At 40.3% G+C, this 116,877-nt stretch overlaps 2 protein-coding genes across 3 annotated transcripts; one reads left to right on the top strand and one right to left on the bottom strand.

The window, feature by feature from the left end:
- Positions 1–3,484: 3,484 nt before the first annotated feature.
- Positions 3,485–63,402, bottom strand: LOC149467128 (cilia- and flagella-associated protein 337-like). The gene is made up of 25 exons (XM_089672188.1): positions 63,190–63,402; positions 58,484–58,572; positions 56,112–56,204; positions 51,258–51,303; positions 50,743–50,789; positions 48,695–48,812; positions 44,557–44,626; positions 39,885–40,125; positions 39,198–39,303; positions 35,116–35,267; positions 30,273–30,375; positions 29,190–29,296; positions 22,645–22,739; positions 22,496–22,550; positions 22,371–22,416; positions 21,989–22,051; positions 19,163–19,313; positions 17,681–17,770; positions 17,516–17,574; positions 13,861–14,002; positions 11,519–11,558; positions 11,204–11,292; positions 9,843–10,003; positions 5,875–5,957; positions 3,485–5,684 (listed from the first exon to the last, which is right to left on the bottom strand). The coding sequence occupies exons 1-25, from the start codon at positions 63,400–63,402 to the stop codon at positions 5,522–5,524; spliced, it is 2,622 nt and encodes an 873-aa protein (XP_089528314.1). The 3' UTR covers positions 3,485–5,521.
- A 26,806-nt stretch (positions 63,403–90,208) lies between these two features.
- On the top strand, positions 90,209–116,636 carry PLK4 (polo like kinase 4). Of its 2 annotated transcripts, none has more exons than XM_089672189.1 (16): positions 90,209–90,441; positions 92,925–93,020; positions 93,420–93,515; positions 93,606–93,720; positions 94,387–95,404; positions 99,085–99,185; positions 99,824–100,131; positions 100,850–100,954; positions 104,035–104,137; positions 105,411–105,560; positions 105,835–105,968; positions 108,449–108,540; positions 110,615–110,762; positions 112,023–112,154; positions 113,149–113,255; positions 116,037–116,636. In XM_089672189.1, the coding sequence occupies exons 1-16, from the start codon at positions 90,412–90,414 to the stop codon at positions 116,134–116,136; spliced, it is 2,835 nt and encodes a 944-aa protein (XP_089528315.1). In that variant the 5' UTR covers positions 90,209–90,411; the 3' UTR covers positions 116,137–116,636. The 2 variants fall into 2 exon arrangements, with proteins under 2 accessions (XP_089528315.1, XP_089528316.1); XM_089672190.1 differs by lacking the exon at positions 90,209–90,441 and adding an exon at positions 90,702–90,867.
- The last annotated feature ends 241 nt before the right edge of the window (positions 116,637–116,877 follow it).

Genomic DNA, 116,877 nt, shown 5'->3' on the forward strand with positions numbered 1-116,877 from the left:
GTGGCCTGGGAGGGGTCCCCTAGGTCTGGTGGGGCTGGGCTCCAGGAAGGGCTCAGGCTGGCTCAGGAGGATCCATTCAGCAGTACAGTATGACCAGGTTTCACGCCTGGGACCAGTGGGAGCAAAGAGGACAAAGTGAGTACATCAGCACAGCCAGGGATTCACAAGGGGAAAGACTGCCACATGTAGCAAGCTTTCAAAGGACAGCACTGTGCTTAATCCTTTACCCTTGCTCTGGGAGATCTTCAGAGCAGCCAGGAGGGCTGATATTGTCTGCAGGCTGTGAAGCTGGGAGCAGCTATGCAGGGGAGAGGAGACATCTCTGCATGTATGTTACAAGAAGCTAAGTTGATTTCAGAGGAGCTGCGAGTTCCTTGCCTGTAAGGGGCTGTTGCTACTGATCTGCAAAGACTGATGTCTTTCAAGTAAAAGAACAGTCCAGGATCTGTTTTTGTAAATAGGAAGGGCGTTGTCTCTGTGTACTGTTTCAGTCAAGTGGGGCATCCCATAATCCCTAATACCCTATCCAAGTTATTTTCCCCTAATCAAATAACAAAAACCAAGCTCATGGACTGTTCACTGACTGTGGATGAAAGTGGGGAAAATGCATGTTGCCTGGATGTGCAGAGCTTAGGTATACCTAGAAATACAGCAGCCCTCACGAGGGTAGTGCTACAAACAGTCCAAGCTATCCAGCAGAAATGGCTATAGTTAGAGGATTGAGACAAACCATTTACCAATGATGGGGTGCTTACAAAGGTCAGCTTTTATTCATTTACATAAAACCTTTATCCCAAAAGAAAAAAAAAAACAATTGCTGTAACTGCTTATCAAGTGTTAGTATTGGAGTTTGACTTTAATGTGTTTGTCAAGGCCAGCTAAATCTGCTAGTGTATCTAACACTACCATCTCCCTTAAGTGACAATGCTGCTATCCAAGTATGTCTCTATTGCTCCTGCTCCTCTGACGACGCCTCCATGTTACATCTGCTCTAGGGCTTATCAGAAGTCACGAATTCACAACACCTTGACCACTCAGTGTTTTGAGGTTAAGGGGGATCCTATCCAACACATGAAGCCTTGAGACACAGGTGCTCAAATGGTAGAGAAACCACCTGGCCATTGCCATGGACAGACCTCTGTTACTAAACCACATCACACTCCTGACCAGAACCAGCTGCCAAATCTCACTTTTGCCATGGTATTGGCTACACCATTAACTTCCTAGGAACAAGAGAAACCAGTCTAGCATACTGACTTGCAGCAAAGAACACTAATTTTAAGATTTGTTCAACAGGTAAATCTTCAGAGTCTTTCTCACAGTAAGTATATTACATTAACAACTGTGCAGAGCACAACAGTTTCCATAACAGTTCAGAATTCAATGTATTACTTCCCTAGCACCAGGAGGAGCATTACAGCACCCACAATCTACAGTACTCACAGACTGTAGTCCATATCTTTTCCCATTAAGAGTATTCCTTTGCTTCCCCACATGGGGAAAGTCTAACACCACACAACTACGTTACGGTCCAGGAGATTTCCAGCCTACAGGAAACACAAAATTCCACCCTGGTTTTCACTCACTGCTACTCCTTGAAGCTTCCATCCACCACATGCATATATTTCCCTTAGTCAGCTAGGGCAATTGACAGAAAGTCTCCCTACCAACCCACAGACAGGACTCATCCATAAAAGGGAACTTACAGGATTGCACAAGGGCAAAATCATGGTGAACAGTGGCATCCAATTGTGCCTGCAGGAACTACAACAAGCCCACCTCTGTTTCTGCCATGAGGACATCCAGCATCATCTAGCTCTATCCTTCCCAGGCCTACTGTCTCTGGCCCGACTATTCAATCATTAGATTTCAGCTTTCTCAATCAATCATGAAGGCTTGGCAGCACACGTGGGCTTTTCCTATTAAAATCTGAATGCATATACAGCTTTCCTAGGGACACCCACTCCTCCAGCCTGACATCAACCTATCAAGGCATTTGATATTTGTGTAACTCCTCCTAAGATCCAGCCCACTGCCTTCATTACAGCTAAGGGCTCTTGAGGGGAGTACTGAGGCAGGGTGCTGTGATGTAAAGCACCCTACCAGCCCCTCCCAGGGGCCTATTTACCACAAGGCAAACAAGGCATTTGCCTAGGGTGGCATTTTTCAGCAGTGCAGTGCTGACCCCCAGAACAAGGAACACACGCTGCATGTGGACCAGGTGGGATCCATGAGAGCCTGCGGGCTGCTTGACAGTGTATGCAGAGCCCGACTCTTGTTCCCGGGGATGACCAGAGCTGTGAAGGTCAGTGTCTGTGAGTTTCTTTCTCTCTCTTGCCAGGGATGGGAGGGGGGTGGTGGTGGGTGTATGGGGGAGGCAGTGGTAGTGGAAGGCTCTCTCCGCCAGGGGGGAGGAGGTGGTGTTGGTTGGTGTCAGGCTCTCTCCTTTGGGGGGAGGGTTGCTGGTTGTTGTTATGCTCTCGCCGTGGTGTGGGAGGGGTGTTGGTCAGTATCAGGCTCTCTCCTTTGGGGGGTTGTTGGTCAGTGTTATGCTCTCTCCATAGTGGGGGGGGGCGTGTTGGTCGGCGTCAGGCTCTCTCCGTGGGAAAGGTTGAGGTGGCCGATTTTTGTGTTGCTTAGGGCAGCACAAAACCTAGATAAACTACTGGCCCCTCCCACCCCTTTCCACCTGCCATGAATTGCCTGCATTGCAGAGATGATCGCATTGGGTCTAACATAAGGTATGTCAGGGAAGAGGAAGAGGTTGGGCTTACAAAGTACAACCCTATATAGAATTTTGCCAGCTATGCATATAGCAGTGTGAAAAGTTACATTAAATATCTGCAGCACAAAAAGAGAATATCTTATTCATCCATTTTTTGTAAATGACATTTACAAAATTAGTTTATTTTAATCATACATTATGCAGGTAGAAAGGATAAGTCTGTGAAAACTTATATTCCAGCCTTTTCACATGTAGGATCTCCAGCTGAAACATCACTATATTTGGGATTCCCGGTCTTTCCACATTTACTGCAGCTTACTCCGTTTGTTGGATTTTTTTACTTTACATTTATACCATAGAGAATGATGCTGAGCAATGAAAAATTAGACTTACCCTGAAGGATAAAAACTCCACATTGACAGAGCTATTATAGAGAGATCTTGCTACCCGAATCAGTAAGATTTAAATAGAGCCACTGGGTGATTCAATTCACTGGCATCTGTCAAGACCTAAAATATCAGTTTTCAGTGTAATGCCCCTTTCATTACAAAGAAAGAAAAATCCTAAATTAAGTTCTTCTCTCCTGAGGTTTTTGTGACCTCCACTGTGGTTGACATAAGCGCTCCATGGGTTTACAAATTGCCCATAAAAAACAACAAATTTAAAATTGTAAGTTAAGAATTGAAGGACATACCAAAGTGGAAAACCATGACACGAGAAAGAAAAGTAACTAAATATAATTTCAAAATTAAACACATGTTATAGGTCAAAATTTAATATATAGAAAAATGAAAATGATAAGGTTGTCTTGTAAACAATGTAAAATATAAAAAGTATACAGTACACGATTTGGAATATACTATTTTATACTTTATTATTACTCTGGGGTTTAGTTCCTCCTGCATACTACAAATGCTATTATGTTCACATATTAAAAAGCAACATTATAATTTGTTTACATAGAGCTAATATATCCTGGTACACACCTTTGTTTCATAATTGAGCGTGACAGAACAAAAAATGGTACATACGGATTTAACTGTGAAGAACTGACAACAGAGATGTGGGACCTGCCATCAAATGTTCTCTAGTACTTTACAACAAAATCTTGTATTACATCAACAGTATATTCTTCACAAAGCAATTTAATAAATCTATATTTACATTATGGTTTTCTACTGGTATCCTGAATATGGAAGAGGATCACATAGGTTGGTTGTATTTGTGTATTTAAAGAAAGAAGCTCTATAATTCTGTGAGCAACAAAAAGCTTTGATCTAGCTCCTCAACCTGTCATATGTTACCATTACTTTACAAACCTGTTTTTCAAGTATGCATGTACATATTGGTTGATATTGCCTTGCTGTTTTGTGTTGAGCAAATATTTTTATGTATGTTTCTGTGCTAAGAAAAAATTGATAGCTATAGAAGTTTCTACATAGCATCCCTTTCTTAAACTTTGGCCCCTCAATGAATAGTGACGTCACTATGAGGGAGCAGGAGGTGTGGACTGCACCTGGGTGACACCTGCCAGAGGGGCGACACTAGGGCCACCAACAGGGAGCAGGACGGGAGGACAATTACAGAGCGATGCCCTGTGTCTCTGTCTCTCCAGCAGCTGAAAGCCAGTATCTTCCCCTCTTCCTCCCCCTGGCTTTCAGCTGCTGGGGGGAGACAGAGACACAGGGCATTGCTCTGTTTTGTCCTCCTGTCCCGCTGCACCGATCCCCCTCCCTGTGCTATCCACACCAGGTTCCCCCGTTTCCTCTCCCGGTGGGCAGGGCTCTGCTCACATTCCTCTGTTGCCCCTTCCTCTCCCTCAAGTGTTTTGCCCTCTCTCTTCCCTGTATCTGCAGCTCTGCCTGGGTCTCTCTCTGCAGTGCAGCCCGAGCTGGAGAGGATAGAGCTGGGACAAAGAGAAGCCAGCAGCTGGATGTGCAGCATAATATAGGGAACCACAGGGTGGGTGCCCTGGATGTCCTGGCTTGCCACAATATCACCTCCCTCAATCTCCTCCCAGACCATCAGGGATTTGTAGTAGGAGGACAGGCAGCAGCTCTGCTCTTCTTCAGAAGGAAGGTGGGGGGTACAGTGGGGAACCGCTGTGTATGGACAGTGTTTGGGAGCGGGGCTAGGGGGTCACAGTGGGGAATGGGTGTGCAGGGAAGGTACAGTGGGGAACTAGTGTGTAGGAACAGTGTGGGGGTCACAATGGGAAACTGGTGTGCAGGGACAGTTTGGGGGACAGGGGAGCAGGAGGGTTCACAGTAGGGAATGAGGGGGCACAGTGGGGAACTGGTGTGCAAGGCGGGTACATTTAAAAAGTATGAAAAATAAACTGTGAAAAATTAATTTTTAAATTGTAAAAAACATTTTTAAAAAGTAGAAAAATATATTTTTAAAAATTGGGGGGTGGAAGGGGGCTGTTAGGTAGGTTGTACGGGGCCCCGTGATTTCTAATGGCAGCCCTGGGTGACACCATCAAGTTTGAAGTAATATTCGACTGAGATGGTGTCACCCCCATCAATGCACAGATCGGTATGGCAGCATTGACCGCATCATTTACAGGGGCCGGTTTTGGGGGGGTGACACAATGTTTTACCGCACCACGTGACACCAACCCTAGTGATACCACTGACAATGATTATGGCTTTGGTTACTAAAGCTTTTTTAGCAGGAATGTAGCAAAATCATATTTACAGTATCTCCAGCAACATCCAGTCATTATTTAGGCAGGTCTGGTGCACCAGGTTAGAACAGCCACTGGTTCCTGTTAGTTACCGATGACTAACAGAGCTAGAATGATAGGTCATATGGGTCATTAAGTTCTGCTCTTAGGTTTGGCTTCCGGATGGTAGATGGCACAGGTATCAAGTCACAAATCTGTAAGAATTTATAAGCACCGAGTCTCCCCCATGAATGCTGGAGTTCCAACTGCTTAGAGCCCATAGTTTTTATCCTGAATAAGGAGACAAAAAAGAGTCATACAAACATACTCAAAATACTAAACATACAAAAAATATGCCATAATTTAGCTCAGGAATGTGTAACCTACCCACTGGTGTCAATGAAATTCAGATGTGTGTTAATGAAGTTTAATAACCTAGTTGGCACCACGTAAACTTGCAGTGATAAAGACAACAGATTACCTGTTTTTGAAGTTGAGTGTGTTTAGCTCCTTTAGATCTTTTGCAATGTCTGTTTGATCTATTGAAATGGAAAATACTTCTCCCTGAAAAATATAAAAAAAAAATTAAGGGACTTCTTGTGTGCAGTCAAATGACAGCTTTCACTAACCTTAACCAGTGTTGACCAGAGGTCATAAAAGCAACGAAGCAAAGCTGGAGAAATGGGTTTGCTGAATATTGGGGCTATATTTTCCAAGGCCAAAATAACATATCTGTACCCACATAAGTTTGCATAAAGGAACTCTATAATTCTGTGACACTCAAATATATTTGACCAATATCTTGCTGAGGCTGTCCCTGATGAAAAAAAAAACAATCTAAGCATTAAGAATTAAGAGAGCAGAGATGGCACAGCAGTGTTAAATTGGGCAGTGATGGGGCAAATTTAAATAGCACGTCTAGGCCTAAATATACTAGAGACAAAGAGAACAGGGTGGGGCTTTACTACAATAATATTGCTGGATTACAAGATATTGCAGAGGATAAACAATGTATAAAACTGTCCAGTAGCTGGACAGTTTTATTCGGAGATAATAGGCCAAAATGTACTAGAGACAAAGAGTACATGCAGGTGTTTTACTACAGGAATTAAGAAACAGGAGATGATACAGTAGTGTAAAATTGTTTATTATAAATAGGAAGGCGTTACATATAAACATGTGAAATGTGCAAGTACATAAGAGGCTAGTATCACTACATCCCCTAAATAGAACCATTATAATTTAATAGATTCTCAGGGTAAATGCTATATTCCCTCAACCTATACAGAAAACATATAAACTAGAAAATAATAAATAAAAGTCCACAGGTAAATTTGTGCTTAAATAAAAGTGACAGTCCTTTCCAGGGGCGGACTGACAACTCATGGGGCCACCGGGCAATAGGGGATCATGGGGCCCCGGTGTCCTTGCCCAAACTCAAAAAAGCCTATGAAAAAGGTACCAGGGGCATCTCATGGGGCCCCCTACTGACCCCGGGCCCTCACGCAGTGCCGAGTTTCCAAATGGTCAGTCCGCCCCTGGTCCTTTCAATTTCTTTATACTGTGACCCATACCAGAAAAAGTTACTTTTATCTTCACCACGTGTCGGCAGGAGAAAGAAAAGATTGCTCACTCACCAGACCTTTTGACCCCAATTAAGGTGGTCAGATGCACTTTTTGGTCATATTTCAGTAATAACTACCCTCAAGCAGCTCTCTGTTTATGGCCATAAGCTAAGGAATAGGAACTCTCAACATGCCTCCAATACTTGTATGGTGTTCGGTATGGAGTAATCCTTATGCAGATTTGGTGCCAGACCACAGTCAACATCCCCATAGTAAACAGCACAATGTCCTAGTCCTTCTAGCACACAGCACAGGTTGTGAAGCTCACACACATTGTGCTGTGTACTACCTGTAGACTTTTATTTATTATTTTCTGGTTTATATGTTTTCTGTATAGGTTGTGGGAATATAGCATTTACCCCGAGAATCTGTTCAATTATAATGGTTCTATTTAGGGGCATGTAGTGATACTAGCCTCTTACGTACTTGCACATTTCACATATGTATATGTAGCGCCTACCTATTTCTAATAAACATTTGCACCAGCGTGGTCATCCACCATATTAGGGGCAGCTTCATATTTTATATATACATATATTTTTTTTTCACATTTGGTGCCTCAAATCCTTATTATTTTTATTCAGTATTGTAACATTGGCCAGCAGCAAGAACATTTTAATCTGCTAGGCCTAAATTCACTACAACAAGATTTGCAGAGTAACTCCACTTTTGTTGAGAAAGAAAAATCCCCACTGGGTGATCAATGTACATTGAAAGGATTTTAACAAACTTTGTTGCAGAATCCTACTTGTTTCTGCTCTGAAGGAATAGCTCTTTGATTGATCACGTCTCAAGCAAGACTGATTCTGAATGGGAGTGACTTTTTCTTTTTTGATCAGCTAGGGCAGTGGTCGGCAAGCCGCGGCTCGCGAGCCACATGCGGCTCTTTACACACTTCAATGCGGCTCTTCTGTGTGCCGGGCGCCCGCTCCCCTCCCTCCTCTCGGGCGGCCGCCCCAAAAGTCAGGACTCTGCAGCTAGCCCAGCAATGGGCAAACTACGGCCCGGCGGACCTTTTAATCCGGTCCGCGGAGCGTGGCAAACATTGGCTGTCAGGATGTAGGCGGGGCAGCCAGGATGTAGGCGGGGCAGCGTGACGAACTCCTCTCCTCTCACAGTCCGCCCTGAAGACCGGAACGGCACGGGAACATGGCGAGAGGAACGCGCGGAGCAAAGGTAAGTGAATTGACACAATATGGGGAATTAATTACTATAGGGGGGATGAATTACTATGGGGGATGAATTACTATATGGGGGATTAATTACTATGGGGGATGAATTACTATATGGGGGATGAATTACTATGGGGGATGAATTACTATAGGGGGGATGAATTACTATATGGGGGATGAATTACTATGGGGGATGAATTACTATATGGGGGATTAATTACTATGGGGGATGAATTACAATATGGGGGATGAATTACTATATGGGGGATTAATTACTATGGGGGATTAATTACTATATGGGGGATGAATTACTATGGGGGATGAATTACTATATGGGGGATGAATTACTATATGGGGGATGAATTACTATAGGGGGGATGAATTACTATATGGGGGATGAATTACTATGGGGGATGAATTACTATGGGGGATGAATTACTATATGTGGGATGTATTTTCAGTTTTAAAAATGTGGCTCTCAAAATAAATTTCAATCGTGGTTTTGGCAAGATTTGGCTCAGTTGAAAAAAAAAGGTTGCCCACCACTGAGCTAGGGCACTTGCAGTACTCTAATGAGGAGAATGGCAGGGTCTGTATTCCTTTAGAAGTGATGAACCTTTTGGGAGCATCTCACCAAAACTGATTTTTTTGTTGTTGCTGAGTATGCCTAAATTCTGATCTTATAGACTTTTGAGAAATTCAGTGATCCAATCACACAAGCAGGAAATTATATCTCTAAGGGTGTTCTGCACACAATCTGTGTATGGAACGCCTCCAGGTCACTATTTTGCATCGAATTGTACAGGAAATTACAACACTGCAGATGGAAAAGGATTTTTTTTAATACTAATAAATTACAATATGGCTTGTGTTGCAATTGTATATGCTACATTACTTTTTTATTTGAAATTTTTTCCTACGAAAATGGAGTTATCCTTTAAGATATTGCAGAAGATACATCAGTGCAAAATTGGACAGCATCCGTGCAAGGTATCAGGTATAATAGTCCTAACTGGTGTACACCTAACTTTTATTTTATAGAGAGGAAAGGCGGTGCAGTGAATGTAAACAATATAAGATGAGGTCATTTAGGTGGACACTATTCTTGCAGAACAAAACAAAAGAAAAAGTAGTAAGGGTTGATTGCCCAGAAGAGATAGTAAGCTGAATTAAAGTACAGTTTCTTAACTGACCCTGATTTCTCCCTAAACAGCTGATCGCCCACACAGGGGTGCCGTACAATAAGTCACCAATAAGGCATGTAACAGGCAATGATCAAACATTTATGAATATTATTAGCAATATAATGCCGCCTAGAGGCCGAGGCTCTATTGCGGCTTTCTAGGTTCAGGAGCAATGCCTGAATGAACAAACAGTGGATGTTAGCAGTAAAATAATGGCGTTTCATTTACCCTCTATGTCTCTTTTAAACCTGTTGGCTATAGTTCAAAGGCTGTGCAGTAAATTATGGTTTAAAACATATTCTCCCTGCCAAATCTACCCAAAAATTGGTAAACCTCAAATCTGCAGGCTCCACCTTAAACTTATGGAAGCAGCAACCCAAACCAAATCCCTAATAGCAGATTAGACCATTTAACTTGTCACCTGCTGAAAACCAGTTCCATTTGGAAATTTGGCTTAAACAATATTACCTCTGAGCTATTGTCTTGCTGTTCCTGTTCTTCCTCTGGCTCTTGTCTGGATTCATACACAGCAGGTGACATTTGTTTCTTACCAATAAAGTTGTTATTGCTGGTTTCCTCCTTAACTTCTGTGTTCTTAATACACCATGGTTTACCTTGTCCAAATGTTCCTAGGAAGTAATTACACATCACTGTCACATTGTATATTCCAGTGACACTGTCAGGTCATAGAGCTATATGAAATAACGGTACTTTCAAAGTGTAGGCAATGTAAGGTGACTCCAGCAACTTTGATTTTATCTCTTTTTCTATGTACCCAGGGAGGTGTTCAATCACAGGTACATGGCATTTTATCCCTACACAGAATTCCCCTGTCATCCAGAAAGGTTCTTGCACTGAGCTGTTAAAGGATAGGGACAAATATCAGCTTCTAGTTGAAGTGGGATGCAGGGTAGGTAGACAGGTTATATAATGGGTGGTCTAGATACAGGGAATGCACTGGACATGCTAGAAATGACTGTATATAAACATTAACAACTTTACTGTCACCAGTTTAATAATATTGTTAGTTTCTACAGTTTTATCTACCCAAAGATATATACCCAAAGCAGATGCTCAAAGGCAAGCATAATCCAATCCTTGGATGAATAAGTCTACGATGCCTAGGATTAAAAAGAAACATCCCAGCCTTTGGCGCACACTCCTGTCATATGTCATGTAAAACATCATTTAAAAGAGATCTAGGATGATAGAAATACAAGATCTGCCTTTGCTGACTTGTTTGTGTCTTGTGGAAGTGTCTGATTCAAGACAGACATCATGATACTCCATACTTGTTCAAGGTCAGTGACTCACTTAAACCCAAAAAGGAACCATACTGTATATAAACAAATTTAGAAATCATTGGAAAACCAATCTGTGTATGCTGTCCACTTCCCTGTAAATCATTTATTGCTATAAACATGATATGTAGGCATGAATTTTATGTGGATTATAGAGAAACTGTATTAATATACAGCTTTATTATATTCCATTAAATTACAGTTCCATTAAAATACATAGAGATTCACAACATGCATAGATTCCAAATACAAATGACATGTGGACTAGTTTCGGAAATCCATCTTTGGGAGCACATGTGAGAGAATCAATGCATTGCAACCCGTTCTTGATATTTGTAGAACAGTGTCACCCAATAGTATTGACTGGAATTTGTAACATGTACATGCAAATAGATGGAATACAATAGAATAAAGGCTGGAAGCATGTGAAAGGTGCAAACTTACATGACTGTTTCATTACTGATTATATGTAAATTCAATCCAAACATACATAAACTTTACCCATAAATAACAGATTTGACATCTTACCTATATATTCTCCCTGCATTGTCCAAAGCTTTACTGTGCAGTCTTGAGATGATGTGACTATCACCTTATGCTTTACCACTGGTATAACGCTGTACAAATAGCAAAAAAACACAGCAATGTGTTGAATTGGATTGATTTTCTTTAAAAGGAAAGTATAGTGTTTTTCTATATGCTTTCTTTATGATTTTCAGGATTAAATTAAATAATAAAACAATATTTGTTTTGTCAATTTAATAAGAAAAACTACATATGTATATTTCAGATTTATGTTGGTCCAGACTCCAGCTATTCTTCCAAACCTTATGATTCTCTTACCTGCTAATTGCACCAAGGTGTGCTCTCCAACAGTGCAGTACTGTTCAGGGGAAAGAAAAAATATAATGAACATATGCAATACTGTTTATAAAACCATTACTTATTGTAGCCAGTGTACATTTATAAGGGAGGCCAGAGACTGGGGCCTAAAATCCAACCTCTCCTGACTACCACACTGCTATGTCCTGCCACAAACATCTAAAGATATATGTGTCTGCGCAACACAAAATGAAAGACAGCAAGCCAGCACAATCTGTGTATCACTCACAGAACTCAAACACTAATCTTATATAATAATTTATGTGTATAGCTGAATAATAAATATATACATCATAAAATGTGAAAATACATTTCAAGAACAATATCCATACATGTGTGAAATGTTTATAGTTTAAAGATGACACTAATCTTTAATCATCCCAAAAATATAACAACCTTATTTAAAAAATGTCCAAAATACATGTGAATGCATTAAAAAAAGGGATGAAAATGTCCAGACATAAGTCCTTAATTTTCCCAAAGATATATACAGTTGCAAGAAAAAGTATGTGAACCCCTTGGGATTACGTGGAGTTTTGCATGAATTGGGCATAAAATGTGCTCTGAACGTCATCTAAGTCACAACAATAGAAGAACACAGTCTGCTGAACATAATACTACACAAACATTAGATGTTGCCATCATTTAGTTGCACATAGCATGTAAACATTCACAGTGCAGGGAGGAAAAAATATGTGAGGCCCTAGCTTAATGACTTCTCCCAGAGCGAATTGGAGCCCGGAGTGAGCCAACCTTGACTCCAATCAGTGTGATGATATTGGATGTGTTGCTAACAGCTGTCCTGCCCTTAAAAAACACACACCTGTTTTGGGTTTACTGGTTTCCAGTAGCACTGTCTGATGTGAACCATGCCTCGCAGAAAAGAGCTCTCAGAAGACCGACGATCAAGAATTGTTGACTTGCATGAAGCTGGAAAGGGTTACAAAAGTATCTCCAAAAGCCTTGATGTTCATGTGTCCACGGTTAGACAGACTGTCTACAAATGGAGAAAGTTTAGCACTGTTGCTACTCTCCCTAGGCGTGGTCGTCCTGTAAAAATGACTGCAAGAGCACAGCACAGAATGCTGCATGAGGTAAAGAAGAATCCCAGAGTGTCAGCTAAAGACCTACAGAAATCCCTGGCACATGCTAACATTTTTGTTAACACATCTACAATAAGGAAAACATTAAACAAGAATGGAGTACATGGGAGGACACCACGGAGGAAGCCATTGCTGTCCAAAAAGAATATTGCAGCACGTTTGAAGTTCGCAAAAGAGCACCTGGATGTTCCACAGCACTACTGGCAAAATATACTGTGGACAGATGAAACCAAGATTGAGTTGTTTGGGAAGAACACACAACACTATGTGTGGAGAAAAAAAGGCACAGCACACCAACATCAAAACCTCATCCCCACTGTAAAACATGGCGGAGGGAGCATCATGGTTTGGGGCTGCTTTGCTGCCTCAGGGCCTGGACGGATTGTTGTCATTGATGGGAAAATGAATTCCAGAGTTTATCAAGACATTTTGCAGGAAAACGTACGACCATCTGTCCGCCAACTGAAGCTCCGCAGAGGATGGGTGATGCAACAGGACAATGACCCAAAGCATACAAGTAATTCAACAAAACAATGGCTTCAACAGCACAGAATACGTCTTCTAGAGTGGCCCAATCAGAGTCCTGACCTCAACCCGATTGAAATGCTGTGGCATGACCTTAAGAGAGCGATTCACACCAGACATCCCAAGAATATTGCTACACTGAAACAGTTTTGTGAAGAGGAGTGGTCAAAAATTACTCCAGATCGTTGTGCAGGTCTGATCTGCAACTACAGGAAACGTTTGGTTGAGGTTATTGCTGCCAAAGGAGGGTCAACCAGTTACCTCCCTGCACTGTGAATGTTTACATGTTATGTGCAATTAAACCATGGCAACATCTAATGTTTGTGTAGTATTATGTTCAGCAGACTGTGTTCTTCTATTTTTGTGACTTAGATGACGTTCAGAGCACATTTTATGCCCAATTCATGCAAAACTCCACGTAATCCCAAGGGGTTCACATACTTTTTCTTGCAACTGTATTTGCAAAAAATCCAGTGGTGACCATCAATATACCCAATTTCGTGAAACTCTACTTTTGAGTGAAAGTTGCCCAAAGACATTTGGGTGAATTTTGGCGAATGTCAGGTGAATTGTCTTTCAATTTGTTTTAAATAGCTCTTTCTTTGCATGTATAAATTGAATCCAAGAATTACATATTAAATGGATGTTGAGGCACAAGTTTTAGAAATAACTCACAGACAGGAGGTTTTTCCTCTGGTCCTTCCAAAGCATACTCTGATATATTCCAAATGTAGACATAGAAGTGCTCATCAGCAGCACACAGGATTGAATCATCTTCACTGATGGCCATATCACTAACAACAGACTTGTAATTTGACTATAATAAAAGAATCAGTCAGTACTGGTAAATACTTAAAAATGCAAGAAATTTATTTTTCTTATGATCCATTTTTATATGGTGTCCAAATATTGTAATGCATTCAAGTTTAACAGGTTAGTTGTTACCAAAAAATTGCTTATGCAGGTAAGGCATGCCTGTAGATAAAAACAAACTGTGCAGCTTTGACCTTGCTTTGTACCTCCCAAAGCCTGGCTGAAAAACTCCCAGAGATGACATCACACCTTGGTTGGATGGGATGATAACATCGCTGGGAGTTTTTCAGGCAAGCTTTGGGAGGTACAAAGCAAGGTCAAAGCTGCACAGTTTGTTTTTATCTACAGATGCCCCTTATCTACAAAGGCAGTTTTTTTTGTTAAAGGTCAACTAACCCTTCAAAGCAATGTTTCAACAATCTACAAAAGCACGAAAAGACATTATATGGCTAATATTATAAGATATTGATTAACTGGACCATGGAAGTGAATTGAATTATTGGTGACAACCAGGGTTTTACCAAACAATTTTTTACCCCAATGTCAGTTTTCAGTTTGGCTTTGCCCTTGGTTATGTTACTGGTGCCTTTCCTTTGACTATAATTCCTTTTGGTTGCACAAGTTTCAGAAACATACATTATTAAATAAAGGTATAAAATATATTATTTATTTACATGCATATTAGTTGTAAAATATGTTAAAGTAATGAAACAAAAGCAGCCTGTCTTCTTCTAATCCAAGCCCTGTGTTGCATTTCTACAAATTTGTAAAAGGTAACAATGTTACCTTTGTTAATGTTAACAATTTGTAACAATGACAATTTGCCTTTTCTATTTTCCTTTTATTTTTAACCTGAGTAGGCACTTTTGGGGCTGCTTAAACTTGTAGAAAAGCTTAAATCACCCTGGGGAGCCTTCTTTTGAAAAAGGGGTCATTTGGGGGGGGGGGGTGCTCATAGTGTCCTGGCATTTTTATTTTAACAGAAAGTTAGGGAAACAGTGTTTTTCCTTTCTTTAGTGAAAATTAAAAAAAAATAGCTATTAAGCTCTGCATTGTAAAAATTATATAAAATTTATTTGGGTACGGTTGCATGAAGGAGTAATTGTGAATAAAACTATCACAGCACTGAAAAAATGGCCTGGCAAAGAAAGGGTATCACAGGCGGGAACACAAGTGGTTAAATCTGAAATCAATATTTTTTTTATAAGGTTGCTTTGGTTTCTGTCCCATATATTTCCCTGTGTTTTCTTTAGTAAAAGTTTAAACAGAGACAATGTACTTTGCAGCATTGGAAATTATAACAACAGCTACTAAACAGATATATCCTGAAGAGATATCGTGAACAATTGCAATCTGTGCTTCTGTTATTTTGTGCTTGTATTGTAACACGTTTTCCAGAGCACGATACTTGCCTTTGAAAAAGTATTCTGTTACAATGTCTTTACCCACTATGTGAGTACAGCTGCAATACGCTACAAAAGTAAGCACTCACCGAATGAGAATAATGTACCTGATGATCTAGTAAAAAAGCCAATACAATTTTTGGTCGCTGTGTGTAAAGAATAAAAAAAAAGGCTGCTTTCAATGTTAAAGTAGTAATACCAATCTAGACTTGCATTGCCATGGAAAAGGAAAAAGCCCTTTTATATATACACAAATATATATATATATATATATATCTTGCCCCTCTTAATGTCTGTAAATCCTGTGTTTCTATGCACCATGTTCTATACCTTGCACAAATGTATTTGACAGTCAGCTGGCCTGTTGAGCTGGTAGCACATCATATCTGGGTAAAATGTAGGCTATTGAAAATACTACAAGCTAATAGATTGTATATCAACTGTGACAATCCTATTGTTCATGGGCCTGTGTTGACATGTTGCACAGTAGTCCTTACAGTCACAGTGGACCTGAATGTGACAACTGCACTTGATGTTGTGAGTTCAGGGAACTGAGAGAATCTCTAAATAGTGTGAGAGGCCAGGGTACCAGGAAATGTCCTATTGAAAGGCAAGGGAGCAGGCCCATACAGCCAGGGAAACTAGGAGTGCTAAGAGAACCAGGAGAGCTGAGAGTGATCTGCAACTGGAAACACAGAGATACCGTGTAAGGTGGTCTAGGGGTGCAAAAGCCAAAGTTAAGGCCTAAGTAGTGATGCTGCCAAAGAGGGAGCCAGATGGCTTGGATTTTTCTGTTGTCTGTTTTTGCTGGTGAAAATCCCCTGCGTGGGCAACTGTTTTTTTGGACTTAAGTTTGTTTAATAGTTTAAAGTGGAGGTCCAGTCAAAATTAAAAAAAATAAAAGTCAGCAGCTACAAAAACTGTAGCTGCTGACTTTTAAGAAACAGACATTCACCTGTCACTCAATCTTGCGGTGTGCTCACACTGGACTGGGTTCACCAGCCATCCTATGTCCCCAGCGCTGGCATCTTCATTGTGGGCACCTGGCTGTGACAGCTAGCGGCTTCACAGTCAGGCGCCCACTGCGCATGCACAAGTAGCGATACGCTTTGTGAATGGTCCCGTAGCCCTCTGGGACCTGTCATGTGTCGCAGAAGACTACTGGGAGGGAAGGGGATGGACAACTTATGCTTCCGATCGCCTAGGTGATCACAGCAAAAGTGGGAGCGGGTACCTGTCAAATTCAGGTACCAGCTCCCCAAAGGTGCCAATCCTTAATGGAGAGCGGTGGACAAAGCCTTAAAGCGGAAGTTACACTTTTTGGGTGGAGCTCTGATTTAAGTGGGCTGGCATGCATTAAAAACCACAGTTCAGACAGGTGTGGACTCACTACATACGCTTCTACCACTGAGCTGAACTGGCCAAGCTCAATATCTAAAAAAAAAAACATATATATATATATTTTTTTTTTTTTCTACACACAGACACATGTACAAAATTGTAGGTAAACATACATTATGTATCCATTTCCCATTGTGACAAAAAAAAAAAAACAGAAACAAAACCCACTGTTATCCTCATTCTTTAATTTCAGATTATACATGGATCTCAGCTTCAGAGTACTCAGTTTAGAAACAGAGCCCTAAGTTATCACAAATGTTAAAAGGAACCATTACATTAATCAATCTAGATCTTTTTAAAGGAGAACTGGACTCAAAGCAGAATCCACCTATTTTGGCTGGAGTATGCCTTATAGCTTTCTGTAACATCTGTGAGGATGTTTTTCTATCTTGACTATGGTAGCTGCTGCTTGGCCTTTTAAATAAACTTCTGGTGTCAATATATAATCTCCATATAATAAGATCAACATATATGTCTTTGGAGAATCCACTAGAGGGCAGATGATACAGCATTACTGTTACCTGTATCATATAGAAATACAAAAACTTCATTTGGTGACACCAGAGGATCAATTGAAAATTGGAGTTCTCACTTTCTGAAGAACTGGAAAGGCATATTAGACTAGGATTGTATTATGTTCATCTCCACTTCAAACTCAAACAGAAAACTGCAAATCATAAAATAGTTTGGGTAACCTGGGATGAATTACTTACACCTGAAAACCTTCCAAAGGCTTTGCCCCCACCAGCAATACTCCAGAATGTAATATTGCCTGAAACAAACAAGGGCACATTTGCTGTTAAAGGTAACTGGTGTTAGTACAAGAAAGCATTTTCTAGCCATTCCTAATTTTTCTTTGACTTATAATCAGAGCTTACCTTTAAGTCCACTGGCAATTAAAACTGCAGCTTCCTTTCTTCTATCAACTCTTGAGTCCATGAAAAGAATTTTGTTGATGATCAAGTCATCTACACAAAAAAGCCATAAGCAAATACATTGCTACATGTATAGGTGAAAAACATTAGCTGGGGTTCATCTTTAAAAAAAGAGAATCCTATTTATGTAATCAGCAAAAACATACATGCCACATGTACATATAAAATTAAATACCGCAAATAAACACAAGGATTTTAACATGGGATTGATAAGACAGCAAGTTGATCTCTTTTAGGCCCCTTTCACACAGGGCAGACTTCGTCAAGTGGATCTGCCTGCTCAACGAGGGATCTGTCCACAGCGAGGGATCTGTGTAGAGCGGACACAACCAGCTGTATCCGATCCACTAGATGGATTGGGAATGGATCCCAATCCGTCTCTTTTTGGCAGATCAGATTGGATGCAGGCAGGTCTAATGGACATATGGGTGGTCCGATAGGTCCGCCTGTATAAAAGGGGCATTATAAGTTTATCTAAAAAATAAAATTTCACAAGACAACGGGCCAATAGGTAAAAAAGTTATCCTGGCAGACTGAAAGAACTTCTTTTAGAGACTTTAGTGGGAAATGTGTGTCCTCCAATAAAAATGATCACAGTTCTTCATGAGCTTCTGCCATCTGTGACCAAAAATATGCTGTGCCCTAGTTGGCCCAAGTCCAATACTGGGTATTATCCCCACCAAAGTGTAAACTGAGCCTTAAAGTATGAGATGGGAGTGTGGTAAAAATTGGCAGTGAAGCTATGTTTTTACTGCCTGCCAACTGCCCCTTTCCCCAAGCTACAAAGTCAGCCAGATGGAGGTGTAGATATGCTGCAGCTACAATGCTTTGCAGCTTGGCAAAAATTATCCTCCCTGCCATGTTTTGAGGGCAGTACTGCAACTGAACATAACATATTCAAGTGAATGGGGCCTCGCTGCAACCATTCAAAAAGTATGTTTGTCTGTTAAAAAAAAAAAACAGGCATTCAGGCACAGCAGTATTGCTCTTGAGCAGGGGCGGACTGACCATTTGGAAACCCGGGGTCAGTAAGGGGCCCCATGAGATGCCCCTGGTACCTTTTTCATAGGTTTTTTGAGTTTGGGCAAGGACACAGGGGCCCCATGATCCCCTATTGAGGGCCCGGGGTCAGTAGGGGGCCTCATGAGATGCCCCTGGTACCTTTTTCATAGGCTTTTTTGAGTTTGGGCAAGGACACAGGGGCCCCATGATCCCCTATTGCCCGGGGGCCCCATGAGTTGCCAGTCCGCCCCTACTCTTGAGTATCTGTCAGCTGCACTTGCATTGCTCTCTGAAAAGCGATCCATTGCAGATTTATCTTCAAAGAGCAACACAGGTGTAAACATACCCTAGTAGTTTATGTAAAAAGGTGAAACATTATTTAAAATGATAGGAGAGTAGGAAGTAAACACCCCATGATTTTACCTGTTCCATTGTCCACTTCTTCTCCCTCTGACACCTTAAGGTGAGAAAGCACATCTCCAGACCCAAGGCTCCACACACAGACTTCACCAGCACAGTTTGATGTAGCCATGAGATTCGAAGACGATGCAGCCAGGGAAAATTTCCCTTCTTTCTGTTTAACGAATAATAACAATCCACAGTAGTTCATTTCAAATAATCATCTTGCCAATTAACTGTTCTCCTTTCAATATTAACCACTTGCCCTCCAGAGGCTTTACCCCCCTCCCTGACCAGGCCATTTTTTGCGGTATGACGCTGTGTTACTTTAACTGACAATTGCGGTCATGCAACGCTGCACCCAAATGAAATGTATGTCATTTTTTCCCACAAATAGAGCTTTCTTTGATCATCTCTTTGTTTTTTATTTTTTTGCGCTATAAACAAAAGACCAACAATTTTGAAAAAAAAAAACAATATTTTTGACTTTTTGCTATAAAACATATCCAATAAAAAAATTAAAAATCAAATTTCATCATAAATTTAGGCCAAGATGTATTCTGCTACATGTCTTTGCTAAAAAAAAAAATCCCAATACCTGTAAAGTAATTAGTTTACGTGAAAGTTATAGCGTCTACAAAAGGCGCTATATATACTGGAATTTTTTGTAACATTTTTTTTATACTAGTAATGGAGGCGATCAGCAACTTATAGTGGGACTGTTGAGGCCATTCTGACACTACCTGACACTGACATCCCTAGTGACACTAACAGTTATCAGTGCTGAAAAGCACTGACACTTTACTAATGACACTTGACAGGAACAGGTTAACATCTGGGGTGATCAAAGGGTTAACTGTGTGCTGTGCGCTGTTTTACTAAGTGTGCTGTGTGTGATTTACTGTGTAAGCCTGCTACTATATTGCTTTTCCATGCAGAGCAAAACAAAGCAGCATGCTGGTGCTGACAGGGAAGAGATCTGTATTGTTTACATATAGACCTCTCCTTTGTCAGTGTTCTTCAGCGATCACCAGGTGCTGGCGGGGAATCTCGGGACCCAGTGATCAACAGCTGCAGCCACCAATGGCAGAGCGGGTAGGGCAGCACGCACGCCCCCGACTCAGAAATGCAAAATCATGTATATATACATGATTTTGCACAGCCCTGCCGCCCTGTAGCAGTATTTGAGCTATAGGGCATCATGGAGGCGGTTAATGTAACGCAGCAAAACAAAATTATATTGCTCATCCCTGCTGTCCAAGGCACGGGACTTCCACTGACCAGCAGTCCAAGGCAGCATTCCAGCTTTGGTTGTACAACTTTAACAAACAACAACCTGTCCCCTCCAAATCTTTCATCAATCCTCATAAAAACATATCACAGAACGGCTGTTTCAGACCATAAGAGTTCAGTTATGATTACCAGAGGTGTGTTTGCCTGATTGTTTTCATACCATCATACTTTGTCTATTAACTTTATCTTCAGGTATGTATATTAAAAGATCACACCAATAAATATTATTCAGCAGTGTTAGTTATTGCTTTAGAATGGCACAGGGCTAAGTAACAGGGTTTTCTTTCTAAGGGTAACTATAATGACTTTATCATAGAGCTATTTACTATACAGAGTTCACCATAAAGTGGGCTTATCATTAAAAGTAATGCTACAGGTAAGTCAAAAGAGCGCAGGTCAGCACTTGTAAATTACACTATTATTTTGAGTCAAAATGTACCTCCTTTCTAACTGTATGAATTAAGATTAATTAATTAGATAATTATTACTGTGGAACAACACATATTGTAATACAATCTTACCTTCAGGCACATTGATAAACCAGATCAGATGAAATACTTTTTTAAGCCAGAGAAAGCATTAAATGCATATACTAACCCATGTAAACTGCCTATATATATTAATTATCAAAGTGAATATATATTTTACATCTGCGGTCAGTTTCCATGTGGAGGCAATGCATACTTTCCATCTAGCCATGTACAGTTATTAGTTTTGTTGCTATCATGCTATGGTTGTCTTGCTGGGAGAACACAAAGCAATGTACAGTATGCAATCTTGGTCCTAACAACTGTAATTATTACAGCTTGGGCCCAGCCTGATTATTTTCTTAAATTCATTATTTCTTTCCATATAGATTGCAATTTTAGTTGGCATCACATTACGGCATCATGAAAATTAGAAATTGACTTAGGGCTTGTTCATGCCACAATTTCAACGTCCTGGGTGCGGTTTAGCATATGCATTTATGTGAGTTTTTGATGCGTTTTCAATGCTTCCAGTGCATTTTTTTACTTGATTTATTTTGACACCAAAAAAATCTTTATTTTAATTAGGACAATGTGCATTCCAATGCCTTCCAATGCATTTTCCTGGGTTTTGATGCTTTCCAGATTTTACAAAATGTAGCAGGTTGTACCTTTGTTGAGAGCACTGGAACTGACCGCACTGGGGTGAACTACAACCTTTGGAATATATGGCAAACTTTGTGCATGGATTCTGGATGCGGTTTAACGCACCTAGCGTGAACCAACCAGGGGCTGACTGACCATTTGGAAACTCGGGGACTGCCTGAGGGCCCAGGGTCAGTAGGGGGCCCCATGAGATGCCCCTGGTACCTTTTTCATAGGCTTTTTTGAGTTTGGGCAAGGACACAGGGGCCCCATGATCCCCTATTGCCCGGGGGCCCCATGAGTTGTCAGTCCGCCCCTGGAACCAACCCTTATACTTTTCAAAATACATATTTTGTAGCAAGGTATGTAACAAACATCACATTTTCTATCAGGTATAGCCTTGTGTTTTTTGGTCTGTCCCATAAAGGTTACACAATTCACTTACCATATGATTTTCCCAGATGCAATGTGGGTAATCTTCAGCTGAAATTGATGCTTCATGCTGATCCTTTGAAATAAAGTGGGATGAACTATAACAATGTCTTTGGTCCATTTAAAGCTATGCACATGGCATATAGTTTTCTACATAAAGGACAAATTATAATGTATGCAGTGTTCCTCTTCTATTCTATACAATACCAGCCCACAAAAGTACAATACATGAAAACGGGCATCTTCTCTTTGTTGTTAGATTGGTTTGTATTTTATACAGCATCTCAAAGTTATATCTGACATTGTAACAATTTAGAGCAGCCAGAGTGATGACAGATGATTGCCCATTGACTGCTATACATTTTGCACAATGCATAATAGGCCCGATATCTTACCAGGAAAATTTGGATCTGTCCATCACAAGAAATTGATATTATATACCTGTCAATTGAAATATAATGTCATCAGTTCAGAGTAGAACAGAGAAAAAGTTTCAGCCAAGTGAGTAAATAGTACATACCGATAATTACTCTGCTCTGCATAAGTGACGTCACTGATTCCAACTCTTGGTTGTTCTGGGAAACATAAAAACATGAGTCCTATTCAATGTACTGTATCTCTCCAATACAGGGAAGAGAGTTGTGTGGATAAATCTTGAAAAGCACAGACCTGAACTTCCTAGTCTCAGCATCTTCTTGAAGGTGATGGAGTTTGACATGTAATCCCACTGCTTCACACTGCCATCCCTACTGCCTGTAACCAGTCTGTATACACAAAACATTATATTAGTATATGTCTAATGGGTACAAAACAGCAGCCAGCATTGGCATACTTTGTTTTACTTATGGTACAGCACATTTTGGTTATGTCAGTGTCCCCCATGCTGCATAATTAATTGATACTGAAACTCACATCTTCAATGTCTCTAACATGAGATAGTTAGAAGAGACCTAGTGCCACTGAATGTTGTGAAGGAAAACAGGTAACCTGGCCCAGACTGGCCATAGGGCACACCAAGCTTTCGCCCGGTGGGCCGGGGTGTTGGTTCACATGTCCTGATGGAGAGTCCTGGTCCAGTGGCAGTGGGAACAGGGAAGTAAAGGCCTTGGAACCCACGGATCTAAACCCAGTACTGACAGTGGTGTCCTCACGGTGCAGGCAGGCTGAATGTGCCTTGCTCCGCATATCATGTGTACACGGCGAGCGGGTGGCCCTGGAGACAGAATCTGTGGAAAAGGTGGACAGCAAGGGTAGCTAGGACCAAGAGCCTGGAAAGGAGGAGATCTCCACCGCCTCTCTGACCCCCAAAGAGGCAAGCCACTTCCAGAGCCTGGACTGCTGCTCCAACTTCCTCTCTGCTCAGTGACCGCAACCTGCAGGACAGGCTGAGGGCACAGAGGACAAGGACTGGCGGGAGGCTTAAGCAGACAGGGACTGGCTGGCATGGAAAGTACTTGGCATCACATGAATGACACATCTACCCACATACAAGGACCAGGGACTGGAACATGGGGGCAACAGTAGGGACTGCAGACAGTGACAGGGCTAGTTGTCTCTCCCTAATCCCCCCCCTCTCTCTCTCTCTCTCTCACCCCCTCTCTCTCTCTCTCTCACCCCCTGTCTCAACCTCCCCCTCTCTCTCTGTCATTCACCCCTCTTTCTCTCATCCCCCTTCTCTGTCTCCCACCCCATCTCTCTCTCATCCTTCCTATCTCTTTCTCATCCCCACTCTCTCTCTCATACTCCTCTCTCTCGTCCCCCCATCTCTCTCTCTTACCCCCCTCTCTCTCACCCCCCTCTTTCTCTCCCATCCCCCATCTCTCTCTCATCCCCCCATCTCTCTCTCTTACCCCCCTCTTTACTATCCCCCATCTCTCTCCTATCCCCCCATCTCCTTCTCATCCTCCTCACTCTCTCATCCCCCTCGCGCTCTCATCCCCCCATCTCTCTCTCATCCCCCTTCTTATCACCCCTTTCTCATCCCCCTCTCTCTCTCATCCCCCCTCTCTCTCTCACCCCCCCTTTTTCTCTCACCCCCCTTTCTTTCTCACCCCTCCCTCTCTCTCTTATCCCCCCTCTCTTTCTTATGCCCCCCATCCCCTCTCTCTCTCTCATCCCCTTTCTCATCCCCCCTTCTCTCTCTCATCCCCTCTCTCTTGCACATCTCCCAGGGTCCATTCAATATTAAAGACGGCCCTGGTCTTAGGAGCTGGCTAATGTTACAGAGAGCTCCAGAGAGGGTGAGATCTGCAACATAAAATATGCAATTATATTGCATATATCATGCACCTGGCTTTTACCTGCAGGTATCTAACTGGTGTGAAGAACAAAAACAGAGCACACAAACCTTGCTCATTACCTCAGTACCTCAGTGACGCATTTCGAGGGGGGGTCCCTTCTTCATTAGAGCTAGCCCTGATGAAGAAGGGATGCCCCTTCGAAATGCATCAGCATCATTCTGAGAATTTCCCCTTCAGATGGGATTCACATGTGTCTCCATATTGTAGGATGCGCTTTTGGATTTTATGTGCCTGTTTTATTACTACTCTTGTGAGTATATCTCCTAAATCAATAAATTTACTAAATGTTTACTGAGGTAATGTGCAAGGTTTGTGTGCTCTGTTTTTGTTCTTCACTATAGTTTGTATCAAGCTTCCCCAGCTTTGTATTGGACCTGCACAACCTTTGATCGGTTTGGGTCGAGCTTAAATACATCTTTATCATTTTTATACTATTGATCCATCATCCCTCCACTGTTCTGGGTCCCTGAGCACAGGAGGGGTTGTATTTGTGTTTACTCTTAGGGTATCTAACTGGTACAAGCCCTGTGGGCCTCTGGGGAGTGACACCAACTAAACCTGTCCTCCCTTTGGCCTCACCGCAGAACGTGAACATGCTCAGTGGTAGCTGCCTGTAAAAACCCAAATATAACTTAAAAAATTGAGAAAGTGGTGGTTATCATTATTTGTAATTTGGATTTTAAAAAATGGTCTGCTCAATCTGAAATGCCCAGGCTTATTTTTTGTCCCAGTCTGGGCCTGCAGGTAACACACGGTTGCTAACTTCCTATTGAAAATGTTAGTGGCCTAGCTGTCATACTGACTGGTTTCAATATTTTTAAATATTTAAGTATTAACTCAGAAGAAAGCATCAAGTAAAATCTTCTTCCCGATCTTATTCTTCTGGGTCAGTATCTCAGAGAGCACTGAAGCCAGAGGACCAGCATGGCAGGCACCTAGCAATTTTAGAAGAGGTCAGCCCTGGTAGTTTTTATATTTTTTTCATCACAGGTTTTATATGTAGTGTATCCATAGGAGCTGCTCGTGAATGCAGTCCTATTTCCTAACTTAGTGCACACACAGCCAGGCACCCAGCATTTTTCTCACTCTTCCACTGGCTCCAAAGAACAGTCTAGAAGTTTCTTTTTTTTGGGGGGGGGGGTTTACTGGGAACAAGGATCTGGGATAGGGAGCATGGTATACTTCAATAAACTGTAGAACTGAATATCTTGAGGACTCCTCAATTTTCTGGCTGCACAGTACAAAAAAGAATGTCCCACAGGATCTCTATGCTGATTGAGACTAGTATGCTTTCCAGAGCTTAAAAGCTACACACAGTCACTAACTCTTCAGCACTGGGGTAGCTTACTCACATAGCCATCATCATCGATTGACTCCTGCCAATATCCACCAGGCTCTTCCTAGTGAGGGAAATTTAGAATCACACGCTATAGGAATGCTGGACTTTTTCCCACCAACTTCCTCCCAGCTCTCTCAAGTGACTTTCTCCAGACTCAAGTTGATTTCTGAACCCAAGCTTGCATATAGGTCCCTCAGCTAAGCCTAGCTGGGACATCGGTGTCTTCATAATGGCTACTGCTAGAAATCTGTCCCAGGGACAGAGCCCATGCACAGGGGTCTCCTCCAGCAGAACTGGACCCAAGAATTCTGCACCATGGTGCCTAGGCCTCAGACTGTTTATGGGCTCTCTCACCACCAACTGGGCACACCTCCCCAGGGATTGGCTGGAGTTCCAGAAATATTTAGGCTGCATTCCCTATTCTTCCTCCCACTATGATTCTAGAATCCTCTAGAAGACAGGAAGAAGTAACAGAACAGCAGCCAGTGAGAAACTGAGCAGCCCAAATTAATCAACCCCTGCTCCTCTGATTACAGTGGAGCCAACTAAATGTACAGTACCTAGCAGCCCACTCTAGAAGGATGCTACATCTATAAAGAGTCTGTAGCTTTATAGTGGTAAACAGAAGGTTAAAGTTAGGTCCTCTATCACATATTAGCCTGGGGTGAATCTTTGAGTATTGGTGTGAATTAGTGTGGTTCATAGACATCATTAGAGGATACAAATCCACTACATTAATCATGGTCTGCCACATAGAGCTGTACAATGGTGCTTACTTTTTTCATAAGACAGGCCAGTGTAGTGAATGTCCAAGCCAGAAAAAATATTAAAGAAAAACACTGAAAATAGATTTCCTTTAGACCAAACCTCTCAACCAATGTAAGCAATTAAAAGTCCTGCCTAATGGGAGGCATCAAGAGAAGTGCAATGCAAAGGGTTGGAGAACAAAGCATTATTACTACTATTCACTGTTGCTGTATCTCAAGAGGTTGTCCAAACTGAAGATGAACAGACACGTGATCCTATTTATTTTAATGAGAGATTAAATTCAGAAGAACAGTTAACTACCTTTCATAGAGGGAATATGTCTGCTAACTGACACTATAAACACACATTTGGATAATTACAGGTTGCAGGTTACATGACATGTCAACGGCTTCATGTGATGTTGCTAAGCAAGCATTTGGACTACCGGCAACCATTGTTTCTCTATAAGAATAATACATTCAACCTGAGATTAGATCACTTTACACAAATATAGTGAAATCCAAACTAAATCCAAAGTAAAAACAAAATAGGTACATAAACAGTCTCAACTTTCATTCATTGTAATCATAGAGCAATGTCCTCTTAGTCTGTCTATACATTATAGCATAGAGTTTATGTATAAAAATGTATATGTAATAATTTTAAGTAATAATAATTTATTTTTTATATCAATGTATATTATATATACATATTAATTATATATTATATAATTTATGATTGGTATGTATTTATATGTATCTATATTATATATTAATTTGTGATTCAACCCCTGAAATACCTCTTAAAAAACTTCCCATAGTTCTGCACAATTATTTCAGCCAACCAAGCATGGTTATACACTGAGCAGACATACCCAGCACTATCATGGGGAAAAAGTATGGATAATCCAGGAATATCCATTGTAAATGATAATTTTTTTCCTCGTAAAGGTCAGTCAATCAGGGGGTGTCTGCAGAGGTCACAATGTTTTTTGATTGGTCATATCAACAATCATTTAAATTTACATTAAACCAGAAAGCAGATTTTGCATTGGTTGCAGCGGATTGCCATATTATTATTATACAGTATTTATAAAGCGCCAATAGTTCACTCAGCGCTGTACATTACAAAGGGGGACAGAACATGTGACAGAACAATACCAATACAATGCAAAACATGAGGGGATCGAGGGCCCTGCTCTTTCGAGCTTACAATCTAGAATCTCAAGGGTGCTTTTACTGTGCAGGTGAATCAACCACTGTAATTTAAACCACGCACAGCAGAGAGATACATCTACAGGGAATTTTTGATTAATGTCATATTCATTGCTTAAAAATATATAATAGATTTAAGATATTCAGCTTTTTTTCTTCAATCAATCAATAAGCTCCTGTATTATAACCCTTCACACAAAATCACAACTTTCTCCCTAGAAAGTATACAATCTAATAAATCCTTTTGTGATACACATAAATCCCCAAAAAAACTCCAACTATTAATATACTCAATGTAACTTCATATTAAAAAATTGTGTTCAATAAACCCAAAGTGTCCAAGTTCCAAAAAATTTTTTTCTTTCAATCCAGTAAAGCAGAATTGGTTCTAAGACTCCATGATCACCCTCTAAACTCCAGCCAAAAGTGATGCTAGGTACTATTACCCTCTTCCAGTATTTTCAAGCATGAGCTGACATAGGAAATCCATATCTCTCAATCCTTCATTTTCAGAGGTATTCCTCCCAACTCCTCATAAAAGCATAAAAAGGCTCTTAGACAGATTCCATGAAAATGGACAAATTTTAATAGTAACTCACATATAAAACAGGGATATCCAGCTTCACATATTCCTCTTTCAAGTTTCAGGTTGAAAATCACATGTTTCCAACCAACAAAATGGCCGCAGCGACACTTCCGGTTAGCATGCGTGCGTGATGATGTCACTCCCCTAACGCGTTTCGTCACTTCCGGACTTCATCTGAAGGGGCTATCAGCTTTTTTTCTTACTTTCATCTACTGCATATTTTTCCCAGGTTTGTGGCAAGTGAGCATGTTCACAACTACTGATGCCAGACAAATCCAGGAACTAGCATTTTCAGAAGTAGTCCAAAAATTGCACTCTACATATTTTTACTAAAGCAGTAGTAAACTCATGCAAATTTAAAAAAAAATCTTCCTGCAAGCTAAGAGCACAGTGTGCTAGTATGCATCACGTATTAGTACATTATGAAATACTTCCCTTTAAACAAAAACCTACAGCGTTGCCTTTCTTCTGGGTTCCTGGGTTCTGGCCATTTGAATGGTCAAGCTGCAATGATGTCACTTCTGCTGAAGGGAATCACGTGGAAGCTCTAAAGGGACAGCATGAGTATGCTGTCCCTTCAGAGTGTATGGGCTGGTGACGCCACTGGCTAGAGCAACACTGAATATCTCCTAAACGGTGCACATTTAAGAGATATTTCTTGTAGCTACAGGTAAGCATTATTATAAGCTTTCCTGTAGTTACAAGTATCCCAATGGTCTTTACTACCACTTTAATACAGGTGCAGTTAAGGGCTTTAGGAATGCTGATCAAAGCTTGTTAAAGAAAACATGTCCTTACATAAAATACAAAGACTTCAGTCACTGACCCCTTTCTGAAAACACTAATTGTTCTGATTCAACAATGTGCAAGAATGTAGAAAGTGAAATCAAAATAAAGTTCAATTCCTGAACTGCACACTGGCTGAATGACTCCAATGGTATTGATGCTAAATCAGCATTGCAGTCAGGTAATTAGCATTTTGTTGAAGAGGGTCAGCAATGACAGTCCATAATTAACAGCTGAATTACCTGTTACCACCAGAGTCCAATGCAAGGCATGTGACAGCTGCCCATCCATCATCTGCTTGTACTTCACAGATAAGCTGTCCTGTTAAAAGGTCCCAAGTCTTCAGAACCTGCATTCAAAAATGTTAATTCATTATATAAATTTGAATAAAGAAGACTTCACAAGTTTTAAAGTGTACTTGTGCCCAGAGTATGGAATGCAATACATATCTTCAACAAACAGTAAGGGCTCGTTTGCTGTGCCTTGCTCTCTGGGGCCTTGGGTGACAAGCGTCACATGATTTTTAAAGAGGTGGTTTGCACGCGAGAATCACATCACATCATACATATATACAAAAGCCTAACTATTCATGTTTTAGTTATACAACATTTGCATATATTTGTGGAAGCTGCACTGTCTTGTCAAGGCACCTCTCTAAAATGCAGTTCTAATTTTTATCTTACATTTTTCCTTGTTAACACATATAGCAATGGATAAATATTGGGCAGCCATTAGGCTCTGTTCACACTTAGGCAATTTGAAATCATGGGTGCATTTCTGCCCACAATTCCAAATTGTGCTAAATTTGTAGCAAAATAATGCTCATTTGGGTGCCATTCATTCGTATTGGCAATGCAGTGCATGCTATGATTTTCATGTGAGAATCGCTGCAAAATGAGCATAAGAAAATGCACCTGACTCAAGATCAAAATTTGGTCCTTGAGCTTCTTTGTCATGACAAGCATGCATAGGGCAGGAATTGTGTGAAAATCACCTACACAAAATGGCAACAAAAAACACCAGTTCCTACTATGCAAGGTGTGAACAGGGCTTATGGTCATATTGGAAAGTCGTGCACCAAATGATAAAAACCATGCGATAGTCTTCTTGCAATTTCTAAAACCTGCAACAAATTCAGGTAGTTATGTGCAACACTTGTGTAGCAGACAAAATCCTGCAACAGATTCATATACACCTGACACACAGTTACATGAATGTAGGTTACAAAGTGGGAGGTCATTTTAGATCAATATAGAATATCCATCCCATCACCCCCAAGGGAATTTAAGGCTCCCCAATTAGGACAGGACAAATGCGTAACTTACAGAAGCCTCTGTACAGCTAATTATCTGGTGATGAAGATGATTATATAGACAGCTGGTGACAGGCTCATTGTGAGAAACAGTTGATGGCCCATTTTGTGTGGCACTGTAATCACAAACAAAAAAATTTAGTGAGGGTGAATCAACCATACAGAATACAAAGTGTTTGATCAAATTGTTTATTAAAGGTAATGTGACGGATAAAACATGAAACCGGTGAAGTTCTATTGTTATAGTTGACCTTAAAGAACTACAGTACTTTTCCCATTGGAGATATTAATATGGGGACCACAAAGTCTTTACTGTTCTGCGCATCTCTGATGTTACAAAATATCCTCTCTTAGAAGATTTTAAAACATAGTTTCTTTCTATGGAAGTAATCTAAATGATAACTGTTGTATTCCAAGTGAGGAGCCATAGAGACAGAAAGATTTTTAATTAGACTTTAAAGTATATGTAAACCTTCACCTTGTAAAACAACCTATTCAGTTTAAAATAGAGATGAAAGGTAAAACATTTGTGTATTAAACATTTATAAATATCCTTCTTCTGCCTGCAGCACCCTCCAAGTTAAGATACTAGGGAAATTAGTTTTTTGGCTCACTCTGTAGTCAGAGGAGTTGGATTTTTTGCTGTGTCTCCACAAGCTGTGGGATTGATTGCTTCCCTCTAGTTCTGTTGAGAAACTTCCAGAGTTTTGGGTGGGAAGATACAAATCCTCAGCTTGAATATTTACTACCCTCTGACCAATCCCTGGGAAGATGTGCCCAGTAGGTGGTCAGAGAAAGGGGTACATTTGCTGAAGCCTGGGCAGAAGAGTTAGTTGGTGTTTGGTCCTACCTGCCTGAGGATGGATTGCTGAGGCTTCTGGGGAGATGCTTGCCCATGGAGTCATCCAGGTCTCGCTGCTGGACTACTCGATGCTATGGACAGAAACCTTAAAGTGGCTGTAAAGGTTTAAGGTTTTTTACCTTTATGTATTCTATGCATGAAGGTAAAAAAAACCTGTGTGCAGCTACCCCCATCCCTCCCTAATACTTACCCGAGCCCCATCACGATCCAGCTATGTTTACAAGAACCTCAGCTCTCTGGGGACTCTCCCTCCTCAATCACAGCCAGTGAGCCAATGAGGAGAGAGAGGGGGCACGGCCAAGCCACGACTCTGTGTGTGAATGGACACTCAAAGCAGCAGCTGGGGAGCGAGCCTGCTTGGTGCCCCCATAGCAACTTGCTTGCTCTGGGGGCACTTGGCAGGGGGGAGGGGCCAGGAGCACTGGCAGGGGACCCAATAAGAGGTTTGCACAGGGGGCAAACCTGTGCACTGCAGATAAGTATAACATGTTTGTTATTTTATTTGTAACTGCCTTTAATATAATTTTAAACTTGGATCTCTTTCCTGGGTCTTTGAGTAGAGCTTGATTACTGTACTGCACTTGGGCAAATCCAGTGGCCCCTTCAGTTTAGTGTTACATTTTTAAGTGTCCCCATACCCATCTGTTCTCAGCTGCATAAGGAGCTTAGAGAGCTCTGGAAGGAGAAATAACAGTACACTAGTGCTGTTATTTATACCAGTGACTGGCTGGGCAGTGGGGGCATGTTAACAGAAGTCTGATCATTGGCGGAGAGCACACTGAGTTCCCAGCACCGCCAGAGCACTGACCATACTGTGCTCTAATGCCTAGTGTGGTCATTTTTTTAATAGGAAGGGACTGCCAGGACCACCAGGGATTTCACACAAAGGTAATAATACAAAGAGAACAGGATACTTTTTCATACAAGTACATGGTACAGCAGGCACATATCAGGAATATGTAATGTTGAGTTTACAAATTCTTTGTCAGGTTTTTGTCCTGTCGCTGTCCCCATTGGGAGTCAGCAAAAAAATGCCATTTTTGAAGCATGGAAAGTATTATACCACTCTGTCAACAGGAAATTTGCTAAAGCATTACCATTATTCTGGCAGTAGGTTCCTTTGGAACTACCTGCACCTAATTTGGCAAGCATTTGTCTTCATAACATTACCAACATGGTCGACACATTCAGGTAGTTCTAATTACTGGCACTGTAAAAACTAGCTGCTATGATGGCAACCAACTATTCAAGAATTAACACCAGTTTGCAGATTTGGAAACTGGTGGTAATGAAGACCAGCTTTCAGTTGGTGTACAGAGGTAAGCCAATACTCTGTCAGGAAAATCGTATACACAGTCATGCACGAAGATGTATGCATGCTCATGTGTAGTTCTTGAGTGACAACTAGATGCGCCCTAATTCACGCATGTATCTGCTCTCACTTGCCTATTTACAGTGGCTAGAAGATTGCTGAATGGCCTTCAGCTTCTACTGTTTGTGACCTGATCCTGTACTACCCGGCTTCTCTTAACCAAGCTTGTTCTTGATACCTTGTTGCTGACTTTGGCTTGTGACCTGACCCTGCCTCCTGCCTGCTCTTTTGGTACCTTCCCTGCTCCAATGATACTGACCCCAGCCTGGCTCTGACTCTGTTTTGGGTCTTGATTCTGCACCTCTGCTGTCCGGCTGATACCAACTCCTGCCTGCCAGTATAGACAGCATGTGTAATGAATACAAGTGACTCAGACCCAGCTAAACATCCGTGAGGACGTCAATGACAAAAAGCTTAGGGCGGTGCCTTTGGATGTGACGTTCAGAACGCTCCTGGTCTGCTTGCACTTTGTATGTGCATGTTTAGGTCTGAGTCTCTTGTATTCATTACACACGCTGTCTATACTGGTGTCAGTCTGGACACCTTGCTTGGAAGTGCATTTCTTCATTAAAGTTTGATGTTTTTTAAACATACTGCACCATGATTGTTCACTTTTTTCTTTTCGAGTGACGGTCTGATCATCTCTCAGTTTGGATACTAAATCACCTTTGGAGTAGATTTTCAGCTTTGCAGAACATCATCTGTTGGAGTTCATCCCTCATTTCTTCAGAGTTGCTGTCACCATATTAATCATTGCTTCCAGAGTAACTAGTGCTATATGCTGTTTTTTTCAACAATCAGCATATTACTCTGGTGAGTTTTATTTAGCCATTTTTGTTGGTGGTTTCACTTGGTGATTAATTATTTTGGACATTATTATTTGAACTTTTGGACTTTTTCTTTTTTGCTGGATTTCATTTTGATTTAAAATATTTTTTTTTATTGTTTTGTCACATTATTTGTTACAATTTTGTATGTATTTAAGCGTAACCTATTTTTTTGAAATTGAGGAAAGAAGGTCTAGTATAAACACCCTAACCTCAGTGCTCGACACTGACAGATTTATGTACCTGACTCTCACAAGTACAATCAGGGCCAGAATAAAGGAGGGCAGAAGAGGCACATACCCCAAGTGTAGTGTTGCTGGGCACAGGAGGGTGTGCTGACAGGAGTGACTGCTGTGTCACCCCTGTCAGAAGATTTTTATAGCCAGAAGTCTTCGGTACTCTGTACCACCGCCTTTGATACTGGCCCTATGCTGACTGCTGTCACCTGTACTTGGGGGAAGAAGGGGGAAGAGCTTTGAAGTGTGGGGGAAGGGCTTGTAGAGGGTTTAAGGGAAGAGCTATGTGTGGCCCCTGCACCCTGTGTAATATGCACTCCTGAACAATGCACACTCTGGAGCCCTGTGCCCTGCAATATATGCACTGCTAAGCTCTGCACCCTCTGGAATAAACACCACTAAACCCTGGGCCCTGCACAATAGGTGCTCTGAGCACTCCTCAGACTGACACCATTGACACAGGGACATTTTTCTTTCCAGTCACACCACAGATACAGGGACATTTTTCCTTCCAGTCACATCCGGGGATATTTTTCCATCCAGTCACACCACAGACACAGGGGTATATTTTTTTTCCAGCCACACCACAGACACAGGGACATTTTTCCTTCCAGTCACATCAAAGGTACAGGGACATTTTTCCTTTCAGTCACACTACAGATGCAAGGACATTTTTTCCTTCCAGTCATACCACAGACACAGGAACATTTTTCCTTCCATTCACACCAGAGAAGCAAGGACATTTTTGCTTCCATTCACACCAGAGACGCAAGGACACTTTACCTTCCAGTCACACCACAGACACAGGGGTATTTTTTCTTTCCAGTCACACAACAGATGTAGGGTAATTTTTCCTTCCAGTCACACCACAGCCACAGGGACATTTTCCCTTCCAGTCACACCACAGACACAGGGACATTTTCCCTTCCAGTCACACCACAGACACAGGGACATTTTCCTTTCCATTCATACCAGAGACACAGGAAAAGTTTTCCTTCCAGTCACACCACAGACACAGAGGTATTTTTCCTTTCCAGTCACACCATAGACACAGGGGTATTTCTTCTTTCCAGTCACACCACAGATGCAGGGATATTTTTCTTCCAGTCACATAACAGACATGGGGATATTTTTCCTTCCAGTCACAAAACATTTTTAGTTTTGGAAAGTGTAGGGACGGGTTAAAGTCATGTCAGTTAATTTCCTAAAGATGTCACCGGAAGTGAGTAAAAATTTCTAAAAAAAAAATGGGAATTCCCATATTAGCCAGTTGTCACTAGAGCAAGTGTCCTCATTGGATGATATTCTCTCACCTTTTGTTGTGGCAACAACTCTAAATTATTGGATTTTCCATCACTTTCTGTCTTGGAAAAAATGTTTTGCCTTTCCAAGCCCAAGCTACCAACAACTGAGTATTTGTTCAGTAAACCCGAGGTTTGTATTTATTTGTGGAATTTAATTTATTGGAGAATGACTTTATCAGAATGTCATTCTCCTCATACCACATAATAAAAAGGGAATAACTACGATAACTATATGACATAATATTCACTACGTACCTTTCTTGTAGCTGCAATACAGCAAGGGTATCAGTTGCTAAGAAGAGGGCTCGGAGCTGATGTGAAAAGTAACATGTAGCAAGTTCTCCTCTGATCTGACTTGCTTTGGATATAATATTGAGAAGACAGCTATGATTTTCAATGTCCCATACCTATTAGTTACATATAGTTACATTGTTATTTAGGTTGCAAATAAAAAAGACAAATGCATATCAAGTTCAGCCTCTAACAAATTCTGACAGTTTTAATCCTAGAGGAAGGCAAAACAACCCTCACAGTCAACTACAATCCAGCCATTCTCTCCTGGCTTCAAGACTGTTAGATTACTTTCCTGAATCCAGAAAAACCCAATCCCCAACTGCAGATCTACCAAATCTGTTTTATATAATGATTGACCCAGTCAATTTTTATCCAATCAGACAGGCCTTGCACAACATAGTTGTTGGTGGATCTAAATAACATTGTACAATGAGATTGTATTTTGTATGATGAGTTGAAGGGCACCACTGTGAGGCCCCTGTCACACAGGGTGGTCTCCGTCAAGCGGATCTGCCTGGTCAGCGGGGGGATCTGTCCACTGATACCTGCTGAGCAGGCGGATGACAAGTCAGTGTCCGCTTCACTTCTTTGGAGTGGACACGGTCACAGCCTGCTGTTCTCTATGGGGCGATTGGATGTAAACGGACTGCCAGTCTGTTTACATCGGACTCTCATCCTATCCACTAGACCAAGTCCTATGAGGCAGTGCAAGGCTGACAGGTAGAAGCATGACTTCCAAATGCAGAGGCATGATGGGACGTGTAGTTCCACAACAGCTGCAGGGCCACCAGTTTGACACCTCTGCTCTAGACGGATGGTGAATGTATCCCCATCCATCTACTTTTGGCAGAACGGAACAGATTAGATGCAGGCGGGTGTAAACAGACATATGTCCATTTACATCCACCTCCCCATAGAGAACAATGGGTGGTCCGATCGGGTCCATCTGTCTGTTTTTCAGGCGGACCCAATTGGACTATCCACTGTTCTTTATGGGGAGGCAGATTTAAACAAAAATGTGTCCGTTTATACCCACCTGTATCCGATCCATTCTGGTCCGCCAAGATCAGACAAAAGGGGGTACACGTTCGTGCGAAAGCGACTTACTACTCCTGCATCAATTACATTCATCCCTGCTAATCTTGTTTCTGAGAATGAATAAAATAAGTTCCAATCCTCTACTTTTCATGGAAGACTTTCTGATCTAAATGTTCTGATTGAGAACTGACATTTGGGGTCTGTTTACTTTATTGTTTAGTTACCAGTGATGGAATATTCAAAGATTATGTTATAAATCTAACTGAAATATATCAAAACTATTTCTAGCTTTTGCTGTGTCCCCATTTATTTTTTTGCTGCAATACTAACATAGTGATATTTAAGCAGGTGATGAAATCCTATCTGCATATTAGAAAAATCAAAGTGCTGCACTAGCCATTCTGTCAGGTTCTGTTTTCTGTTTTAGAATACATTTTCACTTCACCATTTTTTTTTTTTTGCAACAATGGCAATAGTATTCAGTTTGTTAAATGTTCCCAGAATAATTGTTTTGTCGCTGATATAATTTGCTAACAACGTGTCCAAGGAGTCTGCACAGATCCAATTACAGGCATTCTGTTGCAGTATAGAATCACCTGTAATATCTTTAGGTTTACTGCACTGAGAATGTATTTGTTGACAGTGTATCGTATGCATATGAAGATGAAAGAGGTGGTTTTTGTAATAGCAGTGCTGAAAGTGATCATGTGTTTATAACAAAGGCAGCACCTAGCACTCATTTTAAGAGAATAACCCCCTGAGGGCAAAACACAATTTTGCAACTTTAACATGTGTTAGTAAAAGTGTACATATCATCGCAACTAGTTTGTGTATCCAGGTGGATTATACCTTGTTTTCTTTTCAGGACAAATTGGGTTTTCTTTTGGTAATAAATGTTAATGGATATTTCCTCATTTTATTTTTAATCATCAGGAAAACTGACCCAAAATATATATATTTTTTAAATTTAGCTATATATTGTTGATATTAGCACAATTTGGTAAGCTGCGATATACTAATTTTTGTTTTGGGGTTTAACACTGCTTTAAGGCACCACAGTAGAGAGCATTTTTTTTTCTTAACAAATTGAAAGTTTCACTTTAAGAACCTCTTTGTGAGCCTTTGACAATTCACTCAGCATTTCAAAGGAGATATTGACCATGGAGATACTGATCATCTAATGCTGACCACATCCATTTGGATGAGGCCTAGAGATAACAAAGACTGGCTCGTCCAATAAGTCCTGTCAGAGTATCATCGATGTTGCTCTAAATTCCAGTTACAGTTTTTCTAAACCCAAGAGCAAGAAATTAATATGATGCAGCTTACCAGTCCTTAGATGTGGTGGCTGCATTAGTTTTCTTTGTTCTATTCTTGCTACAGGGACAACTGTAAAATTTTGGATTTCCTATGTTTCTGTTTATGTGATAATAGCCAACAGGACAGTACTATAACCAAGACTAAAAAAAAAAATTTGACTATACATACATTTTAATGAAAGTGAAATCTACGTTTAACAAACACTCCAAGATACTTTGTTCTACTAAATTTTTTGCAAACATTTTAGTAAATTCTATAATCCTATCTGCTTTGGTTCTGCAGATTAAAATGGTTGTAAAGGTAAACTATAATTTATTCTCTGCATTAAGTTGAAAAAACATTTTGATAGTATCACCTTCCCTAAAATACTTCTCATGATCTCCATCCAGTGCTGTGCACATCTGCAGCAGCTCTTCTCCCCTCTTCCATTTCTTGCAGTCTTGGCTGAGAGCAATGGGAGCCATTGGCTCCTGCTACTGTCAGTCAAAACCTGTAAGCAGAGAGCAGGGGGTGGGTCCTCTGTGTCTAAATAGATGCAAACTACCTGACCCAAGATCTAGCACCCATGAGTGCCACCATAGGAAGCAACTTCCTAAGGGGGCACTAGGTAGGTGGAGCAAATCAGGAGCTCCAGCAGGGGACCCCAGAGCAGAGGGGTTTGGGCTGCTCTGTGCAAATCAATGGCAGTTAAGTATTACATCTTTATTATTTTAATTTAAAAAAAGTAAAGCTTCACAATCACTAACATATTTTCCTTTGCATATAATCTTTTTTTAGTATAGGTCTTTCTGCATGGAAGATGTCAGTGTAGCAAATAACTAATATGTCTATTTCCTTAGCAGTTATATAATTAGTCTGCATTTCTCAGGGAAGAAAAAAATGTATATTCTGAGGCTCCAAAAAAATTTTTTTTTTAAGAATTCCAAGGCAAGGAATATCAGTTTTTATATCCCATACCAGCTGGTAGTAATAAAAAAAAAAGCGCCAAACTCATTTCACAAAACAGGAATAAGTACACTTTGTGAGTTAGGCTCTGTTTACACCAATACGTTTTTTTGTGCTTTTTGCAGAAATGCACTACAGTCCATTTAACTTGGTTTCCTATGGAACATGTTCACATCTATGCTTTTTGAACTGCTGCATTTTTGGAAAGGGTAAGGGACTTTTTTAAAAGTAAAAAGCAGTGTTTTTGCTACAATAGAGTTTAATGGAGAATCTGATGAAATGCATGGTAGTGCGTTTTTGCCATGTTTTGCATTTTTATTCTGCCCAGCAAAAAAAAATTCCACTTTAAAAATAAAAAGAGTCACAAACGCATGTAGAAAAATGCAAAACAAACTGCGAAAAATACTGCAAAATGGGCAAAAAGCAAACTGCATACTGTGAATGGAGCCTCATTCATATTCCAGTTTAATTCTAACCATATTTCTGCCCAGAAGATGGTGCTACATTTGTATCTCATGACTTTTTCACAAAACAAAGATGCATACTTATTCTACTTCCCCTTGTTGCATAATTACTCTTAAACATTTCACAACTTGTAAGTAACTAATTAAGTACTCTACACAAGTTAATGTTCATTCAAGTGACCGTTGTGTTACATTGCATGGGTAAACAAAGCTGAATACTCTTCTCTAAAATAAAATATTATTTCAGGTCATATAAGTGAAAGCCAAATGCATTACCATCACAGCACAATCTGTAGACACTGAAAAGATCCTTGTGTTCTGGTCAGCAATCTGTAGGTAATTTATAGGTGAGGAGTGTCCACGCAGTAATCCAGTGGGCCACCTAAAGTAGAAGAGACACACAAAAAATATCCAGCTACAGACCATACCCACTTTTTTAATCTACTATAAAATATGAATGCAGTTAATTACAGTGTAGCATCAGTAAATGTCCTCTACTATAAAAGTCAAACGAGTAAAGCTCTTTTTTAAATTAAAGCAAAATGGATTAAATAAAAAGGCTGCTTTCAGTAAAAAAAAAAAGGTATATCCGTGCAAACATAAAAGCCTTGCACACTAAGCATATAGGGTGATATCCCCACAACAAGAGGACTGTTAGTGTTCAAGTCTTGATATGTTGTGAGTAACACATATGCCTTTCAACACTGTGTAGGTGCTTCATAAAAAATGGGTTACCCTTTTAAACTCCGGACCAGCAACAAAATCGAATAAACAGTCTGATAAAACCACGTGGGGAAAGAGATGATCATTTAAAATTCAGTGTCAGAGCTGGACTTTTCAAGGCCATGGGATAGGTAGAATTTGTTATCTATTACCACTGCTGTGCTTTATACTATGATGCCAAGATCCTCAGACCTACATCTATATTTTCTGTATCTATGTTAACTACAATGGGGCACCTACCCAGGTACGTATGGATTCCATAAACGAATAATCCTGTCCATGCCTCCAGTAACAAGAACATTGGCTTCCTTGGAGAAATCAAATGTTTTGACTCCTCTTTTAACCCTGAAGTGGGATTCATCATTGATATTTCTTTTCAGAGGAACATGGTTGGCCAACATGGAGCGCTTGCTCTTCACACCGCCAGACTCCATCAGATCCTTTAGGCGCTTCTGCAAATCTTTTGTTCCCTCTACGCAACCTGTTACAAATTCAGCAATGTTGTATTATTGGACCTTAAACATTATATACAGTGCTGTGAAAAGTAATTGCCCCCTTCCCAATTTTTTGTTTTTTTGCATATTTGACAAACTTAAACTATTCATATCATCATATTTTAATATTGGATCATATTTAATATCCTGTTGCACAACCCTAGTGCGCTTGAGCTTGAGGTCAAGAACTGATGGCCAGACATTCTCTTTCTCCATGATTTTATGGCAGAGAGCAGAATTCATGGTTTCATCAATTATGGCAAGTTATCCAGGTCCTGAAGCTGCAAAGCACCCCCAGACTATCACACTACCACCACTATGTTTGACTGTTGGTATGATGTTCTTTTTATGAAATGCAGTGCTAGTTTTAAGCCAGATGTAACGGGACAAACACCTTCCAAAAAGTTCAACTTTTGCCCCATCAGTCCTCAGAATATTTACCCAAAAGTCTTGGGGATAAAACAGATGTTTTTTGGCAAATGTGAGATGAGTCTTTGTGTTCTTTTTTGGTCAGCAGTGGCTTTTGCCTTGGAACTCTCCCATGGATGCCATTTTTGCCCAATAAACTATGTAAATTAAAATGCTCTAAGTGTAGTTTATTAAAGACCATGGTACAAATAAATAAAATGCTGATGCACTGACATATAATGGTGCCCAGATACCGACACCAGTCTATGCAGCCTGTGTGTGTCATAAATCTCAATGGAGATGGCCGGTGTGTGTTCCAAGCCTCGCTACCAGCGGGCCAGATGTGACGTTATGGGGACCCAGAAGTGATGGGATCACGCTTCTACGTATGTTTCTCCTGCCGGCGTCTTCATTTTATTTATTTGTACCATGGTCTTTAATAAACACTACACTTAGAGCATTTTAATTTATTAGGTTTATTTGAGCTACTTGGAGCAATAGCTTTATCTTGAGGATAGCCTGGGATTAGGAATCCATCCAATATCTGTGCACCCAGAGTTTCTGGTGAGTGAGGAATTCACTTATTGTCTACACGTGGTGAAAAAAAAAATCTTTTGACCTACAGGATATTATTTTCAAGGGACTGTCACTCCAATATTTATTTTATTTTGTTTGGGACTACTAGTCATTTATGTTGTTGTTGTTATTTATTTATTATTTCAGGTACCCTTATAGCGCCCTCTCTGTTGGGGTCCCTCAAGGCTCTGTCCTAGGGCCCCTTCTCTTCTCTATCTACACCTCCTCCCTTGTCCAACTCATACACTCTCACGGCTTTAACTACCACCTCTATGCCGATGACACGCAAATTTATCTCTCGACCCCTCGCCTCACCCCCTCAGTCTCCACCCGAATCACAAGCCTACTGAATGACATATCAGATTAAACTGAACCTCTCCAAAACCAAGCTCCTATTCTTTTCCCCAGCCCACACACCACCCCCTACTGACTTTTCCATCACGTCCAACAATGCCACCATCAGGCCCGCCCCGCAGGCCAGAGTACTTGGTGTCATTCTTGACTCCAATCTATCCTTCCAGCCCCAAGTCCAATCACTAACAAATTCATGCAGACTCCACCTCCACAACATCGCCAAAATACGCACGTTCCTAACCCCAGAAACCACTAAGTAGCTCATCCACTCCCTCATCATATCACGACTCGATTACTGCAACTCCCTCCTTACTGGCCTGCCTCGCCACAAGCTATTTCCGCTTCAATTGATCCTGAATACGGTAGCCAGACTCATCCACCTCACCAACCGCTCCGTTTCCACCACCCCCTCTGCCAATCCCTCCACTGGCTTCCGATTGCCCAACGTATCAAATTCAAAATCCTAACACTGATGTACAAAGATGTCCATCATACTGCCCCAAACTACATCACCGACCTAATATCCAAATACCACCCAAAACGCACTCTCTGCTCCTCACAAGACCTCCTTTTCTCTAGTTCCCGGGTCTCCTCCTCCCATGCCCGCCTCCAGGACATCCATCAGGCTATCACCTACTCTCTTCTCCTTTAGGCACACCCTGAAATCCCACCTCTTCAGGGAAGCCTACCCCACCCCCTGCAAATTGCCAACCTTCTCCACTCTTCCCACTACTCCATCCGCCACAGCTTTTCCTCCTGTACCACTATCCCCTCCCTCCTAGATTGTAAGCTCCAAGGAGCAGGGCCCTCGAACCCCTCGTGTATCACATTGTATTGTTATTGTACTGTCGCATGTATTGTCTCCCATTGTAATGTACAGCGCTGAGTGAACTGTTGGTGCTTTATAAATACTGTATAATAATAATAATTTATGCAGTGCTTTACATATATATATTGTACATTCACATCAGTCCCTAACCCTCAAGGGGTGTACAATCTAAGGTCCCTAACTCACATTCATGCATACACATACTATGGACAATTTAGACAGGATCCAATTAACCTACCTGCATGTCTTTGGAGTGTGGGAGGAAACCGGAGTACCCGGAGGAAACCCACGCAGCACAGGGAGAACATGCAAACTCCAGGCAGGTGGTGCCGTGGTTGGGATTCAAACCAATGACCCTAGTACTGCCAGGCGGAAGTGCTAACCACTAAGCCACTGTGCCGCCCGTTGTTAGATCGTTTTTGATATTATTTGTCATATGATTTAATGAATTAGCACCTACCTATTCACATATGTATTATTTATTTAAAACCTTTATCCTAAAAGGAAAAAAATGTTTGTTGTAACTGATTATAAAAAGTGTGAACTGGAGTGCGGCTTAAATATGTTAGTGTATTTAAATCTGCTAGGGGAATAAGCCTAAAAAAGAAATCTAATGTAGCCACCACATCTAATGATTGGTAAGCTGCAGTACAATACAATTTCGGTTTTGAGTTAATACTGCTTTAAGCCGTAGGTGACTTCCATTTACCGTAACTCACAAGTGAGATTTTCCTTTTCAGAATACTATACATAGTATTTTGAGTGCTAAATTTCAGTGGATTCTCGATCTGAAACTTCACATGGAATCGTCACAATCGTATCTTGGCCAGGTATCTGAACCTGTCCTAACATATTCAAATACATAGTTACTTTACTATCCGAGCTGGAAAAAAACAAATATCAAATACAAACGTACTTCAGGTTCAACTAGTCAAAAATTTCAGCAGCTCTGGTTCAAATAGGATGCTAAAAACTTGGATAACTATGGCCAAAAATGCCTCATAAGAGGAGGATATGAGTTGTAGATTGATCTGCCTTGGTGCCTTACTATTGTAAAGCCCTGATGGGGAAATCTGTTTGGGTAAAATTCCTGATAGCACTATTATTTTCTTAATAACAGAGCTCATCTAGTATAATATATCTGAGCACAAATTCCCAGCAAAATATGCGAAATGGCGCATGAAACAATGTTGTATGAATGCGTACTTTGAAGAAAATAAATCAGATTGGAAAGTTTGTCCAGATCCCTGCTGTGCAGTATCACTAAATGGCACTGGTAATGCCAGATCACCTCTTCCTCCCTTCTTTGTGTACTGACATAAACTCATAAGGGTAGCTGAGTCAACTATGAAAATACATGGATTGGAAGATATGCTACCCTGATGGTGGTAGGACCATGCCTGCAAGTCTAGGGGCTGCCTTAAGGAAACCTCAGTCAGACATCTTTCCTAATGTTTGTCTATTACCACAAATAATTTTCTGTTTCTGTGGGCAGTCAGCATTGCTTGTCACAAGAATTATTATTATTGGATGTGACAGTCATTTTAGATCTATGCATAAAGTGGATGTGAATTCCAGGTATGACAATTTCTACATAGTTAAATTGGTCTACCTTTAAACAATGTGAATATGTATGTGTCAGAGCTGTGGGATCCCCATGAAAAATTGAAATCAGTGTTACTACACTGTGACCTGAACCATTTGGCTGTCCCACTGCATTGTGCACTTGGGAGGTCACTTATTCCGAAAGGGCTCAATTCAGGGAACACTCTCTGATAGGATAAGGTAGAGAGGTAGGGCAGTGAAATCACAACCTCATCCCTGTCCAATCAGAAAACAGTTTGCATTTATTGAGCAAATGCAAAGTGTTCTCTGAATGGAGCTCTTGCTGAGCGACCTCCTGCGCTCAGCAAGCAGCAGTGCAGCTGCTAAGCAAAGGACCCAGAAGTGAAATCGCTACAGCGATTTCCAGCTTCATGGAGAATCAGTCAGGTATGGTACTGTATAAACATAATTACATTGGTCCATGATGGACCAATGTAACTATGAAAAAATTGCCTGGCAGTTTCTCTGATCCCTCAAACAGTATGTGTTTTTAATTATTTGATCATGTATTCGATATGTTTGACCATCATCATGCCAGTCACTAAATCTCTGTTTGGGGCCTGATCCAAATACAGCTAACTAAACAATGCTTTTAACCAGCAGGTAGTGCTATCTGCAGAAGCATACTATAACATGATCTACCTACCTATTATTAGAGATGTATAATCATCATTGGAGCTTGAAATAATTGATTCAATTGAATGGACATATCTGATCTGAGAATGAACAAAGAGAGGGCATAAATAATTTTGTTTCTATGCAACGTGTTTTGTGTAATGTACATGTTATATCATTCTTCCAAAAGCTTGTCATGGTAAAATTTTGATTCTGGTAGAGCATTGTCTGTTCTTCACCTTTCTCACACATCATTATATATTTACATTGTTACCTGATGATTTTACATGGCTGGTTATATTCAGATTTGACTCATAACTTATTTTTAAGTGCTTAAGGTCTAGCACCAGCCAAAGTTGTTGGACAGCTCCCATATAACCCCTCATTGCCCCTCATGGGCAAACCTCAGTTTTGCAGCAAGAAATATGGCGATTACAAGGAATATAGGGAGGGACCTGTGTCCTGTACTGTACTCCAAGAATAGGATTGTACACTTAAGTCACAAAACTATTATTGTAAGCCAGTCCTAAGCATGGGACATCCAAAAACAATCCAACACAGCAAACAAACACTTATAGGGCCATGCATCAATGGGAAAAGAGGGCTCCATAAAGTATAAATAGCAGCTTGAAGCACCTTATACCTGAAACCAGCTTGAGACTGGTCCTGAACATCCACCTGATAAAGCATAACAAATGTGTGAACTGACGACCAGGTGGCAGCTATGCAAATCTGGAAGACATATGCTAAAAGCTGAAAAGTCCATGAAGCACAGATCTGGCCGGACTGGAGAAAATACAGGATTCATCCCACAGGAGTATTTTCTGGAATATAATGTGCTATCCCTGCACCATACAAAGTAAGCCTTCTATGTGGATGATAGAATTTTCTAAAGTTCACTTCCCAAAATTTGTTTGTATCAAGTTCTCCTGGGCTAATATTGTGCAATGGAGATCACTGGGATCCCCTCCACCTTGATCCTGCTGTGCAAATGAGGGTGACATTTTGAAGGGGAAAAATTGTAGATCAGGCTGAACTGATCCCACAGAGTCACCAGAGCATCCACTGTGAAGGCCTGGCAGTCCCTGGACCTGAGGACAAAGCTTGAAACACCTCTAGATAGAGGGACCATTCTCTTTGATCCAAACGTTAACTACTGAAGAAGTCTGCTTGCCAGTTTTCCACACGTGGGAAGGGGACTTGAAATTCTGCCCAAGCCAAAATCAGAGCTACTTCTCTGTGAGCTTCTGGCACCTTCCTGATTGCATACTGGATCCTGGTGAGGTGACTTTGTAGTCTAGTTGTCCAGTGTTAAAGAGACAACATAATCGCCCTGAGTTCCAGGATGTGTTGGGAAATTGAGTTTATTCCAGCAACCAAGTCCCATGTACCAAAATGGTATCCAAGATTCCTCCCCAGCTCGATACTTTTCCAGAAATTGCCCTGATTTCCCTGATTCCAGCACTGGATTGGAAATCCACCACTTCAGGGAGAGTTTGGCTTAGCTGGTCAGATACATGTGGAGATCCAGAGACTGAATCTATTTTTCCCACCTATCCAGAATGCTCAGTATCAGAGGTCTGCATTGAAACTGGGCATATGGGACTGCCTTGAACAAGGCAACCATCAGGTCAAGAGACTTCATGAAATAGTGAAAAGCAGGCAATCTACTAGATTTTTGGGCCTAAATATGTGAAGGGAGGGACAGAAGCTTGTCCTGGGGAAGAAAGATCCTTGACTGGTCCTATCCAAGTTAAGGCTCAGATACTCTAATCAGTGAATGATACATCATTGATTTCTGGAAATGAAGGAGTCATCCAAATTTCTGCAGAGCCTGGAGACTGTACATAGGCTATTAGAGACTTAGCTGACTGGTCTTTTAACAGGATACTATATGAATACCCTGAGAACAAAGCAGCGTGATCACAGTTGCAAGCACCCTAATGAGGACCCAAAATGCTGTGAACAATCCAAAGGAAAGGATAACAAATTAGTATTGTTGTGTACCCACAGCACACTGCAGGTAGCATTGATGTGGTAGGAAACTGGAGATGTGCAAACAGGCACCCTTTATGTCCACATAAGCCAGAATATCCGCTTGTTAAAGGAAAGCAATGACTGATCTGGCCAATTCTATGAGGAATTTTTTAATCTGAAGGAACTTGTTGAGAATCTATACATCCAAAATGGAGCAAATGCTTCATTTCATCTTGGGAATAGCGAACAAGTTTGAAAAGAAACCCCTAATATCTGTTTGTTTTGAACAGGGGCAGTAACCCCTGGACCAAGGAGCTGTTGGAAAGCAGCATATAGACCTTTCTGCTTTGTGGGGAAGAAGGCAAATTTTAAAGCATGAAGTGGTGTGGAGGCAGAGACTGAAACTCTAGTTTGTAGCTCCTGAAAATGACACTATGTACTCAATTTTTCAGGACCAGACAGCCAAGAATGCTGACAGACGTCCCCCCATTCTAGCAAATTGGGGTGTCCTCTCATTGGGGAGAGGGCTTGTTACCAGACTTGGAAGGTTATGAGGTCCAAGCCTTGAGGTGCAGTTGAGGGCTCAGTTTGAACTTGGAGCCCATGGCCTGAGAAAAACAAAAGGAACTCTTCTTCAACTCAGGAGCTGAAGGCATATCTGCAGACTCTTAAGCCTTCATTTTCTGATGTAAGAAGGCACTTTTGCCTCCCATGGCTTCCTTGATGTGGGTGTCCAAAAAGCCACCAAAAAGGTATTCCATGTCAATGGGCATTTTCTCAAGGCACTTCTCGCACAAAAGTTCGGCCAAATAACACTTAAGCCAAAGGAACCTTTCCATGTTTACCAAAAGAAGGCTCATCCTGAATATTTGATGAAGCACATCCAACAACCAGTCCAGGCAATAGTGTAAGGCCACAGGTAGGAGCACTAGGTGTTAGAGAACAGAAGGATCTGTTAGAATGGAGCCACAGTTGTGAGCCAAATGCTTATTCCAGCAAGGTTCTGACAGGCTGACATCGTCACAACCAGGGGCGGACTGACCATTTGGAAACTCGGGCACAGCCCTAGGGCCCAGGGTCAGTAGGGGGCCCCATGAGATGCCCCTGGTACCTTTTTCATAGGCTTTTTTGAGTTTGGGCAAGGACACAGGGGCCCCATGATCCCCTATTGCCCGGGGGCCCCATGAGTTGTCAGTCCGCCCCTGGTCACAACATTAGATTGCATCATGGGGTTAGCTAAAGAGAACAAGGTCTTAAACAGGACTTCTAGTCTCCAGGCCCTTAAAAACCAGTATGTCCTCAAAAGAGACAGATAAGTTTTTTTAGAACAGGAAATGGCCTGGTCCACTACAGGGACCACCCATTGCTTATGGAATCCCTCTTCAATAGCATAATGCTGACAAAAGGGTTTGGAGGAACAAATATCTTTTGAGGATGAGACCAGTCACTGTACAAAATGGACTCTATGAGTTAGAGTACTGGAAAAATCTTAGAAGGCTTGGACATTTGTGAGGAACTCAGACTAATGACGTTAGGATGGGCCGGAGCAGGCTGCTTTAAGGTTAGGCCAGGCATACCACCTCAATAAGAATAGAAATGGTATCCTTAAGTTTGGGAGAAGTATCAGCAGATTGAGCCTCATCCTGTACTGAAACCTTGGAATCAGATAATGTTTCATCCTTAGAAATGTAGACTTACCCTGGAAGACAGATTGCTGCTCTTCTGATTGGAATGTAAACGGAAAAAAGCTGAATAAGCAGAGAGAATTCCATTGGGCATTGCTGGCTTCACAATGTCGGTTACATTTTACAAATGGGCCATGAGAAGCAGCATTTTTTTAGCATAACCTACTAGTGTATAATGGAAAACTCTCAATTTTAAACTGGCCATCACCATAGTGATGGGCCAGTAGTAAGGTTTGGGGGCAGGACAGAGTGGAAGGCTCTGACACTATCAGGAAGAGTGGTAGGCTCTGACACTATCAAGAAGGGGTCAGATCCTTACTGATAGGAATGGCCCCAGATTCTTCAGGCACTGGTTGAAGCTTGCACTTTATACTCAACAGCTTTTCTCTTTGTTTTATTTTTTTATATCAAACCTACCATGATAGCCAATGTGTTTCTTTTCACTGAACAAGGAAAAATATTGTAGTTTTCATAACAAAGTTAGAGCCTATTACTGGGCAACCTTACCTGTGTAACCCAGTCATTGTGCACCTTCCAACGAACAAGCTTAACATGGCTTAGATCTGCAATGTTATCTATTGAAATACTCGGAATTTCTTCTACAGCTTGGCATTTTGTCCAGTTCCTGTTAAAAAAAATGGTTTATGGAGAGTTGACATAACCCATAAACTATTTAGCTCAATTGTTCTAATGTTGTCTGATTACCTAGCTTAGGAACATGTTATAGTGGATGTTACAGAGAATAGCGTTGCATTTGGCAATCCATACCTCAGATCTCAGATTCAAGAGCTTTTCACAAGAATAAACAGCTTTTAAACACTGGCTGTGATTCAGGTAGTGTTTTTGCAGAAATTAAAATATTTTTTTAATTTTGCAGCATCATGATTGTTACATTTAGTCCAAAAAAAAAGTACAAAACTGATTTGTATGCAGAACTGTTTTTCCAATGCCCAAGGAATGCCTAGAGCTGCTTTGCCAGTGTAATTTTAAGCACTTCTAAACATATCCAGTGTTACTTTGCCATGGATTGACTTTAGATTCACCTAAGCCTTTCTAAAATAGGATGTAAATAAATCAATATGTATATTATCTGCCCTTCAAAAAAGAATAACTGAAAGGAATGTATAGTATTTTGTATATGTTTTCTTTCTTTATACGTTAAATATATTGTTAAGGGGTCATGTTTAACTGATATTGCCAGTGATAAACCATGCATGAAAAGGGGACACCCAGGAATGGTCCAAGCAGGTTTGCCCTGCACCTTTCTCCAACAAGACAGCAAGCAAACACAGTTCTGATGCAGAAGAGCTTTGCACAGTAAGTTCATAGCATAGAACAAACAAAACAATTGCTCAATCAAACCATTAACCAAACTCAGGTCAGTTTCTAACTAACAGGGTGTCCCCTAATAAGTTCTCCAAAACAAACAGACAACACTTTTTTGTGTTCTCTCTGCAGTCAGCCTTTTACACAGCAACAGGATCTCACAGCAGGGAGAACAAGAGAGAGAGAGCCCATAAGAATCAGTCAGCTCATATACATAAAGGCCCATGAACAGCTGAAACTAATAAAGAGGTCTAATAAATAAAAAATAAAAATCCTCTTGCGCTACCAAACCTAATATGATAAACTAAGAGTGGCTGCAAACACCAAAACACTTTGGAAGGAAGTGTGGTGACATAATTTCCAGTCGGATGGTGACCACCATCTTGGTACACCTGTTCCTATGTATTTTATTACCAATTCTTGTATGGGTCCGCTGGCCTGATTTTTAAAGTTGAGTATTCTATACCTGTTTTTTATACATTAAACATGAAGTAGTGAAAGTATTACACTATGAGATGTTCTTTGATTTTTTTTTTAACAAGAATTTCTGATGAGGAATTGGAGAAGAAGTCAGTAAAGTCTGCTTACAGAGGAGAGCTGGTTGGATTTCTGGTTGATTAAACCAGATTTAAAGCGCATTTTACCTATATTCCCTATGGGTCAAAAATGGAGGATTTTTAGTGGTGATCACTTTTCAAGTCACTTTTGGAATATATACTGCTTTTAAGATTTTTCTTTTTGAATTTTACTACATTTACGGACATTTATTCAGGCTGTCACTGGGTTGAGGGCTCCGCCGGGTGTTTATTTAATTTATTATTATTTATTATTTTCTTTATATTTTGTGTGCTTTGTTTTATATATACTGTATATATATATATATATATATATATATCTTTAGTATTTATGCCTTGATATATATTACTCAGATTATTGGAGTTTCAATCAGAGAGGCAGTCTGAAAGAAAACAGCGTCTGCGGTGCTTCCTGTTCAGAAATCTCAGAATGTCCTGGCAATCTCTTGTCACGTGTGTACGCTATACTGTCACTAAAGCCTATTTGTAAAATATTTGATAGAAACAGTAAAGTAAATCTAAACTTATACAAGTAAAAAGAAATCATACTATTATATAAAAATCATGATACCTTCCCTTTAAAACACCCTAAGAATTGTACTATTTTACTTAATGAACCAACTGAGCAATCAGCAATTGAGGAATTTACTATACCTGAGAGTTTCTGCCATGTGTGATATTAGAATAATGTTAACACATCCCTGCAACACAATAAAAATTACAAAGCAGTAATACAATAATGCGGCCTTTTCTCATGTAAAGACAGATAATAGTTTATGTTATACTGCTAACTGATCCATAATTATAATAAAACATACTCAAAAGTTCATGTGAAATCGCAAATACAGTAGTTCAGTTTGTCATCTTGTATGAAGGTATTTAATTATTATATATTACAGGTACTTATATAGCGCTGTCAATTTACGCAGCGCTTTACATATTAATTGTACATTCACATCAGTCCCTAACCCTCAAGGGGCGTACAATCTAAGGGATGCTATATATTAGCAGCAAACATAACAATTTAATATGCTGGGTGGTCACTTTATTTTATATAACAAATGGACAATATGATTTTTAATTATGTATTTTTATTTAACAGCAAATATGTACTTAAAAAGCAAGAAACCTGTTAAACAATAAATAATTCTGAGATTAAAAAAACTTACTTGCTCATCGCCATAATAAATAACACCCTCCTCTGCATCTCGTTGACTAAAATATAAAAAAAAGAAAGTATAAGCAATGGGTGTCTTTAAAGAATAAGTCATATTTCTATGGTAAGACACTATGAAGACATGATATCACCTGAGCGCTCTGCATGCCATCCTCATCTTTAGTATGTAGGGCAAAATTAGCATTTTGAATGCAATTTTTTTAGACATAGTAATTTGTTTTGATTGCTGGCTAGCTGGTAAGTGTGCTGGGAATTGTTTGTTTTGTGTGTTTTGTGCAAAGCCCTTCCATGGTCACCCTACTCTAAAAGCTAGCTATAAGCTGGGGCAGTTGCCATTTTTGTTTAGCCTACTGAAGGACACAATGGACAGTGGCATAACTATAGGGGTTGCAGGGGACATGTGCAGCCCCATCATGCTGCCCCCCTTCCTGTCACACTGCTCCCCAGTATACTGCCCCCCATCATGCTGCCACCCTCCTGTCACACTGCCTTCCCGTTATACTGCCCCCTCCTGTCATGCTGCCACTCGTTATACTGCTCCATCACACTGTCCCCCATCACACTGCCCTCCCTTATACTGCCCCCTTCTGTCACACTGCCCCCCATCATACTGCTCCCCTCATGTCACAATGCCCCCATTTATACTGCCCCCCTCCTGTCACACTGCCCCCATCATACTGCCCCTCTCCATCACACTGCCTCCAATTTTACTGCCTCCATCCTATCACACTGCCCCCCTCCTCTCACACTGCCCCCCCCTTTATACTGCCTCCCTCCTGTCACACTGTCCTCCCTCTTATACTGCCTCCCTCCTATAACACTGCCCCCCTCTTGTCACAATGCTCCCCTTATACTGCCCCCATCACACTGCCTGTCCATCACAATGCCCCCCTCCTGTCACACTGCCCCCTCTTCTGTCACACTGCCCCCTCTTCTGTCACACTGCCCCCTCCTGTCACACTGCCCCCTCCTGTCACACTTCTCCCTTGTCTGTCACACTGCCCCCTCCTGTCACAATGTCCCCCTCTTCTGTCACACTGCCCACCTCTTGTCACACTGCCACCTCTTCTGTAACTCTGCCCCCCTCCTGTCACTATGTCCCCCTCTTCTGTCACAATGTCTCTCCTTCCTGTCACACTGCCACCTTTTTTCACACTACCCCCTCTTCTGTCACACTGCCACCCTGCTGTCACAATGTCCCTCCTCCTGTTACAATGCCCGTCACTCATGTCACACTGCCCCCCTCCTGTCACACTGGCCAGGTACCCTTCTTAGATGTGATGTCTGCATTAGTTTTCTTTTTTAGACTTTCTTTCTTTTATTTTCATCTGGTGATCTGGCTAGTAAGTCTGTTATTTTTTGTCAAGAGAACAAGCTCTCCTGCAAATGCAGCAGTTACTGTATAGCAATATGACAAACCATCTCCCGCTGACAGGGGTGCTTACAATGATCAGCTATGATTTATTTATGTAAAACCTCTATCCAAAAAGAAAAAAAAAACTGTTTGCTACAACTGATTATAAAGTGTTGGCTGGAGTTTGGCTTCAATATGTTAGTGTATTTAAATTTGCTACTGCATTTAACACTCCTCTCCCCCCAGAATGAAGATGCCCCATGCTCCTCTAATACAGGAACACTAATACAGGAAGAGTGTTACAGGGGAGAAGGGGCAGATAAATATGTAATTTACCATCCCCATCCTTTTCTGAAATGACACAGTGAGTGATGGAAACCGTGAATGAAAGGGAAGCTCTGTACAGAGCTATTCCTATCCTTTCATTCTGTGCAGATGATGCTGCAGAGAAGGAGATTGAGGGCTGTGTCCTCAACCTACTTTCTTTGTCTCAAGTGTAAAACATTAGAGGTTTGTTTGGACCCCTGATATTTAACTAAAGCCCCTCAACAGGGCTCCTAAAAAATTGTAAAAAAAATAATAAAGAATAAAATTGTAAAACAAATAAAATAAAGTAAAATGGTAAACAAATAACAAAAAAACTAAAAAAAAAAACAAAAATGAAAAACTTCTGACCTTGTCCGCTGCCCTGCTGACCCTCTCCACTGCCCTGCTGAACACATCCACTGCATTACTGACAAAGTCAACTGCCATATTGACACCATCCACTGTTCTATTGACTGACACTATTCACAGTCTTATTCACACCACTGGTGGAACTAACAAAGTTGTACTTGCGACTGGGCCCTGGTGTTCCGCCACCATGGGGGCTAAAACAGCAGGAAGGGGATCTACTGCAGAACACATGAAAGAGATCCGCTGTGGGACCATTATAAAGGGCCCCACGACAGGAGCAAAGGGTTCTGGGATCAGTGGGAAGGGCTCCAGGCTCGGGGGAAAAGGCCCAGGCCGGGGGAGTCGGGGAGCCCTTCATGGTTTCTGTGCTCGATTTGTATTTGAATGATATTTTTGTAAGGTTTATATAGTCTATGCACTTCTATATCTATACTGTGCTTGATATTTGAACTGTGGCACTACTTTTTGACATTTTATGGTACATTGTACTTTAAAAAACCTTTAATAAAGTTTTCTATTGCTAAAAGAAGTAAATGTGCTGGAAAAATTTTAGTTTTGTTTGTTACAAGGACCACTTTTGCCTTCACAGATACACTCTATTGCCAAAAGTATTGGGCCAGCCCTCCAAATCGTTGGATTCAGGTGTTGCAATCACCTGCATGGCCACAGGTATATAAAATCAAGCACCTAGGCATGCAGACTGCTTCTACAAACATTTGTGAAAGAATGGGTCGTTCTCAGGAGCTCAGTGAATTCAAGCGTGGTACCATGATAGGTTGAAACCTGTGCAATAAGTCCATCTGTGAAATTTCCTTGCTACTAAATTTTCCACAGTCAACTGTTAGTGGTATTTTAACAAAGTGGAAGCAACTGGGAACAACAGCAACTCAGCCATGAAGTGCTAGGCCACGTAAAATGACAGAGAGGGGTCAGCGCATGCTGAAATGCATGGGGTACAGAAGTTGCCAACTTTCTGCAGAGTCAATAGCTAAAAACCTCCAAATTTCATGTGACCTTCAGATTATCACAACAACAGTGCATAGAGAGCTTCATGGAATATGTTTCCATGGTCGAGCAGCTGCATCCAAGCCTTACATCACCAAGTCCAATGCAAAGCGTCGGATGCAGTGGTGTAAAACACGCTGCCACTAGACTCTAGAGAAATGGAGACATGTTCTCTGGAATGACAAATCACGATTCTCTGTCTGACAATCTGATGGATATATCTGGGTTTGGCGCATGCCAGAACGGTACTTGTCTGACTGCATTGTGCCAAGTGTAAAGTTTGGGATGGATATATCTGGGTTTGGCGCATGCCAGAACGGTACTTGTCTGACTGCATTGTGCCAAGTGTAAAGTTTGGTGGAGGAGGATTATGGTGTGGGGTTGATTTTTAGGGGTTGGGCTTGGTCCCTTAGTTCCAGTGAAGGGAATTCCTAAGGTGTTAGAATACCAAGACATTTTGGACAATTTCATGCTCCCAACTTTGAGGGAAGAGTTTAGGGATGGCTCCTTCCTATTTCAACATGACTGCGCACCAGTGCCCAAAGCAAGGTCCATAAAGACATAGATGAGCGAGTTTGGGCTGGAGGAACTTGACTGGCCTGCACAGAGTCCTGACCTCAACCTGATAGAACACCTTTGGAATGAATTAGAGCAGAGACTGTAAGCCACGCTTTCTCGTCCAACATCAGTGCCTGACCTCACAAATGCACTTCTGGAAGAATGGTCAAATATTCCCTTAGACACATTCCTAAACCTTATGGACAGCCTTCCCAGAAGAGTTGAAGCTGTTATAGCTGCAAAGGTTGGGCCTATTGAACCCTACGGACTAAGGCTAGGATGCAATTAAAGTTCATGTGCGTGTAAAGGCAGGTGTCCCAATACTTTTGGCAATATAGTGTATTTATCACAACAGAATTAAAAAAAGAACTCATCATAACTTGAAAAAATAGGTGCTGAAGGGCTGATAAGCTCATTGAGAAAATGCTGGGTTTTGACAAAATATAAGAGCAGTCCGATTTAAAAAAAAAAAAAAAAAAAAGACAATGTCATGTTTTCGTGAAAGTCAATAGGTTCAGTTATCCACAGTTGATTTGATAACATTAAAGAACATATTTTGCTAGTCGGTAAAATGCTAGTTCCCTGCCTGTTTTTGGCTTCAATAGTTCAAATCACTTTTCTGTATGTATTATGTATGTAACAAGTGAAGTCATACTGCATCTGTATACTAATTTTGTGTCACTGACTCAAAAGACAGCATGACAATTGGATAACTAGTATGTTGGAAGGTAGGTAGGAATATTAGATCACATATGGTACCAGATTTTATCGAGTAATTATTATACACAGCAAAGAGAGATCTGAATTCTTGCAGGTAATGTACCCCACTGGATCCCTCAAAGATTAAAAAGCCAGCAGGTGGAATATTATGTTATAACAAAGAAAAATAGGTTTTATAAAAACTAGGATTTCCATCTCTTTCTACAATAAAAATGTGGATAAAAATAGGAGGAACTTTGTAATAACGTGTTCTGTTTTCACAGAGCCATAACCTGACAACAGAGAAATTTTTGGGAAAAGCACAATTTGCTCCATTGTGTTCATACATTTTTATATATCCATTTATGACAAACTCAGAAGGGACAGAAAATACTTGAAGCCCAGGGAAGTATATTTCTCTACTGTCCATTTCAACACTCTCTCTTCCCTGATCTGCAATAAAAGCAGTGATTAGGTATAGACAGCTGGATCCTCAGCCTTAACAATTAAATTATTGTAAGAAAATTGACCAGAGAAATAATGAGGGAACATTACCTGTAACCAAGGTGCAGAGGAATTGTCTCAAAACCCACTATTTGGCAATACGGTTCAAAGTTGGAGAGTTCATAAAGACGTATCTCTCTGTCACTGCAAACAAGCATGTAACAGCATTGCCATCACAGGGAAAGCATTTTCACATAATTTCAGTTACTATTATAGTATTTACCATGCAAAAAATGTTAATGTGACATTCATAATTTACTTGATCTTGCATACTTTTGTTATAGGTTTAAAAAAAAAAGGATTTGTGGATTAAGAATGAGGACAAATAGTTTGCAACCATTCAACCTCCTTGCTTGACACCTATGTGAATCTGTGTTAAAATATGTTGGTCATGAAGAATTCAATAATTCATTTGTAGAAGATCAGTCCATGAGAATGTTCAGTTTCTTACCCACAGACACATTCAAAATCCATTGTTAAGTGAACGCCTCCTAGTGAACTTCAATAGTGGCTTATCTCAATACCACCATTAACTGACAGCAATAACTAGAGCAGGGGCGGACTGACAACTCATGGGGCCCCCGGGTAATACGGGATCATGGGGCCCCTGTGTCCTTGCCCAAACTCAAAAAAGCTTATGATAAAGATACCAGGGGCATCTCATGGGGCCCCCTACGGACCCCGGGCCCTCGGGCAGTGCCCGAGTTTCCAAATGGTCAGTCTGCCCCTTAACTAGAGTATTATGAGCCCAAAATATCCAATTTGTAATGGTCGCAGTCTCTTTGGACACCTAATACACCATGAGATTATTGCACAGATGTGCCTAAAATAGTATACTGTATACCATATGTAGCACTACCTTCCTAAGGTCCACTGGATTTGGTTTGGGTCCCCTATGCTCTGCATGGCCAGGCAACATGCATTTTTCACACTTGTACCTTCAGAGTCAGTAAACAGTCCTTGAGCTGGTTTTTAGTTGTTTTTATTAAGGGGTTAACAACTTGGATGGGGTCTGGGGGTATATGAGAGGCCCAAGGAACTGTAGAACTTGAGGATGAACTTCTTAGCAACTATGTACGAAAATGTGGACTAGCAAAAATATAGCACTGTCCCTTTAAGGAGTGCTGTAGTCCCTTTTTGGTGTACCTCCTCAGACCCCGGATAAATCATTCAACTAGCTGTACTGAGGGTATCCCTGAGCAAGAGGTCCCAGAAGCTTGCAGTTAAGCAGTCCCCGATGAGGGATAGTTGGGTAGTGCACCTGACAGCCCTCTCCCCTTATCTGGCCCAGGGGGTGGAGTACTCACACTGTCCTTTCAGCATGGTGGGTTGGTAGCTGCTTTCAGGCCTTTCAATGAGCTGGCTGCTTCCCTGCTTCTCAGGATGTCCTCCCCAGAAGACTTTAGGCAGTGGATATCCTCCTGTCCAGCAATCAACCTGTAAGTAGGCTCCCCTTCCTGGGGCCCCCTCTCAGGCTCCACACTCTACACTTCCTCTCAGTCTATCTTCCACCCAACTCCCCATGCTCCCCAGGCTCTGTCATATTTGAGGTTTGCCCTGATCACCGTGCCCAGCCTCCTGCTAGGGGATTGGCCACGGTCCCTAAAACATGCAGATCTGGGCCTCCTCCCCTCCTCCACCCCTCTTCCAGAAAGTTCTCCAGTTTCTGGAAAGGTGGGAGGGCTCCAGAAGCTCTGATCTGTATAACCTCTCAGCCTGTTCTGAGGTGAACTCCTGCCTCACTCCCAGGCTGACTCATCCCAGGCTACTGCTCAGCCTCTTTCTAAAAAAAAGAACAAACCTAGCTAACTTAGAGGGTTTTACACATAGAACCATTTCATTCTCTCTGTGTATAGGCACTATAATCAACAGAAGCTTATACTTTGTGACCTTCAGCAAATATAATTACCAAACTGGTTTTCTTGTATACTGTATAGAACAGTGGATACATAAAGAAAAAAGTGTATTTCAACTTTTGCAGCCAGTTACGGATAGTGACTACTTTATATTTGTTACATGTTCTTTCATTATTCACTTAAAAAAAATATTCAAATCGCTGCTTACATTTTTAAAGGACAAGTATGGGCAAAGCTTTTTTGACCATACTTCTCCCGTGGGACTGCTGACATGGGGATGCAAGCAACATGAATAGTAAAATACAGCCCTGTACAGGACACTGACCACATCACCCCATGTGAGCAAGGCCATATGTATTTCATTGGTGTATTTAAATGTATTCCTGGAGTTCAACTTTATACAAACATGGACACAGCCAAAAGATACTTGGAGCACATATTTGTAGGACACTCCAAATTCTGTTTGGCAGAAAACTAAAAAAACAATAGTTGCCGTGCTTTATACAATGTAACTGTACTGTACAATGTAACTTTCCCAAAACAGCTCCGCAGATTCCTATGTCTTACCATGTTCCAATAATTATCTTGTTATAATGGGGCATCAATGCAAAATCTGAAATCCATTTTATTTTCCGGTTTTGTTGTTTGTTCTCATCCTAAAACAAATGTAATTATAGAAAAAATCTTGTTATGTTTTCTTTGTACATGCATTGTATTGTCTCTAAATGGAAATACCAATATGTATTTTTTTGCCACCCATTTCCCGTCACTTCCTGCCCATAGCTAAACAGGAAGTGAAAGGAAATCCCTAGTTGTCACCAGGATTACCAAATCTAGCATCCCTATTGGAAGATTTCCCCTCTAGACCTAGTTTTGTGACAACTCAAAATTTAGCTCTCATTGATAATGGTACACAGGACATATAGAGAGGGTGAATCTCCCTAACAGGGACACAACAGCAATACAAAATGACAGGTGTTCTAATTCGTTTTGTAATGTAACCAAAACAAAAAAAAATAGTTTTGCCTTTAACTATACTTCAGGGACAATTTACCTTTGAACCAGTGGTCTCCAAACTCTGACTGTGTTTGCCTTTTTTTTGGCCCTTGGGGTTCAATTCCTCCCACTAACACCAAGAATGAGGCAAGAATCCTCCCACTGCCACAAACACTGGGGAATTGTTATTCCCACTGACACCAACAATGGGGCACTATTCCTCCCACTCCTACCTACGAAGGCACACTACTCCAACTAATACCAAAGATGGAGCATGGCCCACATGGAAAATAAATATATTTGAAATATATTTTAAAAATCATTCTTCCCAAATATATTGATATATATTTGAAATACTACAATTTTGGCCGTATTCAATATATATATATATATATATATATATATATATATATATATATATATATATACACACACATATACACACTGCATGTTGACATGCGGTTTTTATATATTACAAAATATATAAAAAATATTTTAAAAATATATATTTTTTAAATATATTCTTCAGATTTTTGTTAACATATAAAAAAGTTATTTTAAGATATATTTGTACATATATTTGTAAATGCATTCCAAAAATGTACATTAAATGTATTTTTAAAGATATACAGTACATTTGAAAATGTATTTTTAAAAATATTTTTCATATATTTCGTAATAAAAATGCATTTCAACATACAATATATATATATATATATATATATATATATATATATTTTTTTTTTTTTTTTTTAATATATTGAGTACGACCAAAATTGTAGTATTTCAAATATGTGGCAATATATTTGGGAAGAATATTTTTAAAATATATTTAAAATATATTTTTCTTCCATGTGGGTGTTTACCCCCATTGATGTCGAGACATTTTCTGCTTCCGCTGGCCACACTCCAGCCCCCTAAAGTCTAAAGAACAGTAAACTTGGCCCTTTGTTTAGAAAGTTTGCAGACCCCTGCTTTAGAGAATGGGTCTGTTTGACAGTTTTAAAAACTGGTCAATGATTAATGATGTCAGAATTCAGCTGAGGATATTGTTTAGTGTTTGTATAGGTAGCTATACCTTCCAATAGAAGACTCCTCTAATAAGTGCTGATTACTGACAGCAAGCTGTCTGCTCTCTGCCTATTATTACAATATGGTTACAAGAACAATTAGACGCTCAAAGGTGATCATTAATGCAACAATTGCCTCATAGTGGGCCATTAATAAACATCAGCAACTAAAGCTTGTACTACAAGATAAACTGCCGTGTCATTTGATCCCAATCTGAATTCTTTCTTTGTTAGAAGAACTAAACAAACAGATGCACTGAGCATTCACTAAACACAAAGGGTCCTATTTAAAGCCCAACTCTAGCCAAAATATTTCTGATTTGTTTTGGTTGGGTTGCAAAAAATTCAAAATTCCTTTTAGGCTTTTATTTGCCCATATTGGGAAGATTTCCCTTCACTTCCTGTCATTGGGAAACCTGTGCAAAAATAGGGAAACTTTCAAAAAATAGGGGAATTGTTGTTACCAGGACAGGAAGGTAAAAGTGGCTGCATGTGGCCCTTTGGTATATGATGTGTGGCCCTCGGACCTTAGCAATCTGTAGTAAGAACATTGATTAGGGTCCAATAGAGAAAAGGAATACTGCTCAGATAAAACAGTCAATATCAAACCCAACACAAGTGCAGACCCTAGCTTGCCACCACACTCACGTGGAAAAGAAGAAAGGTTTAGTCATAACGACTAAGGACATGACCATGAGAAACACGTTAACATCTAGCATTGTCCTGGTGCTGTATGTTTTGTGTCGTTTATGGACCAATAAACATTATTCATTTTTTCATCAAGCCTCTGGTGTGCATCATTGAATAGGGTAATAGTGCTGATCTCTACTAACCTCATGTAACATGTTCCCAGTTTTGTATGGTCTTCTGCAGCATGTCTCCAGTTACAATCTAATATGTCCACAATCTCTGATCCTCATTCCCTTTATAAGATCTGCAGTTTCTGACAGTCCTCTCAAACATTGCACATAAATAACATTATGTGCAACCAGGGCCATGGAAAAGGGGGTACCACCAGTCCTCCTGTATGCCAGCAGGGGGGCCCAGGCAGCTGGATGAATCAGATTTATGGGCAGGGAGGGTGACTGGCACGGCAGGGGAGGGGGGGGGGCAATTACTGGAACCGATCCCCTGTATGGCTCTCTGCAGCAGCTGAAAGCTGGCTTCTTCTCCTCTCCCTCCTGCTGGCTTTCGTCTGTTTCAGAGAGAGCCATACATGGGATTGATTCCAGTAATTTACCCCCCCTTGCCGCATCCATCACCCTCCCTGTGCACCATATGTTTCCCTTTGTTGCCCAGGGCCCCTGTGTGTCCCCACCCCTGCAGTGCTGCTGGCTTCCCTCCTCTCCTTTCCACTGGCAACTGCAGTCATACAAAAGGTTCCTTCAGGATGGAGACTGAGGGACGGGTCTGGTAAATATGTCACATTTACCAGCCCCTTACTTTCCTTTTTTTTTGAGGGGTCCCTGTCAGGTTGGCTGTATGGGGCCTCATTGTTTCTAACAGCAGCCCTGTGTGCAACCCTTTGGTGAAGTTAGGGGTCGAATTTGATGCCCTCTTTAGCTTATAAGTTGACAACCAATGATTAAAGTCTCTAACCCTTCCCAGCCAACAATCTAACATGGCCACACTCTCTGACCCTCAGTTCCTTTATTAGGTCTGCAGTTTCTGACAATCCTCTGGAGCATTGCATACAATTAACATTATGTGCGACCCTTGGATAATGTCAGGGGTTACATTTGAGGCCCTCTTTAGCTCATAAGTTGACAACCACTCACTAGAGTCTCTAATCTTTCCAAAACTAAATAAAACATTTTGGATAGAGTTTGGCTTTAAATGTAAATCAAAGCTGAAGACAATCAGAAATTAACTTATCAGTTAAAAGCAGCTAATAGATCAGTGATTGGTTTCTGTGGGTTATCTTACTCCACTATACAGTGTATTGTACAGTCCTACATATAGAGATAATTATCCCCCTTCTCCTTTAAACTCATACTATTTGGTATGTATACTATATATAGGGGTGTGCTTATTAAGTAGGGAATCTGACATTCACCAAGCATTAGTTGCAGGTGAATATTTCTGGTGTGTGTTTTAAACGATTCATTGATTGGTGAATTTTTAGTGAAAGTCGCATTCACTGCTTAGCCCTAGGTTCACACCTAAGCATTTTCCGCAGTGTTGTGCATTTTGCAGAAACACAGTACAGTCCATTTAGCAGGATTTCCTATGGTACATGTTCATATCTCCACGTTTTCATCCGGAGCATTTTTCGGAAAGGGTCATAGACAATTTTGAACGCTAAAAGATGTGTTTTTGGTTCTATATACTTCAATGAAAACGCTGCAGAAAAGCATGTAATGCATTTTTGATGCATTTTGCATTTTAAATGTGCCTAGCAACAAGAAAAATGTAAAAACAAAACCCTCAAAACGCATAAAAAATGCAGGTGCAAAAATGCAATGCAGAAATGGCTCAAATGCAAACTGCATAGGTGTGAACCTAGCCTTAAAGGATATGAAAGACTTTTTTCTAGTTTTGGATAGTGCTGAAGGATTAGACCCTATTAGGGGAATGTACTAGGACTGGAGCAGGCAGAATCTTGAGTAGCTGTGCATAGCACCCAATCAATTTTCAAAGCTTAACCAAATCAGCTTATGATAAAAACTGATCGGTTGCCAAGCACAGCTCCTACAGCTTTGATAAATTCCCCTCTATGTCAGGTTTTTATTGCTGTCTGTAATGGGAAATCCAAAATATTGTCACCAGAAAAAAAGTTAGGAAAAAGTCAAAATTCAAGCCTATTCTAAGATTGGAATTCGTCTTGTTTTGGAGAGATACCCTCTCATTTCTAATTTTTGCTTAAGGACAGAAAGTAAAGGAAAATCTTCCCAGTGGGACACAGGTAGGAAAAAACAACCTGATTGTAGGGGTGTCAAACTGGCGGACCGCCAGCTGTTGCGAAACTACAAGTCCCATCATGCCTCTGCCTTTGGGAGTCATGCTTGTAACTGTCAATCTTGCAATGCCTCATAGGACTTGTAGTTTGGCAACAGCTGGAGGGCTGCCAGTTTGACACACGAGTTATAGGGGTTTTAATCCTTCCGTACACTTTTAAGAGCCAAAAACATGTGGCTTTAAACTGGTAATGACACCTCTGCATATTCTTACAAGGAATATCATGTATATCAGGAATAAAATACTCACCAGAATATAACGACTCTTCTTCAGTTTAAGATCTGATGTCCAAACTGAGAGAAGACCATCTTGTCCTAATGCCAATATTGTATTGTCAGGCATGGGAGATATTTGTATGAATGGTTCCCTATGTGGAGTGTCCGTTATTACTGCAGGAAGCTGAAAAGTCACCTTGTAATTTGGTTGTTCATGAAGATGATGATGAGACTCCAGTTCTTCCATATTTAGCTCCTGTAAAACCAAAGCCATTTAATTTACAAGTGCTTATTCGCATATCTAACTCCCCAGTCACACTGGATGCAAATTGGCATGCGATTTGCATGCCATGCTACTTGCAAATCACATGCTAAATCACAGCCTATTGTCCACAATTAGACCAGTCATATCAATGTGGTTCCGAATTGGATGGAGCCGCATCGATTTCTAAAGTAGTACATGCACTACTTTTAGTACAATTTGCATCAGATGTCTTGCAAATCGCACCTGAAATTGGCATGTCATCCAACTTTGAAATCGTGTGACTTCACTGTAAGTCGTACGATTTCAAAGTAGGGTTTGATGTGACCGGGGTGTAAACATTACACAATCTTTGTGTGACTCTTAAGCTGACCATATGCATGGTTAGATTTTTGTTGACTGTTCATATGAAATTCAGAAAAATTGTAGGTCAAAGAATTTGACAATGCCATCATTGTCAGCTAATATAGTTTAAATGCCTTTACAAAATGTCATACTTGGGGATTTCCAGATGTATTAAACAGGTTTCTTTCATTGCTTATGAATTCAGTGAAAGAACAGCTTATTCAAATTTAATATACAGTACTTCATTTTTAGAAATTAGATGTATATTTTTATATCCATTATATGTTGATCAACCAGTGGGGTTGTAGTAGACATGATTGGTTATATATCTATATATGCATATCAAATTATACATTCATTTTTGCACATGCCATACATAAACCATTGTTGTATTGTTCTTTCATATAGTCCTGTGAATAATTGTTGAAAGAACAAATGTCCATAACCACCAGACTTCTAATTTTTAGATGAAAACAATCCTGCAGAGTTTGAGAGGTGGTCAATAAGACTGCACTGCAACTAGGTCCTTATTATTATTATTATTGGTACTTATATAGCGCCGTCAATTTATTCAGAGCTTTACATATATATATTGTACATTCACATCAGTCCCTAACAGGGGCGGACTGACAACTCATGGGGCCCCCGGGCAATAGGGGATTATGGGGCCCCCGTGATCTCGCCCACACCCAAAAAAGCCTATGAAAATTACCAGGGGCATCTCATGGGGCCCCCTACTGACCCTGGGCCCTCGGGCAGTGCCCGAGTGGCTAAATGGTCAGTCCGCCCCTGGTCCCTAACCCTCAAGGAGTGTACAATCTAAGGTCTCTAACTTACATTCATACACATACTAGGGCCAATTAACCTACCAGCATGTCTTTGGAGTATGGGAGGAAAACAATGCAGGCACAGGGAGAACATGCAAACTTTAGGCAGGTGGTGCTGTGGTTGGGATTTGAACTGATGACCCTAGTACTGCCAGGCAGAAGTGCTAACCATTTAGCTGCTGTGAAGCCCTTATCAATCTATAAGGCATCAGCACAGAAACACACTTTTTTTTTTTTTGCTACAGGGAATATGTAATTTCAAACTGACTAGATAGAAGAAATGGCCCATATGGTGTAATGATACATGTTCCATAGTTATTAAAAACCCTTTTAATTGCTCATCATGGGAATAATTACTCTACTGATTACTGCCTTGGGATTGCTTAATAACTGAATCTAAAGATTTGTACATCTAGGAAGCACAAAATGACTTCAATAGTTTTCAGTTTACGCAAATCCACTTTTTAATATAAGGTTTTGAATGTAGCCAAACAAAATTATACAATTTATGGATACTGGGTATATTTGTATAATATCAGTTTTCTTATTAATATGTTATATTATTACGTCCATTAAAGGAAACCTGTTGTAAGAGAATTATGCTGGCTGTTATTATTCTTCTAAAAATGCTAGCTGTCTGGCTGTCTCCGGCTTAAAGTGGAAGTTATCCATCACAACAAAAGGAAAATGCTGAGCCTCCAGGAGCTGTTTGCCATACTATTACTAGTATGCACAGTATGTTAGCACATTATGACTGACTTATCATTCAAGTAATCTCCCTAGTGCTACAATGTCTCTAATGTTACTTCTTCTACCCTATGCTGTTCGTTTTTTGGTCTTCTTCTGGGTTCAGCATCTTTTGGCCTCCTAGGCCCGAAGGATATAACTCGTGTTCATGAACACGTGGGTTTCTTCATCTCAGCACAGAACTGCCCTGAGACTATAAACCAAGCTGCGCATGTGTGGCTCAGAGTACACAGACACTGACAGGCAGGGAAAAGCAATTATGACAGAAGAGACATACGGGGATTGATTTACTAACACTAGAGCATGCAAAATTTGGTGTAGCTGTGCATGGTAGCCAATCATCTTCTAACCTCAGCTTGTTCAATTAAGCTTTGACAATAAAACCTGGAATCTGATTGGTTTCTATGTAGAGCTGCACCATATTTTGCACTCTCTAGTTTTAGTAAATTACCCCCAAAATTCTGTCATAAAAAGCCTACCTGTCAATTTTTGCTTACTTTACTTCTGCTTTAAAAACTTTCTTGGTCACTGACCTGGAATAAGCATTGAGCAAAGAAAGCCAGGGCGTCGTCACTTGTTGTGGGTCAGTGGATCAGCATGGCAACAGACACTTTCAAAAAGAAAGGGCAGTAGGGATGGCTTTTTTTTATTTGCCTCAATACTAGTTTCTTTTAGCTTGTGTACGGCGCAACCTGACTAGTCCCAAACAAAATGGATTGTTTGGGGGGCCTACGTATGACACAGTTTCAGTACATCTAAAGAAAGGAGATTGTACCAAGATTGCTAATTTGAATGTATGGTCAGCTTTAAACATCAGCAGAAACACTAAAATTGTATTGTTGCCAAACATCTGATCACCATGTCATGTGCATGCCCATTAAAGCAATTATACCAAATGTGAATGTAGACCTTTGTTTTGTAGGGCTTCCTGCCACCGTCTCCTGGCCCTTTAAGTGGATCTAATTGCCGGAGGTGGAGGCAAGCATCATGTAACTACTGTGATTGGCAGTCATCGCAAATTTGCATTGAGAGCATTCTGGTTACCGTTCATTACTGTGCTAAGAGCACGCAGGGAGCGCACCTTCAGCACAGTAAAGTGCCTACCAATAGACGTATATATGCAGCCACTCAGCGTTAAAGCCCACTCGCCAAGACGCCACTTATATGCGCCAGGTTGGGGGGAAGTGGTTAAACAAGCTGAACCCTATTCTATTAATTTCCAGTAATCAAGAGTGAAAAAACAGTAATTTTATTAAGATTCCTGAGTTAGAACTAAAGTCAAAACGTTTTTAATTATTTTATATAGAGTAAGGGATAGAGTGAGTGTGAAAACTCCTGTCAATTTTCTTCTTTTTTTCCATTTTTGTTCCATTGGGGAAATTTCCCTAAACTTCATGTCCCATAGCTGAAACAGAAAGTGAGAGAAAATCCCTCCAAAGTGAGGGAATCCTGAGGTGTCACCAGTATCACCAAATTAGTGTCCCCATAGAAAGATTTCCCCCCTATTCCTGTGATGGTGACAACCCAAAATGTGAGACTCTTTCACTTTCAGCGATAATGGTAAACAGTACAATTAAAGAGGGTGAATCTCCCTAATGGGGTTCACAGACAGGAATAAAAACCTGACAGGTGTTCTAGTCCCCCTCTCTCTAGTCCACTCTATAAAAAAAAAAAATGTTTTGCAATTAGCTATACTTCAACTTCATGTTGCATTTAGTTGTCACCGCTGACATGGCCCCTACATAGATTAATTCAACACTGCTTTATCACATGAATCTGGACACTGACAGATTTGGTAAAACATGCACAATTATCAAATGATCACAGCACTGTCTAACATTCTCTGGGGAAATGGTGCAGATGTAGGCGACAGAGGATCAGATCTCTGTTCAACAGTCTTGTGAGATCATCCAGTGCTTCTTGTAAATGCCACACTGAATGAGCCAGCTGTCACTTGTTTGCTCAATGTAAAGTGAACATGCTGTACTATTGAATCAACCTCATTGTATCAGACAAGCGGCAGAGCTGGTGCAAATTGTGTCATGTGTGACTGTCATACCCACCTCTAGGGCTACATATACACAGTCCAATAGGATCATAAAGCAGATTCCTGCAGCAAGAATCAGTGGATTTGTGTGGCTGGGATCTCAGGTGTATGGGGATTGCTGTGGCCAGGAAGCCTGTAGAAAGCAATGACAGGCTAACAGGAGCCATGGCTGTTTGCATGTATACACACATCTAGTGGTTACCTGCAGGTAGGAACAGATATCTATCCCTGGATCCAATCTTTCTGCATTCAGAGTCGCTCATCTATCCCTAAATGCTGGATATGAAAATACATGCAAACAAACACACACAGCTCCTGTCCGCCTGTCATTGCTTTATACAGGCTTCCTAGCCACAGCTGTCTGCAGTTATGGCCAAAAATATTGGCACCTCTGCATTGCTGTCAGATAATGCACCACTTCACCCAGAAAATTGTTGCAATTACAAATGTTTAAGCATTCTCATGTTTATTTCTTTTGTTTGTATTGGTATGCCACAAAAAGGAGGAACAAAAAGCCAAACCTGACACATTCCACACAAAACTCCAAATATGAACTGAACAGAATTATTGGCACCCTCAATTTAAACGTTTTCCTGCCACCCTATAGTAGTACTACTGCTACAAGGCGGCAAGGCTGCCCAAAGTCACGTATATATACGTGATTTTCATTTCCGGGTAGGGGGTGTGCACGCGCCTCCCTACCCACGCCGCCATTGGCGGCTACGGGTGTCAATCACTGGGTCTCAGCTGGAGATTCCCCGCCAGCACCCAGCAATTGCCATGTGGAACTGACAGGGGAGAGACCTGTGTGCAAACAACACAAGTCTCTCTCCTGCCAGTAAGGATATGCTGCTGTGTATTTCTCTGCACAGCAGAGTAATACACAGCAGTATGTCTTCCTAGTAAAAGACACACAGCACATCATGTAAAACAGCACACAGTTAACCCTTTGATCGCCCCAGATGTTAACCCCTTCCCGCCCAATGCCATTAGTACAATGTCAGTGATTTTTATTAGCACTGATTGTGATGGAAGCAAGATTGCTGCCACCAATATGTGACGATCCCACGATCGCTGTCACAAATATGTGACGAACGCGGCGTCAGACCCCTGACCTTCTCACTAAACTCGTGACCGAAGGACTGGCCAATCTGAAACCGTGATGTCACGTGCGTAACAATGCCACACCCAGCTGCACCCTGTACAACGATTTTCCAGCTAATTGGACCACAATCTATGTACCGGCAGCCTGAGCGATTGTTACTGGGTCAGGTTAATTACGCAATTAACCCTTCACACTGCCACCACCTCCTTTTTGTACAGAGAAAGAGGAAACTCGGCAATATCAGCTATAACACTATAATGGTTGAGATAATCGTCTGTATAACACGGTCACCGCAGGCCGGTTATACAGAGGGTTAAACAAACACAGTAGCGCTCTTTTTAGAGGCAGGAATTCGTAAATTGCAATTAAGAGCTATAGATACAGTTCCACACTTTCAGAATCAAAGATTTATTACTAAAAGGTCAAAAAAGGTGCAATAAAAATATTTACAGAAAAAAGATGTAACATATATATATACAAAGAACAACAGCACAGCAAAGAGGTAACAGAAGGAGGTTAAAGGGTTAAAGTGCTTGCCAATCAGCCTTGGGTTTGCAGATCAAGTTTCAGAGCGAAAGGGTACGGGTCTCCCCAGGTGGGTAAAATGGGAGACTTCTTCAACTTCAACTTCAACTTCTTAGGCCTGACAACCCAATTTGTAGTTCATGCTTTGGCTCATAACTTTCCATATGCATAAGTGACACTCCACCCGCGAGTAGATTATTATGCGGACACATCTGAGGATTGATTAGATATTAAATATGAAATTCTACACTGAATGGTTCACGCAATCTACTTTTCTGCTTTCCTATGTATTCCAACCACAGAGAGTGACCTATCAAAATGTTCGTCTCCTCTTGGCCAATCTGACGATATGCCTGGTTTTTATGTAAGTCTCTCGTATTCCAAGATAGGAGATATAGGGGAAAAATTGATTTTTAAAAAGGTTATCTGGTTCAATGTCTTTTGAACTCCTGGGAAGGCTGCGTTATCTTTTTACGAGGTGTTAAATGGCACAGGTTCTTTGGACAGCGAGGCCCCAGCTCCCTTGGGGATTTTATAGCTCCTAGCCCCCTGCTGGGCTCTGGCCTCCTGTGACACTCCTAACACACACATACACAGTGGCCAAATGTCACTGTGCCTCTCAGAGAGGGAAGGGGGAGAATGAGGGGGAAATATGTTTGTCAGGATGGTTAACCCCTTTGCCAAGATGGAGGTTGAGGCCAAAATGGTTGAACCGCGTCCATCTCTGGGTGTACGCCTGCCACACTGATCACTCTATTAGTGTCATTGGGATGTCAGTGGCAGTTAGTCAGTTCCCAGCCAGTGTCAGAATGCCCGCTGCAGTCCTGCTATAAGTCGCTGAGTACTAGTATAAAAAAATACAAATATAAATTCCACTATATATACCGCCATTTGTAGATGCTATAACTTTCATGTAAACCAATTAATTTACATGTATTGGGATTTTTTTTTAGAAAAAACATGTAGCAGAATACATTTTAGCCTAAATTTATGAAGACATTTTTTTGCTGGATGTGTTTAATAGCAAAAATATTGGTTTCTTTTTCAAAATTGTTGGTCTTTTTTTGTTTATAGCGCAAAAAAATTAAAAATGCAGAGGTGATCAAATACCACCGAAAGAAAGTTCTATTTGTGGGAACAAAAGGACATACATTTCATTTACGTACAACATTGCATGACTGCACAATTGTCAGTTAAAGTAATGTAGCACCATATCACAAAAAATGGCTTGGTCAGGAAGGGGGGTAAATCCTCTGGAGGGTAAGTGGTAATTTGGTAGTACGCCCCTTGGAAAAAAATAACTGAAATCAATCACTTCCTGTAACCATCAAAGAGTTTCTTACGCCTCTCTACTGGAATTTTGCACTACTCTTCTTTTGCCGACTGCTCCAGGTCTCTCAGACTGGAAGGGTTACTTTTCTCAACTACTGTTTTAAGATCTCTCTATAGGTGTTCCAAGGGATTTAGATCTGAACTCATTGCTGGCCAGTTCAGTATTCTTCAGCTCTTTGTCTTAAACCATTTCTGGGTGCTTCATGACATGTGCTTTGGATCATTGTCCTGCTGTAAGACCCATGACCTCTGACGGAAACCCAACTTTCTGACACTGGGCCCTACATTGCACCCCAGAATTCTTTGGTCGTCTTCAGATTTCATAATGCCATGCACATGGTCAAGACATCCAGTGCCTGAAGCAGCAAAGCAACCCCAAAACATCAGTGAACCTCCACTATGTTTGACTGTAGGGACTGTATTCTTTTTTAAAGGCCTCATTTATTTTTCTAAAAACAGTAGAATGATAGGCTTTACCAAAAATCTGTAATATTGTTTCGTCTGTCCGCAGCACATTCTCCCAAAAGGATTTTGGCTTCCTCAGGTAAGTTTTGGCAAACTCCAATCTAGTTTTTTTTTTAATTTCTGCGTCAGCAGTGGGGTCCTTCTGGGTCTCCTACCATAGCGTCCCTTTTCATTCAGATTGAGTATAGTGCGAGCTGACAGAGTTGTACTCTGTGCCGAAAGGTCAGCTTGAATTTGTCTAAAAATTGACCGAGGTTCTTTAGCCACCATTCAAACAATCCTTCCTTGCAATCTTTAATCAATTTTTCTCTTTCCTCCACATCCTGGGAGATTAGCTACAGTGCCATGGGCTGTAAACTTCTTGACAATGTTGTACACAGTGGACACAGGAACATTTTTCTGGAGATGGACTGGTAACCTTGAGATTGTCCATGCTTTTCCACAATTTTAGTTCTCAAATCCTCAGACAGTTCCTTGCTGCTCTTTCCCTTCTCCATGATCCATGTAGAACACAGAGACACACAAAAGAAAGGTTGAGTCAAAATTTTCACCATTTGAACTGGTTGCAGGTTTGATTTCTATATTGTCAGCACCTGGTAATTGATACAGGTAATTTTTTTTTACAAATTACAGGAGCATCACAAACTTGGATCGCAATTACGGTATTTCTTAAAATTTTAAGAAGGTGCCAATAATTTTGTCCAGTCCATTTTGGGGGTTTTGAGTGGAATGTGTCAAATTTGGCTTTTTCATGCTCCACTTTTTGTGTCATACCAATACAAACAAAAGAAATAAACATGAGAATGCCTAAACATTTGTAATTGAAACAATTTTCTTGGTGAAGTGGTGCATTATCTGACAGAAATGCAGGGGTGCCAATGTTTTTGGCTGTGACTTGTATATGTGATCTTAGCTGTGGGAATCCACTATATGCCCTGTATGAACGAAGCCTAACTGTCTAATTGTGCACTTGTGAGTATAATGTTTATGTAATATCACTGTCTTTCTACAATTAACACACTTACAACTTAATGACAGTATTGTAGCTTTTCTCATGTAGCTGAGCAGAAATCTGTAACTATCACGTTGCTGATGTGAAATAGAATTTGTCCATAAGCATTCCAAATAATTATATTCATATTTCTCTGCATTAGAGAACTTTTGTAATTCAAGGGGCCCATATATTGCAGTCACTGCCAGAGGCACACTTGATTCAATGATGATATAATGATATTTTTGTCATGTAGGGAGTCTCTAAGTGACAAAATCATGCAGTCCGACCACTGGAAATGCTCTTATCGCAGATTCAGGTACTTAAAGTATAACATAAGGCAACATTTTTTTTTTTTAGTTTTAGATAGAGGTGAGAGGGATTAGAACACCACATTTTGGGTTGTCCCCAGAACAATAATAGAGGGGAAATCTTCCAGTGGGGATATTAGTTCTGGTGACAATCTGGGATTCCCTCACTTTGGAGGAACTTCCGCTCACTTCCTGTTTTGACTATGGGGCAGGAAGTGAAGGGAAATCTCCCCAATTAGACACAGATGGCAAACAAAATGCTGACATGGATTATAACCCTCCCTTACTCTATCCAAAAAAAAAAGTTTCACCTATAGTTCTACTTTTAACTAGTTAAACGTAAAAATATGTTTTAGTTATTTTTAAAGGAATACAATTTTTTTATCTACCTGGAAAAGTATAGCATTAAAGTGGAGTTCCAGCTGTTGTTGTGTTTATTAAAAGTCAGCAGCTACAAAAACTGTAGCTGCTGACTTTTAATAAACACACACTTACCTGTCCCAGAGTCCAGCAATGTGCTCACCAGTGCCATCCCTTCTTTCCATCTCCTTTCCACGGCGCCAGCATCTCAACTGTGGGCACCAGGCTGTGACAACATGCGGCTTCACAGCCGGGTGCCCACTGCACATGCACGAGTCACGCTGTGCATCCTAATTGGTTCAGCAGTCTTCTGGGACCTGTGAAGGTTCCCAGAAGACTGCGGGAGGAAGGAGGGGGCTGAACTTCCAGCTCACTTTGCCGCGGTGAACTGAGCCGAAAGTGGGAGCAGGTACCTGTCAAAAACAAGTGTCTGCTCCCCCCCAAAAGGTGCCAAATATGGCAGTGGAGGGGGGGGGGAGGAGGCAAACAAGCAGAGCTTCCACTTTTGGGTGGAACTACACTTTAAAGAACAACCACCTAAGTATAACTAAAATGTGAAAGCCCAAAGAAATAAAAAGTCCAAAGGTATAAGAAGAAACGACTTCAACAAATCCAGGTGAACCCCTGATGAAGTCACATGATGCGTGACGATACGCCTGGGGAGGAGCCAGGTGACGTCCGAGCCGGAACAGCGTCAATATAGCAGGAGACACTGTTTTCAGCTTTACTACTACTTACACACTGCGGTTATTGTACTGTCACCATGTGAGTGTATTTCAATAAACTTTTATGAGTTTTTACATACGTGCTGCATTATGGTTGCTTTATATGGTTTCACTTACAAAGCCAGCCTTATCGCTCAGAGGGCTTGTTGGAGGCTACATAGGCTATATGTGAGGGGAGTATTATTCACAGAAGAGAAATCATTACTTTACACTCATTAGGAGGGGAGATGCCTGATTGACCTGTTTCTCGTACGGGTCCATACATGAAGGTGAGGGTCCATCTGTACCATATGTTCACCGTGGTGGTGCATACCTCTTAAAGTCTTACAGTACCGGGATTGCGGGCTTACTCTCCAGTAGATATATGGTCTTTTCCACCAAGATTTGTTGAAGAGTAATTTCTGCTTATTCCTTTGGACTTTTTATTTCTTTGGACTTTCAGGTTTTAGTTATACTTGTGTTTTTGGTCTTCATGATTTTATGTTTTTTTGAGCAGCCCAACACTATACACTATTTTATACGTTTTTTATGTGATGAGCACACATTCCACGTGTTTGCAGCAGCTTATTTATTTGAGTTTATCTATTGTCTCATTTGGCAATGCACAATTGTTATATATATATTTTTCCTAATGTTAAATATACACTTTAATTAAATATACATAATGCCATTAATTTGTATGTTATTCTGCTAAATTGTATTTCATCATGTAAAAAAAAAAATATTTGGCTATATCTATTGAATTTTACAGATAGCATATTTTTTAATTACTAAAATGTATTCCTTTTAAAAGAACTCTACCCCTTTCATCATATTTCAAACAGATAAATACTGCAATCAGCAATTGTTAATAGTCAAAGCATTGATTCATCTAGTGAAAGAGATGTCCAGCTTACATTTGTCACTCAAATCCTTTTCCCATAAATAAAAATTATAATAATAATATTTATATATATATATATATATATATATATATATATATATATATATATATATATATATATATTCTTAGATTGTAAGCCCCAAGGAGCAGGGCCCTCCTAAACCTCTTGTATTGAATTGTATTGTTGCTGTATTGTCTCCCCTTATATTGTAAAGCGCTGAGCAAACTGTTGGCGCTATATAAATCCTGTATAATAATATACTATTTCTATCTATCTATATAAATATATACAGTGCATACATAATATATGATAATATTGTCTCATTTGGCAGCGCACAATTGTTATATATATATTTTTTTCTACTGTTAAAAAAACACTTTAGTTAAATATACATAATGCTATTAATTTGTATGTTATTCCGCTGAATTGTATTTCATCATGTAAAGGAAAATATTTGACTATATATATTGAATTTTACAGATAGCATATTTTTTCATTACTAAAATGTATTTCTTTAAAAAGAACTCTACCCCTTTCATTATATTTCAAACAGAGATAAATACTGCAGTCAGCAAGTGTTAATAGTCAAAGCATTGAGTCATCTAGTGAAAGCTATGTCCAACTTACATTGTCACTCAAATCCTTTTTCATAAAAAATATAATAATAATAATAATAAATATTAGATTACATTACATTCTTAGATTGCAAGCTCCAAGGAGCAGGGCCCTCCTAACCCTCTTGTATTGAATTGTATTGTTGCTGTATTGTCTCCTGTTATATTGTAAAGCGCTGAGAAAACTGTTGGTGCTATATAAACCCTGTATAATAATAATAATAATAATAATAATAATAATAATATACTATTTCTATCTATCTATATAAATATATACAGTACATACATAATATATGATAATATTGTCTCATTTGGCAGCGCACAATTGTTATATATATTTTTTTTTCTACTGTTAAAAAAACACTTTAGTTAAATATACATAATGCCATTAATTTGTATGTTATTCTGATGAATTGTATTTCATCATGTAATGGAAAATATTTGACTATATCTATTGAATTTTACAGATAGCATTTTTTTTCATTACTAAAATGTATTCCTTTAAAAAGAACTCTACCCCTTTCATTATATTTCAAACAGAGATAAATACTGCAGTCAGCAAGTGTTAATAGTCAAAGCATTGATTCATCTAGTGAAAGAGATGTCCAACTTACATTGTCACTCAAATCCTTTTTCATAAAAAATATAATAATAATAAATATTAGATTACATTACATTCTTAGATTATGAACTCCAAGGAGCAGGGCCCTCCTAACCCTCTTGTATTGAACTGTATTGTTTTTGTATTGTCTCCCGTTATACTGTAAAGCGCTGAGCAAACTGTTGGTGCTATATAAATTCTGTATAATAATAATAATAATAATATAAATATACTATTTCTATTTATCTATATAAATATATACAGTACATAATAATAAGATACATAATTCCATTCATTGCATGTCTTCTGCAAAACAGTAAAATGGTTTTGCATGTAAAGGAAAACCATCTACTGAATTTTACAAACAGATTTTTTTATATTAGTAAACATGCTCTTGTTAAAGGAATACTACCTCTTTGTTCATCTTTCAAACTGGAACAAATACTGCACGTTGTATCATTGAACTTCTAATCACAATAACTATTTCAATCAGCAAGTGTTAATGGTGACATTGATTCGTCTAATAAAAGAGGTGTCCAGCTTCCCATGTGATTGGAATACTTACTGAATGTATACAGAGAACAGCGCTGGGTACTTCTTGGGCCAGCCGCACTGTGTAGTGCCAGCAGCACTCTGTCTGTGCTGAAAAGGTCCCATAGTTCACTATGAAGAGGTTGCTATAGAGACATAAATTAGAAACATTCAGTGACACTTGGCAAGACAGGGCTGAACAATAGTGAATGCAAATACCTTTCCACAAAGGTCACTAACCTTTTTTTTAAGTGCCAGATAGGTCTTAATGTAGTCTTTGTAATAGAGGGACAGAAAGGATGAAAAGAATTTTGTGTAAGGACAGAATGAGGTCAGCCCATACAACCGTTCAAACATACTTTCAATAAAGTTTAACACAGTTTATTGGAAAAAAAAAGATTGCATTGTAATGACATAAAATTTACATAAAAATGAGTTCAAGGGATAGACTTCAAGCCTGCAATACAAACATAACTGCATGTTGCAATCTGAGTGTACAATTCACTGTATGGAAGATTTGTAGAAAAAAGCACCGGTAATTGGACAAGTGTGATTCGTTTTGTTGTTTGGAGATTTGAATGCATTCGAACTTCAAAATCACAATAGTAATGAATAACAATGAATCTGAAATAAATTATCAGGAAACACAATATATAAAAAAGGAAAACGAATTTGAATTCCAAAAAGAATTCGAAATGGAAGCATAATGCAGTAAATATGGTAGGGTATAAGAGCTGATTCAGACATAAGCGGTGCGGATTGAAGCTCAGGTTTCACAGCTAATTGATACAGTAGTTGTTCTGCAGTTCATGTCAGGTCTAAATCAGGTTCAGGACAGGATTAGGTCAGGATTTTTTCCTGTTCACACATATGCGGTTTAGAAACGGTTCCCATAGAAGTCAACAGTCTTTAATCCACACCTGAACCAGACCACACTACAATCGTACAGGACGCTTTTTAAAACTGCACTGAATCTGCACCGCCAGTGCACTGGATATACTGTATGTGAACAGGCACCATAGGAAGCAATGTTATTTCACATGTCATGCGGATTGGATGCTTTTCAAAGCGCATCCAAACCGCACATATGTCAACCAGCACTAAAAGTAAAATAAGATGAGCTGAGTTATAGAATGGAATAGCAAAGAATAGAATAAAACATAACAGAATAGAATAGATTAAAAAATAAAGGAATACAATAGAATAAAACAGAAAAGGATAGAAAATAAAAGAACAGAATATTAAAGAATAGAATAGAAAAGAATAGGATAATAAAGAATAAAATAGAATATAAAATAAAAGAAAAAATGAAATAGAAAAAATAGGATAGAATAGAATAAAATAGAATTAATATTTCCATCTTCCAATGTTTGAAATTCAAATGTTCTATTCTATTCTAATTTCTAATTGATTTGAAAATAATGAATGTACAAAATGAATCCGAATAAATAAAACAAATCCTGAAGAGAATCATTCTAACATAATGAATATGATGAAACTAAATTATTAACTTAATGAACAAATCCGGAATGAAATTAAACAAATTTTTCCGCTGTGCACATCTTTACCTATTATCATAACAGACTATTTTTTTATTATACAGAAAATGATTCGATGAATAGGAGAAAGAAATATAAATGACTAAATACACATGCATGAATACCTGGATTAAACAATTCGTATGTCTGTCTAGCGTTTAGCTAGTAATGGATACTTCTATAATTCTGACCTGACCTGGCAATTTTCTTCTTTTTTAACTTGATTGAGATGCCACCAAATGACACTGCATTCAAGTCTATGCACCACAATGCATTACAACCCAGGCACGGACTGGGACAAAAAATAGGCCCGGGCATTTTGGACTGAGCAGCCCCAAGCCCAGGGACACTTTCCTCGGAGCCCAGTGGTGGAACACCAGGGCCGGTCGCAAGAGCGTCCTTTGCGACCATGGTAGTTCTGCCACTAGCATCGGTAGGTTTTAATTTTACTTAATTTTTGTATCATTTTATATTTTATTATTTTTTACGAAAGAAAGAGAAAGAAGTACAGGAGACAGAAAGAAGGAAAGAGAAAGGAAGGAAGGAAGGAAGGAAAGGAAGGAAAGGAAGGAAGAAAGGAAGAAAGGAAGAAAGGAAGAAAGGAAGAAAGGAAGAAAGGAAGAAAGAAAGAAAGAAAGAAAGAAAGAAAGAAAGAAACCCAAAGTGGCTCTAACAGTTTGCATTAAAAACAGAGGGTTTTATTTGCACACATTTGCATACGTTACAGTACCCACGTCAAGGGACCTCTGTATATACTGTGGTCCTAACTCTATCATTTTCAGAGCCTCCATAGTAGGAGCACATACACTTTATTAGGTACACCTTGCTAGTGCCAAGAAAATATCCCCCACACCATTACACCACCATCAACTTGCATCGTTGATACAAGGCAGGATGGATCCATGCTTTCATGTTGTTTACGCCAAATTCTGACCCTAGCATCTGCATGTCGTAGCAACCAGTCTGCCCATTATCCTCTGACCTCTGAAATCAGCAAGGTATTTTCGTCCACACAACTGCCGCTCACTGCTATTTTCTCTTTTTCGGACCATTCCCTGTAAACCCTAGATATGGTTGTGTGTGAAAATCTCAGTAGATCAGCAGTTTGTGGAATACTCAGACCAGCCTTTGTGGCACCAACAACCATGCCACGTTCAAAGCCATTTAAATCCCCTTTCTTCCCCATACTGACGTTCGGTTTGAACTTCAGCAAGTCGTCTTCACCACATGTAGATGCCTAAATGCATTGCCATGTGATTGGCTGATTAGCAATTTGTGATACTAAGCAATTAAACAGGTGTACCTAATAAAGTGGCCGGTGAGTGTATAAGAATGGACTCTGTATCCAGCTTGCTGTATAAAAATAAAAAAAAGTATATTTTATGGTGTATTGCTAAGTAGACTTTGCCGGAACACTGGTAAGCTGCACAGTATAGATGAATAGAGCCATGTGGTTCCTACTTCTCAAATAATCAGGATGTAGAGGAGCACTCTGATGGATAAGTGCACTGAAACTAAACTAAACTAAACTGAATCAGCATTCATTCCACAAGTGGCTTTGGCATGGTAGAACATCTATTCTTACCCTAGGTTTACACCTAAGCATTTTCTGCAGTGTTTTGCAGAAACGCAGTACAGTCCATTTAACATATTTTCTATGGGACATGTTCACATCTCCGTGTTTATACCCAGTGCGTTTTTTGGAAAGGGTCAGGGACTTTTTTGAACGCAAAAAAGTTGAATTTTTGGTTCTATAGACTACAATGGAAATGCTGCAGAAAAGCATGTAGTGCATTTTTGATGGGTTTTTGCCATGTTTTTAATGCGTTTTGTGTTTTAAATCTGCCTAGCAACAAGAAAAATAAATAAATAATGCAAAATGCCTTAAAAACGCAGCAAAAACGCATAAAAACTGCAGGTGCAAAAACACAAAACGCAAAACAGAAATGGCTCAAACGCAAACTGCATAGGTGTGAACCTAGCCTTAACCAGGGTTCCTCCAGAGTATGCTAGGATTTTCTCAAGCTCTTGCTGATTTACCTCCCATTTGATGGGACCTGCATAGTTCCTGGGCCAATGCCACTTTTTTGCAGGGGCTTCCTTCGACCTGAAAATTATTTTAAGGGTTCATCATGTAAAAAGGTTGAGAAAGACTGATCTAGAATTTAACCCCTTCATTATAATACTGAGCCTATATTCTTCTATGTAATGACTGCTGATATGACTATGGCACCCCCACTATGGTTAACCTTTGACAACAAACATTGTGGACTGTAGGCATACCCTATTTTTTCCCCAAATGTAAACCTGTTAGTAGGAAACAGGTGAAATACAACCATTCAAACAGTGCTATTCTTTTACATTACTTTAAAGTGTTACTAAACCCTGGACCCTGCATTCACTATATCTGGTTTCCCACAGTACACAAAACATGGAAGTGCAATTATTTTAGTAAATATAAACTGCTAAATACCTTTTCTCATCAGCAGTTAGAGCAGTCTTGTGACTTCTATCAGTGTCCAGCCGAGCACATGTTAAAGCTTGTAGGAGGAGTTTAATTTTACTCTAGCAGGATGCAAGACCCCTGACCTCTGTCTGGACAGTGCTGATTGGCTCTGTGCTGATCACATGCACTCTCCCAAGAAGAAAAAAAAACCCGCTCTAGCAAAACACACCAAACTGAGCATGTGCAGAGTGACTCCACCTGCTATGTCTTATCAGGAGATAAGGGGGACAGTGGAAGAAGGGGAGGATCACAGAAGTCAGGATCAAACAGCCTTTTTACACAATACAGAGGATTAACACTTTAGGTTCCACAGTGAGTATAACAAGCATGCTTTACTGCATATACAGACTGATTTTACTTTTGTGGGTTTAGTAACACTTTAAGTTTTGCCCTCCTTTCACCAGCTTATGTATCTTTGTGAGTCACCCTTGGTGTCAGGTGTTTTCACATTGGCATCCCTGCTACAGTTTCTAGTTTTGTGAGGCTTACAACAAGCAGCTTCTAATGACAGTAGGTCACAGAAATGCCTATGTGGAGGATCTATGTCTGCAGTGTTTAGTTGGAGATGATGATAGTGAACTAACAACTACTGTTTCTCTGAGCCAAGCCATTTTAATGTTCATTGGAATATGCTGCAATTATTTTCAAGACTGTTACCCTTAACACATTAATAAAAGATTTTGTTTCTTTACTGATGTACCTGTAATTTGGGTGCTGGCTGTTTGGTGTGTTTGGAAATGTGTTGCTTGATGGTATGTCCAAGTGCTAATTGATAACTAGCACATACTGATAACTAGTAATTGCTATAAAATCCTTGTCACTCATTGGCAGCTGTGTTTGTGATTTGAAATATACCAAACAAAAAAGAATCTATATAGACATATGCAAACTTTTTTAACCTCAAGGTAAAGGTGTTGACATACAGTATATGTATTCAGTCTGTGAATTTAACTAGGCTGCATTGTGAGCATGTTTTTACGAAAGGCATGTAAAATGTGTACCATACTTGTAGTGCCATATATTGTTAATGGCAAAACAGATGCATTCTTCTTGCAAAAAAAGTGTGACATACACGGCAAAGAGGTTAAAGAGGTTCTTCAGTGTCCTGTGTAAAAATTAAAAGTCAGCAACTATAAAACCTGTACCTGCTGATTTGTAATAAATAGCCACTTACCTGTCCAGGGATCCAACACCGTCCTTACCTGAGCCGGTTTCTTCACCGCCTGGCACCAGCATCTTAAAGTGTCACTAAACCCACAACAGTAATATCAGTCTGTATACACAGTAAAGGATGCTTGTTATACTCACTGTGGAACCTAAGGGGTTAATCCTCTGCGTTGTGTAAAAATGTTGTTTGCTTATGACTTCTCTGATCCTCCCCTTCTTCCAGTGTCCCCCTCTTATCTCCTGATAAGATATATCATGTGGAGTCACTCTGCACACCCTCAGTTTGGTGTGTTTTGCTAGAGATATTTTTTTTTTCTTAGGAGAGTGCTGATTAGCCCTGTGCTGATCATATGCACTCTCCAGACAGAGGTCAGGGGCTCTGCATCCTCCTACAGCATGGGTGTCAAACTGGTGACCCTCCAGCTGTTTCCCAACTAGTCCCATGAGGCATTGCAAGATTGAAAGTTACAAGCATGACTCCCAAAGGCAGAGGCATAATGGGTATTTTCGCAACAGCTGGAGGGCCACAAGTTTGACACCCCTGTCCTACAGCAAAATGAAACTCCTCCTACAAGCTTTAACATGTGCTTGGCTGAACACTGATAGAAGTCACAAGACTGCTCTAACTGCTGATGAGAAAAGGTATTTAGCAGTTTATATTTACTAAAATAATTGCATTTCCATGTTGTGTGTACTGTGGGAGACCAGATATAGTGAATGCAGGGTCCTGGGTCTAGTAACACTTTAACTGTGGGCAGCCAGCTGTTAGTGCTTGTTGCTTTACAGCCTGCTGCCCAGTGCACATGTGCAAGCAGCACTGTGTTTTCTGAATGGTCCAACAGCCTTCTGGGACCTGTGTGTACCAGAGGACTGTGGGCAGGGAGGGGGGGAGGAGAATCCCGCTCCCCACCCCCCGGGGAAAAAATATGTGTCATATATAACAGAGGGGGGGGGGGGGAACAGAGGAACTTCACCTTTTCGGAGAAGAAGCTCACTGCTCAAAAAAGGCGCTGGAGCAACTTTGTTACATTTGTCATTGAAGGGTATGGGTTGTCCTATGCATATGGCATGACAGTGCGCAAAAACATGAGTATGCGCTGTGCAATTTTGTGTGTTCATGAAATGCTATAATGCACACGAAGCCTTAGACCCCGGTCACACTGGATGCAAATTGGCGTGCGATTTGCATGCCATGTGACTTGCAAATTGCATGCGAAATCGCAGCCTATTGTCCACAATTAGAGCAGTCATATCAGTGCAGTTCCGACTTGGTCGGCGTTGCACCGATTTCCAAAGTAGTACATGCACTACTTTTGGTGCGCTTTGCATAGACATCTGTGTCAGATGTCTTACAAATCGCACCTGAAATCGGCATGTCATCTGACTTTGAAATCATGCGAGTTCACTGTAAGTCGAACTATTTCAAAGTAGGGTTTAATGTGATCAGGGTGTAAGTTTAACAACTACCACAAGAAGGAAGAATGAGCTGTCATCCCACACTCTTCTGTTCTGCTACCCAGAAGACACATGCTGATACATGTGAAATGTTTTTTAGGTGACTGGGAAAATATTTATCTGTAGTTATGGATACATTTTAAATAAAGATTGGTGATTTGAGCAGAAGTGTGTAGAATTACATCTCATCTTTCTTTCTTGTGGTTGTTTTTGTGGTTAGCTAACATTGTTACAATCCCTGCACCTGGCCAAAAGTGAATGGATACATTTGCTGGCTGGTGTCCATCCAACACCTCCAGGATAGAAAGACCCCATCACATCTGAATATTTATAGCTTGTTCCTGGGTTCACACTTCTGCATTGCGACATATCGCATGTGATTCGCTCAGGAACTGCACTGCATTCCTGTGCAAATCACATGCGAATTGTGAGCGGTGCAATTGGAGCCATACATTTTGTATGGCTCAGATCGCACCGCATCTGCACTAAAAAAGGTTCAGGACTAATTTTTTTCTCTGCACTAGAATCGGTTCGCATGGGTATTCACTTCCATGCGATCCGATTCTGCACATCGCACCAAGTTTTGCGAACCGATTTCAGGGTGTTAACTTAATACACACACCCGCAGTAGTTCACATGAACGGAGTGCGATTATGACAGAAACTGGTGCAAATTCCGCACCACATCAATGTGAACCCAGGCTGAAGCTCGAGTCTCCAAAACTCTCAATGAACAAAACCCCATTTAGTTAAATGGTGGCCGTTCATATATGTGTGCTCATGTATTTGTAGCTCAACTCCTGATGCTCCTAAAGCTACATGAGGCAGATTTGAGCATTTTTAACTCATAGACTTCAGTGGGAAATGCTTATAAGCAAGTGCTTTCAAGCTGTTTTCAGGTGTATTTCAGGCATTTTGTAGTTTGTAAGAGCTGTTCTTGAGTTTAGAGCCTTCTGTTGGCTAAAACAAACATGACTAACGTTTGAATACACATGTAAGGCTGCATTCACACTTTGCGATTTTGAATTGTGGGTAGAATTGCTGAGATTTTGCTCACAATTCTAAATCACATTACAATTGTGGCAAAATGCACCATGCTTGTTTGGATGCCATTTCTAATGGCATCCCAAACACAGTGCATTTTTGCCACACCTGTCCTGTGTCCCAATCACGCTGACATAGCAGCAAAACACAGCACATGAAGCTGTCGCTCAAAAAAAAGATCCTGCTCCATTTTGGCCAACAAGCTTCACACAATGCATTTGTGAATGCAGCCTAAAACTGTTGAAATGTACTTCTGAAATGCTTGTATATGCTCGCAAAAATGCTCACTGCATTCTCTAAGGGCCAGTTCACACTACATGCATTTCAGTTGCTTTGTTTCTGCATCCAAAACACACAGAAAGTAGGTTATATGGTTGTCAATGTCATAGTTCACATCAGTGCTTGCAGTTCCAGAGTGTTCCAGTTGCAGAAAAAAAGTAGAACATGCTGCTTTTTTTCTGCACAGAACTCTAATAGAACATGGTAAAAAGCATAAAAAATGCACCGGAATGCACTGGAACGCACCAAAAATAAACTGGATTGCACATGTCCCTATCTAAATTGAAAAAAAGAGAAGGAAAAAATGAGCTGGAATATATAAAAAACGTACTGGAATGTGTCAAAAACGCACAAAAAATGCACTGGAATGCACCAAAAAGGCACATGCAGAAACGTATCTGGAACGCATCTGGACTGCATTTCTATAGTGTGAACCGGCCCTAAAAGAAGAAACCCAGCATAACTTTTAGGCACCTTGTACTGTGCACCCATCAATAAAATTCCCACATTAGAACTACTTATCTTCATTTATTTCTACAGAAAGGCCTTCCACCTTTGGGACATGATTGTCAAACCTATTGTTTGTTTTGTTATTACAATTGTGATGTCATCAAATAAAAAAAAAGTGTACACTGTGAACATAGAACTTCTTTAAATACATTTTTACATGATTTACTTTATGGCTATAAGGGCCGGTTCACACCATGCCCGCACAACGCTGTTCGTTCCTGTGTAATTTACTTGCTTCTCTGTGCTGTTCATTTTCAATGGGCTAAAATCGCAGCGCACTGCACCAAAAGTAGTTCATGCACTACTTTAATAAAAAGGCATTGCAACCAAAAGTACCATGCAATCCGGCGTTTGTGACCTGTGTTTGGGGTGTCATCAACTTATTATTGACAGTAGCTGGGGTAATTTTTAGTGTACTTTGTTTTTTTTTTCTGTAGTTATTTGTGTTGTATTTTATTTTGTATTTTATATTTTTTTACCATTTATATATTCTTAAAGTGGAGCAGTTTTGCTTTAAGGACTCGTCCCCCGCTCCCCGTTTAGGATTGGCACTTATGAGAAGCGGGTACCACATTTTGCAGGTAACCCCTCCCACTTCTGCTCCAACCTCATAGGTGATTGGAAGCAGATGTTCCCCCCCCATATGACAGGTCCCAGATGACTAAGGGACCATTCACAATGCGCAGCACTGCTTGCGCATGCACAGTGGGCACAGAGGATGGCCGGTGAACCCAGCTATGGTGATCACACCATTGGATTGAAGGGCAGGTGAGTGGCTGTTTTTAAAAGTCAGTAAGTGAGCAATTTCCTCTCCCTCCAGCAGCAATGGAAGAAAAGAAAATTGCATAATTTATGAACTGCCTAACTCATCAAACTGTATTATCTTGAGGACTCTGCTCTTGACAGCCAGCAGGTACAGAGCACTTAAGCTTTCATGGGTCATCATGGTTCTCAGATAATTTTTTGTTGGTGTCAATTTGCTAAATTACCTCTCTCCTGAACAGCTAGTGACCACATTGCTCAAATATATTCTAGGCGTTACATTAACATTTACAAAGGTATCAGCAAGCCTTTCATCATGTAATAAAACTGCCAGTTGAGATGGAATGAGACATAGTCAGAGCTTAACAAAGGCTACAAGCTGGACAATTTCCTCAATGGATGCACTGCTAAAGTCTCAAAAGAAAATACGTTTCTTTTCTTTTTCATAAAGGAAGTCTAGAATCTTCATCGGCAGGAGGGCCCTCTCTGGAAGGGGGGCCTGGGGCAATTGTCTCTTTAGCCCCTTATAAATCCAGCACTGTGTATGGAGGCTGCCATTGCTGACCTATCCTGTTGAAAATGCCAAGTTCCTGGCTATCTTGCTGATCCAATGGCTTCAAATTTTTTAAAGCTGGGCATACAGCGGTAGAAATTTTTTTGCTGAAAATATTCGTTTTCAGAATATTTGATTTTCTAACAAGGGAAAGGGGAATTTTTTCTCGTACCTGTAAGGCTTGTTCTTGGTCTGTGTCTCCTAAAGTGTTAAAACAATGGATAGTCAGAGCTCCTTCTTCAGAATGAAATCTATACCTAACTGTCTATCTATCTCTCTCTCTCTCTCTCTCTCTCTATATATATATACACAGATATATACAGGGCTTTGCTTTAGCGGGAACGCGGGAGAACACAGTTCCGATACCTCCAGCACTGAATGTATGTAATAGCAAGGTGTGCTGGGGTGTGCTGAAAGGTCTGTTGATGCTGGTTGCTGGGGAATTTATTGTCACTAAAGGGAATCTATTTTTGCATGGTGGTCTATTGTTGTTGGGGAGGTCTATTGTTACTGGAATGGATCTACTATTGAGGGAGGGGTCTATTGTTGCTGGCTGTTGGAAAGTATATTAATGTTGGCTGCTTGGAGATCTACTATTGCTATTGCTGATGGGGTCTTCATTGCTGGGGTAGTATATTATTGTGGGGATCCATTGCTGCAGGGAGGGGTTATTGTTGCTAGGGGGATCTATTGTTGTTGGGGGGGTCTATTGCTGGTGGCTTCAGGGGATTTATTTTACTACTTTTCTTTTTATCATTAACAAATTCTATACAAATTATGTAGCACCACAATATGATACTTGGTTTTATATTCTCTAAAAGAAGTGGTAGTTGGAGGTAGGTAGGGGGTGGAACCAAGGTGCCCAGAGGTGGGTAGGGCACGGAGATGAAGTGTGACTTAGAAGTGGGAGGTTCCTGCACTTATTCTATGAGAAAAAAACATATATATATACATATACTGTATATATACAGTATATATATATATATATATATATATATATATATATATATACACAGTTGTGTTCAAAATAATAGCAGTCAGGCATCACTAACCTGATCAATCACTGTTTTTGGTAGAAATGATATTTCTACATGGCAAATAATTTACTAGCAGATGTAGTAGAGTAATAGAAATCCAACAGACCCAACAGTCATGACATGCATGCTGCTCATTTTGTGTCATTGAATCACTAATTAAAAGGGGCATGTTCAAAATAATAGCAGTGTGGAGTTCTATTAGTGAGGTCATTCATTCTTTGAAAAACAGGTGGCAATTATTGCCCTTATTTAAGGAAGGAAGGCAGCAAATGTTGTATATGCTGGTTATAGTGCATTTCTCTCTGAAATTCTGAGGAAAATGGGTCGCTCCAGACGTTGTTCAGAAGAACAGCGTACCTTGATTAAAAAGTTGATTGGAGAGGGGAAAACATATAAAGAAGTGCAGAAAATGATAGGCTGCTCAGCTAAAATGATCGCAAATGCTTTAAAATGGCAACCAAAACCTGAAAGACGTTGAAGAAAATGAAAAACTACCATTCGAATGGACAGAAGAATAGCCAAAATGGCAAGGACTCAGCCAACAATCAGCTCCAGGAAGATCAAAGAAGGTCTAAAGTCACCTGTGAGCACTGTTACAATTAGAAGACCCCTATGTGAAGCCAAGCTATCTGCAAGAAGCCCCCGCAAAGTCCCAATGTTGAAAAAAAGACGTGCTGAAGAGGTTACAATTTGCCAAAGAGCACATTGACTGGCCTAAAGAGAAATGGCGCAACATTTTGTGGACTGATGAAAGTAAGATTGTTCTTTTTGGGTCTAGTGGCCGGAGACAGTTTGTCAGACGACCCCCAAACACTGAATTCAAGCCACAGTACACTGTGAAGACAGTGAAGCATGGTTGCGCAAGCATCATGATATGGGGATGTTTCTCATACTACGGTGTTGGGCCTATTTATCGCATACCAGGGATCATTTTATCAGTTTGAATACATCAGAATACTTGAAGAGGTCATGCTGCTTTATGCTGAAGAGGAAATGCCCTTGAAATGGGTGTTCCAACAAGACAACTACCCCAAACACACCAGTAAACGTGCAACATCTTGGTTCCAGACCAACAAGATTGACGTTATGGAGTGGCCAGCCCAATCCCCGGATCTTAATTCAATAGAAAACTTGTGGGGTGACATCAAAAATGTAGTTTCTGAGGCAAAACCAAGAAATAGAGAACTGTGGAATGTAGTCCAATCATCCTGGGCTGGAGTACCTGTTCACAGGTGCCAGAAGTTGGTTGACTCCATGCAACACAGATGTACAGCAGTTCTCAGAAACAGTGCTTATACAACTAAATATTCATTAAGTGATGCAAAGGAAAGCAAAATCTTCAAACATTTTTCAGTTTATATAGTGAATGTTTGAGTTTGTAAAGAGGAATACAAACACTGCTATTTTTTGAACAGTCTAATATTCACTTTTCTTCAATTTTTTTAGAGGAACAACACAAATTTGATATATTTTTCTTCATGTTTTGATTTGTAATAGAATGTGTAGTGTTCCCAATGCATTTGTGTGTATGGAAATAAAAGCTATTAGAAGGATTTTGAGCTTTATTCACTTTTTTCAACACACTGCTATTATTTTGAACACAACTGTGTATATTTGTGTGTGTGTGTGTATATATATATATATATATATATATATATATATATATATACATATATATATACACACACACTGCTCAAAAAAATTAAAGGAACACTTTGAAACACATCAGATGTCAATGCGGAAAATATCATGCTGGATATCTACACTGATATGGACTGGGTAATGTGTTAGGAACATAAGGATGCTCCATCCTTTCATGGAAATGAAAATTATCAGCCTACAGAGGACTGAATTCAAAGACGCCCTGAACATCAAAGTGAAAAAATTATGCAGCAGGCTAGTCCATTTTGCTGAAATTTCATTGCAACTCAAAATGGTACTCAGTAGTTCGTATGGCCCCCACGTGCTTGTATGCATGCCTGACAATGTCAGGGCATGCTCCTAATGAGTCAACGGATGGTGTCCTGGGGTATTTCCTCCCAGATTTGAACCAGGGCATCACTGAGCTCCTGGACAGTCTGAGGTGCAACCTAGCAGCATTGAAGGACTGAAACATGATATCCTAGAGGTGTTCTATTGGATTTAGGTCAGGCAAGCATGGGGGCCATTCAATGGTATGAATTCCTTCATCCTTGAGGAACTGCCTGCATACTCTCGCCAGATGAGGCCAGTACTGTTGTGCACAGGAGGAAACCTGGACCCACTGCACCAACGTAGGGTCTGACAATGGGTCCAAGGATTTAATCCCTAATGGCAGTCAAGATGCCATTGTCTAGCCTGTAGAGGTCTGTGCATCCCTCTGTGGATATGCCTCCCCAGACCATCACTGACCCACCACCAAAACGGTCATGCTGAATGATGTTACAGGCAGCATAACGTTCTCCATGGCTTCTCCAGACCCTTTCACGTCTGTCACATGTGCTCAGGGTGAACCTACTCTGATCTGTAAAAAGCACAGGGTGCCAGTGGCGGACCTGCCAATTCTGGTGTTCAATGGCAAATGCCAATCAAGTTATATGGTGCCAGGCAATAAGCACAGGGCCCACTAGAGGACTTCGGGCCCTCAGGCCACCCTCATGAAGTCTGTTTCTGATTGTTTGGTCAGAGACATTCACACCAGTGGCCTGCTGGAGGTCATTTTGTAGGGCTCTGGCAGTGCTCATCCTATTCCTCCTTGCACAAAGGAGCAGATACCAGTCCTGCTGATGGTTTAAGGACGTTCTACAGCCCTGTCCAGCTCTTCTAGAGTAACTGCCTGTCTCCTGGAATCTCCTCCATGCTCTTGAGACTGTGCTGGGAGACACAGTAAACCTTCTGGCAATGGCACATATTGATGTACTTTTGGAGTTGGACTGCCTGTGCAACCTCTGCAGGGTCCAGGTATCACCTCATGCTACCAGTAGTGACACTGACCCTAGCCAAATGCAAAACTAGTGAAAAACAGAAAAAAATGTCATTGGCCTCCACCTGTAAAACCATTCCTGTTTTGGGGGTCATCTCATTGTTGCCCATCTAGTGCACCTGTTGTTAATTTCATTAACACCAAAGCAGCTGAAACTGATTAACAACCCCCTTTGCTACTTAACTGACCAGACTGATATCCCAGGAGTTTAATTGACGATGGTATACCCTGATTATAAAGCGTTCCTTTCATTTTTTTTAGCAGTGTGTGTGTGTGTATATATATATATAAATATATATATATATATATATATATATATATATATATATATATATATATATATATATATATATATAATGTATAAACCCAGCAGTATGTCTTGGGACCCCTCGCCTGATTTCCGGTATCTAGCCTTCCCAATTACCATTCACCCGCCATGTATTGGCTGGCAAGACTCTACCACCGCCAACCAAGCCCTCATAACAAACAAATCTTTATTGAAACACCAGCATTCAGTACAGACGACTCAGCCTCCGAAAGATTCTCCTGACGCCATCACGTTGTGTACGCACACCGCTCGGATCACGTGACTGTAACGGGCGGAATTTTCGAAAAACAACTAAGCAGCCCCGCGGGAATGGAAGCGGGCTCTCGCGGCTCCATCTACCGTCACCTCCAGCTCGTTGAGACCTTCCTCTTCGCTACCTCGGGAGTCTCCGAGTGCCCAGGCCGTGTATTTCTGCGACGATGAGCCGGGGCGCCCAGAGGGAACATGGCGAGCAGCATCGGGGGGAGGATAGAGGTGTGTAGAGGGAGATCTGGTGATAAGACCTTCCCTCAGTGTGTGCAGGGGGGTGACAATTCCCTCCCGTCATGTGAGATGACATGTCCCGGGGGAGCCCGCTCCGTGTGCTAGTTACCCCCCGCCCCCAGCGTCCCCGACCATGTTGTGTTGTCAGACAGTGCTGGTTGTCATGTAGTGCTGGTTGCTGTCAGTTAGGACAGCGGGAAGTGAGCCGGGCTGGAATGGGTCTACTTACTGTCATCATCATGCCAGGATCCTCAGTCTGCTGTCAGCCCGTGTGCTGTGTATAACATCATGCTGGAGAGGGTCCTCACCTTCCTTTTCCCCAACCTGGTCCCCAAAGACCCTTCCTCTGATGGGGGTCATGAGCAGGAGATGGGGGACACCTGTACACCGCTACTGCAGGGGGAGAACTCCATAGAGGTACATCTACAGGGGGTCCTACTGCCTTCTACCCTGTCTACATAGATCTGGATATACAGGGGGTCTATGTACGTGTGCAGGGAGAGGACACTCTACAGGATCCTGTACAGAGGGAACAAACTGCATCCACCATACATATGTATATAGTATGTGCAGGAGCTGTATGTATATACATATATATATTCAAGATCTGTGTATGTATGACTGTGTGCAGGATCTGTCAGTGATGGACAGGGTCTGTGTATGCATGACTGTGTGCAGGATCCGTCACTGATGGACGGGGTCTGTGTATGCATGACAGTGTGCAGGATCCGTCACTGATGGACGGGGTCTGTGTATGTATGCATGACTGTGTGCAGGATCCGTCACTGATGGACGGGGTCTGTGTATGTATGCATGACTGTGTGCAGGATCCGTCACTGATGGACGGGGTCTGTGTATGTATGCATGACTGTGTGCAGGATCCTTCACTGATGGACGGGGTCTGTGTATGTATGCATGACTGTGTGCAGGATCCTTCACTGATGGACGGGGTCTGTGTATGTATGCATGACTGTGTGCAGGATCCGTCACTGATGGACGGGGTCTGTGTATGTATGCATGACTGTGTGCAGGATCCGTCACTGATGGACGGGGTCTGTGTATGTATGCATGACTGTGTGCAGGATCCGTCACTGATGGACGGGGTCTGTGTATGTATGCATGACTGTGTGCAGGATCCTTCACTGATGGACGGGGTCTGTGTATGTATGCATGACTGTGTGCAGGATCCGTCACTGATGGACGGGGTCTGTGTATGTATGCATGACTGTGTGCAGGATCCGTCACTGATGGACGGGGTCTGTGTATGTATGCATGACTATGTGCAGGATCCGTCACTGATGGACGGGGTCTGTGTATGTATGCATGACTATGTGCAGGAGCCGTCACTGATGGACGGGGTCTGTGTATGTATGCATGACTATGTGCAGGATCCGTCACTGATGGACGGGGTCTGTGTATGTATGCATGACTATGTGCAGGATCCGTCACTGATGGACGGGGTCTGTGTTGTGTATGACTGTGTGCAGGATCTGTCACTGATGGACAGGGTCTGTGTGTGTATGACTATGTGCAGGATCTGTCACTGTATGTATGTGTTTGTGTGTACAGGATCTCTTTGTGTATGTATGACTTATGTATAAGGTCTGTGTATGTACGTGTGACTTATGTACAGGGTCTGTGTGTTTATATATGTATGAGCTGTACATGTATGTATGGCTTATGTGAAGGATCTGTGTGTGTATCTATATATGATTTATGTGCGGGATCTGTCTGTGTTTTTATGTATGTACAGGATTGGACTGTGTATGTATATATGATTTATATGTGAAATGAACAGTGCTACTACCCATTAATCCATCAATGTAGCTCATGGGTGCACAATCTTCAGTCACTCATCTGAAAGTGATACTTCCATATAGTTGATCCGCACAACCGTTGTTGCTTAAAGCCGTGTAGGCTGAAACGCGTCAACTGAACTGCATTTTTCCGTACTGTACACTGTTGCTTTTTGAGTAAATTCAAGATTTTACAAGCAACAACAGTTGTGCAACTATATGGATATATGACCTATGTGCAGGATCCATCTGTGTTTTTATGTATGTGCAGCATCTGTCTGTGTATGTATAGATGACTTTTTATATGCAGGATCTTTCTCTGGTTGTATGGCTGTGTTCAAGATCTGTGTAGTATGACTTATGTGCATGATCTCTCTGTGAATGTATGACTGTGTTGAAGATCTGTGCATATATGACTACATGCAGGATCTGTCAGTGTATATATGTACAACTTATGCACAGGATCTGTCCGTGTATGAATATGTTCAGGACCTGTCTGTGTATGTATACAGTAACAATGCTCATGATCTATGCATATATGTATAACTTATGTTCAGGATCTGTCTGTGTATGTATGGATGATTATGTGCAAGAATTGACTATCATTGGACAACGTGCTGATAGCGCCCAATTATTATGTGAAAAGTTTAATATTTTTTTTTCACCTTCACCTTCCAGGACTTCAAGGTCCTCAACCTCCTCGGAAAAGGCTCATTTGCCTGTGTGTACAGGGCACAGTCCATACATACAGGCATCGAAGTGGCTATCAAAATGGTAAGTCCCTCTTTAAGGAACCATTCACACAAGCTGGTGCACATTATGCCCTGGATAACATGTTTGCTTTGTGCGTTGTGTAGGGAAGGTGTGATTGCGATAATACAACACATTGCACTTTTATTTTTTCATTTATTTATTTTTGTATGTCATTGAAATGTCACAAAATGTGCATTGTAACACAATGTAGTGCAGCAGAACACAACTGTGCTGTGTAAAAATGCACGCTCTCTTATTTCCTTTTCTTTTTTTTTTTCTTTTTCATTGCACACTGAAAAAAATTGGGAATTGCGTTGTCTAGGCAGGGCTGATGAACATGCCCTTCACTATTAGTTTTTAGTGTTTTGATAATTTTTTTTGTACTTGTCCAGAATAATGGTTTTCTTTTTCTCATTATAGATTGACAAAAAGGCCATGCAGAGGGTTGGCATGGTCCAGAGAGTGCGTAATGAGGTTGAGATCCATTGCCAGCTGAAGCACCCATCTATTTTGGAGGTAGGCTTCTTTTTAAGCAATGTGTGAAAGTGATATATTGAAGAAAGATTTGTGACACAGGTCTCCTTTTTTTTTTTTGCCTTGCAATAGCTTTATAATTATTTTGAAGACAGCAACTACGTCTATCTGATACTTGAAATGTGCCACAATGGAGAAATGAACAGGTTTTTAAAAAATCGGAAGAAACCCTTTACAGAAAAAGAAGGTGCGCTAAAGTCAGCTTATGCCTGAGATTAATATTGGTACTTGCATGCATTATGTCATCTGTAGTGCCGTAATACCTAAAGCCGTGATAGGCCCTTGTTAAAAGTGCATATTCCTTTTCAGCATTAATCTGTCACCACTTCTAACCGAACACACAAATCACTACCTCTTTCCTTTCCAACCATGGAGTCATCTCCGTCACCCCTAACTCCCCACGCAGCTCTGGAGCCCCTCGGTCCCCCTCTGTTCACCCCTAACGCAGCTCTGGAGAGTCATTATCCCTATCGTTTCATGTCAGTGTGATATGCCACTACCTTCTGATAAGAAGTTTTACTTATTTGGCATCACAAGTTGTACTGCTTTGTTTTCTTGACTCTCCCCTGCTATATAATGACATTGACACTGTATATACTTTTCCCTGCACTTTACTGTCAATATAATGTCTATTGCCTACTGTTAATGTCTTTCTTCCTATATTATAATATCAATAAAAAGTTTGAACAAGAAAAGTGCATATTCCGGGTAGAACAATTGTTGGATTTGTATTTCTGTTCTTTTGGTTTATAGTAAAAGTGATGTTATTCTACTGTTGATATATTTCCTCTTTCAAATTTAAGGAATGGTGTTTTAAATCCCTTTTTTCTTTTTTCTTTTTTTTAATCTACAGCTCGGCATTTCATGGAGCAAATAGTGAAAGGCATGCTGTACCTTCATTCCCATGGCATCCTACACAGAGACCTCACACTTTCTAATCTTCTGCTCTCCAGTGATATGAACATCAAGATTGCAGACTTTGGCTTAGCAGCCCAATTGAAGTTGCCAAATGAGAAACACTTTACAATGTGTGGCACACCTAACTACATTGCCCCAGAAATTGCTACCAGGAGCGCTCATGGCCTGGAATCGGATGTCTGGTCCTTGGGCTGCATGTTGTACACTTTCCTTGTGGGTCAACCTCCTTTTGACACGGACACAGTAAAGAACACTTTAAATAAAATAGTTTTGGCAGATTATGATATGCCCAGTTTTGTGTCAAGAGAGGCAAAGGACTTAATTTTTCAGCTGTTACGTAAAAATCCTGCAGACAGGTTAAGTCTGTCTTCTGTGCTGGACCATTCATTTATGACGGGGTATTCTGCCACATGTACCGATATGGCAGCAGTTGAAGATTCCATTGATAGTGGCCATGCTACAATTTCTACAGGCTTTACAGGTTCCTCTGGGGTCAGTGTTAGTGGGCGCCTACCAGAAAAGAGGATTTTATCTGGGCCTTCACTCCCAAACAAAATGAACATCTTCCAGTTCAAGGACAGGGAACCAAGTAATGTTTTGACTGGAGATGGAGGGAGCTTCCATAACCGCCAGAGAGAGGAATATGATCTCTCTGAGGGAAGGGGAAGAAAAGCCGTCATTGAAGATAGGCCACACTCTCGCTACCTCCGCAGAGCTCACTCTTCTGATAGAACGGGTACCTCAAACAGCCAGAATCATAGTAAACCGGGAAGCTTCACAGATAGGTGTCATTCTGTGGAGAATCTGAGCAAACCTGGTCTGCTGACTGGTTACAGGACCTCTGCTTCATCTCCCGGAAACAGTTATGGAGATATTCCTCATATGTTCTCAGACAATGCAAAGCATGGTTCCTTGGACAGACATACCTCACCACCAGTGAAGGAGAAATCACCGTAAGTAAAATACATATTACTAGAGCAGAATACTTAGGTATGTACTAGTGGCTGCTTAATGTACCTGCTCTATTCCTGGTATTCATATTTTTGAATAGCAGCGTGGTTATAATGCATTAGCTAGACTGTAGATATAGTTGAGAATTTCGATTTGAAATTAGTTCATTAATTTGTGCAGCTGTAATACACTTGCAACACGAAGCTATATAAGCTGATTTCAGTTACCTGCTAATTACCCTCTAGGGATTATGCTGTCTTCTACAGATGGCTGCCAAAGCCCAGGGGTAATTTGGTAACGATTCTGTTACATCACTGTGCATTATACTGTTCAGGTTGTGTGTCAATATAAAATCCAGGACATAGGCAAAAGTCACCATCAGTTTTGATGTCTACTTGCAAGATGGATGTAAATTGCTCTACACTAGGGGTAATATGAATATTCCTATTTTTATGTCATGATCGTTAGCCAGGAAGGCAATGCAAGTAAAATTCTGCTGGTGCTTAGTTCATTTATGATTACAGGGAGGCAATTTTCAATTGTGAAGGATGTCTCACTGGGTAGGATACACCCTTCCCATTGGTGACCCTGTACAAGGATCAGGATTTTTGTTCATGCTTTTCTTTTGGCTAAATGTACAGTATATACTCATGTTTAGCAGCCAGTGGGAAATACATTTAACATGTATGGTGAAACTGATTGTGTGGGCATTTGGAGAAGCTAATGTCTTAATTGGATGCTGGCTGGATAGGTTGGTAGAACGTGGTCAGTTGTAATAACACTCAAGTACTCTGAGCCCTGGCTCACACTGATTCGGTGCGGAATTTGCAGTGTTTTCAGTGCGAAATCCGCACTGCATCAGAATCGCACCCCGTTTGTGTGAACCACTGCGGGTGTGTATATTAAATTAATAACCCCCCCCCCCCCCCCCCAAAAGCGGTGCGCAAAATGCGGTGCGATGTGCAGAATCGGATCACATAGGTGTGAATACCCATGCGATCTGATTCTAGTGCGGTCCCAAAAAAGGGTTCTGCACCTTTTTGGTGTGGGAGCGGTGTGATTAGAGCCATACAAAATGTATGGCTCCAATCGCACCACACACAAATCGCATGTGATTTGCACAGGAATGCGGTGCGGTTCTTGTGCAAATCACATGTGATATACCACACCGCATATATGTGAACCCAGGCTCAAGGTTGTGGAGGGAGTAAAGTAAAGCCTAGAGCCTGTTAGAATGGACTGACTAAATCCTTAGTTACCTATGTATCTTTACAAAAGCCTTTTTGTATATTCTTTTCCTGTCTACAGCTGATATTTTTTTTTTTTTTTTTTTTTTTGTCTTGTGATCAAAAAATAGAATAAGTTACATAGTTTTATGTGGTTGATGTAGAAATGAAACAAACTGTGTATGAAGTTGCTTGTTTTGTATAAAGGTTCTATGGTGATGACAGCATGCCTAGAAGTATACCTTTAATGAAAACTAATAGTAATAATTGACAGGGATTATAACCTTCCCCCACTCTACTAAAAAAGAAGTAATATTTGTTTGTATTGGTGTTGGAGAGTTTCCTCTCACTGTCGGATGAAACCATTGTAATTGGGACCAGGGGCGGACTGATCATTTGGAAACTCGGGCACTGCCCGAGGGCTTGGGATCAGTAGGGGGCCCCCATGAGATGCCCCTGGTACCTTTTTTTTCATAGGCTTTTTTGAGTTTGGGCAAGGACACGGGCTCCATGATCCCCTATTGCCCAGGGGCCCCATGAGTTTTCAGTCCGCCCCTGATTGGGACAGTGAGCATCTGCAATGGAGTCTTGAGAGGGATTCGCCACTCTATCCAAAACTTTAAAGGGAATCCGTCCAGAAAAGGAAATTTGCAAAACTGCTCTACAAGCTGTTTACTTAAGTGCTTAACCCTTGGGTCGTTCAGTGGGTATGCAGTTGGCTAAAGCATAGATACCAGAGTGTGGTTGTAAATGGGGTTCACTTAGAAAGGAGACTAGTCACTAATGGTATACCACAAGGCCCTGGACTAGGTCCTGTTCTATGTAATCTTTTTGTAGCTCATTTCAGGAATGGGTTGGTGGGTAAGGTGTGTCTTTTTGCTAATGACACAAAGGCGTGCAATAGGGTTGATATCCCTGGAGGATGCATCACTAGAGGGATCACCAGCAGGATGGAGGTCTGGTTTCACCTATATAGATCTTTAGTGAAACTTCATTTAGAATAATACAGTGTTCAGTTCTGGCAACGTCATTTACAAAATGATGTTGATAAAACAGGACAGGTCCAGAGACAGGCAACAAAAGTGGTGAAAGGTCTGAGGGATAAAACAGAGATTTAAGGAACTTCATTTGTACAGTCTGGGGGAAATAAGCCAAAAAAAACCAAAAAAACTTTACAATCACTTTAAATACATCTTGGGGGTGAATAAGGATCAGGAGGGCAGTATTTTCAATAAGAAGCTATGATGAGGGACACAAGGGTGAGACCTCAAACTAGCAGAAGGAAAGTTCAAAACTAATTTTAGAAAAATGTATTTTACTGAAAGGGTAGTTGATGCTTGGGATAGATTTCAAGCAAAGGTAGTGAGTCAGTCAACAGTAAGTGGATTCAAACATGCTTGGGACAAAACTCTGCAAACGTGTTTCAATCCCCAAAAGTAAAAAAAAAAATTACTTGTTTTTTTTCTGCTGTCACTTTTCTATGTTTCTAATTTAAATGTCCACTTTTTTTTTATTTTGAACCTTACCTCTCTGGAAGTTGGTGTTGTCCTTTTCGGTTGTGCTCTCTGGTTATTAGAGCAGAGATGTCAGTCCAGTGTTGGGCTGTAAGGGTGCACGCAGAATGGCAGTTTTACTATTTACCGTTCACCCACCTGGTCCATTTTGTTTGTGTAGTGTGAGTGTACAAATGAACGGGTTGGTTAAGCATACCACCACTTGGAAGAGGTAGTCCAGTACAGATAGTTTCTGTGTATGTGCAAACTGTGCCTGAGCACAGAACTCTCCATAGAACACTATTAACAGACGCAGAAATCACTGTGGTGTCAGGATGGTAGAGGTGATGTAAGTTTGTATGAGAACACTTATTATAGTAGAACAGTTATTGCTCAGTGTGAGTGCAGACCAGCAGGAGGATAATCAAACTTGGGCATGGTTCAGTTCAGCCATACCAAGTGTGGGTGCACCCTAAGGCCCCCACATAGAGGATAAACTGTCTATCCTCCCTGAGCTCAGAGTCCAAAGCTGACACACTGGGCAGGGTGCTAGAGGAGAGTAAACCCTCAGTTTTCAAAGTCTTTAGCTTTCTTTCATGTAATTCTGAAAATAGTTTAAGGCTGCACTACTATATTCATAAGTGGGTTTTTCAAAATACATGCCCATTGGTGACTGGTTCTCTTTCTGCACAATACAAAACTAATATCTGTGAAATTTTAAGTATACCTTGTGTCCTTTGTGTGCAAGACCCAAGGGAACTGCATTAAGTTTGGATGTCCCCTTCAGCAAAAGTCCAATAACGAGAAAAATGCTGAGTATAGGAACACGGTGTAGGAACACGGTGTAGGAACACATCAAAGGGATATAATTAAGACTGTGCAACCCTTCAAATGTGACTACCTTTTGCATCCTGATATCAAGTTGTCACGTGAGGTTATAACCTTGTTTTTATTTGGCTTCAGTTCTGAATACTTCTGTCTTCCAAAGCCAACTGCTGCAAGGTCTGATGAGAGGTGCCAGACTGAAACTATACAGCAATGGTTTGGAGCGATGCAACTAAACGGTAGGTTTTAAGAAAAAAAAATATATACATGGTTGTTGACTACTGCAGTATTTATATGTCTGATATGTAGTTACATAGTTAGTCTAGCTGAAAATAGACAAAGGTCCATCCGGTTCAACCATAGGGGGAAAAAAAAGTTATAATCCTATACCCACAGTTGATCCAGAGGAAAGCATATACAGTATCTTATCATTTTTATTAGGTTAATTTAAAGCTGAGCGCTTGGGAAAGCAAACCTTTTTCCTTGCAAGGGTTAATTGCTGGTTTTATGTTTAGGGGGACCAGGTACAGCAGTATTACGTACCCAATCCTCTGCTGCCACAGATTCCTCTGCTAGACTAGACCCTGCATCTTCTATGCTCCTGCACTTCAGTGTTCAGATGCCCCTAACATCATCAAGATTGATTCAAGGGCCATAGTCCTGCATTGGACATGATGATGCCAAAGTAAAGTCCAGAGTGTAGGGGAGTCTTGTATTGGAGAATCAGATAAATAGAAATGCATTTCCCATCCTGTGCAGGTGCAGCCCCACTGCAAGGAAGCACTTTTCCTGATGTTGGGCTTTAATGCAGTTTGTCTGGGAGAAACATTTTTGTGTTTTTCAGTTCCTAATACCGAATTTATTTATTTATTTTTAGGCCAGATACACAAACCTCAGGAAAAAAACAGTGCCAATTACTATTGCCAACCAGCCATGAAACCAGAAGCTCCTCAATACAAATGGAGTGATGTTAAAGTGAAGACGGCCACTGACTCTTATGAAAATGTACAGAAAGGACTGAGTAGACTTCCAGCTGCTGGCCAGCGTAAAGCAGAAGAAAATCAGCAGCATCTTAAAGGTCGAATTCCCCCACAAGTTCCTGGTTACCACAACCTGAGAAGTATCGTTCCTCCACTAAACTCTGAGAGGCTAAAGCCCATCAGGCAAAAAACAAAGAATGCAGTGGTATGTATGAGCTCATTGTTGATGCTTGTATCTTATAAACCAGAAAGCCATTCAAACAGCTTTCATGTGGAAGAGGTGGTTAAAGAGTAACTCCACTTTTTGTTGAAAAAAAAAAAACCAATCTCCTCCAGGTGATCAATGTACATTACAGGGTTTTTAACAAACTTTATAATTTAGTAGCACAGTCCTACCTGTTTCTGCTCTGAAGAAAAGGCTATGTCTTTTGGAGACAGAATATGAATGGGAGGATCTGGTTCATTATAATCACCTCATACACGCTGTGTTAGCTGCAGGGTCTGCATCCCTGCTGAAGTATTTAATCCTTGGCGGGAGTATCTCAGCAAAACTCAAATTCTTTGACTTGTATCTTAGGTTTCTAGGAAAATTGATGAGCTAACGGCACAAGCAGGAAATTACATTTCTGGGGGGCATTCTATTCACCTCAAGGTTGCCATTTTGCAGCAAATGCACATTGTACAGGAATGGTAATTTTTAATATAAAATTACAACATTGCTTGTGTAGCAGTTGCATATGCTATATTTTTTTTTCCCCCTCTGAAAGTGGCGTTACCCTTTAAACTGGATGTTACTGGGGGCAGAACTGCCCATCTGACATGGCCCAAACAGTGTCTAAATTCCACCACCTGTTGATATGTCGCTGTTTTGGTAGCTATAGTGCTATTTCATGTTTATATGCTTTTCTTTCTTCATTATATAGGTAAGCGTTCTTGACACTGGGGAGGTTTGCATGGAATTTTTAAAAGAGCAGAATTCTCAAGAACGAGTTAAAGAGGTGCTGAGGATATCGTGTGATGGCGATTTAGTAAGTGCTTCTCTTCTTCAACACAAGTCAACCAACTGTGGGGTTTTTTTTCTTTCCTTTTTTTGGTATCAATATCTGTGTTTACAGCTGTAAATTCCCCCATTCTATTTAGGGACAGGTGTACATTTTTAATAAAAACTTTTGCTAAAGCCCCCCTCCCAGCTGTTCACTTCCACAAATACAACCTCTTCAGTTGTTTACAGCGTTTTCTGACAAATCTTTCAGTCCTCGTTGACTTGAATGGGAACATAGATGGCTGTAGATCCTTAGTATACAGCAGAACATAGATGGCTGTAGATTCTTAGTATACGGCGGAACATAGATGGCTGTAGATTCTTAGTATACAGCGGAACATAGATGGCTGTAGACCCTTAGTATACGGCGGAACATAGATGGCTGTAGACCCTTAGTATACGGCGGAACATAGATGGCTGTAGATCCTTTAGTATACGGCGGAACATAGATGGCTGTAGATCCTTAGTATACGGCGGAACATAGATGGCTGTAGATCCTTAGTATACAGCCGAACATAGATGGCTGTAGATCCTTAGTATACAGCCGAACATAGATGGCTGTAGATCCTTAGTATACAGCGGAACATAGATGGCTGAAGATCCTTAATATACAGCGGAACATAGATGGCTGTAGATCCTTAGTATACGGCGGAACATAGATGGCTGTAGATCCTTAGTATACAGCCGAACATAGATGGCTGTAGATCCTTAGTATACAGCCGAACATAGATGGCTGTAGATCCTTAGTATACAGCGGAACATAGATGGCTGAAGATCCTTAATATACAGCGGAACATAGATGGCTGTAGACCCTTAGTATACAGCGGAACATAGATGGCTGTAGATCCTTTAGTATACGGCGGAACATAGATGGCTGTAGATCCTTAGTATACAGCCGAACATAGATGGCTGTAGATCCTTAGTATACAGCCGAACATAGATGGCTATAGATCCTTAGTATACAGCGGAACATAGCTGGCTGTAGATCCTTAGTATACAGCAGAACATAGATGGCTGTAGATTCTTAGTATACGGCGGAACATAGATGGCTGTAGATCCTTAGTATACGGCGGAACATAGATGGCTGAAGATCCTTAGTATACGGCGGAACATAGATGGCTGTAGACCCTTAGTATACGGCGGAACATAGATGGCTGTAGATCCTTTAGTATACGGCGGAACATAGATGGCTGTAGATCCTTAGTATACGGCGGAACATAGATGGCTGTAGATCCTTAGTATACAGCCGAACATAGATGGCTGTAGATCCTTAGTATACAGCCGAACATAGATGGCTGTAGATCCTTAGTATACAGCGGAACATAGATGGCTGAAGATCCTTAGTATACAGCGGAACATAGATGGCTGTAGACCCTTAGTATACAGCGGAACATAGATGGCTGTAGATCCTTTAGTATACGGCGGAACATAGATGGCTGTAGATCCTTAGTATACAGCCGAACATAGATGGCTGTAGATCCTTAGTATACAGCCGAACATAGATGGCTATAGATCCTTAGTATACAGCGGAACATAGCTGGCTGTAGATCCTTAGTATACAGCGGAACATAGATGGCTTTAGATCCTTAGTATACAGCCGAACATAGATGGCTTTAGATCCTTAGTATACAGCGGAACATAGCTGGCTGTAGATCCTTAGTATACAGCCGAACATAGATGGCTATAGATCCTTAGTATACAGCGGAACATAGATGGCTGAAGATCCTTAGTATACAGCGGAACATAGATGGCTGAAGATCCTTAGTATACAGCGGAACATAGATGGCTGTAGATCCTTAGTATACAGCGAAACATAGATGGCTGTAGATCCTTAGTATACAGCGGAACATAGATGGCTGAAGATCCTTAGTATACAGCGAAACATAGATGGCTGAAGATCCTTAGTATACAGCGGAACATAGATGGCTGAAGATCCTTAGTATACAGCTCCATTCTAGTCAATGTGGGCCAACACAGAAGGGAGCTGAAGGACAAGTGTCTTTTACACTACTTAGATGTGCAATTAGTAAATTCTGCAGTTTCAAGTAGATCCTTTTTTTTTCTCTTCTCATCCTGATACGTTTCTAGTTAGAGCCTAAATGGTTTCATTTTCAGTTGTAAAGTTAAATTTAGTGCAGCAAGCAGTAATACATATCTAAATACAATAGCAAAAACAGTGTCCTCCTTACAGTACATAAAGTGGAACTCTGACAATTTTTTTTTCGTGTGTGTGTGTGTGTGTGGGGGGGGGGGGTTAGAACCTCGGGTTTGTTTGTTTTTTACTGCTGTCAGTATCCATGCAATAGTGAAAAGAGGTTCCAACCTTTTTTTTCTCTATCCAGAGCTCTGTCCAAAAATGCTTTTAAGTTTGCAGTGCACTTTACTCATATTACTTTAAAAGGATAAGTTCACCTTTTACAATATGTTTCACCCGTATTCAGGGTGTAACATGTTATTCAATTAGCATTTCTCTGAGCCCCCTTTGTGATAGTGGGCGAGGGGATTTTCTCCCCGCACATGCTGTCAAAATTTAAAAAGAGTGCGATCCACCCAGCTGCGTCATTCATTTACAGATTTTTGGGAATTAATGAATTATAACTGCTGTCAACCATTGTGGCTGCCAGCTTGTAGTTCTCAATCAACTATGAGGGCACTGATGAGCGCTCTAGTAGTTCATTGAGTCTTCTGCAATTCAGTAATTGCCTGCTTCCCTGAGGTATGGGCAGACCGCTACACTGACAGTCTGCAGGAGCCTGACATTGCACAAGCAATGTGCTAATAGCGGGTGCAATGCTTTACAAGTTCCTAATTAAGGGAAAAAAAATGTTTTTTTTTTGCCTGCAAAAAAGATGTGCATTTCATTTTTTTTTTTTTCCTTAAAAGGTGAACTTAGCCTTTAGGAAAGCTGATGTGCCACTGCTCTATGGGTCTGTACACCATGCCATTATAAAGATCTTAAGATTTGACATTTTGCAACATAATGTCTATTTTGGCGTAACAGCTTGGTGCAATATCTAATTTAGTTTTGTTTTAATCTCATGATATGACCACGTGTTTCCTCTTTAGATATATGTGTATCATCCAAATGAAGGCAAAGGGTTTCCTCTGGATGACAGGCCTCCGTCTCCCCCAGAAGGCATGCCGAGTTACACTTTTGACAGCTTACCAGGTATAATACAGATAATCATATTATTTGCTATATTTGAACCCCTTTAACAGAAACTATAATGATTTTGTATAGGATATACAGTACTCTGCAAAAGTTTTAGGCCGGTGTAAAAAAAATGCTGTAAATTAAGAAAGCTTTCAGAAATAGAAGTGTTAATAGTTTATTTTTATTAGTTAACAAAAAGGAAAGTAAATGAACAGAAGAGAAATTCAAATCAATATTTGGTGTGACTACCCTTTGCCTCCAAAACAGCATCAATTCTTCTAGGTACACATGCACACAGTTTTTGAAGGAACTCAGCAGGTAGGTTGTTTCAAATATCTTGGACAACTCACCACAGATCTTCGGAGCTGCCTCAAATCCTTCTGTCTCCATGTAATCCCAGACAGACTCAATGTCTGGCAGTCAAAATTGTACTGCTTTCTAGCCCTTTGTGAACAAACTGCCTTTTTATTATTTTACAGCCAAATATTTCAAATTTTTACACATCAGTCCAGAGCACCTGCTGCCATTTTTGTGCACCCCAGTTCCTGTGTTTTCTTGCATAGGACATGGAAACAAGGCTAAATGACTCAATTATACAGGAAACCATAGGAACTGGGGGTGAAAAAAAATGGCAGCAGGTGGTCTTGACTGATGAATCAAAACTCAAAATCTTTTGCTGTAGCTAAAGGCAGTTTGTTCATGAAGGACTGGAGAACAGTACAATGAGTGTGCAGTCAACAGTGAAGAATATTGGAGGTTCTTTGCAAGTTCCTTGCATTTCTGCAAATGGACTTGGAGATTTGGTCAGGATTAATGGTGTCCTCAATGTGAGGAAATACAGGCAGATACATCTCCATCATGCCATACTATCAGGGAGGAATGTGATTGGCCCAAATGTATTCTGCAGCAGGACAATGACCCCAAACCAATGTCATTAAGAACCATCTTCAGTGTAAAGAGGAAGAGTCCTGGAAGTGATGATTTGGCTCCCACAGGGCCCTTTGTCCTTTTCTGAAGGAACAACTGTCCGTGACCTATAGTAAAATATAGCCTTCATATTACTAATGCATGATAAATTCTGACTCTGAAGAGCAACACTGACTGCTCCTCCCAAAAAACTGTTATGAGACTCACTGTGGGTCTTTATTTTGTCCAGGCCTATAAAAGGCATTTTGTATCAAACTGATAATTGTAGTTCATTTTTCTTGTGGATGTCACTCAACATTTGCTTGCTCCCTCTTATTTACCTTGTGTTTTTAATTTTTGTTGTTTTTTTTTTCCTCCCAAGAAAAATATTGGAAGAAATACCAGTACGCATCGAAATTCACAGAACTTGTCCGATCCAAAACTCCAAAAGTGACCTACTATAGTAGATATGCAAAATGTATGTTAATGGAGAACTCTCCGAATGCTGATTTAGAAGCCTGCTTCTATGATGGTGAGTTCTGCAGAAGGAAAATAGATTCAACAAAGTACAAAGGGAAGGGTTCGACAATGTGAATAAGGCAGACAGTAACTCTATAACACAACATACTTTCTCATTGGATCAAAAAACAATGGAGCTTCAGTATAAGAGGATGCAGAAGAGAAGTGTGTCTTTCTAATTTTTAGAATTTTAGAACACTGCTAATATGAAATGCATCTTCTTAATTACTGAAGTTAACTGTTATTTTAAGTATTGTAACATCTATGTTGTATTTCATATTTGTTAGGAGCTAAAATCCAAAAAACAGCAGAGTTCATTCGGATAATTGAAAAATCTGGGAAGTCCCACACGCTGAAACATGGGAACAGAATAAGTGGCATGGGTGATGAAATTAAATATTACGTGGATCATGCCAATGAGGTAACAAGTTAAATGTTAATAAAAAAAGTGTCATAATCACCTAATATCTATGCTTTTTACATTACATTGCATAAGTATTTTTTATCTGGCTCACAATAAGGTTATGCACTTTGGATATGTGTTTATAAGTCTCCGCAGCGCTACACCATGTATATATTGATTCATTATTAATCCATCTAAGAAGGAGAGGATTGGGTGTCAGCAGCAGCTCATTATAGTAAATTAGAAACAGCTGCGCAGGAGGCTTTACCGTTGAAACATGGGAACAGAATAAGTGGCATGGGTGATGAAATTAAATATTACGTGGATCATGCCAATGAGGTAACAAGTTAAATGTTAATAAAAACACATATAATCTAAGCAAGAATTAGAAGTGCATTTTAAAAGTCCTCGCTTTTCTTGGAGAACCCCTTCGGTAGTCTTCCAGGGGGTGTGGACCCGGATGAATGCTATGTTGTTCAATGAACAGATGTTTAGCATTCTTCATGATTCTCATCTGAGATTCCTTAAGGTTTGGGAACCTTGGATACGTTATTCCTTACCATCCCTGCCTCCTACTAGTTATGGCCTCCTGTTGTCACTGCCTGTGCTAGCCCAGGATCTGTGATCCCTCTAGTTTCCCTTCTTTCATGTTTTTTTTGGATCCCCTTTTGTTTTATTTTCTTTTTCTTTTCTCTTTTTTTTCCTATATTATGTTGAATTACCAAATCAATATATACATGATGTAGCGCTGCTGAGACCTATAAACACATATCCAAAGTGCATAACCTTATTGTGAACCAGATAAAAAATACTTATGCAATGTAACGTAAAACAAGCATAGATATTAGGTGATTATGACACTCAGTGATTCCCTATGGTGAAATATACATCACTATGCAAGTGATTATAGTATAAGTGCAGATAATAACTTCAATATTTAGTGCTTTCAACACACACACATAGTATATGGTAATAAATGTCCACAAAAAGAGAGCAGTTTTGACCATGTGAAACTCAAACAGCATGCACAACTTGTCAGTGCTGGTGATGGGTGAGAATCCTACAATGGCTGACGTGCCCGCTCACCTTCCTCCTGCGACCCGCAGGGGCCAAACAGCCTTTCGGATCACTCCAAGATCCTACTCGTTATCCAAATTAGAAGTAACTCCACTGGCTCCAAAAGACTCTCTCCTCCTCCTTCCACTTATCCTCCACGGACAGACACCAGTATATATATGCTTATATACTCATATGGTTATGGACCATGCAATAAGAACACAAGAGATCCACCATAGTGTATTACTGTATATCACATTTATTGTAGGCAAAAAAACGCCAAGTGCACACTCACGTTTACCTGAAAATTACAGAGCAATAATGTCACTATCCATGGGTGTACTGCTGGGTCTCTGGAGTGCCAAGATGGCACCGGACCGGAAGTACGTCACCAAATCGCTATATCTACGCGTTACGCCACTCTTCACGCAGCTTCGTCAGGATCCTGACGAAGCTGTGTGAAGCGTGGCGTAACGCGTAGACATAGCGGCGTGGTGATGTACTTCCGGTCCGGCACCATCTATATTTCACCATAGGGAATCACTGAGTGTCATAATCACCTAATATCTATGCTTGTTTTACGTTACATTGCATAAGTATTTTTTATCTGGTTCACAATAAGGTTATGCACTTTGGATATGTGTTTATAAGTCTCCGCAGCGCTACACCATGTATATATTGATTCATTATTAATCCATCTAAGAAGGAGAGGATTGGGTGTCAGCAGCAGCTCATTATAGTAAATTAGAAACAGCTGCGCAGGAGGCTTTACCGTTTATATGTTGAATTACTGCTGCTATTTGGCTCGGCTTTTTGCCGTCCCTTCTTGATGTCATTGGACATTTCGTTATTTGACTAATACAAGTCAGCAGGATGTCTCTGTTTATATGTTATTGTTCTGCTCTGCCCCTGCAAGGGCGTATTTTGAGCTTGTTATATTCTTAAAATCAAAACTTTTTCAATACAAATATTGAAACAGAAAAGTCCTCGCTTTTTAGTATATTTTTTTGCAAGTGCAGAGAAATACCAGCTGATCCTGCCAAAACTTCAGTGAGCTCTAAACTTCCTATGTACTGATTTGAAATCTCACACAATAACAGCTGTGGTTTTTTTTTTTTTTTTTTTTTTTAATAAACTACAAACTCCTCCCCAAATGATAATGAACGGGAGGGCTGTGGGGTGTTTGGTAGTCTTGTCTTTTCATTAATAATGCTAATCATTAATAGATACAATGTACTGAGTTAGCTTTGTCACCTTAAAACAAGAAGTGTGTTTTTGCCAGGTACAGCAGTTTAAAATAAAGGGGAAAAAAACTATTGCTGGATGGCATCTTGCTGTTTAGGGTAATTTTAGGGTAGAGATCCCATGCATAGATATCAGCAGTATATTTCCAGTTTTATAGTAGCATTATTTAATCTTGGTTACTACTACATACATTGCAGAGCCACCAGGTTTGTCTCTCCTTGGAATCAGCTGTTAATGTTGAGGAGAAAAAAGGAGATGATCTTTCTTTGTTCCCTGTGACGTTTGGGAGGTAAGACACATTTCTTTATAGTTGTGCAAAAAATTGCACAAGACATCTTAAAATAGAATAAACGCATGTTAGACTTATTTATACACTGATGGCTAAAAGCAGGGGCAAGTAGACTATGAAATTGCTGACGGCCAAACCTGTTTAACGACTTCACCTCTCACACCTGTTCACCCTCTATGGACCAGGCAATTTTTACATTTCTGCTGTGGACCTGTTTATAGGTAATACATATTGTTTTTTTTTGGGTTTTTTTTTTATTTATTTAAGGACAAACAAAGCTTTGTTTTTGGTTGGTTTGTGTTTTTTCTTCTTTTTTTTTTTTGCAATCCTTCGACAATAAAAAGCAATAAACTAAACAAAATGCACTTTTTTCTCTTTTGAGCACTGTTAATTTAAAAATGAATAATGTTACTGCAAACAAAAAGTGCACATTTTATTCTGTTTGTCTTTTTTAAAATGACACTAAAATTATGATTCTGGTATAAAGCATTGCAAACTTATTTACAAATGAAATGAAGTATGTATTTTTTCAATTTTGCACTTTTTTAAATATGTAAAAATATTAATGAACAAAAAAAAAAAAATCAGCAGGGAAGTAATAGTTGAAGGGAGGAGAATAAATCTGGCTGATTAGTGTAAGCTAAGGGTTATTAAGGGGTTAAACAGGAACATTTTATTGTAAAAAAAAGAAATAATGAAAAAAATTATTTTTTTTTTCATTATTTCTTTTTTTTTAATTTTTATACTTGCCAGGTTGGTTTAACAGCTTCCCGACTGCCCTATAGCAGAAATACTGCTACAGGGTGGCACGAGTGCACAAAATCGCATATATATACATGATTGTGCATTTCCAGGTAGGGGGCATACACGTAGGTACACAAAGGTACACGTGCTGCCATTCGTTTTTTTTTTTTTTTTTTTTTTTTAAGCACTGATCATTGTATTGGTGTCGCTGGGGATGTCAATGACACCAAGTCAGTTCCCCCCAGTGTCAGAATGCCCACCGCAGACCCGCTATAAGTCGCTGTTCACTGCCATTACTAGTAAAAACAAAAATTAAAAAAACAAATCCCAGTATATATACCGCCATTTGTAAACGCTATAATTTTCACGTAAACTAATTAATTTACACTTACTGGGATTTTATTTTAGCAAAGACATGTAACAGAATACATTTTGGTCTAAATTTATGATGAAATGTGGTTTATTTGAATTTTGTTTTACTGGACATGTTTAATCGCAAAAAGTCAAAAATATTGTTTTTTTTACCTCAAAATTGTCAGTCTTTTTTTTTTTTTATAGCACAAAAAATAAAAACCACACAGGCGATCAAATACCACCGAAAAAAGCTAAATTCCTAGGAAAAAAAGGACATAAATTTCATTTGGGTGCAGCGTTGCATGACCGTGCAATTGTCAATTAAAGTAACGCAGCTCCATAATGCAAAAAAAATGGCCTGGTCAGGAAGGGGGGTAAATCCTCAGGAGGGCAAGTGGTTAACTGATATCATTTTGCTGATCTAGGTTCATTCCTTTTGGCCTGCAGAAGGATGAACAAAAAGATACAAAAGTAACATTATGTTACATTGTATTTTTCTATAGTCTGCTTTTTTTTTTTTTTTTTTTTTTACAGCTGCAGCTGCTGACACCTCTGAGTATACCATAATGCTGGGTTTTTCCTAATCAAAACGGACAATTATTGTACACTGGAAAGCAGGGTCCCAGAAGCAGGGCAGAGAGACTGGACATGATACACATATCCTGTGTACAGTGATGAAGTTTTGTTGGGTGTATGTAGCACACCTAATATCTGGCACTAGTTAAATTACATTGATTTGTTCCCCAGAGTCCCCTTGTCCAAAGTCATCACAGTAAATTCAATATTACAAAGCATGCAATTGTATTTTTGGTGACCATCAAGGACAAACTTATCTATTGTTATTGTTATTATTCCAGTACATTATGCATACAGTGCAACAGATTAATGCCTACAAGCATAGCATGCAGCCATACGTTGTGAAACTGAGTGGAGAAACGCTTCTCTAAGTGGATCTTCTGTTTTTTACATTCGGCAGGAGACCAATAATTATAGATTCTCCAAAGCCCCTTATAGAGCCAACATCTACTGGGGAAACAGGATGCGGACACAAGGATCAAGACTCCACCAACAAGGTTTTAAGCAGCACATCCTCTCCCAACCAGATGCCAAACATCAATCCCTCTGTAAGTAGAATTGTGCATGTAGAGGAGTACATATCTAAACAGTTAGTAGAGCACTCCTACAGATTTCAGTTTTTAGGCCAATTCACACCAGTTTTTGATGGAGGAAGCTGAGACTTCAAGTTGCCAAGCGATGGCCAAGAAACCTTAAGGATTTAGAGAAGATCTGTAAAGAATAGTGGACCAAAATCTCTCCTGAGATGTGTGCAAATCTGGCAACCAACTACAAGAAATGTCTGACCTCTATGCTTACCAGCAAGTGTTTCTCCACCGAGTACGAAGTCATGTTTTGCTTGGGGATCAAATACTTATTTTACTCACTGAACTGCAACTCCGTTTATAACATTTGTAACGTGTGTTTTTTCTGGATTTTTGTTTGATATTCTGTCTCCTGCATTTTACAGCTAAACTAAAATGTATTTTAAATGATAGAGACAGAATATCAAACAAAAATCCAGAAAAAACACACGTTACAAATGTTATAAACGGAGTTGCAGTTCAGTGAGTAAAATAAGTATTTGATCCCCAAGCAAAACATGACTTAGTACTTGGTGGAGAAACCCTTGCTGGCAAAAACAGAGGTAAGACATTTCTTGTAGTTGGTTACCAGATTTGCACACATCTCAGGAGGGATTTTGGTCCACTATTCTTTACAGATCTTCTCTAAATCCTTAAGATTTCTTGGCCGTCGCTTGGCAACTTGAAGTCTCAGGTCCCTCCATACATTTTCTATAGGATTAAGGTTTGGAGACTAGCTAAGCCACTTCATGACCTCAATGTGCTTCTTGAGCCACTCCTTTGTTACCTTGGTGGTATGTTTTAGGTCATTGTCATACTGGAACACCCATCCACGACCCATCTTCAGTGTTTTGGCTGAGGGAAGAAGATTCTCATCCAAGATTTTACAATACATAGCCCTGTCCATTCGTCCCTCAATGCGGCAAAGTCGGCCTGTACCTTTAGCAGAGGGACAGCCCAAAAGCATGCAAGGTTATGTAAGAGTACTGAACTTGAATCACTGTGCAGAATAGCTGATGTCGCCATGATACAGAAACTTACCTTTGGCTCTCTGTGTCCCAAAATGTTGTGGAAGAGTTTCACTTGCATCTATTCTGATAAAGTTAAGGGGAAATTTCCCCAGTGGGATTATAGACAGCACAAGACCTTACTGTGATAGAGCTCCACTTTAAATGCCCTATAACTGCAATCTAGTTACTATTTTTTTTTTTTTTGTTCAGTTCTGATTTTTATTTCTTGCACTAGATGCTGTCATATGAAGGATCTGTATTTTCTGCTCAGACTGTCACTACCTCCACTACCACTAAAACCCACACTCCGGATCCAAGCCAAGTCATTAAATCTGTATTTGTTAAAAACGTGGGATGGGCATCTCAGGTAAATTTTTAACATAACTTACTGAAAACTATTGATTTGGCTTAGTGAATTTGAACCTAAGTAATTTCACCTGGTAAGCAGTTTAATTAAAATATATGTAAGTATTTTTCTTATTCCAGTTTATAAAGACTACACAAATGTTGTTCATGTGGGAAAATTGTTCAGACTACCATTGCAAGGAAAAATCGATTCATACTGATGGAATTTTGTCTAATGTTCCATTGGATTATTGCATTTTTAAAGTTTTGTCAAGCACAACACACATGTGCATTTCCTGTTCCTGCAAGTAACCTTTTAACATCGCTATAATGGCATGTGCATTTTGTGAACAAATACTTTAGGTACATAAGGGCATTAATGGGAAATTCTGTAGTTTGTTGAAAGAATCTGTCCAAGCCTGGCAAGCACTGTTTAAATGTCCATGGCTAGTATAATTTAATTAAAGCCCATTTTAGGCAAAATATGACCTCCATTACTCCCTCTAACCGCTACTGAAAGTCCCTTATTTAGGTCCCTCAGTGTTTTTCGGTGTTGGGGACTGCTAATGCAAAAATGGTCCCTTGCTGGCATGTCCCTTTGTGCCAACATTACTCCTCTTAGATCCCGAGGGGACTGTCAATAGGAAATGTCCATGTCGTGTAGGCAGTGACTTGAACAATCTGAAGAAGGACCCCACATAAAGTAAAAAAAGAAGAGAGAATTCTCCAGACTGCAGCACCAAGTGTTTGCAGCTTTAGGTAAGTAAAAATGGCATTTAGTCAGGGTATTTTTCTCCTTTCTTGTCTTCAACAATCAGTTGGGGGGGGGGGGGGGTAGCCATATTCTGAAGATAGACTTTAATTTCTTTGCATCAGGCAACAAAGGTAATAAATTTAGATATCTATAAAATCATCCACATAGCTAAGGAACTGCTCCAAGGCATTTTAAACCACCCATAGAACGCAAATGCCTCTTAAGATTCTTGTTGAGTTTAATTTCTTTCTCTTGTAAACAGCTAAACACAGGGGCTGTATGGGTGCAGTTCAACGATGGCTCTCAGCTTGTAGTCCAGCCAGGAGTTTCTACAATTATCTATACGGACCCAAATGGACAAGTAACAAGGTATGGAAAATGCTTAAAATAATTTTTTTAAATATATAAAAAAAAAACCCACTTATAAAAGAGAGTAGAGCAGTGGTTCTTAACCTTGTTGGAGGTACTGAACCCCACCAGTTTCATATGCGCATTCACCGAACCCTTCTTAATTGGAAAAATAAAATATGATTTTTCAAATTCAAAACATAGGTATATGTTTAGGTATATATTTATACATAGGTGCACAAAATGAACAAAACCATTAAGAACAAAGAACAAAACCATTAAAACATGATTTTCACACAAAAACAAAAACATAATAATGAATATTTACTGCACGAATCATATGAGTCGGTGTGGGTCTTCACCTCCGCCGAACCCGCGAGACTGACTCACCGAACCCCTGGGGTTCGATCGAACCCAGGTTAAGAACCACTGGAGTAGAGTGATTATACTGTAAACACTGCTTTGTGACTTGTATCTACAGGTATGCTTATAATAAATCTACAAGGTATATCTCCTAAACATGCACCATGTATGCGATATTCACTATTTCTGTAGCCAGTGCATGCGCTCTGCAGGGATGGCATATTGAGTATGCTGTCTCTTCAGAGAGCTGTGCTGTGATCGTGGCTCCTGTATCTATGTATGGGAGTGACGTCACCGCAACTAGGCCATTCAAACAGCAGAAGTCTGCGAACCTGGAAGGAAGATCAGGTTAAGATGGAAGCCCTGTCAGGAGTTACAGCGTGCTGCTGGAGGGCTTCGTTTTAGGTAAGTCTTCCATAATGGGCTACTATGGGATGCGTACTAGCACATTATGCCCTTAACGTGAAAGAGCATGTTTTTTTTTTTTTTTTTTTGTCGTTTGTCCATATAACTTAAAGCAGTAGTAAGGTCTAAGTTCATTGGCTTTAAAGAAAAAATGAACAAAGTTTATATATTTTTTTGTATGTAAACAAGATTGTGTTCATAAATAACATTAGCAGTGAGATTTGTTCATGAATGTGTGGCAGCTGTGATGGCAGGAGGTGAAGGTGCAAAAAAAAAAAAAAAAACCTGTGGAGGAACTCCAAATCTATCACCAATTATCTGGTGTTTTTTTTTTTTTTTTTTCTTATGCTGCTGGTATAGTTTTTCAATGCTCTAGTGCAAAATGTAACTTACTGTATCTGATATTACAAAGCACACAAGGGTCCTGTGAGAGGTCCATGTGTATCTTGAACAATTTTTTTTCTAAGGTAATTTTTGATTCTGAATTTACTTCCAGATTTGCATAGTAATATAAATGGTTTTATAGACTGTTTGCAATCCTCTCAATTTATATGAACACACCATAAATGCAAGGAGGAACTGTAATGGAAATCTGCAGCAGGCACACAGACAGCAATATGAGGCTGATTTGAGGTTTTACCTCTATTTCATGTCTATTAAAAAAAAATTTATTTCTGTCTGTTTACTGTTGCAGATTTCTCTTTGCTTCCTTTCTAGTGAAACTATTTTCACCAGGAAGAAATAAAAACCTGATTGGTTGTAATGCTTCCGTACTTCATCCAAAGCTAAAGTAAACTGAAGTTTTAGCTAGATGTACACTTTAACTGCTTACCCGTATAGCAGATATGCTGCTACATGGTGGTACGGGCGCGCAAAATCACGTGTATATATACGTGATTTTGCATTTCCGGGTAGGGGGCGCACGCGAGCCCTACCCGTGCTGCAATTCGCGGCTGCAGATGTCAATCACCGAATCACTGTATTGGTGTCACTGGGGATGTCAGTGACACCAAGTTAGTTCCCCCCCAATGTCAGAATGCCCACCGCAGTCCCACTAAAAGTCGCTGATCGCTGCCATTACTAGTAGGAAGAAAAAAAAATCCCAGTATATATACCACCATTTGTAAACGCTATAACTTTCATGTAAACCAATTAATTTACATGTGTTGGGATTTTTTTTTTTTTTTTTTAGCAAAGACTTTGCAGAATACATTTTGGCCTAAATTTATGACGAAATTTGATTTTTTTAAACTTTTTTACTGGACATGTTTAATAGCAAAAAGTCAAAAATATATTTTTTTTTTCTCAAAATTGTCGGTCTTTTTTTGCTTTATAGCGCAAAAAATAAAAACCACACAGGCAATCAAATGCCACTGAAAGAGAGCTCAATTCATAGGGGAAAAAAGGACGTAAATTTAATCTGGGTGCGGCATTGCATGACCGCGCAATTGTCAGTTAAAGTAATGCGGTGCCGTAATGCAAAAAATGGCCTGGTCAGGAAGGGGGGTAAATCCTCAGGAGGGCAAGTGGTTAAAGGCTATCTCCACCTTTAGCTAAATGTTACACCTGTATTGTGCTGCTAAACACCCCAACTTTTACCTCCTCCCCCACGGCACAGCAATTTGGGGGTCTGCCTGCACAGCTGCATCATTCATTCACAGAGATCTGCGGCACACAGATCTGTAGTTTTCAAAGGACTATGAGCGCACTGATCAGCAAGCTCATAATCCAATGACACTTCCTGCAGCTCATTAACTGAAAGCCCATGGAGAGCTGTAGAAAGTGTCTGCAGGAACCTGACCTTGCATCTGCGATCCACTAATTGTGGATGCATCACTTTGCAGGCTTTCGTGTAGAAAAAAAAAAATGTTTACTTGTTTTTTCTTTCTTGCCCTGCAAAAACATTTGCATTTATTTTTGTTAAAGGTGAACTGAACCTTTTAAATTTTAGGTATATCCAATAAAAGTGGTCGAATGCTTATGTTGGGAGCAGATAAATGTATTCTAAAGTAACTATTCTATTTTATTTTGTAGACATGGAGAAAATGACAGACTTCCAGACTACATCAAAAGCAAATTGCAGTGCCTTTCTTCTATCCTAATGCTCTTTGCTAACTCCTCCAGCCATTCATGATGAATGGCTTCTTGTACATGACTGTGAATTACCTCAGCCAACAAAACATGACCACTTTCATCAATGGACTATATGGCTATGTGTTTATTTTCATGGAATCTGTGCTTTTTTTTAAACCCCTATTCCTCCAATAATGTCTGTAGATTCAGCATTCTTAACCTGTAAATAACAGTACCATTTACAGACACGTTTATTATAGATCTTGTGTGTCTTGATCTGTATATGTAAATGTTGTATGTTTTGTAAAATGTAAAGCCTATTTTTTTATTATTATGTTAAGTTATATTTGTAATTATTCTCTAATGAAATGTTGCTGAAGTAACACAAGTAATGAATGCAGTGATATGAACTGTTACTATTTTTAACAAATATTAATACTTGCAATTACTAAGCCAACCCTTTTTCTTTTTTTACTTTTGCAAACAGAGACTAGTTGAACCCTGTTATTTGTAAGCAACTGGAGATAATTACAAATACATTTAAATTTCTTATGAAGCCAAGTGCAGCCTGTTCTATGCTCTAAATCATTTTTGGCTATAAACATTAGAACAAAGAGTTTGTTTTCCAAATAGATTAGAAGTTGTAAACCTAGCTCTTTGAAAGAGGTTACAACAGGAGGAATACATTTCCTTACAAACTACTTTTACTTTTGGGAAACTTCTGTTATCCACATACAATATCTGAATGGAGGTGGTATGAGTCCCTTTTTCATAGAAACAAATTGTAGAGGACCTCCTGGGG

The sequence above is a fragment of the Staurois parvus genome, unplaced genomic scaffold, assembly GCF_062004578.1.
Source record: "Staurois parvus isolate SC_StPar_1 unplaced genomic scaffold, SC_StPar_1.0 ptg000122l, whole genome shotgun sequence".
NCBI lineage: Eukaryota > Metazoa > Chordata > Amphibia > Anura > Ranidae > Staurois > Staurois parvus.

What these genes read in the sequence shown, in the direction of transcription:
- LOC149467128 (XM_089672188.1), bottom strand. Translation starts at nt 63,402, where the DNA reads ATGGAAGAACTGGAGTCTCATCATCATCTTCATGAACAACCAAATTAC. An exon ending in TTATACATCTCTAATAATAG is followed by an intron (nt 40,126 to 44,556) that starts GTAGGTAGATCA and finishes AATTTGTAACAG; the next exon opens with GTTGCGTAGAGGGAACAAAA. An exon ending in CCTTTGGAAGGTTTTCAGGT is followed by an intron (nt 14,003 to 17,515) that starts GTAAGTAATTCA and finishes CTTTTATTATAG; the next exon opens with TCAAATTACAAGTCTGTTGT.
- PLK4 (XM_089672190.1), top strand. Translation starts at nt 90,739, where the DNA reads ATGCTGGAGAGGGTCCTCACCTTCCTTTTCCCCAACCTGGTCCCCAAA. An exon ending in AAAAAACAAAGAATGCAGTG is followed by an intron (nt 100,132 to 100,849) that starts GTATGTATGAGC and finishes TTCATTATATAG; the next exon opens with GTAAGCGTTCTTGACACTGG. An exon ending in ACGTGGATCATGCCAATGAG is followed by an intron (nt 105,969 to 108,448) that starts GTAACAAGTTAA and finishes CATACATTGCAG; the next exon opens with AGCCACCAGGTTTGTCTCTC.